Source organism: Ctenocephalides felis, unplaced genomic scaffold, assembly GCF_003426905.1.
Source record: "Ctenocephalides felis isolate EL2017-DRISC unplaced genomic scaffold, ASM342690v1 CF-g0.4_SCAFFOLD_03572, whole genome shotgun sequence".
Lineage (NCBI taxonomy): Eukaryota > Metazoa > Arthropoda > Insecta > Siphonaptera > Pulicidae > Ctenocephalides > Ctenocephalides felis.
This window is the reverse complement of record NW_020539726.1, coordinates 36,013,362-36,157,540: the sequence shown is the minus strand read 5'-3', so window position 1 is coordinate 36,157,540 and position 144,179 is coordinate 36,013,362. Positions and strand designations below refer to the sequence as shown.

Sequence of the window (144,179 nt, the reverse complement as noted above, 5' to 3'; positions counted from 1 at the left end):
ATATGATAAAAGAGTCAGTTGAAAAAATAGCAAACTGAAACTTGAAAAAGGATTTGAATGCTTTTTGAATAATTCAAATCGGTTGATCCGTGCGCCCGAAATCGTTGACGATAAATTGTATCCACACATACAAACACACGAGCACACACACACACATCCTTTTTTTCTGAGGTATGCCGAACTGTTCAGAAATTTTCAATTTCGATTTTTGAATAAGAAAAAGGACTCTACTGACGAACAAACTGAACAAAACAAAGAAGACTATTTCTAATGATTTCATAACATCGAAACTCAAATTAAAATGTCATTAGTACAATCAGACATCAATCTATCCATCAATGTTGAATCAAAATAAAAGAAGAGATGATATCATAGTTACTACAACAATATAATTATGTAACAATTTTATAAAATTATATTTATATAAGTAGAAAGAATTATATTAGACAAGAATTTATACTGTAAAAAAAATGTCTCTGAAAAAATAGGATAGTGTAAGAAAATTATATGAAGACAATTGAGAAAAAGGAAATTCAGCACAACAAACTTTGATTTTTAAAGTAAAACTTCTTTAGGCGCGACTAGGGTGTAAATCCGTACAAATGCAACGGAAGTGCGTTACGGCAGATAAGATAAGATGAGAGTCGAGTGCCAATGATTCGTCATTCGCTCTCGATGATATCATTTCTATACGGGTCGATTGTGATTAGTCGTCGTGTATGTGAATAGAGATCTGTCGTTGTATGTGTACCGATATCAACAAGGAAATCGACATAGATAAATAAACATTTTATAGTTACATCGTAGTACAAATCTCGATTTAATGAAAAATGCCTGAATCAGAAGAGTATTTTACCCTGTTTGTTTGAAATAATAAAACAAATTAAACATTTGTGCCGTGTACTAAACGTAAGTTTATTGATTAGAAATTATTTCTATATTATTCGTAGTTTCTATGAATCTTTGAAGTTATTAAAATGGAAAATATTTTTAAGGCAAAACAGATATTACAGCTGTTCAAAGAATGAGACTGTATCGTCAGCGAAAAAGTAAAAAGTAAAAAGCAAGCAGTCCATGAATGTATGTTAATTTTAGTTACATGAAGTTCTTCGAACAAAAATTTTGAAAACAATATTTGTTTAGGCGTTGTTTAACATAATCCACTGTGTGAACGAATAATATAGAATTTATTAATCAGCAATTACTTTATTTTTCTAATGGACGTTCATTTCTAAATGCTAATTACAATGACAAACCGATCATGTCGTATTGGTTATAGTAATGAGCAAAAAATCGAAAATGAAATTTTTTGCATTTCTCGACGTTTTGAAGGTTTCTGATCATATTACTGGCATACCTCAGAAACTAAATGGATGTGTGTGTGTGTTTTGTATGTCAGCATTTTTTTGTCCACGTTTTCGGACGCACGGATCAACCGATTTGAATGATCTAAAAATCTTTCTGTCTGTATTTACAAAACAATCTTTTTTGAGGATAAAAAATTATTACATCTTTTTCATTTTTCATAAAATATTTTTGTAATTTTGGATTAAAAATTTAAAAAATTACCCAGGCTAAGCACAGTCTAAGCGCCACTCTGGTACAAATGCGTTACCCGAGTGCGTTTAGACTGTTTATGTACTGGAGCACTTTTCTAATTTTGTGAAAATGGTATTGGAAAATGTGAAAATGACACCAAGCTAAGCACAGTATAAGTGAAAATGTCGCACAGAATTATTTGCAAGTGCGTTTAGACTGTGACTATACGAGAGCACTTTTTCAATTTTGTGTAAATTATTAGGCAACAATTTTTTTTTGAAATTGAATTCAAAATGAAATGACTTCTGGAGATAAATTGATTTATGATTTTCATTTGATTTGCTCATCAGATATAACAAGATAGCAAAAGTAATAAAAGTTACAGTATTTGCAATAATATATTTGAAAACGTTTAAAATTCCCCGAATATGTTATTACGGTACGGGAAGTTCCAGCAATTTGCCTTAAGGCACGATGCCATAAATCTTTGAAGATATTAAAATAGAAAATATATTTTAGGCAAAACAGATATTACATCTGTTCAAAGAATGAGACTGTATTGCCAGCGAAAAAGTAAAAAACAAATACAAGCAGTCAATGAATGTATGTTAATTTCAATTGCATGAAGTTCTTCAAACACAATTATTACATGATGAGTGAAGTTGCGAAAACAATATTTGTTTAGGCGTTGTTTAACATAACCCACTCTTATAGAATTTATAAGGTTGTCAAATATCTCCCTTCCGCCTTTTTGTATTATAAACCAAGAGCAAAAAAGCGGAAGGGAGATATTTGACAACCTAATATTAATCAGCAATTACTTCATTTCTCTAATAAAGGTTCAAGTCCTAAATGCTAATTACAATGACAAACCGATCATGTCACATTTGGAATATGACTTGAATAACATTATTGTTTTTAAATATAATACACATTTTTAATGCTATTATAAATATATAATTTATAATTTATCATTATATAAATGTGTATAATGGTTGACACTAATAAATGTGTGCATCACGAGTCTTACCATATGACTAATAAACATTATTCAAACTTGTTGTATGATGTATTTATTTTTACTTGAATGCCATCTTGTACAGTAGCAAATAAGTTTTACTTCAATCGCGTACTGTTTTTTTTATTACCTATCCTTTCATAATTTGATTACCAAATTATTTATTAATTTCCAACTCCGTGAGAAACTATGTACCTCTATTAACAACCCTTTTGTTGCGAGCGAGATAATGAATCACAAAATTGAGTTTCTTCTTGTTTTTTATTTTATTTTATTTTATACCTTTATACATCTTAGTCTTCGTTATTTTTTTGTAATTTTTTTTTATTAAAGACTTGTTCCAATATGAAATTTTCTATATAATCATCGTTCGTGTATCTATAATGGCTTTTCTATTCAGTAATGTTCTTCTTTGGTCCATTGCGTTACTTTGCACCGTCAGGGGAATAGTAAGAGAGCTGGGAGGGTAATTGACTGATATATATATATATATATATATATATTATATATGAATATATATATATATGTATATATATATATAACTAGTGGTGCATGGCATCGTTGCTTTAAGGAAGTTGCTAGAACTTTCCGTATTACAGAAATAAATTTGGTGAGGGTGGAGATCACTGTGATATATTAGATATAAGTGGACTGTAAATTATAAATATTCTAACACCATAAGATATGCGAATAAAAAAAATACTATTTAGTTTATGATATATATTGATCTTTACCCTACGACCTTCTTTTCTCGTTATATTTGCTAGTCTCACTTATTATTATAAATTACAGGTATTTATACTCAAACAATTGTAACCGAAGGGTCTCGGGTTAAATAGAAAAAGCCCTGGTCAAATATTTGAGACAAAAAAAATTATTAATAATAAATCAATATTGATCAATGAATAATAACAATTGTTTTAAATATTTTCAAAAAGATAATTAAAATTACTATATATTTTATTGTTCATATATTATACAGTGACAATGTTTCTGCTTAAAACGCTTAAGAATGTTTACATTAACAAGAGATATCCTGAATGAATCCATCTGAGGATATTTCTTACGACTGCAGTAACGCATATGAAATATATTAAATATTGATCAATAATTAATAATCATTGTTTTAAATATTTTCAAACAGATAATTATAATTGCTATATATTCTAACGTTCATATAATATACAGTGACGATGTTATCGCACAAAACGCTTTAGAATGTTTACATTAACAAGATATGTCCTGAATGAAACCATCTGAGGATATATTTGGTAAGATTAGAATAACGCATATGAAATATATACATTTTTAAACTGAATTGTAAATTAAAAATTCATATTTGGAGTATAAAACTGTGTATTTTTGAAAATTTTGCAAACAAGATTTTGAATTTTGTTTGAACCATATAAGTGAACTTTAAAAATTAAAAATCTTGGTACGAAACCCAAAAAAAATGTAACAAAACTAGTTAGAAATTTCTGATAATTTGATGTCTAATAATATGTCTAATAATCATTTTAGACCCCCAAATATCATTTTTTTAACATTTTTCTCTATATCTGCAAACCCGCTGAACCCGCCTTCCCAAAAATTTTGCCAATTCAAATAAAATGCTTTTTGAATCATTCAAATCGGACACTCCGTTCTCTCACAAACTCGATTTTTATTTTCTGCACTCTTTGCTTTTTATCTCCGTAACGGTTGGACCTGCCTTTGCCAAAAACTAATCAGTACGTCTCCTTATTAGTAGAAATCAAATGTTTTTTTAATCATTCAAATCGGTTGATTCGTGCGCCCGAAATCGTGAAGGATAAATTGTATCCCCATACATACATATTTTTTTTGAGGTATGCCAAAATGTTCAGAAACCTTTAAAACGTAAAGATATGCAAAAATTTTTAATCGAAAATGAATATTTTTATACATCTTTACGTTTCAAAGGTTTCTAAACATTTTATAAAATAAATTCAAACTTTTCAAAAAAAAATTAAATTTTCAAAAAAACTTAAATGTTTAAAATTTTTCATTTTAAAAAAAACCTAATTTTTTAAAAATACGAAAAATATCAAAATTTAAAAAAAGACGATTTCTTACAAAAATTTGAGAATAATTCGAAATTTTCAAAAAAAAAAATCGGATATTTTCAAAAATTTCAAAATTAATTCTCAAAATTCTTAAATAATTTAAAAAAAAAAACGATTTTTTTTTCAAAAATACAAAAAAATTTCGAACTTTTGAAAAATTTAAATTTAAAAATTATTCAAAACAATGACTATTTATATTACTCGATTTTTTTATTACCATACGGGAAGTTCCAGCAATTTGCCTTAAGGCACGTTGCCATGCACTACTACTTCATTTTCGATTTTTTTGTATTTACTATAACTTACCTAACAAAAAACTTTTTTACAAACGATTGTGAGTGAAATTTTGCTTCAAGAACTTTTATTTTATTTTATTCATATTTTGAATATGAAATGTGATTTTGAATATAGCCTAAGTTGGATATAAATGCATGCGTTGAGCCTAGAAAATTTAAAATCGGTTCAGTAGTTTAGGAGTCTATTCAAGACAAACATCCTGAAACAAACTTATATATATATAATAAATCACAAATCAATTTATCCCATTATGCCAAAAACAATGACAAGTGTCATTTCACCAAGTTTTCTTAAAATTCATCTGTCAAAATTAATTGAATTTGCTAATATTTTAATATCGCGAATAAAAAATAAGATTCTTAATAGTGCTTATAACCTAAGTTGGATATAAATGCAAATGTTGAGCCAATAAAATTTAAAATCGGTTCAGTAGTTTAGGTGTACATCGCGGACAAACATCATACTAATTTTGAACAAAAGTCTTAATAAACTCTATTTGAGTGCTTATCGAGTTACATCCGATGGTTTTCAAGTTTTTGAAATCATTTAGTCATTTTTTGAGAAAACGTCGACAAAATGTCAATTGGCTCACATACACACACATTCTTTTTCCCAATTTCATTTCAACTTATTACGAATGACTAAAAAACGTGGAAAAACCATAAAATCACCGTCGGATTTCCTACTAAAACCATAAACTTCTCCTTCAATCTTAGTTACCAGCCCTCACACTATTTCTACAGAAGAACTATCAGTCATGCAAGTCAAGTCCCTTCAAGGGACAGAGGTGTGCGCGAAGGGAAAAAAGGGGCAAATGGAATTCATCATCAAATCAAAATAAAAAATGATTAATTCATTGAAGCTCGCGGTATTGTGTTGTACCGCATTTATTTATACCAATGGTAGGTAAAAAACACTCAATAACATTTCTGCATCGAGCAGAAGAAATTGGAAAAAACATACTGTGAAGTAATTACATAATTGCAATTTGCAAAGATAAATAAATAATGGATTTATTGAATGGATTATCTGAAAACCACTTATTTGTTTTGCACTGGGATGCTTTGTTATTTAGTTTGGTTATGAATTGTAGTTATACAGTTTCTATATAGTTAAAAAAAATCCATAATGTGTTCAGTTATCATGGTTTTGAAATGTTTACTGTTTTTAGAATTATTTTTGTATTAGGTCAGATTTTGGCTCGTTTCACCTATGTATATTAGTTCACAATCAGAGCATTTGGTTTGGTGAACTAAATTTAAACAAAAACTTGGAAAACATTGTATATATATATATATAACTAATAGAAAATAAAAAAATGGAATATAAGATTTTAAAAATTCTTCAACTTTTAACACGTTTCGACTTATGATTTCAAGTGCATTTGATTTGTTAGACTAAATTTCTAAGACAAAGTGTGTTAAATTTCAATCTTTATACATATACATATTTCAACAAAGTATACTGCAATTATTAATGTGTCAATAATTAATATTCTGGATGCCAATACTAAAAGAAATCTACAAATTAATCCTAGATAATCCTACATAAATCTATTAAATCCATTCTTCCATGCAACAAAGCCAACGGTCATTTGTACTGCGGTGAGATGTATACGGAGTAAATAATAACAAAAAGATATAAAGATAAAAAAAACTGAAGAAAATAAGAAAAAGAAGCAAAGCACAGAAGATGCAGAAGAAGATCAAAAAAATTACACACACACATACAAATGCACACAGTAATTCTAAAGCACGAGATGATGTATGCAATCGAGATCTTTAAATCAGGGTCGAGAAAAATAATTTTTATAATAAAAAATCAATGATAATAAATAAGTGTACAGTAAATATAACACGCTGACGTCCATAGCCGTCAAAGCAAAGTTTACTATGCCACATGACTTTTATAGCCGTCAAAATTGTAGATATAGAAGCAAAAATACAAAGTGTCAAGGTCGAAATGAGCCGCCCGAATGCAATATTTTAAACTAATTAACTAATTATTTTTGAAACAATTTTTCAGGAACTAACAGGCTTATTCTCAGATAACATAACTGTGTTATCGAGATAACAGGAAATATAAGTTACTCAGATAACATGACAATTTATTTAGTCTCAGATAACATGAAAATTTATCATTCCCGGTGCACCTATTTTATTTTGACAAACAATGTTTTCTTAAATTGGCTCCCAATGTGCTGGAAGTCATGAAATTGTTCAAAAACTACATCTATAATGCTTATATAAGCAATTATTTACATTTTTTATATTGTCAACTAACTTCCAAATAACACAAATATCAAAACACAGTAACATTAGTACGACTTTACGCCAATTTTATTTAAAAACGCAACAAAAATTTTACAGTACGCCCTTATATGCCCATACTGCTACCATATACGACACTGAACCATGGAACCTAGTATAAGCTATTACACTTATAGTATCAATTTGAATATATATATATATATATATATATATATATATATATATACCTATCTTATGCGATATTGCTATATTTCATAATTAAATACTTAGAGTTAATTAATTAGGAGCAAAAAATTCCTGGTTCAACACATTTCTCAAAGAGCAAGTTTTTTTCTCTATTGATGAGTACTTGAGTTATAACTTTCAGTAAATTATTCTGTGTGTTTTTTTTTCTTTCATATAAAAGGCGAAACTTAGAATAAGATTTTGAGTGAACATTTGTTTTTTTTTAAATATTATTTCATTTAATATAGTATGTATCATTATCTATTAATTTAAGTTATGTATCATTATATCTATAATTGTATAATTGTGTTGTATAAATATAAATAAATAATTAAATATTTAAATAAATAAATAAATAATAATAATAAAAAAAAATAATAATAATAATAACATAGAGCAGTGTCAGCAAATTGAGTATAATAAACGGCGTTCTTAATTTAAGGGAGTGGCTTCCAAATTTTTTAGCATTGCACCCCCCGCCCTCGCTCTAATAAAAAAAATTGTTTTCTTTTATTTTATAAATACTCAACTGATATTATCAGACTACAAACTAATATGCAATATTATTTGAAAATATGCATAAAATATAATAATTTTTTCGTTAATTTTTCATTTATTTTTAAAAATAGTATTTTGGAAAGTGCTGCAAATAAGCCCCCCCCTAAGTGAGCGCCACTGTTGCTTTTATTTCGTAAATACTCAACTGATATTACCAGACTACAAATTAATACGCAATATTATGTAAAAATATACATAAAATATAATTATTTTTTAGTTTATTTTCAAAAAATAGTATTTTGGAAAGTGCCCTAAGCCCTCCCTCTAAAGGGACGCGACCCACAGTTTGGAAACCGCTGATTTAAGGATTCAGAATAAAAATTATAGGCCTATTAGAGAAATTAGAAAAAATTAATTTAATTTAATTTAATTTAATTTAAAAAAAATCAGAGCAAAATATTGAAATTCTAAGGTGTTACCAGGCACGCAGGTAGTTTTCATGGTTTAAATCTTTGCTAATATGATCGCAGCGCCATAACTTCAGCGGTGTCCACAATTTAGGTTAAAAAAAATCTAATATATAATATTTTTTGAGAAAGGAAATCATGGACTGAAAAACAGAATTATAAAGACTTAAAAGTCAAGTTTTAAAAGATTTTGATGAAACTTTGCATGGTGATAGAGTTGATAGTCAAGAGGAATGGTGTTAAATATTATAGGCCTGTAAGAAGTGGTTTAATTATAAAATTGAATACCAGTTTTTATGATAACTTTCCTCTAGTGTATCATTTTCATAAGTTGATACTTTATTTGGTAACAAAATCTATCAGAAGCTTTCTGATGACGTCAGGCGTCAGTGATGTTCTGTATTTGCTCAAAAAATTACAATTGCTAATTTAAATTAAATTTGCAATTGCAAAAAATCAAAGGTATTATGGTTTTACCACTTTGTCAATTTTTTTAGTAATAGGAAAGTAACAAATGGCTCTTTTACTAACAAGAAAACTTTGCATGGTGATAGAGTTGATAGTCAAAAAAAATGGTGTAAAATATTATAGGCCTGTGAGAAGCGGTTTATTTATAAAAATTAATTAAAGTTTAGAATTATAGTCATAGCGGTATTGAAATGTTAAAGTAGACGAAGGTAGTTTTCACGGTTCAGAACTTTGCTACAGCGATCGCAGCGCCAGAACACGAGTTGTGTCCACACATATGAAATTAATATTATAGTCCTGTGAGAAGTTTAATTATTAAAACTAATTTATTTTACGAATGTCAGAGTCGCAAGTATTTCTCATGATTTAGATTTTTGCAACGGTGATGACTACAAGGATTTTGATGAAACTTTGCATGGTGATAAAGTTGATAGTCAGAAGTAATAATTTAAAATATTATAATTTAAGTATTTTAGGTAGTGTCTACAATTTAAAGATTTCAAAATAAATTTTATCCAGCCCTTTGCCTTTGCAAAGGTGAGCAATGAACCAGAGAGAACTCTGACGAGATGAGTGTGCCTTGATTTCTCTCACTCGGAAGAACAAAAGAGTTGGATGGTAGGATGAAGGGCAACAAGAAAAGGGCAGGGGGCGAGTAATCTATCAGATAATGCTAGCAGCTAGAAAACATTATATATATATATATATATATTAACAAAGTCTAGTAATCGGGCAACATCAATAAAAAACATGAATTTCTTTCAAAATTTATTTTAATTCATACGTTTCGGCTATGATCCTAGCCTTCATTCAGTGGAAAAATTAGTTGATCTTAGTGTTAAATTGGAAAATTTTAATAATTCATGGTATCAAGATATGGTAATGCACTACACTATGTATTATAAACATTAAACTTGTTAACCCGTCCACGAACAACACATTATCCAATTGTGATTTTTTAAATTAGTATTTTGAGAAAATATTGTGTAATTACAAGTTTAATATTCATAATACACAGTGCAGTGCATTACCATATCCTGATATCATGGATTATTCAAATCTTCCAATTTAACACTAAGATTAACTAATTATAAGTACTATTTACTCTTTTTATTTTCTCTTTTCACTCCAATTCAATTATTTTAGTTTTAATTTTATTTTTAGTTTCCACTGAATGAAGGCTAGGATTATAGCCGAAACGTATGGATTAAAAATAAATTGTTGAAAGAAATTTATGTTTTTTATTGATGTTATGCCCGAGACAAAGAAGACTGAAGAGTTATATATAAAGATAGCAATATTTTAATAATAATAGATATTATATTAATGAAATAGATATTATAGTCAAATGAAATGTATATATAAAATATGAAAACTGTTTTTTCATAATCTCTCATACCAGGCACCTCTGTCTGACAAATATGAAAATAATGTGTATATATATATAAATAAAAAAATAATGATAATAATAATACAGTATCTGCCAAAAAAGAATAATATCACACTTGATTTTACCACACAACATAATTGCTCAAATAATTTAGTCGATAATTTTCATTTTAGTTACTTTTTGCCAATTATAGTTTCTAACGTACATTTTTCTTATTAATAATTTAATAAACATTATTGCTTATGTTCAAATCTTAGGTGAATTAATTTGTAAAATCTTGCACATATGTGCACTATTCAATATGCGATCAACGAACTAAATATTCCATATCCAATGACAAACAAATGAATTTTTGACACATGAAACAAAATTCTAAATCATTAAAGTAGAAATGATTTTTTGTATTATTAATTTAGTAAAGTAAACCAGAATGCGACATGCATAAGTTTAAAAAAATAATGTATATGCAATTTTGGACTTATTAAGACTCAATTAAAATGATTCATTTAATTGCATCTGCCAAACTTATACTGTATCTTATATTATTTTAATTTTTGGCACATCTCAGCTGCTTTTCGGCAATAATAATGTAGACGTTACATTTTTCTTGTATATTATAATCTAATATTATATAGGCTCATAATTTCAGCTAAATTCAAATTTCAAGTGAATTGACATTTCTTGCATAAACAGTTTTCAATGCCAAACAATGATAAGAGTTTTTGTGTAATTTTTGCCATTTATTTCTGCAATATTACTATAGTTTCATCGTTCATAAAATCTTAAAACAAATTTCCCTTGACAAACTCCAAAAAGATTTATCAAAATCCGAATAACCGTTTAAGAGAAGTATCAAATTATACACCCGTACAGAAGAATTTTATATGTAAGATATATAAGATATTGTTTAATAGAAAGTTTTTTGTTTTCCTCTTCTTGTGCAACTTTTAATGTCTTTAACTGTAGCTTTCTTGGATGGATGGAGACATCCACATCGTACAAAAGTGGGCAAGTGTCTTGAATTTATGTTTTTGTCGCACGAATACATCTGCCTGCATTTCGTGCAAGCAATATTTTGATGCAGGGATTGTGCACCTTAAACTAAAACTAGCTGTAATTGGAATTCTGTCTTAAGGCAATTAAGGCATCGTGCCTTAAGGCAAATTGCTGGAACTTCCCGTACCAAAAATTATTATTTTTTTAAAAACGATTAACATTTTTGAAGAAAATTTACTTCGAAAAAATAAGATTTTTGACAAACAATTAGACAAAAAATAGCTTTTTTTTGAAAAAAATTTTTTTTTTAAATTTTTTTTTTGTATTTTTTTTTATGAAAAAAAATGTTTTCTTTATTTTGACATATTTGAAAGATCTAAACTTTTTTTCAAAGCAATCGTACTGCTTTAACTGCATAAAGACGAAATATAAAACCGCGTAAGCGCCGCGTCGACGTCTAACGCGTAAACATTGGTACGGAACCCATAGGATGTGAACCAAAATTATACTTATTGTTAAAATCTCTATAAAATATCTGATAATTTGATGTGCATATGTCTAATGATCATTTTTGACCGCCAAATGGCATTTTTTTTACTTTTCTCATCAGATCTCCGAAACCGCTAGACCTGCCTTTATGAAATATGATCGGTTCTTCACCTTGTCAATACAAGTAAAATGTTTTTTGAATTATTAAAATCGGACGCTCCGTTCTCTTAAAAACTGAGTTACCGTTTTCGGCACTTTTTGCCCCGTATCTTCGGAACGGCTAGACCTGACTGCGCCAAAAACTAATCAGCACGTCTCCTTATCAATACGAATCGAATGTTTTTGAACTATTCAAATCGGTTGATCGGTGTTCCCGAAATCGTCGACGAAAATTTGTATCCGCACATACATACACACACGCACACGCACAGACACACACACACACACATCCATTTTTTCTAAGGTATGCCAAAATGTTCAGAAACCTTTGAAACGTCGAGAAATGCAAAAATTTTCATTTTCGATTTTTTTGCGATTACTATAACTTGCCCTACGGGAAGTTAATAATAACAATTTAAGAAAGGTCAACATATTCATACATATTCAAGCATATTTTTTCAAAATTTGTCATTTGATTCGAAATGGCTTTGAACGTCGAGAAAATATGAAATCGATTTTTTTTGAAAAACACAACAACCAGTGTTAGCAATTAAATAAATATCACAGCTATTAGTAAAATAGTGTTTTATTATTAAATTTTCCTACTGTTCCACCTGAATCTTTGCAGTTAGATTGAGCGTTTCACACATAAAATGTAACCTCCAAATGCCACACATGTTAGAATATTAACTGTATTTTGAGTTCAAGCATGTGTTATCATAATTGATAACATATGATTACATTTGGAGATTACATGTTTTGTGCTCCATCGAATATTTAAGTTTTTTAACAGTTTGTAACATTAAATATTTTACTAATGGTAAGTTTTTTGTTATAGAATTTTCAAAATTTGTTTTTTTAACTTAAGTGATAGTAATCCCAAAAAATCGAAAATGAAAATTTTATATATCTTCACGTTTCAGAGGTTTCTGAACATTTTGGCATACCTTAGAAAAAATTGATGTATGTAGGTGTGTATGTGTATGCGTGTGTGTGTGTGCGGATACAAATTTTCGTCGACGATTTCGGGAACACGGTTCAACCGATTTGAATAATTAAGAAAACATTCCATTCGCATCGATAAGGAGACGTGCCGAATAGTTTTTGGCAAAGGCAGGTCTAGCCGTTCCAAAGATATGGGGCAAGAAGTGCCAAAAACGGTAACTCAATTTTTAAGAGAACGGAGCGTCCGATTTGAATAATTACAAAAAACATTTTACTTGCATTAACAAGATGAAGAACTGATCAAATTTTCATGAAGCAGGTCTAGCGGTTTTGGAGATCTAGTAAAAAAAAGTTAAAAAAACGGCATTTGGCGGTCAAAAATGATCATTGGTCATATGCACATCAAATTATCAGATATGTTATAGAGATTTTAAAAATAAGTATAAATTTTGTTTACATTCCTATGGGTTCCGTACCAATGTTTATCCGTTATACTGCGACCGGGCGCTTATGCGCTTCTATATTTTGTATCTAAAAATAGCTATGAAGCGCTTTGAAAAAAAAAAATCAAAATTTTCAAAAAAATCTAAATATTAAAAAAAAATATTTTTTTTCAAAGAAGTCAATTTTTTCAATAATTTCAAAAATCACATTTTTTCAAAGTTCAAAAAAAGTTTTAGATCATTTTAAAAAAAAATTAATTTTTAGTACTAAACGTTCTAGCAACTTAAGACATGATGCCATGCACTACTAGTAATTGACTTTATTACCACCTTAGCTTAATGTATATGCAATACATATATGATTATGATTAAATTTCAGTTTCGTAAAATAATGACAAATTTTGACGAAACCGATACTTTAATGTATAGATTTGTCATGATCTCAATTCGAACGACACGAAACTAAGAGCAAACCCAGTTAGCTGGTTAAGAAGAAATAGGTACACTTTTTATCATCGGTTTCTTAACTTACTATAAAACAAGAGATCAAATATATTAGACTAATCATTCCAATTATTTACCAATTTTCTCAAAAAAAGTTTTAGCATCTTTTCAATTGTATTTCGACGACCTTTCCGGCGCCGAATTGCCCTCAGGCCGACGGTTGTTAACCGGGGAAAAAGTTACTATACAAAAATAAGAAGAGGTACTTAAGTATTAGAGACTAGAGACTTCCATCCATCCATCTATCCGTTCGTGATATAGAACAACATGCTGTGAGAAAGTTGTCCGTTCGTAGTAATCATTTTTACTTTTTACTTTTTACTTTTTACTCTTTAATCTTTTTTGATACGGTTCGTGCCTTACTTCGGCATAGAGGATAGTGGGGTAAATGGTAATAGATTCTAACAATAAGTTAAAATAGTTCTACTATTAAATGAGACTAATGGGCAGATTATGCCTCATAATAGACGAATGTTATGGCAAGGCATGTTACGCTCCAACTTGTATACATAAACACACATGACTGCAATGTTACGCGCATGTTATGAAACTGAGTCAGACAGACCCTGTTATCTAACATCGTTTTGTGTGGTTTCTAGGTTAGGTTCTCTAATGACAACCTGAGAAATATCCTTGACTGCACAGCAACCACATGGCTTTTGTCGATATTTAGTATGAAAAGTTCTTTTTAATATGGCCTTGCCATAACATTGGTCTGTTGTGCGCCAGAATCGGTTTATAAATTTTGTAAAAAGATATAAGTATTTGATCTTTTTGGCAAAATTAATGATTTACTGACCTGCATTTATTATTTTATGTGAATTTAAAGTTGAAGTTAATGTTTACAAAATAAGAGCAAAATGTAAAATAATATGTTAGAAATATTTTAATAATTTTTTAATTACTGTTTCGTTCCCGTTGTTTCTGATTATCCGGTTTTCCCCTATAATTTATTACTACCATGATGATACATCATATATACTAGACAAGGTACGATGATGATCTCGATATTTAGAGATTATTTTCGAGATTAGAAATTATAGAGAATTATGTTTAATATGATATAATCTGTCGAGATGAAATATTAAACGTAAATTATTTCGAGTCAGATATTTTTTAAATGTGAAATAAATTAATTATTTAATAAAATATTCCTGTAATTATTTATTTATGAAATTTGTAACATATTTGGGTCCCATGTGTTTTTAGAAGAATTGTTTAAAATAAGGCGACTTTCGGCAGAAAGTCACTTCTCTCTGGATTGGAATTAATAAAACGTGTTAAGAAAAATTGCTAAAAGATAGGTTTTTTTAAAAAATTCCTACGCAAAGCAAAAGAATTTACATCTGACACCATTCGCCATAGATGTCTTCTATTTTTTTTCTTGATAACAATATCGATAATATGATATGTCACGTACATGGCGTTAGTTTGTTTTAAAATTTATTTTCTATTGACCGAACAAAGACTATTGTTTTAAAAGTGACACTGGTCATTGTCAATTGTTTTATAGATACAAATAGATTAAGTTTCAAAGATAAAACATTTTTCTGCTACGAGTAGAAACACGGTTTGAGCAAAATGATATTGTATGAAAATTAATTTATATACAAACAATTAACTAGGGTCGGATTTTATTTATTTTGTCTGTCTTTAAAGACTCAGAGCAAATATAATTACACCTAGGTAACTTCCGTAGAGTAAATTATTCGCCACACAATCATAAATTACAAATTTTATTGCATTACAAATTATTGCATATCTTTACGTTTCAAAGGTTTCTGAACATTTTGGCATACCTTAGAAAAAATTGATGTATATGTGTGTGTGTGTATGTGCGTGTGTGTGCGGATGAACCGACTTGAATGGTTTAAAAAACAATCAAGATATAATTTAATCTTGCAACACAAACTAAAATTGTAACACAAACGAGAGGAATCGAAAAAAAAACCAGTGGTGTATGGCATCGTGCCTTAAGGCAAATTGCTGGAACTTTCCGTACCGTATGAAATGTTCGAGGAATATTGAATGTTTTCAAATATATTATTACAAATGCTGTAACTTTCATTATTTTTGCTATCTTATTGTTATATCCGAGCAAATCAAATGTAAATCATAAATCAATTTATCTTCAGAACGATTTGATAAATCATAATTTCTAGTTTCTAATTCTAGTTCAAAATTTCTAGTTTCTAGAAATAGTATTTACGGTTACGGTTCTAAGGTTTAAATGTCGCCAGCGAAAAAGTAAAAAAAAATACCATCATTCAGTCAATGAATGTATGTTAATTTTAATTCATGAAGTTCTTCAAATACAATTACTTGATGAGTGAAATTGTGAAAACAATATTTTTTTAGTAATCCACTGTGTGAACGAATATTATAGAATTTATTAATCAGCAATTACTTTATTGTCTAATGAAGCTTCAAGTCCTAAATGCTTATTACAATGACAAACCAATCATGTCATATTTGAAGTCTGACTTTAATTAGATTATTGTTTTTAAATTTTATAACTATTTTTAATGCTATTATAAATATATATTTTATATTTTATCATTATATAAATGTGTATAGTTGACACTAATAAATGTGTGCATCACGAGTCTTACCATATTACTAATAAACATCATTCAAAATTGTTATATGATGTATTTGTTTTTACTTAAATGCCATCTTGAACAGTAGCAAATAAGTTTTACTCCAATCGTGTGTGAACGCGCATTGTTTTTTTAAGGAGAGCCTTTCAAATTCGACCAATTTTTTACATTTTAAAAACATGCTTCAACAAAAAGTTTTAATTCTTAAAAATTCAGAACAATTTTTTACTGCGTTTCTAGAAATATTATTTACTGTTACGGTTGTAAGATTGCTGGAACTTTCCGTACCGTAATGAAATGTTCGAGGAATATTGAATGTTTTCAAATATATTATTACAAATGCTGTAACTTTCATTATTTTTGCTATCTTATTGTTATATCCGAGCAAATCAAATGTAAATCATAAATCAACTTATCTTCAGAACATTAACAATCGTCATTTCATTTCGAATTCTCGTATAGTCACAGTGCTCTCGTATAGTCACAGTCTAAACGCGTTTGAAAATAATTCTGTGCGATATTTTCACTTATACTGTGCTTAGCTCGGCGGCATTTTCACATTTTTCAATAGTTTTCACAAATTTGGAAAAGTGTATCATTAAATAAACAGTCTAAACGCACTTGGGAAAACATTTGTACCAGAGTGGCGCTTACACTGTTCTTAGTCTGGGTAATTTTTTGAATTCCTCATGATAGCATTGCTATTTGACATTTAGAGGTTAGGTTTCAAAAGTTGATATAGAGTAAAACATCAAAAGTAACTTTTTGACAGCGACTATCAACTGACACAATTAATCGACAAACAAAGAAAACGGTTACATAACTAACATATTTTGGTCTAACAAACCTAAGTCTGGTATTCGGCTAATAATACAAAAATGATGTAATAAAATTTATGCAAAATTGTAGAAAAAAATCCTGAATATCTTCGAAGTAAGTTTCCGTCGAGAAAACAACATATGATCGGTTGTTTTGTCTAAAATAATTTATAAAATATTTATGAGCATGAGGGACACTCGGTTCGAGTCCTGACATTGAGTGAATTGTTATTTGATTTGTTGGATTGAAATTAAGTAGAATTTGAATTGTTCGAGTTTAAAGGTGACTGCAATAGCTCAGTCAGTAACATGCCTGTCTTGCACGCCAGGGGTACTCGGTTCGAGTCCTGACATTGAGTGAATTGTTATTTGATTTGTTGTATTGAAATTAAGTAGAATTTGAATTGTTCGAGTTTAAAGGTGACTGCAATAGCTCAGTCAGTAACATGCCTGTCTTGCACGCCAGGGGTACTCGGTTCGAGTCCTGACATTGAGTGAATTGTCATTTGATTTGTTGGATTGAAATTAAGTAGAGTTTGAATTGTCCGATTTTAAAAGTGACCGCAATAGCTCAGTCGGTAATATGCCTGTCTCGCACGCCGGGGGTACTCGGTTCGAGTCCTGACATTGAGTGAATTGTTATTTGATTGTTAGATTGAAATTAAGTAGTATCTCGTAATTTTATTACCCGGCCGTCGGTCTATTTCATCCAGGTTGGTCAGGTCGTGAGCATTACGGCCGCAACAACAACAACAACTACTACAACAACAACATGAGGAGTCATTACCGTCCCGAAACCCGTGTAATGCGATTCGAATTTCGTAATAATTACTATTTCGACATCTCCTCCGACAGTACAGTCTCTTCTCTCTTGAAAAGCAACCGAAGAGACCAAGAACAAGAAGGGAGTGCACTGACATTGTACACGACGACGACAAAAACAAAAAAAACATTGTTTGTTGTCTCAGAATTGGTAGATTTCCACCTATTGTAATACTAGATTGAATTGTTTTCATCTTGTTTAGTCAAATATAAGTTTGGAATGAAATATTTTAAGTTTGGGTGTTCCTTAAGGTTCGATTCTGAGCTCACTATAAAATTTATACATAAGGAAGCGTCCGCGATCGATTTTTAAGTATATAAAATTGGTGATTGATAAAATTCAAAATTAAACCCTCCCCATCCAACACAAAATATCGAGTGTATTTTTAGTTACGAGAAAAATTGCACAAATTTTTGATTTTTTTTTTTGAAAATGTTTGATTTTTTTTTTTAGAAAATTCAGACAAAAATAAATACACGCGATATTTTACTATACCCCTCTTTGCTCGGCAAAGTTTCGTTTTTTTTCTAAAAATGTCAGAAATTGCTCGTCAGTAGAGTTCTTATTTCTCCTAAAAATGTCAGAATTTGCTCGTCAGTAGAGCTGCTTTTTTCCCCTAAAAATGACAAAATTTGCTCGTCAGTAGAGCCCTCTTTATTTCAAACAAATGTTAGTTTTTGCTCGTCAGTAGAGTTCTTCTAATTCAAAAAAAATATCGGAGTTTTCTCGTCAGTATAGTTCCTTTTTTTTTCTAAAAATATCATAATTTCCTCATCAGTAGAGTTCCTTTTTCTCTAAAAATGTCAGAATTTGCTCGTCAGTAGAGTTCCTTTTTCCCATAAAAATATTAGTTTTTGCTCGTCAGTAGAGTTCGTTTTTTCTAAAAAGGTCAGAATTTGCTCATAGTGTTCTTTTTATTTAAAAAAAATATTAGAATTTGTTCGTAAGTAAAGTTCCTTTTTTCTAAAAATGAGTCGTCAGTAGAGTTCTTTTTAATTGAAGAAATGATAGTTTATGCTCGTCAGAAAAGTTCTCTTCATTTTAAAAAGATGTTAGTTTTTGCTCGTCAGTAGAGTTCCTTTTTCCCCAAAAATGACAGAATTTTCTCGTCAGTAGAGACCTCTTTATCTAAAAATAAAGTTAGTTTTTGCTCGTCAGTAGAGTTCTTTTAATTTAAAAAGAATGTCAAAATTTACACGTCAGTAGAGTTTCTTTTTTCTAAAAATGTCAAAATTTACAAGTCAGTAGAGTTTCTTTTCTCTAAAAATGTTAAAATTTGCTCGTCAGTAGAGTTCTTATTTTAAAAAATACCAAAATTTGCTCGTCAGTACTGTTTCTTTTTCTCCAAAAATTTCAAAATTTGCTTGTCAGTAGAGTTCCTCTTTCCCTAAAAATGTCAAAATTTGCTCGTCAGTAGAGTTCTTTTTATTTAAAAAATGTCAGAATTTGCTCGTCAGTACTGTTTCTTTTTCCCTAAAAATGAAGAAATTCCTCATCAGTAGAGTTCCTCTTTTCCTAAAAATGTCAAAATTTGCTCGTCAGTAGAGTACTTTTCATTTTAAACAGATGTTAGTTTTTGCTCGTCAGTAAATTTCCTTTTCTCTAAAAATGTAAAAAATTGCTAAGAGTTTTAAAATAAAAATTTAAAATTTAAAATTTAAAAAAATCTTGAAAAATCGATCACGTGATGAATGGACCCTCATGACCAAACAACGTTTGCCTGTCCAGTTAGTATATATATAAATTTTATAGTGAGCCTATAATCGAACCTTAAGGAACACTCAAACTTAAAATATTTTATCCTGCACTCATGTTTGATAAACAAGATGAAAACAGTTCAATCTAGTATTACAAAATGTGGAAATCTACAAATTTTGAGACAACGAACAATGTTGCTCGTAGCAATCGAGAGTGTTCGACGGTCCTCGGCAACGCTCGTTCACCAGGTGACGTCACAATTGCCTTATATATTTCGACACTTTTTAGCGCTATAAACATTCATTTTTTTTAATAATTTTTCCTCGACCTCCGGTCTAGGAAATAAGAGACGAGCCCTTTCGTGATCCCACGATCTTTCCATTGGCGATTTGTGGATACAAAATCGAACTCTACTATCTACTATCAATACACCTATGTTAGCTGGCGTGCCAATCTTGATTCGAAATAATAGTAGATAATGGAGCATTTTGCACAACTCTCGAGAATAGAGAAAACCTAACGCAAATAATAGATTACGATTTGCAACATGAGGCAGAGGTTCTTAAAAGATAATAATAAATGAATAAAAAAAGAGTGCGCGTAAGGTTCACACGCGATTTAAGTAAAACTTATTTGCTACTGTACAAGATGGCATTTAAGTAAAAATAAATACATCATATAACAATTTTGAATGATGTTTGTAGTAATATGGTAACACTCGTGATGCACACATTTATTAGTGTCTGTCGACCATTATACACATTTATATAATGATAAATTATAAATTATATATTTATAATAGCATTATAAATATGTATTATATTTAAAAACAATAATGTAATTAAAGTCATACTTCAAATACGACATGATCGGTTTGTCATTGTACTTAGCATTTAGAAATGAACCTTCATTAGAGAAATGAAGTGATTGCTGATAAATAAATTCTGTAATATTCGCTCACACAGTGGATTGTGTTAAACAAATATTGTTTTCGCAACTTCACTCATCATGTAATAATTGTGTTTGAGGAACTTCATGTAATTAAAATTAACATACATTCATTGACTGCTTGTAATTTTTTCACTTTTTTCAAAGAACAAAACTTACCACAAATTCAGGGTAACAAAAAATAGGATTGATTCTAAAATTCACATGTCTTGTATTGAAATTTAACTCAATGAAGATTACGCAATTAATTTTATCAAAATCATTATATAATAAGCCCAGCCTAAGTTGCTCATCAGAAATTTAATACCGCTGTGAATTCTTCAGATTATTAACGAACGATTTATTTTATCAAATTTTATGCAATCGGATAGTTATGTGAACAAGAATATATATTTCATTTATCAATTTCCCGTAGGATAAGTTATTGTAATCGTTCAAAAATCAAAAATGAAAATTTTTATATATCTTTACGTTTCAAAGGTTTCTGAACGCTTTGGCATACCTTAGAAAAAATGGATATGTATGTGTGTGGATACAAATTTTCGTCGGCGTTTACGTGAACACGTACAATCTACAAATAAGGTAAGATATTTTTATTATACGTTTCGACACTCTATGTGAGTCATCATTAATAATGACACATACAGTTGTATTTATTAATGACGCTTCTGTTCTTTATTAAAAAATTCAATAACTGAAAATAAAATAATATAAATAATGTCAAATATTTGCTCTATGTGTGTCATCACTTTGCAGTTCACACCAAGAGAGAATAAAAGATTTTGGTATCTATTTGAGTAACAGTAAAAAATATAAATTAAAAAAAAAAATTATAAATAATGAAAAGTATTTCTACTTATTTATACATTTCGACGCTCTATGTGTGTCATCATTTTGCAGTTTACACTAAAAGAGAATAAAAGATTTAGGTATCGATTTAAATAATAGTGACAATTTTAAAATTAAAAAACAAATCTATAATTAATGAAAAACATTTTTTCTATACGTTTCAACACCTTATGCGTGTCATCATTTTACACTTCATACAGAGAGTAGAACAAGGAGAGGAAATAAAAGATTTTGGTATCGATTTAAATAACAGTGAAAAACGAGAAATTAAATTAACATAATATAAATTATGTCAAAAAAAATTGTATACGTTTCGACCCCTTATGTGTGTCATCATTTTGCAGTTCACTCTAAGTCTTTCACAAAAAAAAATCAAAAATCAAGTCTTTTACAGAAAAAAAACACAATTTTCAAAAAAAATTCAAAATTTCAAAAATATTCATATTTTCCAAAATTTTCATCATCTTTAAAAAAAAGAACTAAATTTTTTAACTGAAAATTTAAAAAAATATCAAAATTTAATAAAATAGGTTTCTTACAAAAATTCGAGGATATTTCAAAATTTACAAAAAAAATCGAATATTTAAATCGAAATACAAAATTTTAAACTTCAATTTAATTTCAAAATTTAAAATTAATTTGTAAATTATTTAAAAAAAATCAAATCTAAAAGAAAAGAACTAACCTATAAAGTGTTAAGAACTATTATGTATTTATTATAATATTTTATGTTTATCACATTTTCATTAAAATATGTTTGTAATTTAATCTCGTATGTTGGTACCATTTATATGAAACTTATAAATCGACCCTTATCCGACAAATAAGGGTCGAATCAGGTAAAAACAGATTATTATTGAGCGGGGGGTTAGTTATGTTTGAACTGCTAACATATACAGATTAAAAATATCAACACCCAATAATGTAAGTTACAATTTAAAATAAAATCAATAAATCTTAAAAAGTGTTTGTTTTTACATATCAAGAAGAGAAGCCATAATTAATATCTCTTCAATTGCTAAAGTTGAAATGAAAAATTTATTCTTACAAAATCGACTAAGTGATTTGGCTAACAATAAGTGTTTTCTGGTGATCTTCCACCTTCCATCGATTCCCTTTAAATCTCGACGAACGTTTTAAACGTCATTTGTTGAACTTTAAAATGCAAATGTAATGCTAAACGAAATCGAGTGTAATAGCCTGCCCGTTGCTTTGTAATAATATATTAACAACATCGTATTCGTACCATTCGCATACTAATGTAATCTCCCACGCTCTCATCCGACGGTCGAAATCGGATTCGGAATCGAACCGGTAAATACGATTTCATACGAAAGTACGAAGTACGAGTACGAATACGACCGTCTTATAGGGGAGACAAGAGCCAAAAAAAAACTAGCTGTAAGTGGAATTCTGTCTTAAGGCAATTAAGACATCGTGCCTTAAGGCAAATTGCTGGAACTTCCCGTACCAAAAATTTTTTTTTTTAAAAACGATTAACATTTTTGAACAGAAGTACAGAAACAAGCTAATCAATCACCCAAATACATTAGCAAACTCATTGATAACAGAGAACTATCGTAGAAGGTTGAAAAGAAAAGCGCCACTGGATTTAAGCAATCAACTCTCCTGAGAAAAAAATGGAAATAACTTAATCATTATTTATAAGAAATTATTTAATAAGTAAATATTGTAAATTTTATATCGAAAAAAACAACTACTGAGTTGTTTTTTCCAACAAGTCAAGGTAGTATACAATGTACCTTTTCGGCGGACTATTGTAAATCCATTAAATTTACTGAATGTCCTATACTGGACAGTTGTAAATAAAAGAGTTAATAAAAAAAAAAAAAAAAAAAAACATTTTTGAAAAAAATTTACTTCAAAAAAATAAGATTTTTGAGAAACTATAAATTGGACCAAAAATTACTTTTTGTTGAAAAAAAACATTTAAAAAAAAAAATTTTTTTTTCTTTATTTTGACATATTTTGGAAGATCTAAACTTTTTTTCAAAGCAATCGTACTGCTTTAACTGCATAAAGACAAATATCAAAGCGCGTAAGCGCCGCGTCGCCATATAACGCGTAAACATTGGTACGGAACCCATAGGACTGTAATCCAAATTCATACTTATTGTTAAAATCTCTATAAAATATCTGATAATTTGATCAGAATAAGTCTTGTGCATAAGTCTAATGATCATTTTTGACTGCCAAGTGGCATTTTTTTTTACTTTTTTCATTAGATCTCCGAAACCGCTAGACCTGCCTTTATGAAAATTTGATCGGTTCTTCACCTTGTTAATACAAGTAAAATGTTTTTTGAACTATACAAATCGGACGCTCCGTTCTCTTAAAAACTGAGTTACCGTTTTCGCCACTTTTTGCCCCGTATTTTCGGAACGGCTAGACCTAACTTCGCCAAAAACTAATCAGCACGTCTCCTTATCAATACGAATCGAATGTTCTTTGAATTATTCAAATCGGTTGATCCGTGTTCCCGAAATCGTCGACGAAAATTTGTATCCGCACATACATACACACACGCACGCACATACATACATACATACACACACACACACATACATTCATTTTTTCTAAGGTATGCCAAAATGTTCAGAAACCTTTGAAACGTAAAGATATATAAAAATTTTCATTTTCGATTTTTTTGCGATTACTATAACTTGCCCTACGGGAAGTTAAAAATTGACTGGTGGTGCATGGCATCGTGCCTTAATGATGTCATCACCACCGATCATCCGATTGTCGGTGTTCCCGAAATCATCGACGAAAATTTGTATCCATACACACAGTTACATTATTTCTAGTCGTGCCTAAAGAAATTTTACTTCAAAACCTACTCTATTTTAAAATTCGAATAACAAACTTTCGATAAACACATAAATCAATGATAAAAGTATCACTGTGGCGAAAATAACTCAGTCAGTAGCGTGCCCGACTCACACGCTAGGGAGACTCGCGTCGAGTCCTGGTACTGAAATAGAATTGTCATTTAATTTGTTGGATTAGAAATAAGTAGAATTATTACTTCAAAATGTACACATTATAACCAAATAGTCAAGACTGTCGATAAACAAATAACTCAATTATAAAAAATGTTGCATTGTCGTCCAATTTTCTCCAAGTCACATAAAGAAGTTTTACTTCAAAACCAACAATTTAAAACTCAATCTACAAGATTTTCAATAAACACCTTACTCAATTACTAAAGATTTTTGTATTGTCCAGTTACTTGCTTGTCGTGGCTGAAGAAGTTTCACTTCAAAATCCTGTTTTTTGTAGTCGTGCGTAAAGAAGTTTTACTTCAAAACCTACATTTTAAAACTCAATAGACAAGATTTTTGATAAGCACATAACTCGATACAAAAAAATGCCAACACTAACTATTATTAACCTAATGTGGCGGGAATAGCTCAGTTAGTAGTGTGACCGACTCATACACCAGCGACAATCGATTCACGATATATAAAAATTTTCATTTTTAATTTTTTTTTTGCGATTACTTTAACTCACTCTACGGGAAATTAATATCAAAGTATCATCGGTAAAAGAACAATATTACACTTGAATTATATAATTCATCTGCCAAACAAGTATTGTTGACTGTATTTTATATTATTTTAATTCCTGGCACATCTCAGCTACTTTTCGGCAATAATATTATAGACATCACTACATTTTTTTTGTATGGTACATTCTAATATCATCTAGGCTCATAATTTCGCATAAATTCAAATTTCAAGTGAATTGACATTTCTAGCAGATGTTTTCAATGTCAAACAATGATAAGTGGTTTTTTTGTAATTTTTGCCATTTATTTCTGCAATCTAACTATATTACTATAAGGCAAGGGCGAGCAACCTTTTTAACCCACGGGCCAATTTGGTTTTCAAAATTTTATGGCGGGCCGCACGTAATTTATATATATACTAGCTGACCCGGTGAACGTTTAACCACAGGAAATATTTTTAGAAAATCATTAGTATTAAAAATGACTAACTAATTCTGAATGCATAAATATGTGGTATATAAATGAAAGGGGCAGCTAACACATATTACATTGATAATTTACCCACTACAGCGCTAAAATACTAACATACATATTTGAATTTAGTTATGCTATGCTTAGCGAAACGAGTGAGGTTTCAATATTTCTGAAAAAAAAATCAGTTTTATCTCAAAAACAGTTTTATCTTCAAATTATAATATTAAATTTCTATTTTTTGCTAGCATTGCTCATTCTGCAAGACATTCAGAAACTATGTACTTCTAATGCACATCGGAAAATATTTGTACAGTAGGATAAGCCTGCAAATCAGTTAGTTTTATGGGAGGTAACCATTTCGTTACCAATATTTAAGAATTGTTTTTAAAATGTTGCAGCGGATAAAGCGAATAAATTTAAGCTTTTTTATAAGCTCAGAAAAATCTTGATCGAATTTCAATTAAAAACGTTCACAAAAAAGGTGATAATAGTTAACTGGTCGATTACCGAGCTATATAAAAAATTATTGGACTACTAAAATGATTATTATAAAATAATGAAAATTTGAAGTTGTATGTAGTTTTCCATTCCGCATTAAGAAAATTAAAATAAAGAACAAAATTAGAAAAACATGTTACGTTCGTACAACCCATGATAAAAATATTTTGCTTTTTCTTTTTAAATAAAACGTTTTCTCATATACTCAAAGGTCTGAACTAAAATTAAGTCAAAAGATTTGTTGACTGAGCGCGGAAATAATGTAATTGCAACAAAATTACAAAATTGCCACAAGAAAAGAATAAAAATACAAAATTGAAATAGTATATATTTTATATAATTACGAGTGACTATTATAAGTGTTTATAAATAGAAATACAAAATAAAAACAAATAATAGTTAAACCGAAAAACTAATTTACTTGAAAACTTTAATAAGAAATTTGGCACTGCTTTCCTATATAAGCTGCTCAATATCATCCGTTTTATTTAAAATTTGTTCTTTAATTTATTTTTTTAATGCGGAAAGTATAGTACGTGGTACTTTTTTTATAAATTTCATGGTTGAAATTTACAAAGGTCCACAAAAAAAAGTTGTCTGGATTGGGTATGTGACATATTTATATGTATTCCGATGTATTTTCAATGTACTTTTACCACTGAATATAAATCTATAGTCAAAATTGGGACACAAAATATGGAAAAACATTTAAAAACTGGCACAATCTTCAATCTAGCATTTTTTCTCAATGAATGAATTATTATCCAACGAATTTTCTTTTGTGGATCTGTGTAATGGTTCGAACACATACGTACTTACAAAAAATAATTTATCATAATTTGATTTGAGTTTTTTTCAAAAGCGAAAATTTTTCAGGGCTGACATGAGATTTATAAAAAATTGCGATGTTTACTGAAAAAATGAATTTTCTAAATCTGTATTATTTTGCATGGTAAATGGCGAAGAAAACATTTAATGAAAACAGCTGTTTTGTTTGCTTTGACCATTTGGAATCGTGACAAATCTCAATTTTTCTAGCAATATTGTTGAACTAATATTTAAATTAACATTTATTTTACCAGGAAATGGTATTTCTGCGAACAACAGTTTTTACCAGTATTTGACTGACAACAAAATTAATCTTTACATCCGTATTTGAAAAAATATCTAGAAAAATAATCTGTTGTTGAGAAATGCTTGGCGGGCCGCAGAAAAACCTCCGGCGGGCCGCATGCGGCCCGCGGGCCGCGGGTTGCTCATCCTTGCTATAAGGGATCGTTCAAGTATTACATAAGCCGATTTATTACGATTATTTAACCCTCCCTCCCCTTTGTCAGCAAAATTAAGCAAATTTCTTACCCAAAATAACCAAAATAAGCAAATCAATAACCCCCCCCCCCCCCCTATAATGCTTACGTAATACTTGAACGGCCCCTAATCACAAAATCCTAAAAAAATCCCGAATAACCGTTTAAGAAAATATAAAATCATACAACCGTACAGAAGAATTTTACATATAAGATATACAATCTTATATATAAAATTCTTTTGTACGGCTCTACGAATGCAAACACCTGCTAATCGGTTATTCTAATTTTGATAAATCTTTTTGGAGTTTGTTAAGGAAAATGTTTGAGATGTCTCGAATCATAAAACTATAGTAATATTGTGGAAATAAATGGACAAAATTGCAAAAAACAACATATCATTGTTTGACATTGAAAACATTCTGACAGATGAGAACTGTCACCTGTCAAAAATTTCAATTTACTTATGAGCCTAGACAATATTAGAATGTAATATATTCATGATTATGAATAAAAAAATGTAATGTTTACATTATTATTGCCGAAAAGCAGCTCAGATGTGCCAAAAATTAAAATAATATAAGATAAAGTAATGGAATTATATAATTCAGTTAGACAGATGTAGAAATATAAATGTACTTAAAATTTTTGACAATATCTGTGTCAATAACCACAATATCATTCGATCAGTTAGTATATTGGAACTAAATAATACATAGCCGATTGGAAAGGAGTTCATAATTTATTTTATCACTTTAAAAATGTATAGTGTTATATGAATCCCCGGTCTCCTCTATCTTAGAGTCTTCGAATATATAAAACCGGTTGAAGTTATTATAAACAAAAAACTATGCCATCATAATTCATTCGTACATCACATATCATTATATATATGAATATTCGGATTTTGTTGACCGTAGATTTCTTATATGTATTTGAATAGAAGAAAAATCTATCATTCAAACAGAGTTATATAGTATTAGGTATGATGTATATTTATTTATATCATAATATATATTTATTCGCAACTTTCCGTAGGGTAAGTTATTGTAATAACCCAAAATAAAATTTCGGAGATACGAAGCTAAATGTGCAAATAATTGCAGTTTTTGAGTGAACTAAGCGTTCGATTTGAATGATCCAAAAAAATTTCAGCTTGTATTGACAAAACAATTGTTTTTGAGGATAAAAAATTATTACATCTTTTTTTTATTTTCCTAAAAATATTCTTGTAATTTTGGATTAAAAGTTCAAAAAATTACCCAGTCTAAGCGCCACTCTGGTACAAATGTTTAGCCAAGTGCGTTTAGACTGTTTATGATACTGGAGCACTTTTCCTATTTTGTGAAACTATTGAAAAATGTGAAAATGCCGCCAAGCTAAGCACAGTATAAGTGAAAATGTCTCACAGAATTATTTGCAAATTTCGTTTAGACTGTGACTATACGGGAGCACTTTTTCAATTTTGTGCAAATTATTAAGGCAACTATTTTTTTGAAATTGAATAAATTGATTTTTGATTTACATTTGATTTACTCACTCAGATGTAACAAGACAGCAAAAATAATGAAAGTTACAGTATTTGTAATTTCTCGAATATTTCATTATGGTACGGAAAGTTCCAGCAATTTGCCTTAAGGCACGATGCCATACACCACTAGTTATATCATAATTTATATTTATTCGCAATTTTCCGTAGGGTAAGTTATTGTAATGGCCCAAAATAATATTTCGGAGATACGAAGCTAAATGTGCAAACTATATAACAGATTTTGAGAGAATTTGGCATCCAATTTGAAAGATTCAACAAACTTTCTGTTTCAAAATTAAATTTTTTCATTAAAAATAATTAAATTATTTATTTTAACAATTATAAGTATTTCACCGTTCATTCTTTATTTTGCAATTATTTCATTGTATTCTATAAATGTTTCCTCATTCATAGCTTTACATTTGTTTTATTGTTTATTCTAAATTTTATAAATGTGTTATGTTTTATATTATTTTTTTCAAATATTTTATTGCTAATTTTGAATTTGAAAAATACTCCATTATCATTCTTAGTTGTATTCAATTGTTTTTCATCATTATTATTCATCAATCGTCACAATTATTCTTACAATTAGTTCTACAATTGTTTCTCCCTTTAAATGATAATTTTCCTTACTAAATAATTACTTACTTTTAACTTCATTATAAATATTAAATTATAATCTTATTTTGAGAATGTTTTATCAAAATAGTATCTAAAGTTTTATAAATGTTAATTTATTCTTTCGGCAGTCGATGGCCCCTAACCAAAAAAGTATCCGCAACCGTTCGCACAGCAACGGTCATCGAAGGAATGCGCAGCCTTCGTCCTTGAATTAAGGAACTCGGGATAAAACAGTGCAGATAAAAGATAGGCCCTTGGGCCAAAAAATATTTACTAATTGATAAAAGATTAAGATAAAGGTCACATCGTTTGAGAAGTCAAATTTTGGTACATATGACGAACGTATACATCTACATATATAAACCTCGTGTCACGATGTAGGTTCTCGATGAACGCCTAAACTACTGAACCGATTTTAAATTTTATCGGCTCATCGTGAGCATTTATATACATCTTAGGTTATAGGAAATTTTGACAAGTAAATTTAAAATAAAAATATAAAATTTTGACCTAATAAACCATAAATCGAGTTATGTATTGTTAAGATGTAACTAATTTATTTTCTCATTGATCAACTTCAAAATTTAAAGTAATCCTAATTACTAATTCATCCTAAATTACATCCTAATTTTTTCTCTGATCGTTACATTTTTTATTAATTATGTAAGAACATAAATTCGTGCAGATATTGGCAGACAAAGTAATTTATCAACACTGGTTTCAATGAATTCATTTCCAAAATAAAAGTACATACATATTTTCAACTTTCCGTAAGATTATTATTATTGATTATTATTAAGTTATAGTAATCGCAAAAAAATCTAAAAGGAAAATTTTTATATATCTTTACATTTCAAAGGTTTCTGAACATTTTGGCATACCTTAGAAAAAATGTGAATTGATGTATGTGTGTGCCTGTGTGGATACAAATTTTCGTCAACAATTTCGTGAACACGGATCAACCAATTTGAATAATTCCAAAAACATTCAATTCGTATTGATAAGAAGACATGCTGATTAGTTTTTGGCAAAGGCAGGTCCAGCCGTTACGGAGATACAAAGCAAAAAAAAAACAAAAATGGTAATTCAGTTTTTGAGAAACAGGAGCGTCCGATTTGAGTAATTTAAAAAACATTTTATTTGTATTGACTAAACGAAGAACTGTTTAAATTTTTGGACAGGCAGGTCTGGCGGTTCCGGAAATTCAAGTAAAAAATGTAAAAAATAGCCATTTGGCGCACAAAAATCATCATTAGACATATACACATCAAATTATCAGATATTTCATAGAGATTTTAATAATGTGTACACATTTTGTGTCAATTTTTCTGGGTTCAGTACCAAGATTTTTTAATTTTAAAATTTACGTATATGATTTAAACAACGATTTGTATGATTGAAAAATTTGTATGATTGAAAAATTAGATCGCGAGACGTTTTTGCAAAAGGCACGCCTAGTCGTTTCGGAGAGGAATGGAGCGCAAAGGGTGTAAAATTTGTCATGCAGTTTTTGAGAAAACGGATCATCCAATTAGATTGATTCAAAAAATCTTTTGCTTGAGTAAACTATGCGCAAAAATGCGTTTACAGAAAATTGAACAAAAAAATTCAAAATTTTCAATAAAAATCAAATTTTCAAGAAATTTTGAAAAATTTTAAAAAAAGAACGATTTCTTACAAATATTTGAGAATATTTCGAAATTTTCAAAAAAATTGAAAAAACGTTTTTTTTGAATTCCAAAAAATTTAAAAGTAAAAAAAAAATTATTTTGAAAAAAATAACATCATCAAAAAAAAAATCTAATTAAAAAAAATACTCTTATAAACATATACAAAGAAGTTTGTAGAATACACTAGAATACTAGAGTATGTATTTATATTAAATAATAATCTATCTAAAATAGGCTAACTACCACATTTTGAGTCTGTATCATTATTATAATATTCTCTACTGAAACAAACGATGCCAAATATTCATCATAACTTTCAAATAATTTAAAAAAAATCATAATATAAATAAACAATTTTGTAATATTTAAAAAAAAATATTATTGCTCTTTTTGATACTGTTCTCTCCAACTTAACTCAAATTTATATAGGCCACTGATTTTGTTTATAAATTTTGCATGTAAGTTTTCAAAGACTTGTTATTTTTGAATTTAATAGATCACGATAGAGTTATGATTTTTTAATCGAGTATGTCTATTATGTGCTATCGAGTAATATATCCAAAATAGCAAGAACGCTCTTCCAGCAAATAAAAAATTCCAGTACATATAAATTTATTTCTCCAGTACAGAAATCTTTGTTTCGATCAACCAATTTTCATCTCCTGGTATAATTTACCAAATCTTTTAATGAAACTTGACCTTCTACATTATCCATTGACTACTAGTGTATTTACTGTAACGGGTTAAGAGGGTGGAAATTTAGGGTTAAAAGTGATTTTTTAATGTACTTATGCATAAGTCCATCATATATAGCTCGCAAACGTCTGTAGCTTTGTCTAAATTAATACAAAAAAAAGTTTGCTCGTTTTTAAAGTTGACAGACTATATCCTTAAACTACATCAAAAATGCATATTAATCCATGATTCTAAAATTGCCAAAACGATCACAAATCAAATTTTTATTTCGTGGCGTAATTTACCGATTCTTCCAATAAAACTTGACCTTCTCCATTACCCATCTGGCTACTGGTATAATAAAATCGGCACTATATATTCACTATTCCATCGTATCGTCGTAATAAAAAGCAGAAGCGGCTTGTAATCCCGTTTTTGCCCCGAGGGCCCATCACAAAGTCAGGAACTGGTAACATTTTAAATGCCCTAATAAAGCACACTTTTCTTGTTCTAAAACCAGTATCACCAGTAGTTGTTCCGGCATGTAATGGATAGTAATGATGGACTATATGGCTTAGGAATAGTTTGACTTGGTTCCATGAAAATGGAAAGAACTACATGCTTCAGTCGAACATTTTTCTTGAAACCTTCTTGAATCTAAAAGGATATCTTGTTTCTGCCAAAAAAGATTTACCATTTTTATGTTTCTTCCACCTTTAAAGTCAATCTGAATCCTTTGACATCAAAATTGATAGATACAGATATTCAAATTACTTTATACAACTAGTAACTTACTACGTTATACAATTAAATTACTACTTACGATCTAGTAAATAGCACAGTTTAATCGCATAGAAGTTCATTGATTTAAGTAAATATTTAATAGAGAATAATAATCCAAATTAGCTTACCATTAAAAAAGGGTGAAATTAAAAAAAATGTGTTTGTGGATATGTGATTGGTGTAAAAAATAGATAAAAACCTTTTCAGATATAAATTATATATCATACTAAAATTTATATTTATATTTAATAACGTCACGAAGGAGAAGTTCATGTTTTCATCAAGAACTCCGACTTGTTAATTTTATGTCGTGTTAAAAAAATTTTTTCGACGATTTTTATGATTTTTTTTCGACTGTAGATACCATAGTCTTGTAGATCATACTAAAATATTACGGCCCTACGACAAGTCTTAAAAGATTTTTTAAATGCCGAGTGAATAGAGATCTGTCGTTATATGCGTACCGATATCAACAAGGAAATCGGCATAGATAAATAAACATTTTTAAAGTTACATCGTAGTACAAATTTTGATTTAATGAAAAATGCCTGAATCAGAAGAATATTTCACCCTGTTCCTTGAAAATAATAAAACAAATTAAACATTTGTGCCGTGTACTAAACGTAAGTTTATTGATTAGAAATTATTTCTATATTATTCGCAGTTTCTATAAATGTTTGAAGTTATTAAAATGAAAAATATTTTTTAGTCAAGACAGATATTACAGCTGTTTAAAGAATGATACTGTATCGCCAGCGAAAAAGTAAAAAAAAATACTAGCAGTCAATGAATGTATGCTAATTTTAGTTACACGAAGTTCTTCAAAGACAATCACAAGATAAGTGAAATTGTGAAAACAATATTAACAAGAATATTAAAGCAACCAAGTTTTATTCGAACATGCCTAAGACACTTTTGAAAGTTTAGAGGAAGCCCTACATGTTTTTCTTTTATGATGAGTATGAAAACTTAGTACATAAGGCATTCCATCTACTCTTTTTACTAAAGCTCTTCTTGAAAGTAATAAAATTAATAAAGAAGGTTAAAGTCAAAATATTATATTATTTATCAGAGGAAAAGCTATATCTGGGGCAGGTAATAATATTTTAATAATATAATATTAATTAGACTAATCAATTTTCGAAATACACTGATAAATGTGTGCACTAATAAACATTATTCAAAAATTGTTATATGATGTATTTATTTTTACTTAAAAGCCATCTTGTACAGTAGCAAATAAGTTTTATTTCAATCGCGTGTGAACCTTACGCGCACTCTTTTTTTCACATTTGTTTAGGTTTTATATTTTAAACGCCTGTAAAACCACAATTACATTTTGACTGCTTTTAGTACCACTTTATATGAAAACTGCTACGTAACATAGCCTTGCCATAACATTGGTCGACAAAATCTAAAGTTTGCTCCCCAGTTTTCTCCGGAAGAGTTCTTTCTTACAGTACCTTATAAAAAAAAAATTCTTTACTATTACTAATTGCAAGATGGTAGTATGAAGAACTTTCCATACTAAATTGGACAAAAGCCATGTGGTTGCTGTGCAGTCAAGCGTATTTCTCAAGTTGTAAGATAGAAAACTTAACGTAGAAACCGCATAAACGTCAAAAAAACGATGTTAGATAACAGGGTGTTTCTGACTCAGCTTCATAACATACGAGTGACGTTGCAGTTTACGTGTAAAACGCCCGAATGCACAGCAAATGCAGGACATTTAGACAGTATGCAGTATGATTTAGTAGCATAATATATGCAAGTTGGAGCATAACACGGCCTTGCCATAACATTTTTCTGTTATGTGGCAGAGTCAGTCCCTATATTTGAATCATCGACGTTGTAAACAAAATATTGGAGTTTAGTGTAACTTAGTCTGGTAGCGTCTTGCTGAACCAAATTTTTTTTCGATGATTTCTTCGGTAGAGTTCTTTTCTTACATAGTACCCAATAAAAAAATCCTTTACCTTCAATGATTTTAGCCGAAGAAGCGATTACCGAGAAGATGGATGCGGTCGCGTCGAGGACTCTGAGTCACTCAGTCAGGTATCGAATTATTTTATCTGTATGTATGTATGTAGTGTTATGTCTCTCTCTATGTATGTATGTATGTATGTATGTATGTATGTATGTATGTATAGTGATGTACAGGTACAAGACACAGGTACAGGTACAGGTACAAAAATACGGTGCTGGACCAGACAAAAAACTGTTATTTTAGAAAACCAGAATTCGGATTGTGGCTGTACGTCATCGTATCAATAAACTTCAAGAGAATTATAATCGAGGATAAAGAAATTTATTGATGTACTGGGGGCTTATGTTATAATATTTTTGTAATAAATATTTTAAAAATATTTATGTTTTTTTATTATTACATTATTTTTGTTTATTATTTTACTACTTTCTTTATTTTTAGCGCAATTTTTTAAGACTATCAATCCGTTCAAGTCTATATCAATTTATTTTCGTCGACCAGGATTCGACTTGAGTACCCCTGGTACAATAATTCCTAAAGAGTTTCATTATAATTGGGATTGTTAATAAGTACTAATGTAAGATTAGTTTGCGTTTTTTTTCAAGTTATACTTATAGTGTGACTTGCTAAAAGGTTGCGTTATTTTTCTAACATATATCATATAGTAATATCGCAAAAAATTTATTATTTAACATTATTCATTTAAATAAAAAATCCGTTGTAATTTTACTATATATAAATATACACCGAGAATGTTTTGTTTATTGAAGTGAAACTTCTAAAGCGACTTCCTACAACTTACGCTACCCTGAGGGAGTATCAATTGGATAAGCGAGAATTGCCTGAAAACTTTTTTTTATAACTAGCTGTAAGTGGAATTCTGTCTTAAGGCAATTAAGGCATCGTGCCTTAAGGCAAATTGCTGGAACTTCCCGTACCAAAAATTATTTTTTTAAAAACGATTAACATTTTTGAAAAAAAATTACTTTGAAAAAAATAAGATTTTTGAGAAACTATAAATTGGCCAAAAAATTACTTTTTTTTGAAAAAAAAATTTTTTTTAAAAAAAATTTTTTTTTAATTTTTTTTTTGTTTTTTTTTTTGAAAAAAAAATTTTTCTTTATTTTAACATATTGTGGAAGATCTGAACTTTTTTCAAAGCAATCGTACTGTTTTAACTGCATAGGGACAAAATATAAAGCGCGTAAGTGCCGCGTCGCTGTCTAACGCATAAGCATTGGTACGGAACCCATAGGAATGTTAACAAAATGTATACTTATTGTTAAAATCTCTATAAAATATCTGATAATTTGATGTGCATATGTCTAATGATCATTTTTGACCGCCAAATGGCTCATTTTTTTACTTTTTCCTCCATATCTCCGAAACCGCTAGACCTACCTTCATGAAAATTTTATCGATTCTTCATCTTGTCAATACAAGTGAAACGTTTTTTGAATTATTCAAATCGGACGCTCCGTTCTCTTAAAAACTGAGTTACCGTTTTCGGCACTTTTTGCCCCGTATCTTCGGAACGGCTAGACCTGCCTTCGCCAAAAACTAATCAGCACGTCTCCTTATCAATACGAATCGAATGTTTTTTGAATTATTCAAATCGGTTGATCCGTGTTCCCGAAATCGTCGACGAAAATTTGTATCCGCACATACATACACACACATACATACATACACACACACATACACACACACATACACACACACATACACCACACACACACACACACACACACACACACATACATCCATTTTTTCTAAGGTATGCCAAAATGTTCAGAAACCTTTGAAACGTAAAGATATATAAAAAATTTCATTTTCGATTTTTTTGCGATTACTATAACTTACCCTACGGGAAGTTAATAATTGAAAATAAAATTTATAGATTGAAAAGGTTCTAAATAGTCTTAAAATGGTTCTGAAAACATTTTAGATAGTCTTAAAATGTCTGATAATGTTCAAGATGGTCCCTAAAAATGTTCAAGATAGTCCCTAGAAAAAGTTCAAGATAGTCCCTAAAAAAGTTCAAGATAGTCCCCTGACAATGTTCTGGATAGTCATAAACATGTTCTAGATAGCCCTAAATATTGTAGATAGTTCTAAAATGTTTTGGATGGCCCTGAAAATGGGCTAGACAGCCCTAAAAATGTTTTAGATAATCTAGAAATGTTCTAGACAGCCCAAAAAATGTTAAAAAGTCTGAAAATGTTATGAAGTTTGAAAGTATTAAAAAGTCAAAATGTTCTGGATAGTCTTAAAATGTTCTAGGTGGTATGAAAGTGTTCTAAATGGTCTAAAAATTTTCTTAGTAGCCTGAAAACGTTATGGACAATACTAGTTCCTAAAAATGTTCTGGATAGTATGAAAATATTCTAGATAGTCTCAAAAAATGTTCTAGATGGCCCTGAAAATGTTCTAGATAGCACTAATACTGTTATACTAAGACCTAAACGTGTTAGATAGAACAAAAAATGTTGAAAAGTCTGAAAGTGATATAAAGTCAAAATGTTCTAGATAGTGTTAAAATGTTCTAGATGGTATAAAAGTACTCTAGATGGTCTGAAAACATTCTAGATAGTCTAAAAACATTCTAGATAGCCCTAGAAACGTTCTAGATAGCCCCAAAATATTCTACGAAGTCTGAAAACGTTCTAGATAGTCCAAAAAAACGTTAAAAAGTCTGAAAGTCTAGTTAGTCCAGAAAATGTTTTAGATAGTCTGAAAACATTCTACATAGCCCTCAAAATGTTCTAGATAGCCCTAAAATATTCTAGAAAGTCTGAAAACGTTCTAGATAGTCCAAAAAAACGTTAGAAAGTCTAAAAATCTAGATGGTCCCTAAAATGTTCTAGATAGCCCTACCAAGTTCTACATAGCCCTAAAAATGTTCTAGTTAGCCCTAAAAATGTTCTAGTTAGCCCTAAAAATGTTCTAGTTAGCCCTAAAAATGTTCTAGATAGTCTGAAAATGTTCCAAATATCTTGAAAAATTTCCATATACGTAGTTAAAATTTTTAACTTAAACAAGTTGTAGATATTCAGCAAATATTCTGGATATTTTAAAAATGCTCTAGATAGTTCCAGAAACGTTCTAGATAGTCTAAAACTTTTGTAGATAGTTTAGAAACCTGAAAATGTTCTGGATAATCTAAAAATGTTATACATGGTCTAAATAGTCTCAAAATGCTTTAGTCTGGAATGCCTGAAAATGTTCTAATTGATATGAAAATAATGTTTTTAGATATTCTATAAATGTTCTAGATATCCTGAAAATATTCGAGATATTCTGAAAATGCTCTAAGTGATCTTTAAATATTTCAGATAATCAGAAAACAATCTAGATAAGTCCCAGAAATATAACAGATAGTTTGAAAACGTTCTACATATTTTAGGAATGCTCTAGATTTTCAAAAAAATTGTTTATATCACTTAAAATGATAATCTGATAATAATAATGAATATTAAAAAACGTTTTAGGTACTCAGAAAGCGTTCTAGATGGTCTGAAAATGGTCTAAATGGTTTGAAAATATTTTAAATAGCCCGATCATCTGATGGAATTGTTCTAGATAGTCTGAAAACGTTCTATTTATTCTACAAATATTCATCCTACAAAAATATCAAGTATAAGTTTAGTGTCATACTGCTTGTTATCGAGCTGGCCAAAAAATCTTTATTTTAAAAATGGACCTTCAATGAACGAACATTGTAATTTACAAATTATGTAAACTATTAATAATACACTAACAATAAGCAAAAACTATTAAGAATACTATTTATAATAGGTGTAAGTGGCATTTTGCCTTAGAACGAAAGAGACTTATAATAACTAAATCTTTACATATTTAAATTTTTAAATTGCGATTTAGATAATTAGATAAAATTAATTCAACTGTTTATCGAAACATTCAGAAAGATTTTCAAAATCAATCAAAAAAACTTATAATAACTAAATTTTCATATTTCAAATTTTTCAAATTCAAATATTTTAACCGTTCAAAATTTTCCCAACATTCGGCAATACCAATCCATAATATTTCCACCCTGGCAACACCAAAATAAAAACAAAAGGCGAACAAATTTTCCTCCATTTAAGTTCGCGTTGAAAAATTTTCATAAAGAATTATTGATTGCAATATTTCATTAATAATATCTTTATTAAAACACTCGAAAAAAGAATTTAAGTGGAAATAGTTAATACACTGTTTTCGTACACTTGAAGTAAGACATTTTGGTAAAGAAATTTGGATAATTCTTCATCCCAAGATGTCTGAGAGAAAGTAAGTAAATAACAATAATAATATATATTTTTTTAACTTATTTAGTAATATTATTATTTATTAACAGAGCTATTAAGTGGTTGGATTGCGAAAGTTCTTCCTCTGATGAAGAAGAAAGACGTATAATAGATAAGAGGCTTCAGAAAATTTTTGACTATGAACCTTCTGAAGATGGAATAATAGCTGGAACTTCTTCACAAGACCCAGGTAAATTAATTAAAATAAATTAAAACAATATTTTTAATAGTATATAACTACACAAAACCATTATTCACTGCACAAAACCTATTTTTTAATATTTAATTCAATTTTAATAAAATAAATCTACACGGTTCAAAATATCAGCAAACTTCACTTCAGTCTTTGCTTCGTTTTGCTCGTCTATCTCTTTCTGTCGTCATATGTTAGAGCGAGAATGATATATAGGGCTTTTGGTAACTGGCAATACTATGATTTGAAATTTGAAATCAATACATTATAGATAACAAAATACATATTAAGTACAAAACTAGTGGTGTATGACATTGTGCCTTAAGGCAAATTGCTGGAACTTCCCGTACCGTAATGAAATATTCGAGATATTTTAAACGTTTTCAAATAGATTATTATAAATACTGTATCTTTAATTATTTGTGGTATCTTGTTACATCCGAATTAACACTGCGAGCAAATCACATGTAAATCATAAGTCAATTTATCATGTTTAATTCAATTTCAAACTAGTGGTGTATGGCATCGTGCCTTGAAGCAAATTGCTGGAACTTCCCGCACCGTAATGAAATATTCGAGAAATTTTAAACGTTTTCAAATATATTATTACAAATACTGTAACTTTCACTATTTTTATTGCTATCTTATTGTTATATCTGAGCAAATCAAACGTAAATCATAAGTAAATCAATTTATCTCCAGAACATTAACAATCGTCATTTCATTTCGAATTCAATTTAAAAAAAAATAGTTGCCTAATTTGCACAAAATTGAAAAATCTGATCCCCCGTATAGTCACAGTCTACTATGCATTTGCAAATAATTCTGTGCGACATTTTCACTTATACAGTGATTAGCTTGGCGGCATTTTCACATTTTTCAATAGTTTTCAGAAAATTGAAAAAGAGCTCCAGTATAGTGCAATATAAACGCTCTTGCGAAAACATTTGTACCAAGTTGTCACTTAGACCGTGTTTAGCCTGGGTAATTTTTAGAATTTTCAATCTAAAAAAAAATACATTTCTATAATTTATTTATCTAGAATTAAAATTAATATCCGAATCAATTTCAATAATCAAAAAAATTTTTTTTTTTTGGAAAATTTAAAACAAATTAAATTTTGAAATAACTAGTAGTGCATGGCATTTTGCTTTGAGGCAAATTGCTGGAACTTCCCGTACTGTTATTTAAAATTTATTAAAGCTCACAAAAAATTAGATATTTTTTGAGAATTTTGAATTTTTTTGAAGATTTATGAAAATTTTCAAAACATTTAAATATTTGAATATTAAGAAATATGGACTTTTTGGAATACTTAGACTTTTATTCAAAAACTTGAAACTTTATTTTAAAAACGTGCAATTTTGTTTAAAAAAAAACTTGGAATTTTTAATTCGAAAACTTGAAACTATTTTCAAAACTTGAAACTATTTTCAAAACTTGAAACTCTATTTTCAAATCTTTAAACTCTATTTTCAAAACTTTAAACTCTATTTTCAAAACTTTAAACTTTATTTTCAAAACTTTAAACTCTATTTTCAAAACTTTAAACTCTATTTTCAAAACTTGAAACTCTATTTTTAAAACTCGAAACTCTATTTTCAAAACTTGAAACTCTATTTTTAAAACTCGAAACTCTATTCTCAAAACTTGAAACTCTATTCTCGAAACTTGAAACTCTATTTTCAAAACTTGAAACTTTATTTTCAAAAACTTGGAAGTTGAAAAATCGAAATTTCATTTGAAAACTTGCAACATTTTTTTGGAAATACTTGCAATACTTTTTTGGGAAGACTCGCATCATTTTACAATGGCTCGATTTTTTAAAAAAAAACATGGAATATAGAACATGGAACATTGTCTTTCCATCAATAGAAGTCGAATGTTTTTCGAATCATTCAAATCGGTTGATTCGTGAGCCCGAAATTTCCGACGAAAAATTAAATCCACATACACACACACATAAACACACATCATTATGAGTATGCTTGAACGACATCAATTGGAAATCTTATTGATCAATTTTTAGTGAAAACAGAATTTTATTTTTTGCAAGAACGTTTTAGCTGAATCTCGATTCTTATTTTATGCAATTTGCTTTAAGCCAAAATTCCACCAACAACTACTATCCGCACCTACAACAATCATTCTCACAATTCAAATCATTCGAATCGGTCGCTCTGTGCACCCAAAATCATCACCAAAAATTGTATCCACATATATACACACACATCAAAAAACATTAATTGGAAATCTCATTCATCAATTGATCTAGTGAAAGAACGAATTTTATTCTTGAAGTTGAATCTCGATTCTTATTGATCACGTTAATTTTGTATACGTATCAAGAATTTTATGCAACTTGCCTTAAGGCAAACTACCACCAACCACTACTTCTCACAATTTCCTCCCTTTCAGTTGCTTTAGCCGCCAGAAGACTCCAACAACGCGCAACCCTCCTCCAACAACGCGCCCTCCAACACCACTCCCCAAGTTTCAGGCAATTCGGCCTGCTCCACGGAGCGATGGCCCGCGTCTCCCGCCTGCTCCAGAAATTCCATCTGCCAATTATCCCGAAAGAGAAGTGCCATCGGGAGTTGCCCTTGATACTGAACCAACGGCCCTTGGACGCCCAGGGAAAGGAAATTCGAACGAAGGTGCAGGTCGTCAACGTGTTTCGATTGGGATTGCCGCAACCGGGCAAAGTTTATAAGTCTGTACAGGAGATGGTGGATGGTGGGGTATATTTTGAACTGGTTTATAAGAATGATGATGTTGGAGGAACTTAAGGGATATTGGTGAATTGGTAAATTGTGTTTGGTATGTTTGGTATGTTTGGTACGTTTGTGGTTTGATGGATTTGTTGCCAATTGTCATTTGCCAGTGAATGTTTTAGATTTTAGAACAAAGTCTTCTGTGATTTTTTTGAATTATAAAATAATTTGATTTAATATAATGTAATTATAATCAAATATTTCTCAGTTTTTTATTTATTTTTCATTATTGTCTGATTTAACCAGAAAATCCGATTTGCTAATTTTGTTTCCTCACAAGTGAATGAGAAAGGGTCTGATCGAGTTTCCATACAGAATTTGCCCCACCCTGGTATTTGAATGATTTTGATGCCATTTTATAGGTATTTTCGAGAAAATTCGACATACCAAATTTCAAATCCGTAGCATTGAAAACATGTAAAAGTGGCCCCCTTTTTCAAAGTCGTTTTTTGACGATCGACAAACCAATAACACCATTCTATTCACATCGGTGTGGACTGTGGACTATATTATCATTATATTATCACAAATATTGTTAAATAATAATTTGTTAGTCTATGAAAAAGTGAAAACAATTTTTTGGCAAAATGCTACAAACGACTAGTAAATTTTGCTTTAGTACTCGACCAGGATTCGATCCGAGTACCCGTATTTTTGCAAGACAAGCCCTACTTCTTGGTCAGGGCTGATAGTTTTGATAATGTAGATTTTTTTTTGTTATTGCATTTTTAGATGTTTTCCAAATATGAGAACGTTTTGTATTCTATTAAAAAATTATATTTTTTTTAAATTATTCTCAACCTATTTTTTCCTAATTATTGAACATTTACATTTTTTGAAAATTATTGAACAATCTGAAAGAAAGTTATTGAAGAGTTACATTTTTTGTAATTTTTTGAACATTTTGAATATGCTTTTTTACTAATTTTTGAAATTCTTTTTTTAAATTATTGAACATTCTGTAAGTGATTTTTTTTCTAATTGGTGAAAATTTAAATTTTTTGGAAATTTTTGAACCTGCTTAACCTGATTTTTTTTCTATTTATTGAGCATTAACATTTTTTGGAAATTATCTGAACATTCTGAACCTGATTTTTTTTCTAATTATTAAAAATATACTTATTTTGGTAATGATTGAACCATCTGAACCCTTTTTTTGAGAATTATTAAAAATTTACATTATTTGAAAATTATAGCATTCTGAAGCAGTTGTTAGAAATTTCGTTTTGTTTTAATTATTAAACCTCCTGAACCTGATTATTTTCTAATTATCAAATTTTAGATTTTTTGTAGATTGGATTTTTTTTTTGAAAACTTGATTTTTTTTTGAAAATTTGGATTTTTTTTTCTGAAAACTTGAATTTTGTAATTTTGAACTCAATTTTTTTGCTAATTATTGGAATTTTATATTTTTTGTTAAATTATTGATCTTCCTAAAACTGATTTTTTGCTGACGTTGATAATTTAGATGTTTTGAAAATTATTGAACATTCTGAACCTTGTTTTATTTCAAATGATTGAAAATTGTCGTTTTTGGACTTAGAAAGTTTTTGCATTTACATTTTTTTGGAAATTATTGAACTCTCTGAACCTGATTTTTTTTCTAAGTATTGAATTTTAGATTTCTTGTAAATTATTGAACATTCTCGATTTTTTCTACTTTTTGAAACTATTTTTTTAAATTATTGAACAATCTAAACCCGATTTTTTTCTAATTGTTAAAAATTTACATTTTTCGTAAATTATTGAACATTCAAAAACTGATTTTTTGCTTATTATTGAAAATGGAAATTTTTTGTAAATTATTGAACATTCTGAAACTGTTTTTTGTCTAAATTCTTGTCAAATCTGAAACCGATTTTTTTTTTATTATTGAAAATTGTCATTTTTTGACAACTTTTGAAATTATTGAATATTCTGAAGCAGTTATTAAAAATTCACATTTTTTTAAATTATTAAACATTCTAAACTTGTTTATTTTTATAATTATTAAAAATTGTCAATATATTTAGATCCATTGAATTTTCCGATCCTATTTATTTCTAATTATTGAATCTTAGATTTTTTGTAAATTATTGAACATACTCAATTTTTTCTATTTATTGAAACTATCTTTTTTAAATCATTCTGACCCTGATATTTTTCTTTTTGTAAAAAAATTAGATTTTTTTAAAATTATTGAACATTCTGAAACCGATTTTTTTCTAACAAATTGTTGAAAATTTACAGTTTTCGTAAATTATTGAAAATAGTGAATTAGATTATATTCTAATTAAGGAATCTACTTTTTTTTAAAATATCGAACAATCTGAACCTAATAGTGAATAAATATTATAATAAATATTTAGTAAATAAATATTATAATACACATTTTTCTCATTATTGAAAATTTACGTTTGTTGGAAAATATTGAGCATTCTGAGTCTGATTTTTTAATTTGAATTCTAGAAGTTTTGATTTAAGATACTGTATTTTAATTATATAATTTTTAGTAATAATTAGGTAACACTATGTTACGGGTTTATCTTCGTATGAATTGATAGTCACAAACTGTCAAAAAGCTATGAAAGTATTTGCTATCAGGCGTTTTACACACTAAACCTAACTTCACGTATGCCTTATCAGAAAGTTGCACTTATTATAAAATTGTTTGGAGTGCGTTTTGGAGGTTAGGTTTTATGTGTAAAACGTCTGATCGCACAGCAAATATGTAGATTATTCACAGTTTGTCACTACCAACTGATATAAATATAGACCCTTAACATAACATTACCATAGCATTTTTATTTTATCGGAGAATTGGTCCCTGATAATTTTTTTTATTATTAAACGCCAATTAACGCACTGTCGAAAAACCTAAACTAGTGTTATTTTACAACACTTTTTGTTAGAAATAATTATTCAAAGTTTATTTTTTAAATGAATAATCCAGTTCAGGATAATATTAATAAATCCAGGTTCCCTCCTGGATTCTTTTTTCGAAAGTTTGGGAAAATGTGAAAAGTGAATTTCAAATATTCGAAAGTGTGTTATAAATTTGGGAAATGGCGCTCGCATTTTTCCGAATTGGTTTTTGAAAGGACAACATTTTCTTTACTGAGTCATAGTTATGGTTTCATGTTTATCGAAAAATAACATTCAAATGGTAAAAACGAAATGTATGTATGTACTTGACTTACCAGAGCATACCATCAGTCGTAGTCGCAGTATATAAATTCACACTACTTATAGTCTGAGTACATTTTTCCTGTATTGCGTAAAAACACATTGGCGTAGTCATCGATATCTGAAAAATAAAAAAATTATATGTAGAAGGTCAGAAGAATTTAATCCTTAAGGCAAGTTTTGTAAAAATAAATACAGATAACTAACCCCTAAATATTTTTTTTATTATCTCTTTTATTTACAACTGTCCAGTAAAGGACATTCAATAAATTCGATGAATTTACAATAGTCAGCCGAAAAGGAACATTGTATACTACAATGGCATGTTGTAAAAAACAACTCAGTAGTTGTTTTTCCATTCGATATAAAATACACAATAATTTATTGTTAACTATTTACTTATTAAATAATTCCTTATCAGTAATGATTAAGTCATTTCCATTTTTTTATCAGGAGAGTTGTTGGCTTAAATCCAGTGGCGCTTTTCTTTTCAATCTTCTTGGATAGTTAAATAATATATTAAAAGTTATTTCCATTTTTTATTTCAAATGTACCATTCTGATAGAATGGTATCAATTAACCCTTTCCACTCGCTAATTCCGACATCTATATGAATGTTGCCGCCAGAGCGGCGGCATCCGAGTGAGAAGGATTAAAACCTTGCACATTTTAATTTTTTAAAATAACAAAGCATTTTATTTTTTTTTTTATTTCCACGTCTGGATTTTTTAAATTCATTGAACATTTTCATTGGGTTTTAATTATTGCTCATTTTGAATTTGCAATTATTGAATACACGGAATATTTTAAAAATGCTACATTTGGATTTTGACTCTGTAAAGATTAGAGATGTGGATTCTATGATATGGTTTCGAAATTTATGGGCATAAAATAGACCAATGTTATGCATCCATATGTTACGCTGCTTGTTTTCATATAAAATGGTACTAAAAATGACAAAATATATGCTATGCAGTCAGGTGTTTCACACTTAAAACCTAACTTTTCGCTCGTGTTATTATGACACGTCGTAAAGGTGCACTTATGGTAAGATTCTTTTTTTGGCGTTTGTGCATTTTTCAGGCAATATTTTATGTGTGTCGCCTGCATGCACACCAACTACATAGCATTCTGACTGTTTTTACTACCACTTTATATAAAAAATGCTGCGTAACATAGCCTTGCCATAACATTGGCCTAGTCTACGACAGATTTGGCCCATTACTGCTGTAGAAAAAAATTAAAGATAAAATGGATGTACAAACCACACAAATGTCATAAAAACGATGTTAGATAACAGGGTATTTCTGACCCAGCTCCATAACATACGAGTGACGTTGCAGTTTATGTGTAAAACGCCTTAATGTACAGCAAATGCATGATATTTTAACAATATTCAATGTGATTCAGTAGCATAATGTATGCAAGTTTTACAGTTACGTGGCAGAATCAGTCCCTATATCTGGTTTATTGACATTGTAAACAAATATTGGTGGAGTTTTGTTTAACTTAGTTTGGTAGCGTCTTGCTGGACCAAAAATTCTTTCCATAATTTATGTAATGAATTAATCGTGTTAAAACAAAATTTGTATTAATCATATATAGAGTCAAGAGTGGTCGAAAGCCATGCGGTTGTGATGCAGTGAGACGTATTTCTAGGGTTATCAGATAAAAAACATAACGCAAAAACCACACAAATGTCAAAAAAGTGATGTTAGATAACAGGGTGTTTCTGACTCAGCTTCATAACATACGAGTGGCGTTGCAATTTATGTGTGAAATACCTGAATGCACAGCAAATGTATGACATTTTTACAGTATGTAAGTTGAAGCTGTATGTTAATACGAATGTTTTCACCAAATTTTGCTAAAGAATGCTATGCTTTTACTTGCATTGATGAAAAGATAATTTTATAAGCTTTCCAATGATATATATATATATATATATATAAATATAAATATATATATAATTTTAGCAGGTTTTCAAACAATTTTATAAGATATTTTCCGAAGTTTAAGAATTTTTGCTCATTTTTTGGGGTTTCGTTAAAATTTTGCTACAAGTTTCATGTTTGGTTAGCTGTTTTGCAATATTATGTAATAGAATGCTATATTTTTGTATATATAGTTTAAATGATAATAGATATATTTAATAGATAGATAGATAATTTTACAAGTTAATTACCCAAGTTTAAAAAAATGTACCAGTAAAGTTTCGGGGTTAAAATTGTTTCCTACAATGTTTCAAGTTTAAGTAAGTTTTTCGCTATATTTTGTAATAGAGTGCTGTACTTTTGTATACATAGATGAAAAGATAATTTAATAAGCTTTCCAATAATATATATGATTTAGCAGGTTTTCAAATAATTATACAAGATATTTGCCAAAGTTTAAGAAATTGTGCCCATTTTTTGGAGATTCGTTAGATTTTTGTATACCGAATTACCGGTAAACCGCCCGATTTTTCGGCGGTATTTTTACCGGTATTTACCTCAAAAATACCGGTATTTTTGGTATTTTTACATTAGCGCTCTTTGATACATATTACACTAAAGTTTAAATTACTCGGAACACATTTATCTTCAAATTCCATAATCGCATAAACAGCTATATCTTCAAGTGATTCTATAGGATAAACAAATGTCAAATATTATCTCAACTCGTCATTAAAATGAATATTTATTGCTTTGCTAAGGGCTTCATATCGTGTTACAATAAATAGAATTGGACTGATAGATAATGATGTTGATTGTTTCATCTTATGTAAAAATGTAACGGTAATATTTGCGCCAAAATATTTTATATCATACATATTACCTCTGCGTAATCTTTTTTTTTTTAACTTTATATATAATAATTATGATAATTACTAAATATTTTTGCTTCTTATTACAATTATAAAACATTATTTTTTGAAAACGTTTTGAAGTTTGAAAATACTATAGAAGCATCACATTGTTTTAAATAACAATACTCAACAATTATAGTAACTTATTATTTATCTCGAAAAAGAATCTGATCTTAAATTAGTGTAGAATTTTTTTTTTTTAATTTTGGAGATTATGCTAAATTAACACATCGGAACAGACAATACAGTTTATTATAATAATGTAATATGATCTTTTTTGAGTTTTTGGTCTTTCTTACTCATAAGTTTGTTTTTGGTGAAAAGTACTCAATGATAGTGATAATGAATTAATAAAATTGCATATACTTTTGTTAAATTATTATTTAAAAAAATAAACTTATTGTTTTATTTTATTGTTTAGTTGAATATAGTTGTAGTTGTATATACATTTTTTATATTTGTACTAGTAACTTTCAATTTTGTTTACGTTTATTTAAGATAATAAAAATACCGATAATTTACCGGTATTCCGGTTTTAAAATGAAAAATTACCGAAATATCGGTATTGAAATTTTCTATCGGTATTGCATTCCCTAGATTTTTGCTACGAGTTTCTTGTTTGCGTTATGATTTTTACGATGTTTTTCCTCGTACGCCCATGGCTTTCGAGTGTATTACAATGTCGGCCGCGGCGATTGTTTTTATTTTCGAGTTTGGGGTCTTTTCTCCCATGACATTTAGTTCGGGCAGTGAATCCACTGACTGTTTCACTTCTATACAATTCTATTCTATTCTATTTTATTCGCACAAACCGTCGGACCGTGACGACCGACGAACAACCGACGACGAACCGACAGACCGAACAACAAGTGCCCCAGTACACCTGTAGAGGGAAAAGAGACCCCATGGAAATGGATCGATGGTAATTAATTATCGATAATTATATATATATATATATATATATATATATAGTAGCTGACCCGGTGAACTTCGTATAACATTGATAATCAATAACAGCATTTGTATCTGAACAACATAAGGAAAAATCTGTAAAAATTTCATTATTACCATGTGGAATATGTTTAACTTTTTTAATTTTTTCATTGTTAATTGGAATGCTGGAATAACTTCTTTCTATGCATAGAATGCCTATGTAATATAACGCAAGTTCGTGCTGCTGATACTTTCCATTCTTCTGTAAACTGTGACATTTGTCAAACCCTAAAAATATAAATGTCATGGACCATATAACTACAAAACTCATTATAGTTTTGTAATGAAAAATTTGTATTGTAAATAGATTGTACTATATATATTTGAAATGATTACTTCCTTATCTAATTAAACAGTACTTATGCAGATGTCACATAACATAATGTGAGCTTTATAAGCAATTTTCAAACAACTTTGTTTCCGAAGATCTTGTACTTGTATGTACACATTATTAAGATTTTTATGAATATGATTTCTAAAATTACTATCTGTGTTATAATCCAATTTTCTTATTCATATCGCTGTCTATTATAACTTGCAATAAGTGATTAAACAGAAATGTCTATGGTGTCCCCTTCGATGAACTTGAGATTTAAATAAAAACCTCATATGAAATCAAAATAGGCATTCTTATTAACATTTAAAAATATATAAATAATTAAATTTTAAAATTAAAAGAATAATACATAATCGGTTTTAACTTGTAAAACCATTTGACATATGATTAGGCGATACATCTGTCATTTGAATAATATTGTGTGGGAAGCCATTGTGAATCAAGTGCTGTTTACCAAAAATTTTCAAATTAAAAATGTAAAGTTTCTACGCGGATTTGAAATAATTTCTCACCTTTTGGACTTTCTCTGGATTGGCACGAATTTTTCAAGACTGGCCAAATCGGTTTAGTCGTTTTCAAGTTTTACCGAATCATTTGATCGAGAGCTCCATTTTTATATATAAGATATATGTATGTATATATATATATATATATATATATATATACTAGATGACCCAACATACGTTGTCCTGTAGCCACGTCTACTATTAAAAAGTTCCAATTTTTATAACATCCTACACTATACCTTTTAATATCCTATTTAATGTCTTGTCTTTGTGATTCATTTATGGTCTTAGCATAACTTATATAAGAAATTCAGACTAAAATAATACAGTATCTGCGTTAAAAGAACAATATCACACTTGATTTTACCACACAACATAAATTGCTTAAATAATTTAGTCTATAATTTTTATAATCTAGTACGACATATTAGTTGCTTACTAATCTTATATCTTATAAGATATATATATATATATATATATATATATATATATATATATCAAAGAATTGTGTTAGTTAGAACACATAACTCACGAACCGCTCAGAAATAATTATAAATGATCAATGATGGTAATGTATTTTTATTTTTTCCAATAAAAAAAACTCCATATTTATTGTCATTATGACGGAACAAAGTTCGCCGGGTCAGCTAGTAATTTAATAAACATTATTGTTTATGTTCAAATCTTAGGTGAATTAATTTGTAAAATCTAGTTCATATGTGCACTATTCAATCTAAGATCAACTTGCTAAATATTTCATATCCAATGACAAACAAATGAATTTTTGACACATGAAACAAAATTCTAAATCATTTTTTTTAATAAGTAGAAATATTTTTCCGTATTGTTAAATAATTTAGTAAAGTAAACTCTTGATAAAAAAATTATTTGTTTTTTTTAGGTGAAATTCAAGTTATTTCATAATCTCAAAGAATCAGAACCAAAAGTATGTCAAAAACATTCATAAAAAATTATTTAATTACTATGACATGACAATTACGTAATAGGTGATCGTTTCAAGAGGGTGAAAATTAAAGGTTGCATACAAAGTGAAGTTAAATATTAAGGAAATATTGTCAAAATGTATTGAATTAAAAAGAATTGTTAAAAAAAAATTACGATGTATTTCTGTCAGCCTTCTAATTTGTCATTTATGTTTAAATCGTAAAGATAATTTTTATTAGAAGTTTGTTTAAAATTAATTTATAAAATTTTTGAATTATATATTCATAGGTTTATTTTCTTATCAATATTTTAAGAACTTTTGATCTGAGAGTAGAGAAAATTAAATTCAACAGAAAACTAATTCAAATAATTTAGTGAAGTAAACCAAAATGCAACGTGCATAAGTTTAAAAGAATAATGTAAATGCAATTTTGGTCTTGTTGCTTTATTTATTACACTGGGTTATATAATTTCATCTGCCAAAATATACTGCTGACTGTATCTTATATTATTTTAATTTCTAGCACATCTCAGCTGCTTTTCGGCAATAACAATGTAGACGTCACATTTTTTTTTGTATATTATATCCTAATATTATCTAGGCTCATAATTTCAGCTAAATTCAAATTTCAAGTGAATTTACATTTCTAGCAGACGACAGTTCAAATGTTTTCGAAAGGGTTTTCTGCTATTTTTACCATTCTGCAATATTACTAAAATTTTATCATTCATTAAATCTTAAAAATTTTCTTTGGCAAACTCTAGAAAGATTTATCAAAATACGAATAACCGTTTAGGAGAAGTATCGAATCATACACACGTACAGAAAAAATTTATATATAAGAACAATTAATTATTAATTTTAATAAATTATCATTTTTTTTAGAAGTACCAAGCTTGTAACTATATATACTGTATGTATGTATGTATATATATATATATATATATATATATATATATATATATATTATATTTCACGCCGGACAGCACGCAATATTCAAACCGACTTGTCTTCGCAAAACAAAGTACGAATTTAAATTAATTTATGTAATGTACGTACAACGATTAGGAGAGAACTGGGTAATTTGTAACACTTTTTAAAGGATAAATCCAATCCTGAAATACAAAAATTTTATAGAGATTTTTTAAAATTATTTTCACGAACCAAAAAGAAATTTTGATATAAAATGTTTATATCTAATATTGAAAAGATTTATTTTGGTTTTCGTTCAAAAATTAAAAATGTAAGATATGCCAAAATTATTAGAAGGTCTTGAATACCTATTATTAAAAAAATGAATAAAATTAAAAGTTTTTTTTATAATATTTGTAAAGTCTATTATATATCTATGTAATCTGTCTATTTAACTATATCTAAAAATCCGTTTTTTCTTCAAATCACAATTAATAAATTACAAAAAAAATATTTTTTTATAAAAAAATTCAATGTGTTATTTTTAAAGTTTGATAACATAAGGTTAAAAAAATATGTAAAAACGTGCATCTTAAAATTACAATTTTTGCGATGATTTTTTTTTGTATAAATTATAATTTGTGTTAAAAATTTCAACATTTCAAAATAAAATTATATATTAAATTTTAATTTAAACATTCAAGCAAAAAAACATTCAAGCGAGAAATAACCATAAATTATCAGAAATCCTAATTTTTTGCGTATGAAAAATTTCTAAAAATTATATGTGTCAACAACTAATTTTTTTTAAATATGAAATATTTTTGTTAAAAAAAATTTGTGGTTTTTGTAATTTTCACACGTTTAAAATAGTAAATACTTGCGTTCACTCAAAATTATCAATTTACAATTACATACATCCTATTCGAATTAAAACATAAATCAATTAAATATATATTACTATAAATTAATACTTGTGTTCACTTAAAATTTTCAATGAACATTTACATACACCACTAGTTCTAATTTGGATTAAAATAGAAAAAATATTACGATGATTATTTACACACAAAATGTTAAACCTAAGTAATAAATATATTATTTCTTATATAATTATGATTGAAATAATAAGCATCCATATGTTTGTATATAAAAGTGTTACTGTATATAGAAGTGCATTTTACCCGGCACTCCCCTATATACACATTAAATTATGTGATATATTGTTGTAATGGTTTTTAATATGCATATAAAGCGGCTTTAAAAATGTAAATGCACAGTAACTAGTTGTATATTCAATTTTGTATATAAAAGATTAATTAAACTAGTTGTAAGTGGTATTTTGACTTGATGCAAGTTGCTTGAACTTCCTGATACGCGTAAATAATCGACTTAAACGGTAAGAATTGAGATTCATATATTTATTTAACGCCCTTGGCAACATTACAATTTAGGTAAAATTTTCAACTGCTTATTGCAAATATAAAAAAACTGGAAATCGTCTCTTGATATTTAAATTAGCCTAGTAATTTATATGCTTTGTTTTTGGATTTATTGTGCAACTTTCATTCATTCATGCAAAAAAGTAAGTTACACCTAGTTATTTAATTAATTGACATCAAGCATAAATTCATCATAATACGGATATCATTTTAATGAAAATACTATTCTTTATTTTGTACTCTATTTTATTTATATTTATGTTATTGATCACTTATGTTACTAGATGTTAAATTATTTAGCAGTTGTAACAGATATAGTAATAAAAAAAAATCCAAAAATTAATTATCAATAGTTCACAATCGTCATCAGTATTTGTTGGCTACGAATATGAAAATTACTTAATATTTCGTTAAATGTTTTGTTTTAAGATTTACTTGTGCCTCTTACAATTAGAACGTAAACTAGCTGTAAGTGGAATTCTGTCTTAAGGCAATTAGGGCATCGTGCCTTAAGGCAAATTGCTGGAACTTCCCGTACCAAAAATTATTATTTTTTTTTTAAAACGATTAACATTTTTGAAAAAAAATTACTTTGAAAAAATAAGATTTTTGAGAAACTATAAATTGGACAAAAAATTAGTTTTATTTTGAAAAAAAAAATTTTTTTTTAAAAAATTTTTTTTTTTAAAAATTTGTTTTTTTGAAAAAATTTTTTTTTCTTTATTTTGACATATTGTGGAAGATCTGAACTTTTTTTTTCAAAGCAATCGTACTGCTTTAACTACATAGGGACAAAATATAAAGCGCGTAAGCGCCGCGTCGCTGTCTAACGCATAAGCATTGGTACGGAACCGATAGGAATGTTAACAAAATGTACTTATTGTTAAAATCTCTATAAATGTCTGATAATTTGATGTGCATATGTCTAATGATCATTTTTGACCGCCAAATGGCTCATTTTTTTACTTTTTCCTCTATATCTCCGAAACCGCTGGACCTACCTGCATGAAAGTTGTATCGATTCTTCATCTTGTCAATACAAATAAAATGTTTTTTGAATTATTAAAATCGGACGCTCCGTTCTCTTAAAAACTGAGTTACCGTTTTCGGAACTTTTTGCCCCGTATCTTCGGAACGGCTTGACCTGCCTTGCCAAAAACTAATCAGCACGTCTCCTTATCAATACGGATCGAATGTTTTTTGAATTATTCAAATCGGTTGATCCGTGTTCCCGAAATCGTCGACGAAAATTTGTATCCGCACATACATACACACACATACATACATACATACACACACACATACACACACACACACACACACACACACATACATCCATTTTTTCTAAGGTATGCCAAAATGTTCAGAAACCTCTGAAACGTAAAGATATATAAAAATTTTCATTTTCGATTTTTTTGCGATTACTATAACTTGCCCTACGGGAAGTTAATAAGTAAATTCTCAGTTATTTACCTTGTCTTGGTGACAAAACATCGTGAACACATTCACTAACACACATAATTTTCATAATAATTTGGAATTTTACACTTTTTACATTTATTTGATCACTTCACAATCACTTTTTAAACTAATAATAATCTGTAAACTATAAACCGAAGACCGATTTAATCGCCCGATAAAAAGGAATTATTTGCACTGGCCGATTACGAAACGACTGACCCCAAAATGCTGATTCAGCCTTTGCTGAATTTTTGGCCCTTAATGTTGTAAACATTGGATTTGCAAAATCAGGTAACCAACTGCAGAATCCACCCAAAATAGCCAACTGTCAAAATCCACTTAGAAAGGTAACAACATACACATCATACTGTTTACTAGCAACAAATAAAACAATAAACTAGTGGTGTATGGCATCGTGCATTAAGGCAAATTGCTGGAACTTCCCGTACCGTAATGAAATGTTCGAGAAATTTTAAACGTTTTCAAATATATTATTACAAATACTGCAACTTTCATTAATTTTGCTATCTTGTTATATCTGAGTAAATCAAATGTAAATCGTAAATCAATTTATTCAATTTTAAAAAAAATAGTTGCCTAATTTGTACAAAATTGAAAAATTGCTCCCGTATAGTCACAGTCTAATTTGCATTTACAAATAATTCTGTGCGACATTTTCACTTGTACTGTGCTTAGCTCGGCGGCATTTTCACATTTTTCAGTAGTTTTCACAAAATTGGAAAATCGCTCCAGTACATAAACAGTCTAAACGCACTTGCGAAAACATTTGTACCATAGTGGCGCTTAGACTGTGCTTAGCCTGGGTAATTTTTTGAATTTTTAATCCAAAATTACAAAAATAATTTATGGAAAATAAAAAAAAGATGTAATAATTTTTATCCTCAAAGGCAACTGTTTTGTCAATACAAGCAGAAAGTTTTTTTAGATCATTCATCAAATCGGACGATTGGTTCATTCAAAAACTGCCATTTTTTGCACATTTAGCTCTGTATCTTCGAAATGGCGGGACCTGCCTTTACCGAAAACTAATCACCTCTTATCCCCGTCATTACGAATTGGATGTTTTTTAGATCATTCAAATCCGATACTCCGTTCTCTCAAAAACTCGATTTGTATTTTTTGCACTCTTTGGACATACAAAACACATCCATATTTTTAGACATGCCCCTTAAAAATGTTCAGAAACCTTCAAAACGTCGAGAAATGCAAGAGTTTTCATTTTCGATTTTCGCCCATTACTATAACTACCCAACAGGAAGTTAATTATAACATAAAAATATTTGGATAAAATCTTCAACATATTCTTATTCAATTGACAAGAGACTTTACTGACGAACAAACTGTGTTTCGACTTGCGACAAAAATGCTATATTAGGAGCATGGATCTCTAAGGATCAGAGACACGGACTCTAAAAAATATAACTCTAATGACTAACAAACTACGTGTCGACTTGCAGAGGATATTGACTAAAAGTCTCAAAAACGACATGTTAAAATTATTTGACGAGTGGCTCTCTAAAGATCAGAAATATGGACCCTAGCGCAAAAAACTTTATTAGCAAATTATATTTCAACTTATGCAAGAAACTTTTGAAATGCTGATTTAGACATATAAACTCTGTGTTTTGGCATAGAATGCTGAAAGAAAACATTGACTGCTAGAAAACAAACTCTACTGACTGGGAAATTAACTTAGTATTTTTTTTCAATAAATTCGTCCCTTTTTCGTTCTACTCTACACTCTGCTGAGTTGCTTTTGCTTTGCTTTGCTTAGTCTTGCTTTGCTATCCATAAATTTCATCGGAAAATTACAATTTGGTTTCGCGCTTCGCTCGACCAGTCCGATATCAACAGTTAGGTTCTCGGATTTAGAGATGACAAAATCTAAATATTGTTAAATAATTTCGATCCATCGAAATAGAGTTAACTGAAAAAAATCGACACCTGCATGAAAAATAGCTATTCATAGTTACTGGAAGTCCTTGAAAGTTGAATTTCCTAAAATTGAATTTCAAAACTTTAGTAAAAGTTGATGATGGGTTTTGACTTACTTTAGTAAAAGTTGATGTAAATGTATATTCTTATGTCTTCATTTCATACTCCGATTTCTGAGGGGTGATCTAGGAACTAAGTACTAATGTGTCATTCTTTCATGTTACCCAATTGGCGTCATTCTCTTCTCTGATGAATGAAAATCATAAAGACTTCCCTTGCCAATTTTCTGGTAGTGTTCCAAGCAACCTCCGATGTAAACCCCTTTTCCACAATAAAATCACGTATAATTCTCCTAACACAATTGGGCTGTGCACTAAAAAGTGGGCACACGAAAAGAGAAGTCCACATTTTCAATGGTTACGAATTTTTCCATTTCCTCAGACGGTCTAAGTTGATTTAATGGCTTTTTTCGAAAATAAACATCAATAATTATTAAAAAATGCTTATTCTGTGTACGTTTCGACACCAAATATGTGTCGTCATCCAGTAATTTAATTTAAACCAGAAAAACAAAATAATTATACTATTTAATTATTAATGTATAACAAGGACAATGTACAGAAGTGATATAATATATATCTTCTATATATATAAAAATAAGTCGGGTTTTCTTTCTTGACGAAATAACTCCAGAACGCACAAGCCGATTTCGACAATTGAAAGGTCTCGGGCTCCGCAAGCTATAGTTTATAGCTAAGAAAATTAGTTGTGCATGGCATCGTGCCTTAATGCAAGCTGCTGGAACTTCACGCACCGTGATTAAAAATTCGAGTAATGACATTAGTGAGAATTATTAGAATTATGTTTGGTTAAGTCAACGAGCAATTCTTGCCGCAAAGAATAATGATGTACGCGCACTGAATTTCACCATTCAATCAAAAATTGCTGGCGATTTGGTGACATACCAATGATTCCGACTGGTCTTCCGTTTGACTTGAAACGATTGCATTTTTCAGTTCGCCTTGCGTTCGCAATAACAAGTCGCTTAGTATTTGCGGGATAAATTTCAAATAGATTATTTAGAAAATCATTGTTTTTCACATGGGCAGTTTTACGTTGCCTGCTCACGAGTTGGAAAACCATCCGCTTTGTTTGTGTTAACGTCGGACCAAAAAACAAAAAATGTGGTTTACCAAAGAGCACTTCAATAAAACGGATAATTTGCGGATTCACTTTCATTCACTTAGAGAAGTTCAACTAAAAAACACTTCATTTTTGTAATCGAAATAAATTCATTACTGTTGTGTAATAAAATCAAAATTTTCCTTTTCAAATATAAAACAAACAAAAAATTTCTTTATTTTTCTCACGAAACCATCTGGTGGCGAAACGGAGTTCGTCGGGTCGCTAGTATATATATATATATATATATATATATATATATTGCAAATAATTATATAAAACCAATATATGTAGTAATAAAAACGGCGTATCGATATTTAGAATCTTTTGACACCTCTAGTCCGTGTCGAGTTCCTTTACGTTTTTTTTATAACTATTTCTTACAATTTCTTTACAATAGTATAGAGATGATGATGATGATGATGATTGTGGAGTTTGTTGGCCATTTTGGTTCGAAATTGCGACGTCATTGAACTTGATCATGTCGAAGTGGAAAAAAAATCGACAGGGCCGAAACATATATAAGTATATATATATAAATATATATATATATATATATATATATATATATATATATATATATATTTACAGCCCAATCGCCGAAAAAAAAATTAAATAACAAAATTATTTATTCCATTAAACGTTTCGACACTTGATGTGTGTCATCATTCAGTAATCTAAAAAACATATTACATAAATTCAAAGTTGATAATAAATATAAATATATAAATTTCGTTTCTAACTCCTCGCTCCCACTCCATCACTACACTTGCTTTGTAACCTTGATCAGTGTCCACAATGTACCGCTATTAATAACATTAAATATAGGAGGGCAATATGTGCTCCTTCTATTTCTCGTTTGTTAATTAATAGTATATTATTATTTTACACAAATTTAGTGTTCAATCAATTTTGCATAATAATTAATTTTTTCTGTTATATATATATATTTATATTTATCATCGACTTTGTATTTATGTAATATGTTTTTTAGATTACTGAATGATGACACACATCAAGTGTCGAAACGTTTAATGAAATAAATAAGTTTGTTATTCAATCTTTTTTTAATTCGACGGTTGGGCTGCAAAAATATTACAAATATGTATCAACGTCGACAAAACTATCATCATATATATATATATATATATATATATATATATATATATATATATATATATATATATATATTATATATATATATATATATATATAAATAATATAGAGCTCGATTTTGTTTCGATTAAGAATATTTAAAAAGTTTATTGAAATATAATTTATTGGATACATTGACTAGAATATATTTTATAAATGCAAAAATTAGACCTTATTTATGCATATTAATAATTAAATATAATATATTATACATTTATGATTATCTATTCATAATAATATATAAGTAGACCAAAATTACGACTATATGTACAAGGATTAAATTTAAATAGGCATTATTATTCGATAATGATTTAAACTACATAATAATGCAAATTTTATTCCTTTAAAATGTTTTTGTAAGTGTAATAGCAATACTTGGTTACATGTTTTAATGTCGTATATGTCAACTTTTTGGACATAACAATGGGCACTGTAAAATTGTACCTATGACTTGCATTTGTGTAAATAAAATAGACGTGAAGGTAAACTAATGTCATTTTGGCTATTTGGAGGTTAGTTGACCGTACCAAAAATTGAAATAAACGCTTGTGTAATCACCATAGGTGTAGTTTTTTGACAATTTTGAGAGCCAAAATTAAGAAAACGTGTTTTGTTAAAATAAAACAAGTGCTCCGAGAATAGTAAACTTCTACTTACTCTTATTCGTGGCATTTTTTATTTTATTCGAGAACAAGCCCATAAAAAAACATTTGTTATCAAAACATTATTATGTAGTTCAAACCACAAAAATATTTCAACAATACACCGCTACACTTGCAAACATTTATGTCCTTTAAATTCATTCACTACAAATTCTTGCACCCATTTACACCTTTATATAATATTAAAGCTTATTTTTGTTCATTTATATGCAATATTCAATTGACGGTATCAGACTTTCGAAAACATCAATCAAACGATTAAATGATATTAACCCGAAAAACAAAATTTAAAAAATCAGAAAATCAGAAAATCAGAAAATGATTAATGGGCAAATTCTCCGGTAACATAGCAAATAACACAGCGTTGTAAAAATGTCTATCTATTTGTTGTGCGATCAGGCATATTTTACACATAAATTTGTATGTAAAAAATTCGCCAGAAAATGCACTTGTAACGTTCTTTCTAGGTTTGTTTATATGTAAAATGCGCCTGATCGCACGGCAAATAGACATTTTCACAGATTTTAGTACCAAAAAAATCTATGTTAACGCAGAATTGGCTCCTAAAACTAGTTACAGAAATGGATATCATTTTTCTGCACTTAAAATTAAACATATTTATTTCCCAAATTAACAACTAATAAGGAGCATCTCAGATTTACTCGTCGTTTCGATGGTTAAAATATTCCCTTCCTTTAAAATATTATAGGCATAAGAAAAATTTTTTAATTATAAATTAATTAAAACATCGATTATTAACTTTATTAAACCTGAAGTGCTCCTCATGAGATATTTTCCAATGCACATAATTGTTTTGTACTGCTTAAAGACTTACCAGATAATATATTAAAAATATTTATAAATATATTAGATTAATTGTTGAAATATATTATGTACTATTAATATTCATTAAAATTTAACGCTAGCAAATGTATGGTATTATTTTGAGTTAATATTTTGACTTGAATTGAACTTTTTAATTTGTATATGTTGTAAATAAGTACGTTGTAATTATTTCAATCAAATAAAATGCTGAATAACAAACAAAACTATAAAAGAACTGCTAATGTTTTGTATATTTAATTAACTGGGTAATTCTGCCTCACAAAATAGCTGTTGTCCTATCTTATGCTTGTTTATTAGCAGTTAGAATTACGAAAATGTCTATTTGCCGTGCGATCAAGCATATTATACATAAAAACAAGTCCGGGGGCATGTTCGATAACAGAACCTGCGATGATGCATCTTCCTTGCTTGTTTATATGTAAAACACGGGCAAATAAATAGACATTTTTATAATTTTTACTACCAATAAACAAGCATAAGATATCATTGCCATGACAATTGGCAGAATTGCCCCATTCCTTTAGTATTTGTAAGATCAAATATTATTATACCCCTATCTGGACTGTTAGTGGGCCGCAAAGAAAAGTGTCAAAACATGAAAGGAGAGATTGTTATGATATGTTAAAAAGTATCAAACCATGAAAGGAGATTGTGAAATTACCGGGAGAACAAGCGTTGCCGAGAATCGCAGAATACTCTCGATTGCTACGTGCACCGGGCTGAGAGAATTTGTTCCTTAATGAAGATGATTTACAAATGCAAAGCTCCGCAGCTGATATTTTAATGCAGAATTCTCTTTAATTCGAAGACAAAACATTGTTAAATATGCTCTCGGAGGCAATACTAGAATATGCAATACTGTTTTGGAGAAGGTTAAACGAAAACTTAAAGGAAATATACGGCTATGAATTGAAAATTGTAGATTCCGAAAACCCTCTCACAGCATCAGTACTTCTTACTTAATGTGAATGAAACTTATTATTCTGGCCTAAAATTTACTGATGAGCAAAAACATGTTATGATACTTCGACATATGATTTTGATGCATATACACATGTCCGGAGGAAAATGTTCCAGATGATTCATTAGAAGAAATTTTAAATCAATGTGGTCTCCCAATAAATGACAGCAACAATGGTCCTTTTGGAAGTATTAAAAAAGGAATTGCAGAATTTCAAAAGCAAAATTATATAGTTGTGACTGGTCAGAGTGCTGGCAGGAAAATATTTAAAATTAAAAATTTAAAATCATTATTTAAAATATATGAACGAGATAAGCAAGTAGAAGGGGCTGATGGTGGCAGAGATGAACATGAAAAAAAAAGATGAAAATTGATGACAAAAGAGAATATAGATAGTTATTTTGTGACTAAGTTATTTATGAATATAAATAAATAAATGTGAATATCCATATGTATCTTCTTTTATCTCTATCTCCCTCACTCTAATTGTATATATTTAACGCTTTCTCACTCTCTCTCTGTTTATCTACGATCTTTACACGCTTTGCTATAAAAGATTTTATTCGGTTTGCGCCGCATTTCTTTTATGCAAAATCACACAATCTCATTTCGTTATTAATATAAACTCAACAAATTCCGTTTATCGAACTCTAAAAACTTCTTTAGAACACTTGCGATAAAATATTTGTTTATAATCTCCATAAAGATAAAAATCCACTACATAACCTCAAAAAGAAATAAAAGTTTAGAAGGGTTAGAAGAAATGACACTTTAAATTGGAAATACACTTTGGTGTAAAGGATTACTTGGGTGTATTTTTAGAGTACATTTGAAATAAACTTTTGACAAAATAGTGACTAAAAAAACTCTTATTTTCTCTTTTCTCTAACTCCTATTTAAAATCTATCTATCTCGCTCGCTCTACCTATTTTGTCAAGTACTTTCTCTATCTCTATCTCCCTTATTCTGTCTATCTTGCCGCGATCTTCATCTCTCGCTACAGAAAATTTTATTCAGTTTGCGTTGCATTTAGTTTGGTACATAACGATTAAGTAAAGTATGGATGCTTTTGCTTTGATAAAAAAAATTTTTAGAATAAATTTTATGTTGAAATATGAATAGAACGCCCTGAGTGAATTTGTTCCTTCATTTAAATTGAAATATTTGAATTGAGTTGCAATAGAATCTAGTTTTTGTGTATTTTAGTATTGTATATGTCAAGAAAATAGTATAAAGTCTAGTCGAAAGTTATCGTAAAAAAAATTGTTTTTAAATCATAAAGATCAAAGGTATAGAATTGACAGACAAAACTTAAACTTTAAAATGCAACAGTCCTATGAAAAGTAGTAAAATTAATTTTTACAATTAAACCACTGCTCATAGGCCTATAATATTTTCTATCAACTCTAATAAATCTGAAGTAAATTTGTAACTTACAATTATAATTTTATTATGGCTTGCTAATTAAAAATAAGCACTTATCGCTATAATCATAATTTATATATAAAAAATTTATTACATTTATTAAAAATATTCCACCGATTGAATTAAAACATTAGTTGTTAACAATAACAACAATGTTTCAATCATTTCAAAAATCCAGTCTTTGCTGATTTCCAAATATCACATTATACTATTTTTTTTTTAGAAAAACTATTAATGGTAAAAAAAAACGTAAAAACGTAATTAAAAATTCATGGGTCGATTCTGCTGTAAAATAGATTAATGTTATGGCAAGGTTATGTTGCATTCGAGTTTTTATACAGAATGGTACTAAAAACTTTCAAAATGTTATGTATTAGCTGTGCGATCAGACGTTTTACACATAAATTTCAACTTCACTCATATGTTTTATCAAAGATACAGTTATGATAACATTATTTTTTTGACATTTGAGGGTTTTTTAGGTTAAGTTTTCTATCTAAAACGCCTGGCTGCACCGCAACTACATAGGATTTTGACAGTTTTTAGTCTGAGAATGTTCTAAAATGTCGGAGAATGTTCCAAAATGTCTGAGAATGTTCTGAAATGTCGGAGAATGTTCTGAAATATCTAAAAATCTTTGAAATGTTTGGAAATGTTTTAAAATGTCTATAAATGTTTTAAAATGTCTAAGAATGTTCCGCAATGTCTGAGAATGTTTTGAAATGTTTGAGAATGTTTAAAAATGTCTGAGCATGTTTTAAAATGTCTGAGCATGTTTTAAAATGTCTGAGAATGTTCTGAAATGTCTGAGAATGTTCTGAAATGTCTGAGAATGTTTTAAAATGTCTGAGGATATTTTAAAATGTCGGAGAATGTTCTGAAATGTCTCACAAATGTTCTGAAATGTCTGATAAATGTTTTGAAATGTCTGATAAATGTTTTGAAATGTCTGATAAATGTTTTGAAATGTCTCACAAATGTTTTGAAATGTCTCACAAATGTTTTGAAATGTCTCACAAATGTTTTGAAATGTCTCACAAATGTTTTGAAATGTCTGATAAATGGTTTGAAATGTCTCACAAATGTTTTAAAATGTCTGAGAATGTTTTAAAATGTCTGAGAATGTTTTAAAATGTCTGAGAATGTTTTAAAATGTCTGAGAATGTTCCGAAATATCTGAGAATGTTCTAAAATATCGAAGAATGTTTTGAAATGTCGGAGAAGGTTTTAAAATGTCTGAGAATGTTTTGAAGCGTCTGAGAATGTTTCGAAATGTCTGAAAATGTTCACAAATGTATGAGAATGTTTTAAAATATCTGAGGATGTTTTAAAATGTATGAGAATGTTGCGAAATGTCTGAGAATGTTGCGAAATGTCTGAGAATGTTGCGAAATGTCTGAGAATGTTCTGAATTGTCTAAAAATGTTTTAAAATGTCTGAGAATGCTTTGAATTATCTAAATATGTTTTAAAATGTATGAGAATGTTTTAAAATGTCTGAGAATGTTTTAAAATGTCTGAGAATGTTCTGATATGTCTGAAAATGTTCTGAAATGTCTGAAAACGTTCTGAATTGTTTGAAAACAATCACAACTGTCTGAAAACGTTCCAAACTGTCTAAAAATGTTCTGGAGTGTAGGAAAACGTTCCAAACAGCCTGAAAATGTTCACAACTGTCTGAAAATTTTCTGAATTGTAAGAAAACGTTCCAAACAGCCTGAAAATGATCTGAAGTGTCTGAGAATGTTTTAAAATTTCTGGGAATGTTCTGAAATGTCTGATACTTCTACAAAACGTCTGAGAATTTTTTAAAATGTCAGAAAATGTTCACAACTGTCTGAAAAAAATGTTCTGAAATGTAGGAAAGCGTTCCGAACTGCTTGAAAATGTTCTGGAGAAGTGTAAAAAACTGCCTGAAAACGTTATAAACTCCCTGAAAAGGTTCCAAACAGCCTAAAAATGTTCGCAACTGTCTGAAAATGTTCTGAAATGTCTGAAAACCATTACAACTGCCTGAAAATGTTCCAAAATATCTAAACACTTTATGAATGCAGGAAAACGTTCCAAGCAGTCTAAAAACGTTCCAAACTGTCTGAAAACGTTCCAAACTGTCTAAAAACGTTCCAAACGGCCTGAAAATGTTCTGGAATGTATGAAAACATTCTGGAATGGAATTTCGGAGTGTCTGATAATATTTCGGAGTGTTTGAAAATATTTTGGAGTGTCTGGAAATATTTTGGAGTGTCTTAAAACAATTTTGGAGTGTCTGAACATCTTGTTAATTGTAAAAATCTTATGAATGGTAAATTTTAAATTGTATTTTGTGAATCTTAAATATCTTAGAAATTTTAAATATCTTGTATTGTAAATTGTAATGAAATCTTGTAAATTGTATGAAAACTGCCACATTACATAACCCCACCATAACATTAGTCTATTTTACGGCAGAATCAGCCCTTAAATGTGGATAATAAAATTTAATAATATTTTAACATCCGGATCTGCATCTTCAACAAAATATTTGACCGTAGCAAATCTATTTTACATAACCCCACACTTAAAATTCGACATAACAAACATTAACTAAAAATAATAAAACTTAATAAAAACTTAATAAAAATTCCTACTACCTGGCAAAAAACAAAAGATCAATCATTCCCCGAAGTTGTACTTGTTTTTGTACTTTGCAGTCCTTTGTACAAATCCAGCGCCGATTTCCTCAATTTAACAGTAAGGCTCCGGATCTCTTTATCTTCGGCGACGATATTTTTAATAATTTCTCCGGCAAATTTCTGGTGTTTCTGGTCGACCACCCATCTTAAAAATAATTCTCTCCATAGTACTATACTTACTGGTGCCACCGATGGCCAAATTATGTGCGAATTGGGCTCGTAAACCGGGTTCAGATATTTAACTATGATGTCTGGTCTGTTTAAATAAGACCAGAGACTTGTTGTCCTTGTGAATAGCTTGAAGGATTGTCTTTCTTTTTCGCAATCGCCGAGGAAAGTACCTGAAAGGGTAATAGAAATTGGGTAAAGTTGAATACTGATATTGTCTATGTGATTTGTCCACGAAATTAATACTTTTTACGCATTTTTAGTAAACGAGCTTAAAGAAGTTTTACTTCAAAAATTTTAGATTGTAAGTTTTATGGCATGTGGGGTATAGTTTGAAAGGTCTTGACGAGTAGAAAACGATTTTTATGAAAAAAATGATCATATTACGTAATATTTCATTGCGAGAAATATGAGAATGTTAAAGTTTATCGATTTTTTTTTAAGAATGTGCGGTGTTAAATTTTTGTAGTGATTATTGAAATTAACTAGGTCACTTCTCCACAAAATACAGTCTTTCAATAAATTTGTAGTAAACGAGCTTAAAGAAGTTTTACTTCAAAAATTTTAGATTGTATTTTTTTGGCATGCTGGGGATCGTTTGAAAGATCTTTTTGAATAGAAACCAAATACTGAAATTAACTATGTGATTTTTCCACAAAATATACACTTTTAATGAATTTGTAGAAAATGAGCTTACAAAAGTTTTACTTCAAAAAATTTAAATGTCTTTTTTTGGCATGTAGGGTATCGTTTGGAAGGCTTTCTTGAATAGAATCAAAATATTGAAAGTAACAAAGTGGTTTGTTCACAAAATATACACTTTTAATAAAGTTTTAGTAAAGGAGCTTACAGAAGTTTTACTTAAAAAAATTTAAATAATGTTTTTTGGCATGTAGAGTATCGTTTAAAAGATCTCTTTGAATAGAATCCAAATACTAAAATTAGCTATGATGTTTGTCCACAAAATATACACTTTTTACGCATTTTTAGTAAACGAGCTTCAAGAAGTTTTACTTCAAAAATTTCAGATCGTTTCTTTTATCGCTTGCGCGGTATCGTTGAAAAGGTCTCGACGAGTAGAAAACAATTTTCACAGAAAAAAACATTATATTGTGATAAAAACATGATATACATAACCCTATTTTATTGAAAAAAAATGAAAGAAATGAAAAAATTTATTGATTTTTTTTAAATAAGTGAGATATAAGACTTTTATAGCGAATACATAAATTAACTCTGTGATTTGTACACTAAATATTCACTTTTTTACAAATGTATAGAAAACGAGCTTAAAGAAGTTTCACTTCAAAATTTTCAGATTGTAAGTTTTATAGCATGTGGGGTATCGTTTGAAAGGTCTCGACGAGTAGAAAACGATTTTCGCTAAAAAAAACTTATTGTATAAAAAAAGTTATGATATTAAAATTTATTGATTGATGTTAAAATTATATTGTAATAAAAACATATACATAACCATTCTATTTTATTGAAAAATATATTAGATTATTAAAATTTATGGATTTTTTTTAATATGTGAGGTGTAAATAGCAAATACTACAACGAATTGCACACTTTTACGCATTTTTATTAAATGAGCTTAAAGAAGTTTTACTTCAAAAACTTCAGATCGTTTCTTTTATCGCTTGTGGGGTATCGTTTGAAAGGTCTCGACGAGTAGAAAACGATTTTCAAAAAAAAACATTATAATAAAAAGTTAAAATGTTAAAATTTATCGTTATTTTTTAAAATAAGGTGTAAAACTTTTGAGAAAACAACAAAAGAACAATTATCTATATATACACACATACACACATACTTTTTCTAAATTTGGTCTCATCCGATTCAAAATAACTCGATAAAAATATTATTTATTATCACTTACCATACTGGCTAAAATAACTCTGCTCAAACAGCTCAATCAAGTAATCGATTGTAAATTCAAAGCTCAAACTGAACTGTTTGTGTATTTGGTGAACACAATCTAAAAACAGCAAAAACGTGGCATTGTTTTGTTTATTTCTACCCATCTTGACTGTTACTGTAACAAGAAAACCTGTGCCTGGTTGTAAAAGGGTAACCGGCTTGAACCCATTCTCTTTCTATGAGAGCTTGGAGACTAAAAAAGAAAAATAAACAATTTATTAACTTTTTTTTTATTTTATATATATATTTATTTTATTTTTTACTAGATGACCCGACAGACGTTGTTCTGTGCCCAAGTCTACAATTTTTTAATATAATATACTTAAATAATATTTACCGTTTACCTAAAAATAATAAATGTTTCACTCTTCACGCCAAAATGCATATACATTTATAATATGAGCGATTTTAAATGTAGAACTGCTTTAAACAATGACATGTCGTTTTTTGCAATTTTTTCCATTTCCCACATACCAGTACTTTATAATCACATATATCTTAGAAAATTTCCTTAACAAACTTCAGAAAGATTTATCAAAATCCGAATAATCGTTTAGGAGGAGTACTTTATATAATAGCAATAAAGCTCAAATTGATTCTACGTTTTAGTTAAAAAACGTTTGTATGTGAAAGAGAAAAGGGTTGTTTCTAGGGTTTTCCCGGCAATTATTTCTTTTTGGGCGCCGTAAGAGCCATCCTTGGACTTCAACAAACATTTTAAAAAAAGAATTGGCCAAATCGGTCCAGGCGTTGTTGAGTTATGCGCTTATCAACACTTTTCGCGATACATTTTTATATATAAGATTAACTTTTTTTATATTAATCTTTTTTTATTTTCCATTAAATATTTTTTTAATTTTGGATTAAAAATTCAAAAAATGGCCCAGGCTAAGCACAGTCAAAGCGCCACTCTGGTACAAAAGTTTTCGCAAGTGCGTTTAGACTGTTTACGTACTGGAGCGATTTTCCAATTTTGTGAGAAAACTATTGAAAAATGTGAAAATGACGCCAAGCCAAGCACAGTATAAGTGAAAATGTCGCACAGAATTATTTGCAAATTGATTTATACATCATTATACATAAAACTAGTGTTTGTGGTTTGTATGCAAATTGGATATATAAATGTATATATTGATTTATACATCATTATATATGGTCTAGTGTTTGTGGTTTGTATGTAAATCTAATATATAAATGTATAGATTAATTTATACATCATTATATATGGTAAGTCTATGTAGTTTGTATGTAAATCTCATATATAAATGTATATATTGATTTATACACATTTATATATGGCCTAGTCTATGTGGTTTGTATGCAAGAGTCATATATAAATATATATATTGATTTTATACATCATTATATATGGCCTAGTCTACGTGGTTTGTATGTAAATCTCATATATAAATGTATATATTGATTTATACATCATTATATATGGCCTAGTGTTTGGGGTTTGTATGGAAATCTCATATATAAATGTATATATTGATTTATACACATTTATATATGGCCTAGTCTATGTGGTTTGTATGTAAATTTCATATATAAATGTATATATTGATTTATACATCATTATATATGGCCTAGTGTATGTGGTTTGTATGTAAATTTCATATATAAATGTATATATTGATTTATACACATTTATATATGGTAAGTCTACGTGGTTTGTATCTAAATCTCATATATAAATGTTTATATTATATTATATATGGCCTAATGTTTGGGGTTTGTATGTAAATCTTATATATAAATGTATATATCGATTTATACATCATTATATACGGTCTAGTGTTCGTGGTTTGTATGTAAATCTCATATATAAATGTATATATTGATTTATACATCATTATATACAGTCTAGTGTTCGTGGTTTGTATGGAAATGTCATATATAAATGTATATATTGATTTATACACATTTATATATGGCCTAGTCTATGTGGTTTGTATCCAAATCTCATATATAAATGTTTATATTATATTATATATGGCCTAATGTTTGGGGTTTGTATGTAAATCTTATATATAAATGTATATATTGATTTATACATCATTATATATGGCCTAGTCTATGTGGTTTGTATGGAAATGTCATATATAAATGTATATATTGATTTATACACCATTATATATGGCGTAGTGTTTGGGGATTGTATGTAAATCTCATATATAAATGTATATATCGATATATACATCATTATACATAGTCTAGTCTATGTGGTTTGTATGTAAATCTCATATATAAATGTATATATTACATATATATATATATATATTTTAGTGATTGCTTTTGAGGATAAAAATTTATTACACCTTTTTTATTTTCCATAAAATATTTTTGTAATTTTGGATTGAAAATTCAAATTAATTCAAAAAATTACCCAGGCTAAGAGCAGTCTAAGCGCCACTCTGGTGCAAATGTTCACCCAAGTGCGTTTAGACTGTTTATGTTTTTTCCAATTTGGTGAGAAAACTATTGAAAAATGTGAAAATGCCGCCAAGCTAAGCACAGTATAAGTGAAAATGTCGCACGGAATTATTTGCAAATGCGTTTAGACTGTGACTATACGGGAGTACTTTTTGCAATTTTGTGTAAATTAGGCAAATATTTTTTTTTTAAATTGAATTCGAAATGAAATGACGATTGTTAATGTTCTGGAAATAAATTGATGCAAATGATTTACATTTGATTTGCTCAGATATATAGTAACAAGATAGCAAAAATAATGAAGTTACAGTATTTGTGTAATAATATATTTGAAATTTGTAATAATATATTTCATTACGGTGCGGGAAGTTCAAGCAATTTGCCTTAAGGCACGATGCCATACACCACTAGTTTAATTATGATTTTATGACAATCATTGTCTACTTACCCCCTGACGGTTCGACAATCAGGATTCAAAATGATTTGTGTTAAACTAGTGACCAGTAATGTGGAGTCCATCCCTTTGGTGCCGTGTACCAGGACCGGACAACCTTCTAATTCCAAACATTGGGCTACTAAACACGACACAGATAATGTGCTAAGGACATGTCCTAACCAGCCTGAGGATTCTAATCGGGATATCCATTTATCGGAACTGCATCCGGTGTCATTACAAGCTAAAAATATAACAAATATTTTATGTTATTGAACGAGTAACAAACATAGATTTAGAACACGAGGTACGTCTTAAACGTAGAATTATAAAAGGAACTCTACTAACGAGTAAATTATAATTGGATTTGAAAATTGAAAAAGGGGCTCTACTGACAAGCAAATAAGAATTTGGTTTGGGAAAAGGGACTCTACTGACAAGCAAATTAAAATTTGAATTTGGGAAAAGAGACTCTACTGACGAGCAAAATAAAAATTAATTAACTTCCCGTAGGGTAAGTTATAGTAATCGCAAAAAAATCGAAAATGAAAATTTTTATAAATCTTTACGTTTCAGAAGTTTCTGAATATTTTGGCATACCATAGAAAAAATGGATGTATGTGTGTGTGTGCGGATACAAATTTTCGTCGACGATTTCAGGAACACGGATGAAGCAATTTGGATAATTCAAAAAACATTCGATTCATATTGATAAGGAGACGTGCTAATTAGTTTTTGCCGGAGGCAGGTCTAGCAGTTCCGAAGATATGGGGCAAAAAGTGCCAAAAACGGTACCTCGACTTGAATTTGAATTATTCAAATTTGAATAATTCAAAAAACATTTTACTTGTATTGACAAGATAAAGAATTTATAAAATTTTCATAAAGGTAGGTCTAGCGGATTCGGAGATATGGAGGAAAAAGTAAAACAATAAGCCATTTGGCGGTCAAAAATGATCATTAGACATATGCACATCAAATTATCAGATATTTTATAGAGATTTTAACAATAAGTATGAATTTTGTTTATATTCCTATGGGTTCCGTACCAATGTTTATCCGTTAGACAGCGACGCGGCGCTTACGCGCTTTATATTTTGTCTCTATGCAGTTAAAGCAGTACGATTGCTTTGAAAAAAAGTTCAGATCTTCCAAAATATGTGAAAATAAAGAAAACATTTAAAAAAAAAAAATTTTTTTTTTTTAAATATTTTTTTCAAAAAAAGTAATTTTTTGTCCAATTTATAGTTTCTCAAAAATCTTATTTTTTCGAAGTAAAATTTTTTCAAAAATGTTAATCGTTTTTAAAAAAAATTATAATATTTGGTACGGGAAGTTCCAGCAATTTGCCTTAAGACACGATGCCTTAATTGCCTTAAGACAGAATTCCACTTACAGCTAGTTTTATAAAAGGACTCTACTGATGAGCAAACTATAATTGGATTTGGAAAAAAGAACTCTACTGACGAGCATGGATTCGAGAAAAGAAACTCTACTGACTAGCAAGTTAGAACTGCATTTGAAAAAAGGAACTCTATACAAAAATATAGAAAACAAAATTATTTAGGATTTTAGACATAATTTATTTTTAGAAGGCTATGTTAGGACAGTCTATGATATGCCAGGAAGTTCCATGATATTCTAGAACAGTTTATGACTAATATTTAAATAATATTAAAATTTAACTTATGACGATTATTTAAATAATAAATTAACAAAATTATATCCAATTTAATTAATTCATTATCACTATCGAGTATATTGAGTACTTTTCACCAAAAACAAACTTATGAGTAAGAAAGACCAAAAACTCATAAAAGATCATATTGCATTATTATAATAAACTTTCTCAAATATTTAAAAATTAAATATCTCAAATATTTAAAAAAAATAATTTTTCTACACTAATTTGAGATCGGATACTTTGTTGAGATAAATAATAAGTTACTATAATTGTTGAGTATTGTTATTTAAAACTATGTGATGCTTCTATAGTATTTTCAAACTTCTAAACGTTTTCGAAAAATAATATTTTATAATTGTAATAGGAAGCAAAAATATTTAGTAATTATCATAATTATTATGTATAAAGTTAGAAAAAATAACAATTACGCAGGGGTAGTCTGTATGATATAAAATATTTTGGCGCAAATGTCACTTAAAAAACTGTCACATTTTTACATAAGATGAAACAAACATCATTATCTATCAGTCCAATTCTATTTATTGTAACACGATATGAAGCCCGTTGGACAAATTGAAAACTGTCCCGACAACTTACAAAACCTTTAACATTTTTCGCAATACCACATTATACATTAATCTGTAACAATCATCTTACCTTCAACTAACTTAGTAAGAGACTCCAGCAACCCATGAGAAACTTTATCCAAAGGCCTATGTAGTTTCTTCCATTGCGTATAATGCTGATCGGGTTCACTGCCTCCGCCTTTGCTTTTGCAATGGCTCAAAAGATTCGTAGATCTCGTATCGATTATGTATCCTCTTTTATCAAAAAACAGAATCGAATTTAGAATTAATTCGTCTTGTCTACATCTTCTTAGGTTTGAACCCACTAGTGGTTGGGAACTTCTAAGTAACACAGCCTGGGGGAAAAAGATACATACATACATACATACATATATATATATATATATATATATATATATATTATATATATATATATATGATATGAATATTATCTTACCCCATTTTCATGTTTATAACTAAAAACAGGAAACCGTCCACCGTCTCTGAACAAAGCAGACGCAATCAGGACTTCATCACTAACTCGTCTAGGTACAACAACTATCGATCCATAAGTTGGACAAATTGAAAAATCTTTATTTACAAAACTCAGTCGCCAATCGTCACTCGACAGCACTTTTGCATATTCAGTTTCAGGCCTAAAAAAAAATAAAAACAAATAATTAAAACTCATACAATTAAATTTACCTTACTATAGATGTTTACCTAAAAAGTGTGTACCCGTCTTCTAATATATTATACATAGGGCGATAAAAAAATGGATAAGACTGCGGGATGTCATCTAAAAAATGTATTTTGTCTATAGTAGTATATATAGCGTTGAATTCAGGCGTTGTGGCTATTTCGAGTTGTATTATTCTAAAGTCTTTGCACTTGATAATTATGGTTCCGCCTCTGTGTACGTTGTTCACCATGTTCAGTTTCTTGTCCACATGGTCGATGCATTTATGAAGAATCTGGAAGGAAGGATATGGATTATATAAAATTTTGTAGTGTTTAATAAAGTTGCCTTAAAAGTTAGATGATAACATGGAGGTTTGCTTGAAAATTTTGTATGTTGTCTAAAAATGTTGTGTGTCTTTATATAAGAAATTTTGTTGTCTGAAAATCTTGTCCAAAATCTAGTTGTCTGAATAATCTTGTCCGAAAATCTAGTTGTCTGAATAATCTAGTCTGAAAATCTTTTGTTGTCTGAAAGTCTTGTCTGTAAATCTTGCCTAAAAATCTTGTCCGAAAATCTAGTCTAAAAATCTAGTCTGAAATTCCTGTCTGAAAATCTTGTCTGAAAATCTTGCCTGAAAATCTAGTATAAAAATGTTGCCTGAAAATGTTGCCTGAAAATTTTGTCCGCACGTTGACTAGGTATTTCGTCCGCTCGTTGTCTAAAAATCTTGTTCGTTCGTTGTCCAAAAAAAATTTTGCCTGTTTGTTTCCTAAAAACATCTTGCCCGTTCGTTGTCCAAAAAAAATCTTGTTCGTTTATCGTCCGAAAATCTTGTCTGTTTGTTGTGTGAAAATCTTGTACGTTTGTTATCCAAAAAATCTTGTTTGTTGTATAAAAATCTATTTCATTTGTTTAAAATTTTTATTTGTTTGCTGTCTAAAAAAAAAACCTTGTCCGTTCGTTGTCCAAAAATCTTGTTTGCTTCTTGTCCGAAAATCTTGTTCATTTGTTGTCCAAAAAATCCTGTTCGTTCCTTGTCCAAAAATCTTGTTTATTTGTTATCCAAAAATCTTGCCCGTTTGCTGTCTGAAAATCTCGTCCGCTCGTTGTCTAAAAATCTATTTGTTTGTTATCCAAAAACCTTTTTCGTTTCTTGTCTGATAACGTTCTGAAATGTCTGAAAAAACTCCGAAATGTCTGAAAACGTTCTGAAATGTCCGAAAACATCCTGGAATGTCCGAAAACATCCTGGAATGTCCGAAAACATCCTGGAATGTCCGAAAACATCCTGGAATGTCCGAAAACATCCTGGAATGTCCGAAAACATCCTGGAATGTCCGAAAACATCCTGGAATGTCCGAAAACATCCTGGAATGTCCGAAAACATCCTGGAATGTCCGAAAACATCCTGGAATGTCCGAAAACATCCTGGAATGTCCGAAAACATCCTGGAATGTCCGAAAACATCCTGGAATGTCCGAAAACATCCTGGAATGTCCGAAAACATCCTGGATGTCGAAAACATCCTGGAATGTCCGAAAACATCCTCGGATGTCCGAAAACATCCTGGGAATGTCCGAAAACATCCTGGAATGTCCGAAAACTATGGAATGTCCGAAAACATCCTGGAATGTCCGAAAACATCCTGGAATGTCCGAAAACATCCTGGAATGTCCGAAAACATCCTGGAATGTCCGAAAACATCCTGGAATGTCCGAAAACATCCTGGAATGTTTGAAAAAAATATTTTGAATCGTCTGAAAAAGTTCTGTAATGCCTAAAAAAGTTCCGAGAAGTCTAAAAACGTTCCGAGAAGTCTAAAAACGTTCCGAGAAGTCTAAAAACGTTCCGAAAAGTCTAAAAACGTTCCGAAAAGTCTAAAAAGGTTCCGAAAAGTCTAAAAACGTTCCGAAGAGTCTAAAAACGTTCCGAAGAGTCTAAAAACGTTCCGAGAAGTCTAAAAACGTTCCGAAAAGTCTAAAAACGTTCCGAAAAGTCAAAAAGGTTCCGAAAAGTCTAAAAAACGTTCCGAAGAGTCTAAAAACGTTCCGAAAAGTCTAAAAACGTTCCGAAAGTCTAAAAACGTTCGAAAAGTCTAAAAACGTTCCGAGAAGTCTAAAAACGTTCCGAAAAGTCTAAAAACGTTCCGAAAAGTCTAAAAAACGTTCCGAAAAGTCTAAAAAAACGTTCCGAAAAGTCTAAAAAACGTTCCGAAAAGTCTAAAAAGGTTCCGAAAAGTCTAAAAAACGTTCCGAAGAGTCTAAAAACGTTCCGAAAAGTCTAAAAACGTTCCGAAAAGTCTAAAAACGTTCCGAAAAGTCTAAAAACGTTCCGAAAAGTCTAAAAACGTTCCGAAAAGTCTAAAAACGTTCCGAAAAGTCTAAAAACGTTCCGAAAAGTCTAAAAACGTTCCGAAAAGTCTAAAAACGTTCCGAAAAGTCTAAAAACGTTCCGAAAAGTCTAAAAACGTTCCGAAAAGTCTAAAAACGTTCCGAAAAGTCTAAAAACATTCCGAAAAGTCTAAAAACTTTCCGAAAAGGCTCAAAACGTTCCGAAAAGACTCAAAACGTTCCGAAAAGACTCAAAACGTTCCGAAAAGACTCAAAACGTTCCGAAAAGACTCAAAACGTTCCGAAAAGACTCAAAACGTTCCGAAAAGACTCAAAACGTTCCGAAAAGACTCAAAACGTTCCGAAAAGACTCAAAACGTTCCGAAAAGACTCAAAACGTTCCGAAAAGACTCAAAACGATCTGAAAAGTCAAAAAACGTTTCGAAAAGTCTGAAAACGTTCCGAAAAGTCTGAAAAAATATTTTGGATTGTATGAAAATGCTCTGGAACGTCTAAAAACGTTCTGGATTTTCTGAAAACGTACTGTAAAGTCTGGAAAAATATTTTGGAGTGTATGAAAACGTTCTGGAATGTCTAAAAATGTTCAGAAAAGTCTGAAAAAAAATATTTTGGAATATCTGAAAACCTTCTGCAATGTCTGAAAACGTTCTGCAATATCTGAAAAAGTTCTGAAAAGTCTGAAAAAAATATTTTGGAGTGTATGAAAACGTTCTGAATGTTCTTCAACGTCTGAAAATATTTTGGAGTGTATGAAAATATTTTGAAATGTCTGAAAATGTTTTAAATTGTCTGAAAATGTTCTGAAATGCCTGAAAATTTTATAAATAGCTTAGAAATTTTATAAGTAGCCCAAAAATCTTATAGATAGTCCAAAAATGTTGCAAGCAGTCTAAAAATATTGTCGATTGTCCAAAAACATTGTCAAATGTCTAAATATTTGGTCAATTGTCCAAAAATATTGTCGAATGTCTAAAAATGTTGTCGATCGACCAAAAATATTGTCGAATGCCTAAAAATGTTGTCGATTGTCCAAAAATATTGTCGATTGTATGAAGATGTCATCTGAACATATTGTAAATTGTCTGTACATGTTATCGATTGTCTAAAAATGTTGTAAGTAGTCTATATATTGTCAACAGTCTAAAAACATTGTAAGCAGCCAAATAATTTTGTTGACGAAATGTATGAAAATGTTGTAAATTCTCTGAACATTTTGTAAGCTACCCGAGCATCATGTAAATTACCTGAGTCGATAGTCTGTACATTTTGTCAATTATCGGTACATGATATCGATTATCTAAAAAATGTTATGGATTGTGCAACTACATATGCCTCATTAATTATTCCTATATTCTTATATTCTAAATGATTCCTTTACCCCTATTTCATTTATTACCCATAATTCCTCAGCTCCTTCTTGTCTCGAGCTCAAAATAATATGATGACCCGTAATACAGAGCGTTCCATTAAATTTCGTACAGAAAGGACTATGCAAAATCACACCATCTAATTTCGGTATTGATATAAACTCAGCAAATTCCATTTCTCGAACTCTAAAAACTTCTTTAGAACACTTGCGATAAAATATTTGTTTATAATCTCCATAAAGTGGGCGGTTTCACAAATTAATGATAAAAATCCGACTACATAACCTCAAAAGAGATAAAAGATTAGAAGGGTAAAAGTGGGAAAGATTTGAAATTGGAGGGTAAAGGATACTGGGTGTGTTTTGGGAGTATATTGGTGGTTGAATTAAAATTAAAATTAGTTAATTTGTCAACGTCAAAATTTAGGAAAAGAATTGACATCACATATGTCATACTAAAGCAACTACCTGTGGATTATGAGTTGTCAAAATGGCGTGAAAGATGGCAGAACTGTTTAATTTAAAAACATTTATATATAAATTATTTAAAAATACAGAAAAAATTTAAAAATTGCATAAAAATTAACAATTTATCTTTACTGATAATCAATGCTTAAAAATGCTCATTGAAATTAACTAAAATTAAAAGAATTTATATAACATATGTCAAAGAAGCAACTAGCTGTCATAAGTTTTCAAAATGGCGACAAAGATGGCGTCAATGTTTAACTTAAAAATAATTATATAAAAATTATTTAAATAAAATGCATAAAAATCGCAATTTATCATTACTAATAATTAATGCTAAAAATGCTTATTGCAATTAATTAAATTTAAAGGAATTTATATAACATATGTCAAAGAAGCAACTAGCCATAGATAAATAAGCAACTAGCTGTCATACGTTTTTAAAATGGCGCCAAAGATGTCGTCACCGGTTAATTTAAAGACATTTATTTCAAAATATTTAAAAAAAAATGAATAAAAAATCGTGATTTGTCTTTACTCATAATCAATGGTCAAAAATGCTTGTTGCTATTAATTAAAATTAAAAGAATTCACATTACGTATGTCAAACAAGTAACTAGCTGTCATAAGTTTTCACAATGGCGCCAAAGATGTCGTCACCGGTTAATGTTTTTTAAATTTATTTCAAAATATTTAAAAAAAATGGATAAAAAATCGTGATTTATCTTTACTAATAATCAATGCTGAAAAATGCTAAGTGCTATTAATTAAAATTAAAAGAATTTACATTACATATGTCAAACAAGCAACTAGATGTCATAAGCTTTCAAAATGGCGCCAAAAACTTAAAAACATTTATTTAAAAATTATTTTAAAAAAATTGAATGAAAAAATGGCAATGAATGTTTACTATTAACCTTTACTAATAATCAATGCAAACAATGCTACTTGCAATTAATTAAATTTAAAAGAATTTACATCACATATGCAAGCAACTATATGTGTTACTGTTTAATTTAAAAATATTTATTTAAAAATTAATTAAAAAATTGCATAAAAAATCGTAATTTATCTTTAAAATCAATGCTTATTGCAATTAATTAAATTTAAAATGTAATTTAAATTTAAATTCATCATGTATGAGGATAATATGTACTCAAAATGGTGTTAAAGATGACGTAAATATTTAACTTAAAAACATTTATTTAAAAATTATTTTTAAAAAATTGAATGAAAAAATCGCAATAAATCTGTACTAATAATCTTTTCTAATAATCAATGCAAAAAATGCTAATTGCAATTAATTAAATTTAAAAGAATTCATATCACATATATGTCATGCAAGCAACTATCTGTGTCCCTGTTTATTTTCAAAATATTTATTTAAAAACTAATTAAAAAAATTGCATCAAAAACTGATAATTTATCTTCAAATAATCAATGCTAATTGCAATTAATTAAATTTAAAATATAATTTAAATTTAAATTCGTCATGTATGAGGATTATGAGTATTCAAAATAGCGCCAAAGATGGCGTCTCTGTTTAATTTAAAACCATTTTAATTTTATTTATAAATTTGCATCGTAATTTATCTTTTATTAATCACTTCAAAAAAATGTTAATTGCAAGTAATTAAATCTAATATCAGTATTAGTCATTAATTTTCTACATATGTTTATTTAACCTCAAAACGTCAGTTCACTTTGCACATTGTGCAAGCATATCGTGCTTTCAAAGGTAAGGCACACAATTTTTTTTTTTTAACAAAAAAATAATTAAGTATTTTACTACTAATTATTGTTTTAATTTAATATTATTTTGTGTCTATTTTTTCCGGTTTTGATACATAACCTATATGTTAATTGAGCCGCCCAAATGTTAAATTTTATTCGTAGGAGTATTTTACATAAATTTTTTATATGTTTTGCATAATTTTTGCATAAAATGTCTGCCAGTCTAAAATGCCGGCTGTGTGTGTGTTATTATGTGTTATTGTATGATGTAATAATAAGATAAAAATATAAAGGCTCTCTCACATGTGTTTTTTTTAAGACATGGGTGTAGCCGGGTTTTGTCACTGCTGAAATCTTTTTTAAAACTAAAGTGGTGTAAAAAATTTTCTTTTTTTGAGCTTCTGAAAATTTTACACTTTTAAATTACGTTTTTTGAAAGTTATGAAATTAATTAAAAAATTTGAACATTCAAAACAACAAATTTTGAACATTTTTGAACTCAGAAAAAAAATGAATTTGTTTGAAAATTTGAAAATATTTGAAAACTTTGTATATTGAGGATAAAAGAAAATAAATGCGTTTCTGGTAAATTATGCAAATTATTGAAAATTTTGAATATTTTTGAAGCCAGAAAAAAAAATTTTTTTTTGAAAATTTTGAATGTTTTGAAAACATTCGAACTATTTGTATATTGAAGAAAATATAAAAAATGCATTTTTTGTAAGTTATGAAATTTATTGAAAATTTTAACATTTTTGAACTCAGAAAAAAAAGATGTTTAGATAATAAAATAGACATTAAAAAATAGATAGTTTGAAAATTTTAAATATTTTGAAAACATTTGAAAAATTTGTATCTTCAAAAAAAAAAAAGAAAAAGATGCATTTTTGGAACAAATAATGAAAATTTTAAACATCTGATATTTTCTGAAACAATCCTGATATTTTTTGTCGAAAAATGATATTTATTAAACTTCTATTTCAAAAATATTGTTAATTTGATAAAAATGAAATTTCTTGAAATTTTTGTTGACCATTCATATCGATTGATCCAAACTGTCGAAAATATTTGATTTTCAAACGCTAAATGGCATTTTTCAAAAAAAAATCTGGATCTCCGAAACAGCTGCACCTGCCTTCCCAAAAACTTAATAAATTTTTCATTACGTCAATACAAATAAAATGTTTTTTGAATCATTCAAATCGAATATCCATTCTCTCAAAACTCGATTTCTATTTTCTGCACTTTTTGCTTCGTATCTTCGTAACGGCTGGACCTGCCTTTGCCAAAAACTAAACGGCACGTCTCCTTATAAATAGGAATCGAATGTTTTTTGAACCAATCAAATCGTCGACCCACACACACACACACACACCTTCATTTTTCTGAGGTATGCCAGAATGTTCAGAAATCTTTGAAACGTGAAGATATGCAAAAATTTTCGATTTTTTGACGATTGCTATAATTTACCCTATGGGAGGTTAACAAAATAGATATAGCTATTTTATTATTATTCGACTGAAAGTGATTTTTCGAATAGTATCAATGCCAAAAATATAGATTCCTAAAACTATTACTAGCAAAGTATCGATTCTAGCCGTAAGCACTCACCATCGATTGTAAAGTATTTTAAATAATATTATTTGAAAACTTAATTAAGGAAAAGGATACAAATAGATTAAAACAACTAAACATTCAAAGCATGAAGTATGGATTTTAAAAGTACAGTAAATAAAGTTTTGTAACGACACTTTTAGAGTGACTTCTTAGACTCAAAGTGACCGATACTTCAAAAGTTGAGATATCTTTAAAAGTTTATCTAGCCTGGAATATCGATTACTAAATATTTAAATTAAATTAAGTAACGATTTTACTAGGTATTCGACAGTTTTTTTTCCAAAACTCAATATCAATATAATCGATACTTTTTTTGGCCAGATCGATACCAGAAGTATCGATTCCTAATGTAGAGGTGCTAGTAAAAGTATCGAGTTCAAGTATCGATTCCAGAAGTACTCATTGATAGCAAACTTACTTAATACTCGATACTATCCGTCTAACTTTTGCCATATGAATATAAAATCAGTTGATCCTCCTACATGTTTTGAATAATAACAATTTGGAAAGCCTGATATAATTTATTTATGAATTAAAATATTAGTTTTTGTGTTGAGATATAAAAATATCGTCCAGTGTAAAATACGCATTTACAATTTGAATATAAATTCGTATCGAATTAACACCGGACACACACACACATATACATATATATAAACATATATATATACATATATACATATACATATACATATATACAATGTATCATATTCATACAACTCGAGTTATATCAAGAGCGCGTTCATTGTTATTTTATTACTCAATGATTCCACACATATGATAATTTAAATCAAACATAAGTGTAATATAAATAATATAAATAATATAAAGTGTTTAAGTGTGTTGGATTGCATAAAAGTGGTACGGACAACATTAATTAAATAAATATCAATTATAAATTATGATCAAATTTAAAATCGGTTCAGTAGTTTGGGAGTCCATTTGGGACAAACAAACTTTAAATATTTTTAACTTTCCTTAGGGTAGTTATAGTAATGGGCCGAAAATCTAAAATGAAAATTTTTGCATATCTCGACGTTTTGAAGGTTTCTGAACATTTTTAAACGGCATACCTCAGAAACTAAATGAATGTGTGTGCGTGTTTTGTATGTCCGCATTTTTTCGTCCACGTTTTCGGGCGCACGGATCAACCGATTTGAATGGTTTAAAAAACATTCGATTTCTATTGATAGGGAGATGTGCTGATTAGTTTTTAGCAAAGGCATATCCAGCCGTTACGGAAATTCGGAGCAAGGAGAGCAAAAAATACAAATCGAGTTTTTGAGAGAACGGAGTATCGCATTTGAATGATAAAACTAAAAAACATTCAATTAGTAATGATTGGGAGAAGAGGTGATTAGTTTTTGGCGAAGGCAGGGCCTGCCATAGTGAAATAAGCGTCCGATTTGAATAATCTAAGAAACTTTCTGCTTGTTTCAACAAAATAATTGCTTTTGGGAAAAAATTGTTTCTAATTTTTTTTCAAAAAATATTTTTGTAATTTTGGACTGAAAATTCAAAAAATTTTCCAGGCTAAGCACAGTCTAAGCGCCACTCTGGTACAAATGTTTACCCAAGTGCGTTTAGACTGCTCCTGTCCAGGAGCACTTTTGCAATTTTGTGAAAACTATTGAAAAATGTAAAAATGCCGCCCTTGCAAAGCACAGTCTAAGTGAAAGTGTCGCACAGAATTATTTGCAAATGCGTTTAGACTATGACTAAACGGGAGCACTTTTTCAATTTTGTGTAAATTTGGCAACTATTTTTTTTGAAATTGAATTCGAAATGAAATGAAATGAAATGAAATGACGATTGTTAATGTTCTAGAGATAAATTGATTTATGATTTACATTTGATTTGCTCAGATAAATCAAGATAGCAAAAATAATGAAATTACAGTATTTGTATAATAGTATATTTGAAAACGTTTAAAATTTCTCGAATATTTCATTACGGTATGGGATGTTCCAGAAATTTACCTTAAGGCATGATGCCATACACCACTAGTTTTATTATTCACATAAACTTTAATTACTTTAACTACTAACTCGAAACTACAGTTCACAATACGCTTTAAAATAAAACCAACTTTCCTTTCTCAAACAATTCTTTCACCTAATAATTCTTTTCCAAAATTTTTTTAGACCATGTACGCCAACAATAGTTCAGGCGATGCCAAAGAAAATATTACCATCGTAGATCTCCGGTCAGACACGATATCAGTGCCGACTGATGCCATGAGACAAGCCATGTTAACGGCCGAAGTCGGCGACGATGTATACGGAGAGGATCCGACAGTGAAAATTTTGGAAAAAAAGTCTGCCGAATTGCTGGGAATGGAAGCTGCACTGTTCACGCCTAGTGGGACTATGGCTAATTTAATAGCAAGTATAAAAATAAAAGAAATATAAAAGACATATTAAATATTATAAACGTACTAGCAAACCCGACGAACTACGTTTCGCCACCAGATGGTTTCGTGAGAAAGATGAAGAAATTTTTTGTTTGTTTTATATTTGAAAAGGAAAAATGTGATTTTATTATACAACAGTAATGAATTTATTTCGATTACAAAAATGAAGTATTTTTTAGTTGAACTTCTCTAAGTGAATGAAAGTGAATCCGCAAATTATCCGTTTCATTGAAGTGCTCTTTGGTAAACCACATTTTTTGTTTTTTGGTCTAACGTCGTTAACACAAACAAAGCGGATGGTTTACCAACTCGTGAACAGGCAACGTATAACTGCCCATGTGAAAAACAATGGATTTTCTAAATAATCTATTTGAAATTTATCCCGCAAACACTAAGCGATTGGCCTTGCGACTTGTTATTGCGAACGCAAGGCAAACTGGAAATTGCAAACGTTCGAAGTCAAACGGAAGACCAGTCGGAATCATTGGTATGTCACCAAATTGCCAGCAATTTTTGATTGAATGGTGAAATTCAGTGCGTGTACATCATTATTCTTTGCGGCAAGAATTGCTCGTTGACTTAACCAAGCATAATTCTGATAATTCTCACTAATGTCATTACTCGAATTTTCAATTACGGTGCAAGAAGTTCCAGCAATTTGCATTGAAGCACGTTGCCATGCACCACTAATTTTCTTAGCTATAAACCTTGCGGAGTCCGAGACCTTTCCAACGAATGCAAAATTGTCGAAATCGGCTCGTGCGTTCTGGAGTTATTTCGTAAGGAAGGAAAACCCGACTTATTTTTATATATATGTATATATATATATATATATATATATATATATATATATATATATATTATGATATTGAAATCTTGTTTTCAGTTCTGGTGCACTGTAAAAGACGTGGCTCCGAATTGATTTGTGGAGACTTGGCACATACGTTTTTGTACGAACAAGGTAATAACTAGTTGTAAGTATCCCATCATGGGACATTCTTGCAACTTTTCGGACAATCTATAACTTTTTCCGGACGATCTACAACTTTCGCGGACAATCTACAATTTTTCCGGTCCACCTACAACTTTTCCACATTTACAAATTTTGCTGACGACCTAAAACTCTTCTGAGCAATCTCTACAACTCGGACAATCAATACTAAAAATTGTCGTTTTTCGTACAATCTACAATTTGACTGGTCCACCTATAACTTTTCCAGATCTTCTACAACTTTTCCGGACAATCTACAATTTTTCCTACAAAAACCTTTTTAGTACTATTATTTTGTGCCTTAAAGCATTCTATTCTTACTTTTATCTTTATTCTTGTTATTCCTTATCCTTATCCTCTTTCTATCTTGCCATCAGAGAATAAAATAAATATAAAACTAGCAAACTAAAGTTCTAGTAACTTATGAAAAATTGCAGCAATACACTATAAATCAAACCAAACATAATAGTGAAAAAAATTTTGAAATCCCCCAATAATTAACCGAGTTATAGCTGTTTTTAATTTTAAGCAACAGCGCGCGTCGTGATTGGTGGCATCAGGCGACAGTGATAACAGCGATTTGCCTTTAAACGCATAATTAAACGCTATAGAATTGAAATTATCACAATGTTCGATATTGGTTAGAAATTAAACAAATGTTTTAGGTTAAAATAATAATATACAACTTTTCCGGATGATATACATTTTTTAGTCATATTGCAACATTTTCGAAACCTTGCTGGAGGTTGCTATAGAAGTTTCACTTCAAAAGGCCATTTTTTAGATTTGGAGCAACCATAGTTAAATAAATGTGTATGATGTCCATTGACACTGATTATTAGGTAATTAAAAAAGTAAAGTAAATTTCATGATAACTGATCACATTTTTCGTAACGCTCTTGTGATTTTTCTCATTAAGGTGGTCCTTAATATGGATGTTGTCAAATTTCCTTGCTCCCAGGTGCTTAAATACTTCGAAATTGATAAAAAAAAATCTCTAAAAGTTTTAGCTCTTAATATTAACTTTAGCATAGTTCGCACCCCAACCAAAGTTTCTTGGTTTTTCTTCCTAAGTAAATACTTATTTTATAAAATATCAAACATTTGTTGTAATTATTATATTTATGATCAAAATAAGCAAATGTTATTCTCAAAACAATGTTATTCTCAAAATTTTAATCCACGTGCCGCTAAGTTATGAAACAAATGCAATTTTACCCATGTTCTGTCAATAAGAAACTTTGGTTGGAGTGCGGACTGTCTTAAATTTAAAATTAAGAGCTAAAACCTTCAGAGATTGTTTTTCTATCAATTTGGAAGCATTTGAGACACTGGGAACAAAGAAATTTCAAAAGCATCCATATTAAGGACCGCCCTAATATATATGCACAAAAATGCATTCATTCATTCATTAATTTATTAATTACTTCTGCATAGTTAATTATTATATTATAATAATATAATTTAATTCATTTTTAATATAAGTTAATTCATTCTTAAATTTATTTTTAAGAACATATTTTGAATTTTTAAAATCGGTTCAAAATTGTAGGCTCAAAATTACACTTTTTTGCTAATTTAAAAACACGGCTTGGCTGATCATGGTGCAAATTTGATAAACTCAAGTCCTCATCGAGTTACTTAAAATGGCTTTTAAACTTTTGAAATCGGTCCAGCCGTTTTTGAGAAAATGTCGACGAAATGCCATAAACCTACTCATACTCACACATGAATACTTTTTCCAAATTTGGTCTCATTCGATTCAAAATGGTTCAAAACGTCGAGGAAACGTAAAATGGAGCAAATTGGATTTTCTGGCAAAAACAAATTTGCTTCTAAAAGTTAATTAAAATTGTTAACTTTGTTCGTCCCTAAAAACACTCTTAATCTCTAATTACTCGTTTATTGCCTCTAATGACACTCTCTACAATATTTTTTTCTATATGTCACTATTCGTCTCTTACAATATATGATCTACTCAGCCACATTCTGTTGTTATTCTATCCATATGTCATGCTATTTACGTAAACTTGAAAAACAATTAAATAATATATTCTTAAACAAGTACATTCAGGTATTGTAAACTAAAAACAGTGCACAAAACCAAACAAAAAACATCAAAAAGTAACACTTTTTTAAAATATTGACAATGTGGCTGGTTACTATAGACCTTACACTACATAGACTGCTAATCCTCATATCTTGGTCATTTTATAAAGTGTCAAAAGACAGAAGAACACTGTGACGCCACTGAGTGAACGAGCGTTGCCGACAATCGTAGAACACTTCCGATCGATAAAATGTCACTGGCCACATGTTTTATTTTAATATAACAATCACAAATAATATGAATTCGGAAACAAAAGTCGATATACTGGATATCTTCTCTATGCGACACTCTTACACATAGGTCGTCAAGTAAAAGAAATTAACCGATGTCAAAAATACATAATATAAAAGGACTCTACTAACGAGCAAACCGAGTCTTTTCCAAATTCTTTGATATTTTTGTCAGTATCTCGACTGTCTTTCTAAACAGATCTCTTAATCTCTACACAATTTTTATCAAAATTTCGACCAGTTTTTATTTCAAAAGGACTCTACTAACGAACAAACTGAATTTTATAACACAGCAGTCATAGACATTACACTACATGAACTGCTAGACGAGCACAAAGAGGACTATGACGTCACTGAGCGAACGAGTGTTGCCGACTATCGTGGACCACTCCCGATTCATCAAATGCCATATGCCGGTTACACATCTTTCAGCCCTCTACTTTAAAATAGTTTTGAAGGTGTACCTTTTTACTGACTAATTATTCTATTACAGGTGGTGCAGCTTATCTAGCCGGTGTCCAAATCTGCACAATTCCCAACAAACCTGATGGCACATTCTGTCTGAAGCAAATGCGACGGAAAGTGAGATCCACGGACTACCATGAACCTATAACTAGTTTGGTCATTGTTGAAAACACACATAACATGTGTGGTGGAAAGGTAATAAATTACAGGCCAACTTTTGTCTGCATTAGATTCGACTTCATTCGTCTTATACGACTTAACCGTATCTCCAACTTTAATCATCAAAATTAATTGGCTTAACCGAATCAATCGATTTCATTCGGCTTAAGTTTATATTACTATTTCTATTTTCCAGGTATTACCTTTACCCTGGCTCGATGAATTAGTACAAATAACCAAAGAATTGGATATAAAACTGCACGCAGACGGCGCCAGATTATTTAATGCATCCGAATATTTGGGCATTCCGCCTTCGCGCCTGGTACAAGGATTTTCTTCGGCTTGTTTCTGTCTATCTAAAGGTCTTAGTGCTCCTGCAGGATCTGTACTTGTGGGAGATGCCGAATTTATAAAAGAGTAAGTTGATAAAGAAAAGAGTGCGCGTAAGGATCACACGCGATTGAAGTAAAACTTATTTGCAATTATATTGTAGCAAATTTAAGTTGAGTAAAAATAAATACATCATATAAAAATTTTGAATAAGGTTTATTAGTAATATGATAACACTCGTAAAGCACACATTTAATAGTGTCGACGACCATTATACACATTTATATAACGATAAATTATAAACTATATATTTATGATTGAATTAAAAATATGTATAATATTTACAAACAATAATGTAATCAAAGTCGTACTTGAAATACGACATGATCGTTTTAAAGTAATTGCTGATTAATAAATTCTATAATATTCATTCACACAGTGGATTGTGTTAAACAACGCCTAAACAAATATTGTTTTTGCAAATTAACTCATCCTGTAACAATTGTGTTTGAAAAACTTCATGTAATTAAAATTAACATACATTCGTTGAATGCTTGTATTTTTTTACTTTTTCGCTGGCGATATAATCTCATTCTTTGAACAGCTGTAATATGCGTCTTGCCTAACAAATTGAAGCCATACTTTTATATTTGTTTTGTTTATCAAGCCCTGCACATAGCTTGATCTATGAATCATTTGCTTTTTTATGTGAACGTTAATGCAATGATCATCATCAATATTACGAGGTAATAAATTAACCATATTATTAATGTCAACAGGCACATTTATAATTTGGCCAAACATTGCAAATTGTCCATTTGCATGTCGCAATCGTCTAATTTGCATGAAACACAACCTAGGTGAAATTAACCTTTCAGATAAAGTATCTAGTTTAGGTAGATAATTTGGTATAGGTGGAAATGCAAACCCGTTAAACTTACACAAAGTGGGAATTTTACCCGAATTTAATATCTTTCGACAAGTTTGACATCCAACCTGATTATTTGAATCAATATTCAAAAAACATTATTAAGAATTTGTTTTTGAGCATCATTTGATATTTCTAAGTCACTTTGAAGCCAAAGTCGATCACACACAAAACATACATAGCCAAAGCTATGTACATTTCTTACGCGGCGCAGATTTTTTTCCTTAGTTTCATTATTTATTTGCGGTCATTTCATTTCATTATTTATAAGGGACGGGATAAGATATTCTTTCGATCCTGACATTTTTATTAACTCACGAATTATACTGCTAACCCATGTCGCGCCTAAAGAAGTTTTACTTCAAAAAATGTTTAGAGACTACGAGCTAAATACAAAACTCAAGTAAAAGTCGACACATTTTGTTTTGGTTTTGACATATGATTTGACATTTGATGTATTTTTTTTGTTTTGCTCGCAGACTAGATCGAATAATTGCGATAGCTGCGCTTACTAGCGTCGTAGTCTTCAACTTCACGTTGGCGTTTTCGTTGCATTTGTACGGATTTACACCCGTGTCGCGCCTAAAGAAGTTTTTACACCCATGTCGCGCCTAAAGAAGTTTTACTTCAAAAAAAATATCTCGGGGGGTTGATTTCTTGAAATACCTTCTTCATCCAGTTGCAATTTGATATATCCTATGTATGTGAGAGACAGACAGACAATGGAGTAATATTGTCAATATGCTATTTGTTATTGTGTTTCAAACGATTTTTTAGCTATTATGTAGAAGCAGTGAATGTAAATTAAATTGAAATATGAATAATTGATTTATTCTAGAGCTAGGCGTATGAGAAAGGCCCTAGGAGGAGGTATGCGCCAAATAGGCATTTTAGCAGCAGCAGGATTGGTGGCTTTGGATCAGGTCGTGCCTACTTTGAAGATTGATCATGCAAATGCCAGATTAGTAGCTGAAGGTAATAATACATACTGTTTTAAAAATTCAGAATGAAAATTTTTGCATGAATTTATGTTCTAAAGGTTTCTGAAGATTTAGAAAAACCTGTAGAATTTATGTTAAAAGATTATGTGAATAATAATACAACCGTTTATGCAGAAGGACAAAAAGAGACTGACTAATTATATATTCTTTAACTAATCACTTGCATTACAAATATTATTAACAATCAGATATTGACACAAAACAAAAGAGAAACATATATACATAAACATAGAGTAGGCATAGAGCGTTTAGTATCAAACTTCAACAGTGTGTGTTTAAATTTGTATGTATGTGCGGATACAATCTTCCATTGACGATTTCTAAAGCACGGATGAAGCGATTTAAATGAATCAAAAACTATTTGATTCCAATTGATAAGAAGACGTGCTGATTAGTTTTTAGCGAAGGTAGGTCCAGTCGTTTTGGAGACAAGGAGCAAAAAGTGCCAGAAATCGTAATTCAGTTTTTGAGAGAACAAAGCGTCTGATTTGAATATTTCAAAACACATTTTATTTGTATTGATAAAATGAAGAAGTATATAAAGTTTTGGGAAGGTAAGCCTGGAGGTTTCGGAGCAGTAGAGAAAAAAATTGGAAAAGTTGCCATTTGGTGATCAAATTAATATATTCGTATATTGGACTAGAAATTATTATTGATGATTGTTTCAAATATAGATAGAATTTCTGGTTGACAGGTAAACAAGTAGACAAGTAGACATGTAAGAATATGCAAAAACTCTTAAAATTTTTACATTTGCTCGCCAATAGAATCCCTGTTCTTTTTAACATTTTTATTTTTTTGTCAGAAGAGTACTTTTAAAAAAAAATAATTTGCTCGTCAGTATAGTCCCTTTTTACCACTTTTATTTGCTCGTCAGTAGAGTCCCTTTTTACCACTTTCATTTGCTCGTCAGTAGAGTCCCTTTTCTTTTAAACATTTTTATTTGCTTGTCAGTATAGTCGTTTCTTAAACATTTTTCCTTTGTCTTCAGTATATATTTGTCTTTTTTATGACTTAAATATTTTTTTTAATTTTATTTGTTCATCGGTAAAGTCCCTTTTAATAATGCACGTCAGTAAAGTTTCTTTTTATATTTTAACGATTTTGGTTATGTAATTTGCTCGCCAGTACTGTTTTTTCTGCAACATTTTTGTGAGTAGAGTCCCTTCAAACACATTTTCATTCGCTTGTCAGTAGATTCCTTTTTTTAACTTTTCTATATGCTTGTCAGTAAAGTCGCTTATCTAATTTTCAAATATTTTTGTCAAATTCAATTTGCTCATCAGTATAGTTCTTCCTTAAACATTTTAATTTGGTTGTCAGTAGAGTCCCTTTTCTTTTAAACATTTCTATTTGCTCGTTTCTTTTTTATTATTCAATTTTATATAAAATAAATTTTATTAATACTTCCTTTTTTTAGTCAGTAGAGTCCCTTTTTCTAACTTTTTCAATATCTCTGTCAAGTTTAATTTGCTCTGTAGTAGATTTCTTTTTTAAACATTTTTATTTGGTCGTCAGTAGAGTCCCTTTTTTATATTTTAAATATTTTGGTTAAGGATAATTTGCTCTTCAGTTGGAGTCTGAACATTTGCATTTGCTCGTCAGTAGAGTCTGTTTTTTTTACTTTTCAAATATTTATTCCCAGCCTAATTTGCTTCTCAGTATATATAATATAATCTCTTTCGAAATATTTTTATTTGCTTATCAGTAGAGTCCCTTTTTGAACATTTTCATTTTTTCGTCAGCAAAAAAATCGAAAATGAAAATTTGTATATATTTTTACGTTTTAAAGGTTTCTGAACATTTTACTGGCATAACTCAGAAACTAAATGGATGTGTGTGTGTGTGTATGCGGATGCAAATTTTCGTCAACGATTTCGAGAACACGGATCAACCGATTTGAATAATTCAAAAAAACATTCGATTCATATTGATGAGAAGACGTGCTGATTAGTTTTTTAGTTTTGAGAAATCTAAAACAAATTCAAAAATGTCGAAAAGTATACGGATTCTATTAAAATTTTTAAAATAATATAAAGTTATTAATCATTAGACAATTTTTAATAGGTTATTGATTATTTTCATTTCTTGAATATTTCAATACGGTACGGGAAGTTCCAGCAATTTGCTTTAAAGCACAATGCCATGCACCACTAGTTTGTATTATCCAAATTCAAATAAGCTTGTAAATAATATTTTTTAATGTTAATAGGGCAACTGTGAAAATGTTTATCTATTTGCTGTGCGATCAGGCGTATTTTACAAAAAAAACAAGTCCGGGGGGCATGTTCGATAACAGAATCGTCGATGATGCATCGTGTTTGCTTTGTTTATATGTGAAATACGCCCAAATGTGATCGCACAGCAAATAGATAGACGTATTGCCACATAAATTATATAAATTATTATTATTATTATCATTTATTATTTATTACAGCCATTTACAATCACAATTCCAACAATTTCGTTCGAGTAGACGTCGATAATTTGCACACAAACATTCTCCTGTTAGAAATTTGCGATAAAAACGGCGAAGAGCACGACAAATTCACGGCTTCCGATTTGGCACAACGTTTGGCTTTCGTCACAGAAGATGAAATCACGAATAAAATCACTGATGGTCAAGGTAAAGGGATAAAGGTGAGGGTCAGTGCCAGGGACTGGAAATTCGCCAGACTTGTCTTCTATCATCAAATCAGGGAAAGAGATGTGCAGCTCGCGATTAAGAAGATTCTTTACGTTCTGTCGGAATTTAACGAAAAATATGGTTAAAGGATATATGGATAAGTATTAGTGATGTAATGTGCCAATTGTAATAAAAATGAAACCTAAATATTATATGTTTTCACCAAAAAATCGCACCGATTTTCTATCATCAATTTTAAACGTGCAGTAGACCTTGTTTAACCCGAAAATCTACCATCTAATGCACTTAGATTTTTTCTTGCCCTTTTTCTTATCCTTGGCTTTATTTTCTTTCTTGAAATGTGAAAAGTCTATCTATTTGCTGTACGATCAGGCGTATTTTACAAAAAAACAAGTAAAGGGGAATGTTCGATAACAGAATCATCGATAATGCATAGTGTTTGCTTTGTTTATATGTGAAATACGCCCAAATGTGATCGCACAACAAATAAATAGACGTATTGCCACATAAATTATATAAATTATTATTATTATTATTATTATTTATTATTTATTACAGCGATTTACAATCACAATTCCAACAATTTCGTACGCGTCGACGTCGACAATTTGCACACAAACAAAGTATTTGTGTAATAATGTGCCAATTGTAATAAAAATATAAGTTTGATTTAAATATTATATATTTTCACCGACTTGTTAATTTTATTAATTTCAAGGGGCACAACTAGTGTGAAATTTTCAAAATCGAATTTTTAATTTTTCTATATTTCAATAGGTTATACCTTTAAAAATAACACACCAAAATTTTAAATCGATATCTTAAATAGTTTTTAAGTTATAGCCATTCAAAGAGAATATATATAGTATATAGTATAACGATCATTTAACCTTTAAACGCGTTTTCCTCGAAACAGCATTTTCCCAATTTGCTGCAGCGATTACTCAAAAACAAATGATCCGATCACTAACAATTTTTTTTTACATGTTCTATATATAGTTCTCCGTAAAATGTATTATCGATTTTTTGATTGGATCAAAAATCGAATTTTGGCAGTCCAAAAACGACCAAAATTTTGGGTAAAATTCGACTATTTTTTAAAAAACGCCGTCATTTTGTCAATTTTTGATTTTTTTTCTTTATCGTAGTTCATTTTACAGACAATATTATCTAGTTTAACGAGATTTTTTTTTTTAAATCTCATCCACGTAGAAGGACGGAATCACTGCAGCAGTGAAAGGCATTTTTTTGTCGCGCCGTTGGAGATCGACGATAACTTAAAAAATATTTAATTTTTTTCTTCAAAAATTTTACTATGTATTCTTAAAACATGTATAAATATACTCCTAAAATTTTGAAATGATTGATAAAGTAGTTTTTTTAATATAAATTCCCAAAAATCACCCTTTTTAGGCGATTTCACTAGTTGTGCCTCTTAAGCGTGCAGTGGACCTTGTTTAACCCGAAAATCTTACATCTAAAGCACTTACATTTTTTCTTGCCCTTTTTCTTATCCTTGGCTTTATTTTCTTTCTGGGCGCCTTTTTTTGCTTCTTGCAAACGCTTTTTTTCTTGAGCCTCCTCCAAAGCTTTTTGTTTCTGCTCGTTTATTAAAGTTTGTAAATATGCTTGTCTTTGCATGTAAACTAACTGTTCTTCCATATCGCATCTTTGCTCCATTTCTGTAAAATCATAAAAATAGAAATATAAATACATAGAGTAAAATAAAATAAAAAACGCTATATTATACTTGTTTCTTGGTACTAAAAACTGTGAACATGCCTCTCTATTTGCTGTGCGTTCAGGCGTATTTTACATATAAACAAAGCAAGGGAGAATGTTTTAATAAATGCATTTTGTGTAACACATTTATAAAATATGGTTTTATATATAAAATGCGCCTGATCGTACAGCAAATAGATAAACATTTTCACAATTTTTAGTACCAAGAAAGAAATATTGCCATAACAACGCTATGTTATAGTGAATTTTACCGCAGATTTGGCCCAATTTTTTTAAATTGTTTGCATAATAACCATTATGCTATTTTATTATTAATTTAAAGGTCACGTGATTATTAAACATTTTTGTTTCTATGTCAGTCACATGTGTCTGACGCTGATAAACTCTACATGAGTCTTGACTAACACAAATAATAAAATTTAAATATTTAGCGTAATTATTTAACACAATTATCACTATGTCAGTCATATGTATCTGACGCTTAAAAGTTCTACATACCACAAATCTACGATAAAATTTAAATATCACGTGACTATTTAATACGTTGCTTCCTATGTCAGTCATACGTGTCAGATATATTTAACAAAATTTAAATGTCATGTGACTATTTAACACGTCAGTTATATGTGTCTGATGCTAATAAATTTTACATAACCCTTGTCAGATATATATGATAAAATTTAACTATCACGTGACAATTTAATATGTTTGTCACCATGTCAGTCACATTCATCTGACACTAATAATTTCTAAATTAATCTCGCCAAACATATATGACAAATCTCAAATGCAACGTGACTATTTAGACGTTAATTGCTATGTCAGTCACATAGGTCTGACGCTAATAAATTCTACATATGCCTTGTCAGAATTTAAATGTCACGTGACTACTTCACACATTAATTTCTATGTCAGTCACAATGTGCAGAGGCTAATAAATGTCACGTGACTATTTAACACGTTTATTACCATGTCAGTCATATGTGTGTGACGCTAATAAGTTTTGCATGAGCTTTATCGAACTGTATGACAAAATTTAAATATCACGTGACTATTTAATACTAACACTTTAGAGGCTAACAAGTTCTATGTGAGCATTGTCAGACATAAAAGACAAATCTTAAAAGTCACGTGACTTTTTACCACTTTGATTGCTATGTCAGTCACATGTCTCTGACACTAATAAATTGTACATGAATTTTATAAGACACATATGACAAAGTTTAAATGTCACGTGACTATTTAACATGTTTGTTGCTATGTCAGTCACATATATCTGACGATAATAATTTTTAAATGAGTCTTGTCAAACACATATGACAAAATTTAAATGTCACGTGACTATTTAACACGTTTATCATTATGTCAGTCGTGTTTGAGGCTAATAAATTCCACATTGGCCTTGTCAGACATATAAGGAAATATATATGTCATGTGATTATTTAACACTAACACTTATGGCAGAATTTATATGTCACATGACTATTTAACACGTTAATTGATATGACAGTTATATGTGTGACTATTTAACATTTCAATTGCCATGTCAGTCATATGTGTCTGACGCTAAAAAGTTTTACACAAGCTATGTCAAACATATATGACCAAGTTTAAACGTCACGAGACTATTTAACACGTTGATTGCCATGTCAGTCATATATGTCTGACACACGCAAATTGAAGTATTTTCAATAATTTTGGTAAAACAATTTAATTTCTTTGTTACATCAAGTGTACTTATTAAATTTATAACTAAATTATCCAATAAAGTTGTCAAGGACCGTATGGAAATTTTTCTGATACTCTCGTGGCAATCAACGTGTTAATTAGGAAATTAAGTTTTATTATGATATTGACTGACCTTTTAACTCTTGCCGAAGTATACCACATCTTCTATTGCGATCGTTGTAAATTTTGTTGAAATTAATTTCGTACATAATATTATCCAAACGAAAATCGGCTTCTGCGATTTTTCTGGTGTAAGCCATGACTTCGCCTTCCAATTTAGTTATCAGTCTTGGGTCAGTGCTTCAGAAAAAAAAAAAATAATTTAAATCATTAGTTATATGTAGATAGTTTTTTCGACGTCGAAAAATATTTAAACAAATTAGCATTAAAAGTGAAAAATTCTTTATTAAATATACGTTTCGACACCTGATGTGTGTCATCATTCAGAAAATCTAGAATATAATCTACAATGGTATAAATATTAAAACATTAAAATTAGTTAAAAAAATATACGTTTTAAACTTTAATAAGAAAAATCAGCACGTAATTATTATTTTTTAAATTATTCTTAATAAAATTATTAATAAACTAATAACTATCATGTGAACGTTGAGCAGAATTGAGGAAAACCTCTGCAAATCGTCTAAGGTCATTTTTTTCTCTAAAAAGAACAATAGGTCGCAAAGTGTTAAATGTATGGTTTAAATTAAACATATGTTCTGAAAGCATGGTTTTAAATTGATTCGGATATCTAGATAAAAATAAAGAATAAAGTAGTTTAAAACGTCGAAAAATATTTGAAATATTTAACAGTCCAAGAGTTAAAAGTGAAAATTATCAAGTATACGTTTCGACACTTGATGTCTGTCATCATTCAGAAAATATAAAATATAATAAACAAAGAGTATAAATATTTGAAAAATTAATTAAATATTATATGGGAACAAAATTTTAAGACACTAATAATAGTTTCAGAAAAATGTTTTGAACTTAAAATTGAGTAGAAAAAATTAACACATAACTGAAAATTTTAAATTATTCTTAATAAAACTAATAATTAACTAATAACTATTGAAGAATTAAGAAACTATTAAGAATTAAGAAAAGAATCGTCTAATGTCATTTTTTTTGTCAATAGGTTGTAAAGTGTTGAAGATGTAGTTTAAATTAAATATATGTTCTGAGAGCATTGTTTTGAATTGTTTTGGATATCTAGATAAAAATAAAAAATAAAGTAGTTTAAAACGGCAAAAAATATTTGAAATAATTAGCAGCCCAAGAGATAAAAGTAAAAAATTCTTTAATAATTAAACGTTTCGACACTTGATGTGTGTCATCATTCTAAGAAAATCTAGAATATTATCTACAATGGGTATAAATATTAAGACACTAAAATTAGTTTAAAAAAATATACTTTACAAACTTTAATAAGAAAAATCAGCACGTAAATACTTTTTTAAATTATTCTTAATAAAATTAATAATCAACTGGTAACCATCATGTAAACATTGAGCAGAATTGAGGAAAACCTCTGGAAATCGTCTAAATCTAAATTGTCTTCACAATTTTTTGCTCCAAACAGAACAATAGGTCACAAAGTGTTAAAAGTATGGTTTAAATTAATCATATGTTCTCACAGCATTGTTTTGAATTGATTTAGATATCTAGATAAGAATAAAGAATAAAGTAGTTGTAAAGTGTTAAATTAAAATTGAATGTGTGTTCTGACAGCATCGTTTTGAATTGATTTGGATTTCTAGAATCATAAATATGTTAATTTACTCTGCTTCGAGATACGAGTGATTCGAGATACGAGCGTGGGTGCGTAATAAAATCGTAAAATAAATTTTGAAGTACAAATATATAAAATATTATTTTTATACTTTAGTGACATATTTCTTCAGGCGGCGTTCATAAGTAACGTGATCGATTTTTTGAGGGTTTTTTAAAAAGAAACTTTTTTGATTCTCTAAAAATTGTTCATAAATACTTTACTTTTTTGCCTTTTTTGTCTTTTGCTGGGTCATATATTATTATTATTATTATTATTATTATTATTATTATTGTATGTTATTCATACCTTCTTTCTGGCACTTGAAGCTCAGGAACAATATTCAAGATTTGTTGTGTGAATGGGTTGACAATAGTTCTTTTGTCCGAATCCAACTAAAAATCAAAAAAAAACTTTGAAATCAATATTTTAATTTTGTTGCAATACATTTTTTAAAATTATCTTAATATGTTACTTTTCATTTGTTATCTTATTATTTGCTTACAATGTTAATTGTTACAAAATGCTAATTTTATTATGTCGCGTTTGTAGATTTTTTCTTAAAACTCACTTTTATATTTAAGAGACCGTTATATTCTTGGATAAGCTTATCTTATTATTATAGTACTTAGTAAGAGTAAGAAATAATAATAATAAATAATAATTTTAAACTTACATTACTAAATGCATCATAGGCAGAACTGGTGTAAGGTGGAGATACTGAAAATATAAACAAAAGTAATATTAAAAAAATAAACAAAAATGACAACAAAAATATAAAAATATTTCTAAATAATTTTTTTAGTACTTACGATTTGCATCTTCACCAAAAACCATAAAGTCTGCATAAGAAATTTCGCCAGGTAAGCAGTAAGGCATGTTCCATCTGTTGCATTCGTAAAAATGTCGCCTTTAACAAAAAAAATTAGAAAAAAATTAATGATAATACAATCATAACTCTGTTGGTTAAAATATTAAGTTATCTAAAACCCCTAAATAATTTGTACTTATTACAGGAACAAAAAATATCGTTTCTCAACTCTTTTATATGAAAAATAAACTAAGGCGTTCCTCAGGGAAGCATCTTTGGTCCCACTTGTTCTAAAAATTAAACTTTGTATGGTTAAAATTTTAAGTTATCCAAAACTCCATAATGATTTGTATTTATCACTGAACATACAGGCACCAAAAATATCGTTTCTGAACTCTTTTATATGAAAAATAAACTAAGGCGTTCCCTCGGGGAAGCATCTTTAGTGCTACTTGTTCTAAAGGCATTTTATTTAACTGGAAAAAATAATGTGTGCGTATGTGAGAAAGAGTGTGTATATATGTGCAAATTTCACGATTTATGGAGCATGGATCAAACGTTTAGAATGATTAATAAAACATTCGATTCCTATTGATAAGGAGACGTGCTGATTAGTTTTTGAGAAATGCAAGTCCGGACGTTTGGCAAGAAGTGTATAAAATATAAATTCATTTTTTGAGGTGTTTGTATTTGAATTTGCACTTATTACTGAACAGACATGCACAAAAAATATTGTATTACGACTCTTTTATATGAAAAATAAACTAAGGCGTTCCTCAGGGCAGCATCTTTAGTCCTACTTATTCTAAAAGCATTTTAGTCAAGCACAAATGTCCAAGCACAACTGGAATAAATAATATAAATGTGTAAAAGAGAGTGTGTATATATGTGCGAATTTTACGATTTCTGGAGCATGGATCAAACGATTAGAATGATTCATAAAACATTCGATTCCTATTAATGAGAACACGTGCTGATTAGACGCTTGACAAAAAATGTATAAAGTGGAAAATTATTTTTTGAGACATGTGTATTTGAATTTGTATTTATTACTGAACACACATGTACAAAAAATATCGTATCTCAACACTTTTCTATGAAAAATAAACTAAGGCGTTCCTCAGGGAAGCATCTTTAGTCCTACATGCTTTAAAGGCATTTTATTTAAGCACAAATGTCCAAAATTAATTTGTAAACAATCAATTATAAACAACTTGTCAGCATTCTCTGCTAAAATGTAATTATTTTTATAGATTGCAGAATAAAAATAAAAAATGTCCAAAACTGTAAGAGAGAGTGTATATATGTGCGGTTACAATCTTTCGTTCACGATTTTGGGAGCATGTATCAAACAATTGGAATGATTCATAAAACATTCGATTTCTATTGTTAAGGAGACATGCTGATTAGTTTTTAGAATAACAAGTGCAGACGATTGGCAAAAAGTGTATAAGATAAAAAATCATTTTTTGTGATATTTGTATTTTAATGTGTACTTATTACAGGCACAAAATATATCGTATCTCAACTCTTATATGTAAATAAACTAAGGCGTTCCTCAGGAAAACATCTTTAGTCCTACTTGTTCTAAAAGCATTTTATTTAAGCACAAATGTCCAAAACTTGAAAAAATAATGTGTGTGTGTAAGAAAAAGTGTGTATATATGTGCGGTCACAATCTTTCGTTCGTCATTCCGGGAGCATGAATCAAACGATTAGAATGATTTAAAAAACATTCGATGCCTTTTGATAAAGAGACGTGCTGATTAGTTTTTGAGAAATGCAAGTCCGGACGTTTGGCAAAAAGTGTATGAGATAAAAAATAATTTTTTGTGATATTTATATTTGAATTTCTACTTATTACATGCACAAAATATATCGTATCACGACTCTTTTCTATGAAAAATGAACTAAGGCGTTCCTCAAGGAAACATCTCAAGTCCCACTAGTTCTAAAAGCATTTTATTTAAACACAAATGCCCAAATGTAAGAGAGAGTTTGTATATATGTGCAAATTTCACGATTTATGGAGCATGGATCGAACAATTAGAATGATTCATAAAACATTCGATTCCTATTGATAAGGAGACGTCCTGATTAGTTTTTGAGAAATGCAAGTCCGGACGTTTGGCCAAAAAGTGTATAAAATAGAAATTCATTTTTTGAGATTATTTTATTTTATTACTGAACAGACAGAGACAAAAAATATTGTTTCTCAGCTCTTATATGAAAAATAAACTAAGGCGTTCCTCAGGGAAGCATCTTTAGTCCTACTTGTTCTTATTATTGTGGTTTGCATTTTATTTAGGAGGACATTAATCACGTGATCAACTTTTTAACTACTTCTAGACTTCCTCCTTGCCCTTTGGTAATATTTGGCGATATTTAAAACTGCCCTCCCCTCCTCGTCAAAAGTAATTTTTTTTAATTTTATTTGAAAATGATTAATAGTCATGCCCTCAAGCACAAATATCTAAACATTTCTAGACCTAAAAATTTCGTGAATAATAGCCTTGATTATTAAAAATAAATTATAACAAAAAAAAAACAAATATCTAAAGCTGGCAAAAACAAGTTACAGCTTGAAAAAAAACTTCAAAACTAACTGATGAGTTAGACTTCCATTATTTTTATTAAATTTGAACTAGATTCTCATAAGATTTTCAAAGAGTTTTCATTAGATTCTAATTAGGTTTTTGTTAGACTTGTTAGATTCTCTCTGAATTCTTACTAGATTCTGAGGGCAATTGTGCCTCATAAAATAGCATTGTCATCTTATGGTATTTCTCTAAGGTTCAAGTCCTAAATGCTAATTACAACGACAAACCGATCATGTCATATTTGAAGTATTATTTTAATTACATTATTATTTTCTAGCTGTAAACATCTCGAATAAATTTCCAATTCATCCACCAATACACTTGGTGACTTGCTGAATAAACCAAGTGAATTACAGTATCTACTGACCATTACCCAATAAAAAATATATATTTTTTATATATTCACCTAAGTTCTTCTCCCCTTTGCAACCTGCCAGGTTCCTTCTCTTCCCAACCACGTTTCATATCCAAAATTCGTTCAATTTCCGTACGATCTTCTTCAACAACAATAGACGTACTGGTTTCTTCGGAAAACACACGGAGTTCCCACCAAGGCGAACTGTTGGCCGAATTTGATTCTTCGGGTTCTTGTTTGGAATTTTCTGACTAGAAAAAAAAAATAAAAAAGAAACATTAGCCATTAATTTTATCTGATTTTATCTAAACTCACTTGCCAGAGAACTGTAATTACTGGCAATGGTCAGACGATTAATATTAATGCAAGTTTGAGCATAACATGGCTGGACAAAATTGTTTGTCACATTTTTTCTTATGTAAGGTAAACGTACCATATTACGGGATGTTAAGGAACGTTTGACTTTAAAGGCGAATTTTACAAAAAATAGAAAAATGGACGAACTAAATCTGTTATATTTTATTAATTAGACTTTTAAGATTATTATAAAACAAGATTTTTCGTCGTAGGACGTCATTTATAGAAATAATCGGCATTTTGGTAAACCACGCGTTTGTCCCTAATTCCGTGATGAAAATCGGCTCGTGAATATATTGCCGGGAGTAATTTTGTATGTTATTCCGTGATAGCGCTCGAAGCATACATTTTTGATCGTATTGCCTTGATAAATATAGGTGAAGGGTTATAAAAAGTATGGTTAATTATGAAATGATACTTTGATATAATTTTAAACATTTATTTAGTTTTATAAAAGTCATAAAATTATAAGAAGGTGAAAAACTTCTAAAATAAAAATAAAATAAAAGCTGGTATTATTATAGTAATAGCAGTATAATAATCATTATCAATACTGTTTCGGTAAATCAAATAAATGAAACAATAAAGGAATAATTTTTAACGGCTATTAAACAAAAATATAACCTTAAGATAAACAAGCAGAAAGTTCTTTAAGTCATTTAAATCGGATACTTAGTTCTCTCAAAAACTGCCATTTTTTTAACATTTAGCTTTGTATTTCCGGAACCGCTGGGCCTACCTTTGCCAAAAACTAACCAGCACATCTCCCAATCAATAGGAATCGAATGTTTTTTAAACCATTCAAATCGGTTGATCCATTCCCTCAAAAACTCGCTTTCTATTTTCTGCACTCTTTGCTCCATATCTCCGTAACGGCTGGACCTGCCTTTGCCAAAAACTAATCAGCACATCTCCCTATCAATAGGAATCGAATGTTTTTTAAACCATTCAAATCGGATGATCCGTGCGCCCGAAAACGTGGACGAAAAAAAGCGGACATACAAAACACACACACACGCACACACATCCATTTTTTCTGAAGTATGCCAAAATGTTCAGAAACCTTCAAAACGTCGAGAAATGTAAAAATTTTTGATTTCGATTTTTAGACGATTACTATAACTTACCCTACGGGAAGTTAAAAATATAAAATTTAAACTCAAAATAAAAAAAATAAACTTGAAATAAAAGTTATAATTCTGTCAACAAACGTAAATCTTTAAAGACTTTAAAATAATCTTTAAAGACTTCCAAGTTAACAATAACTACTACCTTAAATTAGGTTTGATTGGGAATTTTGTATGTTTTAGAAGCTTTAAAATACATTTAATATAATATGGCAAATTTCTTTTAAAGCCTTTTTCAGGGTTTTGGGTGAATATTTAATTGGAGCCATCGTTCTTTGAAAAACTGAAAGACCGATTTAAAATCATACCCAAATAAATTTACTGATATTGAATATAACTTTAATAATATTTAATAAATTGTATTAGACTATTAGAAAGTTACTGCATTGAAGAGCAGCCTCGACAACTTATTTTCGAGTAATTGCAATTCATATTAATTTAATAACTTACGATGTATGTTCGTTTTAATAATATGCAGGTTATATAATGGTTTCTTCCAAAAGCTTAATCGGATTAAAACTATCGTGTTTACAAGAATGACCTTTTCAAAAGCTTTTTACGGCTTTAAAAACTAATATTTAAATTCGAAAATCGTACTATTTTATTAGGACTCAAATTATAATTGATGTGCTATTGAATAAAATTATTATTTATTGGCCGTTTTCTTATTCTGCGATCAAAATGGAAAACTCCCGTAATAATGTACTATCCCGGAATAGTGCACGTTTACCTTAATGTGAAATGTAATGTTATATATATTTGTAATTCAAATGTCCCGCCTTTACTATTAGTGACGTCGGCAATACTCTTTCCCTACTCAAACCATGAATCCGTCATCTTATATTTATGTTCATATCAAAACTATGTAAAATACCCCTCTCTTGCTGAATCGCAAACTAAGTAACATTTAAAATAAACTGAGTAATTTAAAGAAAGCATTTTTATTATACCATGGCCTTGCCATAACATTTTTCTGTTACGCGGCAGAATCAATTCCTATATCTAGATTATCGACATTGTAAACAAATATTGGTGGAGTTTTGTTTAACTTAGTTTGGTAGCGTCTTGCTGGACCAAAAATTCTTTCCATAATTTATGTTATGAATTAATCAAGTCAAAGCAAAATTTGTATTAATAATATATAGGGTCAAGGGTGGTCGAGAGCCATGCGGTTGTGGTGCAGTCATGTGTATTTCTCTTAAAAATGAAGATTAAATCATTACCTCCATGGAAAAATAATCGTCGTCCACGTTTGACTTCAAATAATTTTTTCTCCTGGTGGATTCTGCAATGGCCCATTCTTCAATTGTTAATGGCCAAGTGTCTTCTAAAATGTTAGCTTCGACGTAACATATTTTTTGCTGGATTGTTAGGTCTTCTGTGCTCTCAAATTGGGTTTCTTCACCTAAAAAAATTACAAGAATATTACGATAACTACACGATCTAGAATTCTGTTATTATAAGATTCTTCCTTGTTTGTTTATATGTAAAATACGCCTGATCGCACAGCAAATAGATAGACTACATCACAGTAACTATTTTATGAGGCAGAATTGCCCGGTAACGCTAACATTTTCACGTTTGTGTCTTTTGGAGGTTAGGTTTTATGTGTGAAACGCTTGATGAACGCCCATAAGTAGAACACTTCTAAAGGCAGTGTTATTTATTTTCAAAACTTATTTACATGCTGTAATTATTTTTATTTTATATACACGCACTTCCCCGTGGACAAGTGGTTAGGGCTATGGGATTCAAAACAGTTTCCGAATCAATACTTATCTCGGACAGCCTGATGTCAAGCAGTAATAATTATTTTTAAAATTTATTTACATGCTGTAATTATTTTTATTTTATATACACGCACTTCCCCGTGGACAAGTGGTTAGAGCTATGGGATTCAAAACACTTTCCGAATCAATACTTGTATCGGACAGCCTGATAACAAGCAGTATTATTTATTTTTAAAATTTATTCACATGCTGTAATTATAATTTTATATGAATGGGTTTGTCCGCGGAAAAGTGGTTAGAGCTATGGGATTCAAAACAGTTTCCGAATCAATACTTGTATCGGACAGCCTGATGTCAAGCAGTAATAATTATTTTTAACATTTATTTACATGCTGTAATTATTTTTATTTCATATGAATGGGTTTGTCCGCGAAAAAGTGGTTAGAGCTACGGGAATTAGAGCAATTTCAAAATGAACACTCGTGTATCAATCAATCAATGTTTCCAGCAAGAAACTAATTTTGAAAATAAAAATCTAATTTTTGATAAGAATGAAAATCTAATTTTTGCTAATGAAGATCTTATAATAACCTAGTACGATTCAAATCAGATTGGTATAAGATTCGTATTAGATTTTTATTAGATTATTACTAGATTTATTAAGAATCTTATAAGAATCTATATCAAATTGAATAGAAATTCAGTCAGAATGTAACGTATTTCCAGCAAAAATCTAATTTTAATGAAAATCTAAGTAATTTTTGATACCGGTAAGAATCAAATTAGATTATGATAAGAATGTAAAAAGAATCTTATAAGAACCTAGTAAGATTCAAAACGGCTTGGTATAAGATTGGTTTTAGATTTTTATTAGATTATTACTAGATTTATTAAGAATCTTATAAAAATCTATATCTAAATTGAATGGAAATTCAGTCAGAATGTAACAAGTTTCCATCTAATTTTAATAAAAATCTAATTTTTGGTAAGAATCAAGTTAGATTGTGGTAAGAATATAATGGAAATCCTATAAAAGCCTAGTGAGTTTCAAAACAGATTATTTTAAGATTCGTGCTAGATTTTTATAAAATTATTACTAGATTTGTATCAGATTGTAATGGGTTTGATATATTTTATCTTATTGTTATTATCTATATTAGATTCTTGTTCGATTTATAAATTTTCTAGATTCATACTATTTTCCCTATAAAATTCTTAGATTTATATTAGGTACTGAATTAATTTTTTTAAGATTCTTATTAGAATATTCTAATTCTTCTAAAAATTTCGCAAGACTTTCAAATTATAAACATTTAGACTATAAAAACCACAACAAAGCGTGTCCGGGTCTGCAAAAATAAAATTGCGACATTTCCACAAATACTTGATTTTTGACACTTTCATTCTACTGGTTTTTATTTACTACAAATTAATAAATGTCGAAAATGAAATAAAATTGACAACTGTCTTTCTACAGCGTTTTGTTCTGTTATTGTTAAAATTAATTGTTATTTCTGTTATCATAAGTTTCTTTCTTGCTTGTTTATATGTAAAATACGCCTGATCGCATTTGGATTATCGACATTGTAAACAAAAAGTGGAGTTTTGTTTAACTTAGATAGACAGAACTGCCTGGTAAATCCTTTGATTGTTCATAATATAGCAAACAAGTATATAGTAAAGATGTAGGTACAAGTATTAAAAAAAAAAAATATTTATATTTTACCATTGCTGGTGCCAAAACCTTCATCATCCTCTTCTTCATTGGAAGGATTTATTGATAGATCAGATTCGCGTTCGTAAGTAAGTTTTGCCAAAGGAATTATAACACTTCCCCTAAAAAAATAAATTTCGTTTTTAATTTTCTAAAATTTATCAAAGTTAATTTTATAAATATATTAAGCAACAAATTTAACCCTTTCCACTCGGTAATTGCGAGATTTATATGTATTTTTCCTCACTCTGGCATCCGAGTGGAAAGGGTTGAAACAAACTCTTTCCACTCGCGAATTGCGAGATTTATATGTATTTTTCCTCACTCCGGCATCCGAGTGAAAAGGGTTGAAACAAGAGAAACAAAAACATCTAGCGTTGGTGAAAAATAGATGTATTGAGGACATTGTTTTTTTTTATTTATTCTTACGTTTGTTTACTACAAATTCTTATTGAATAATTAACTTATAAATTAATTTTAGTATTATTAATAAAATGAAATATATATTTATAAATTTTTAAATGATTACTAGCTACTAGTGTTTGTACATTGATTGGGAAAATAACATTTTCTTTGAGTAAATTTATTAATAATGTTTTTCTTTCGTTTTGGAATTGTTATTCTACAAAATTGCAATATGTGATTGTATTATTTTTATTATCTTTACCTTCCAATCATGGTAGCCAAACAAGTTTCGTTATCGGAATAAAGTGCCAAATTTATTTTAGCATGTTCGTACGAAGTGGCAAAACATATAGAAATATCAATATCACCAATTATTTTGATGAGGCATCTTGCTATCACGTTGTTTGCGTTGGGGACGTATATATTGCGAATCTAAAAAAAATATTTGAGATGTGAAATTTCTAAAAATTACGTAAGAAATCTTATTATAATAAGCTAAAAAATTCTAAGATGCACCTATGAGAAGTTATTGCTGAAGCAAAGTAAAAGAGGTTTATGTTATCAAATGTGGAGTGCCGCAAGGAACCGTTCTAAGGCCATTATTTTATATTTATTATATGTTGATAGTTTTGTCGACGTTGATACATATTTGTAATATTTTTGCAGCCCAAACGTCGAATTAAAACAAAGATTAAATAACAAAATTATTTATTCCATTAAACGTTTCGACACTTGATGTGCGTCATCATTCAGTAATCTAAAAAACATATTACATAATTACAAAGTTGATGATAAACCTACACAACAAAAAAAACTACACTTGCTTTGTAACCTTGATCAGTGTCCACAATGCACCGCTATCAATAACATTAAATATAGGAGGGCAATATGTGCTCCTTCAATTTCTCGTTTGTCAATATAATAGTATATTATTATTTTACACAAATTTTGTGTTCAATCAATTTTACATCACAATTAAATTTTTCTGTTGTTTTTCCTGGTTTGGTATGTATAATTTCCTCCTTTTGATATATTTATATTTATCATCAACTTTGTATTTATGTAATATGTTTTTTAGATTACTGAATGATGACACACATCAAGTGTCGAAACGTTTAATGGAATAAATAATTTTGTTATTTAATCTTTTTTTAATTCGACGATTGGGCTGCAAAAATATTACAAATATTTATTATATGTAAAAAAAAATTGAAATATACTAATTTAATAGATAGAAAGTAATCAACGCGACATTATCAAATTCCATCGAAAAGATTTTAAATTATTAAAAATCGGCTTAGCCGTTTCTTTCATTTGTGGTATCAAACGATTCAGAATGACTTAAAACCTCAATGATAATTTACAGTTTTTGGAAAAAATTGTATCAGCACATACCTACACACACATACATTTTTTCTAAGGTCAACCAAAATGTTTTGCAAATGTTTAAATGCAAAAATTTTCATTTTCGATTTCAAGGAAGTAAAATAAAAATAATTATTATTTACCTTGACGGCTGATAATTTACATGCCCCCAAAATCGAACAAACTGGTTTATTGTTATTACACATATGCAAAGATTTAGTGAATGGTGATCTGTATGCAACTAATTTCCAAGGTAAATCATTTATTGTCTCCGAAGATGAACTCCATCCAAAACCGATTACAGTATATCTAAAAAAAAAACATTTACCATAAAACAAACATTAAACTAGTGGGGTATGGTATCGTGCCTCAAGGCAAATTGCTGGAACTTTCCGTACCGTAACAAAATGTTCGAAAAAATTCAAACGTTTTCAAATATATTATCACAAATACTCTGTAACTTTCATTATTTTTGCTAACTTGTTTAATTTACACCAGAATTGAAAATGTGCTCCCGTATAGACACAGTCTAAACGCATTTGCAAATAATTCTGGGCGACATTTTCACTTATACTGTGCTTAGAGTTGGCGGCATTTTCACATTTTTCAATAGTATTTACACAATTAATATTAATATAGAATTAAAATGACTCTGACTATAATTAAATTTACTATCATAAAACATCCAAAATATTTTTATGTAAGAAAATCATTGTTACAACTGATGGAACTTTTTATATTTTCATTTTGTCTTTAACAATTTTCAAAAAAACACTTTCTCACTTAAAGCTCGCATCTCAAATTTTGCTCGTATGTCGAGTTACCTTTATAATAAATAAAGTAGTATTATAACTTCTCGTAGGGTAAGTTATAGTAATCGCAAAAATATCGAGAATGAAATTTTTTATATATCTTTACGTTTCAGAGGTTTCTGAACATTTAGAAACAATTGATGTGTGTGTGTGTGCGGACACAATTTTTCGTCGACGATTTCGGAAACACGGATCAACCAAATTGAATAATTCAAAAAACATTTGATAAGGAGACGTGCTAAATAGTTTTTGGCAAAAGGCACGTCCAGCCGTTACGGAGAATTGGAGCGCAAATGGTGTAAAAATTGTCATGCTATTTTTGAGAGAACAGATTATCCGATTAGATTAATTCAAAAAACCTTTTGCTTGTGTAGACGGTGTGCACAAAATGCTCTTACAAAAATTTCCGTAATTTTGAGAATTAAAAAAAATTCAAAATGTTAAAAAAAAAATCAAAGTTTAAAAAAATTTAAATTATCAAAATTTTTCATCATGTTCAAAGAAAAAATTAATTTTGAAAAATTTCGAAAAACAACAAGATTAAAAAAAAACGATTTCATACAAAAATTTGAGAATATTTCAAACATTTCAAAAAAAAAAAATCGAATATTTTTAGAAATTTTCGAATTTTCAGAAAATTTTCAAAAATCTATTTTTTTTATAAATCCAAAAGATCTGAAACTTTTAAAAAAACAACAAAATTTTGAAAAAAATTTAAAGTTATCAAAAAATCAAAGTAGAAGAAAAATGAACAAGTTTCTTATAAACATACACATACGCTCATAGCCCAATTTAATAAGCATTTAACAATTCACAGTATGTACTTATAATAAATAATCTATTTGAAATAATTCAAAACCATTATTGATGATTTTCATTCCTCGAATGTTTAATTACGGTACGGGAAGATCCAGCAATTTCTCGGTTTTCGAAAATTGATAGGTAAATTTAAAAAAAATAAACGCTAATTATGAAGGAAATTGAATAGAGACTCAAAAGCGAAAGAAACATAAAGTTATAACATAGGTAAAAGTATACTACTTATAAGTTCTTACTAAAAGTCCGTAATTCCGGTTAAAAAAAATTGATTAAAAACATTATTGTAAAATAAATATTATCATATTATATTAATTTTGGACCAAGAAGAAAATATTTTGACATTTATGAATTTAGTGCATATTGGATATATGAAATTGACATTCACTATTTTTCAATTAAATGCAAATGTAAAAAATCAAATATTTATATAAAAAATTGTATATTTAGATAAATTTACTGCGTTGATTTATACTAAAATCTAATTTATTCATTGTTAAAAAAAAATTTCACTATTTGACATAAACAAAATTAAAATAAACAAAACACTATGATGCGTTGGAATTATTTATCGGAGTGTAAAGAAATTTGTGTAATTAAAATATAATATTATTATTATATTGTCATCGCTAATGCAGGAAATTGTAAGCTCTTAAATGGAATAGTACAATCTGAGGGTATCATTAGAATCTGACAAAAACAAACTAGACAAACTAATTATTATATCATATTATATTTAATTTTGACCGAAAAGAAAATATTTTGACAATTATAATTAATTTGAAATAAAATGCAAATGTCAAAAATCAAATCTTAATGTAAAAAAATATTTATTTCCACAATATTCCTGTGTTGATTTAGCCAAACTTATGAATTTAACAATTATATAATTATTCATTGATGACTTAGAATAATTATTAACGTATCAACAAATAAATAATATTTGAAAGAAAATTTTAATGACATATATGACATGACAAAAGTATAATAAACAAAAAACTATGATGCGAGTGAATTAATTTTTGAAGTATGAAATGTCAAATAATTTTAAAAATTATAACAAGTTTTTAACTATTTGTCAAAGAATCAGAGTCCAAATCTATTAAATATTTGATTTTTGGCACTTTTATTAATTTTTTATCAATTTAGGCATATTTTTTATGGCAAAACAACGTTTGCCGGGTTAGCTAGTATATATATATATATATTTATTTATTTATATATATATATATATATATATATATATATATGTACATTATTTTCATATCTCAGACAGACAGAAGTGCCTGGTATGAAAGATTATAAAAACAGTTTTCATATTTTATATATACATATCATTTGACTATAATATCAATTTCATTTGACTTAAAAAAATGTGGTCATCTTACTACTTACCCTTTTGTGTTTTGTGATAACATACAACAGCTTTGAATTTCTTCTCCGGAATCATTATCAAATATTGTGAGCTTTTGTATACTCAACGGACAATACAGTTTTAATTTATATCTTGTCGGTTCTTCAGAATGACAAAATAAAACAGCCTTCATCAGTGCTGTCCAACCATTGGGGCCTATTTCCTTTGTAACACCGGTAAAGGCATCGAATCTAAAAAAAGAGAAATAAACTAGTGGTGTATGGCATCGTGCTTTAAGGCAAATTGCTAGAACTTCCCGTACCGTAATAAAATATTCGAGCAATTTTAAACGATTTCAAATACATTATTACAAATACTGTAACTTTCATTATTTTTGCTATCTTGTTTGTTATATATGAGCAAATCAAATGTAAATCATAAATCATAAATCAATTTATCTCCAGAACATTAACAATCGTCATTTCATTTCGAATTCAATTTCAAAAAAAAAAATAGTTGCCTAATTTGCACAAAATTGAAAAATTGATCCCGTATAGTCACAGTCTAAACGCATTTGCAAATAATTCTGTGCGACATTTTCACTTATAATGTGCTTAGCTTGGCGGCATTTTTACATTTTTCAATAGTTTTCTCACAAAATTCGAAAAGTGCGCCAGTTCATAAACCGTCTAAACGCACTTGGATAAACATATTTGTACCAGAGTGGCGCTCAGACTGTGCTTAGCCTGGGTCATTTTTTGAATTTTTTGAATTTTTAATCCAAAATTACAAAAATATTTTATAAAAGATAAAAACAATTTTTAAAGAAGAGAAGAGACTCTATCGACGAGCAACTTAAATTTTGGTTAAGTAAAATATTTAATTTTAAAGGCAAAAAAGGGACTCTACTGACGAGCAACATAAATCTGGGATAGAAATTAGCAAAGTAATTAATTTTAATGGCGCTATATAATTTTGAAAAGAAGGAACTCTACTGACGAGTAACTTTAAAAAATTGTATAATAATCTGTATTAACGTAGTTTTATGAGAAAAATGATAAAAGAGACTCTACTGACGAGCAACTTTAAAAATTTGCATAATAAATAATGTTGAGGTGTGGCTTTGAGAAAAAGGACCCTACTGACGAGCAACTCAAATGATTAATCGGTAAAACAACAAATATCGAGAAAAGGGACTGTAATTAATTTTGACAAAATGGGACTCTACTGAAGAGCGAGTTAAATATTGGATTAATAAAATAACAAATTTCGAGAAAAGGGACTCTACTTACAAACAATTTAGATAATATGTTAGCAATGTTCAATGTAATTAACTTTTGGTGAAAAAGGGATTCTACTGGTGAGGAAATTGAATAATGAACCAGTAAAATAATTAATTTCGAGAAAAAGAACTCTACTGACTAGCAATTTTTTTCTAAGAAATTATTCGCCGAAAGCAATTGTTTTGCCAACACAAGCATAGAGGTTTTTTAGATCATTCAAATCGGACGCTTAGTTCGCTAAAAAACTGCAATTTTTTGCACATTTTGCTCGGTATTTCCGAAACGGCTGGACCTGCCTTTGCCAAAAACTAATCACCTCTTCTCCCAATCATTACAAATTGAATCTTCTTAGATCATTCAAATCCGATACTACGTTTTCTCAAAAACTCGCTTTGTATTTCATATCTTTAAGGAGCTCATCAGGACAAACCGTTTGCACAAAAAGTGTGTAATTTGAGTATGTTATACACTAATGTACGCACTATGACTACAAATATTCAAATCGATGAGTTTTCTCACAAAATTTTGAGATATTTAAATAATCCGTAAACTTAAAAAATAATCTCTTAAAATCTAATCGTTGAAATAATCCTATAATTTGTCTTGTAATTAAGGTAAAATTTTAAGGAGCTCGTCAGGACAAACTATTTGCACAAGAAGTGTGTAATTTGAGTATGCGGTACATTGTATCTCCGTAACGGCTGGACCTGCCTTTGCCAAAAACTAATCAGCACATCTCCCTATCAATAGGGATCGAATGGTAAATGAATCATTCGAATCGGTTGATCCGTGCGCCCGAAATCGCGGACGAAAAAATGCGGACATACAAAACACACACACACACATACACACACACACTTCCAATTTTTCTGAAGTATGCCAGTAAAATGTTCAGAAACCTTCAAAACGCCGAGAAATGCAAAAATTTTCACCTTTCGATTTTCGGCCCATTACTATAACTACCCTACGGGAAATGAATAACATTTGCCAGGCCAGCTAGTATATATATATATATATATATATATATACACACACATATATATATATATATATATATATACGAGATATATATATATATATAAAGACAGTTTTAAACTAAAAAAAAGTGAAATGTCATTTGTCAATATCTATGGAAAGTATTAGTTGAATATTTTAAATTTATGATTTATATTTATTTGGTTTGCTTACCATATTAGTTCGGATACTAAAACGTCTTCAATTAACTTTAATAATCATAAACAAAATTTGACAGATCAAAAGAATTAATATTTTTAACGAATTCAAATAGGAACAAATACATCAATTATTCCAAGTCATATCGTAGGCAATATTACAAATCACATTTTAGATACAGAATAATAGAATTTATCAAATTTACATAAATTTGGGCGGTTAGAAATTTAAAACAAATGCCGTAAACGACGTTATATAAAAATTTATGAATAAATTGATGTGAATTTAACAAAAGGTTTGAAATGTTGGTTGTCAAACGGATTCAATCAAGTGGATTTTAATAAGGGCCGTCGCAACGCGAGGCTGGGTATGCTAGTATATATATATATATATATATATATATATATATATATATAAAACTCGTGTCACAATGTTGGTTCGCGATGGACGCCCAAACTACTGAACCGATTTTAAATTTTATTGGTTCATCATGTGCATATATATCCAACTTAGGTTGTAGGAAATTTTGAAAAGTAAATTTGAAATATAAATATATAATTTTTATAAATTTCTAAAAATTTTGACAGAAAATGACCAAAAAAAAAGAAACAAAACACTAGAATGACAAATGTCAAAATTTAAGGAAAATTTCGATATATATTTTTGAAAAAAAATTTGACATTTCAAAATAAAATTCAACAACATGTACATATATGGAAATATCCACAACATTTAAATCCAAATTTGATGAAATGCTTTATTCAAAATCACTGTTTATAGTTTTAAATCTAATTAAAAATCAATGCTTAAAAATTTGAATAAATTTCAACATGTAAAAAAATTAAATGCCATTTGTCAGTATTTATGAAAATAATTATATAAATAGATTTACGATTTAGATTTAATTGATTAGCTTACCAAAATATTTCGGAAACCAAAACTTCATCAAAACCTTTTAGATCAGAGATCACAATAAAAAAGCGGCATATCGAATTTAAAATTAATCATAAACAAAATTTTGACATTTCACGAAAAAAATGTTTAACGACTTACTTCAATAAGAAGCAAATAAATTAATTATTCCAAGTTATGTTATAGGCAATGTTGCCAAGGCAAATTATAGATACAAAACATTATTGTAAAATAAATATTATCATATTATATTAATTTTGGACCAAGAAGGAAATATTTTGACATTTATAAATTTAGTGCATATTGGATATATGAAATTAAATATTATATTATTAAATTAAATATTGTATTTAATGCAAATGTAAAAAATCAAATATTTATATAAAAATTAGTATATTTAGATAAAGATACTGCGTTGATTTAGACTAAAATTTAATTTATTCATTAATTAAAAAAAATTGACATAAACAAAATTAAAATAAACAAAACACTATGATGCGTTGGAATTATTTATCGGAGTGTAAAGAAATTTGTGTAATTAAAATATAATATTATTATTATATTGTCATCGCTAATGCTAATCTTACAGGAAATTGTAACCTCTAAAATAGAATAGTACAATCTGAGGGTATCATTGATATCTGACAAAAACAAACTAGACAAACTAAATATTATATCATATTATATTAAATTTTGACCGAAAAGAAAATATTTTGACAGTTATAATTAATTTGAAATAAAATGCAAATGTCAAAAATCAGATCTTTATGTAAAAAAAGATTTATTTTCACAATATTCCTGTGTTGATTTAGCCAAACTTGTGAATTTAACAATTATATAATTATTCATTGATGACTTAAAGTAATTATTAATTTATTAACAAATAAATAATATTTGAAAGAAAATTTTATTGACATATATGATATGACAAAGGTATAATAAACAAAAAACTATGATGCGAGTGCATTAATTTTTGAAGTATGAAATGTCAAATAATTTCGAAAATTATAACAAGTTTTTAACTATTTATCATAGAATCAGAGTCCAAATCTTTTGAATATTTGATTTTTGGCACTTTTATCAATTTTTTATAAATTTAGGCATATTTTTTATGGCAAAACAACGTTTGCCGGGTCAGCTAGTATATATATATATATATATATAATATATATATATATTATTACTTACCTTAATTCGTACTGCAAGTCATCATAAGCCCGAAATAAATTCCTGAATATCTCAGATTTTCCAAAAAGACTTTTAAACACTTTGGGCACACAAATTTCTCTCCTGGCATCGGCAAAAACGGCATCAAAAACTTTTTTTAAGTCACCAAAAACTTCCAAAAATTTTGGATGCTTTGTCGAATGATAAGACTTCAAACTTTTGACGTACAGCATTTTAAAAAAATTCTGGATAACAATTGCAGCATTTTTCTCAACACTTGGGATCGTAGAAACAGAACTAGAATAGTCATCATCGAAAGATGATGATGATAAATCCAAACTTTGATCTTCAATATTGCAATTACTAGTTGCAATTTTTATATACGGGTTAAGGAATAAAATTCTTAAACTCTTCACGCAATTATCGACACCATCAATTGACCCCTTCAACTCTTCTATCACCTCTCCAAAAATCATTTTCCAAATTTCGTCCCCAAAACAATTTTCCTCTTGAATCGTTCTATAAAAAGCTTTCAATGCACCAGGGTAATTTTTAGTGCCCAAGCTGGTCATAAGATCGTAATATTTATCGCTCATTAAAAATGCTAAGTTGGTCAAACGAGTGCACTCAAAAGCCATCAGCTCCGACACTTTTTCTTGGCTCCCGACAAATATTTTATCGTTTGTTATAAAATGCAAATTGTAAGTCGAACCGGATTTTACCCAGATTATGAAGACGTGTCGGCCTGGACTGAATTCGATTTCTTGGGATGTGTTACCTGGCAAAACGTAAAAGTCATATAAGAATTTTTTGAAGTAAAACTTCTTTAGGCGCGACATGGGTGTAAAGTAATCGCTTACGACGCTAGTAAGCGCAGCTATCGCAATTATTCAATCTAGTCTGCGAGCTAAACACAAAATACATCAAATGTCAAATCATATGTCAAAAACACAAAAAAAATGTGTCGACTTTCACTTGAGTTTTGTATTTAGCTCGTAGTCTCTAAACATTTTTTGAAGTAAAACTTCTTTAGGCGCAACATGGGTTAGCAGTATAATTCGTGAGTTAATAAAAATGTCAGGATCGGAAGAATATTTTATCCCGTCCCCCATAAATAATTGTAGTGCAAATGATCGCAAATAAATAAAAAAAAAGAGTGCGCGTAAGGATCACACGCGATTGAAGTAAAACTTATTTGCTACTGTATAAAGTAGCAAATTTAAGTTGATAAAAATAAATACATCATATAAATTTTTTCGAATAATGTTTATTAGTAATATGGTAACACTCGTGATGCACACATTTATTAGTGTCGTCAATCATTATACACATTTATATAACGATAAATTATAAAAATATATATTTATGATTACATTAAAAATATGTATAATATTTACAAACAATAATGTAATCAAAGTCGTACTTGAAATATGACATTTTTTTTTTTTAATTTCAATAAATATTACAACTGCTAATTTATTAACATCAAGTAATATTGATAAATAATAATATAAATTTAAATAAATAAAAGAGCAAAGGATAAAATTTACATGAAAATAATATCCGTAATATGATTTAATGTAAAATATAAGCAAATAATAATAAAAATAAGATTAATAAATAATATAAATAAAATTCAGAATAATAAAATAATACTAGAAAAATAATAAAAATATAACAAAATAACAATAATAGAAATAGTAAGATAATAATAATAATAATAATAATAATAATAATAATAATAATAATAATAATAATAATAATAATAAAATAATAATAATAGTAATAAATATGACATGATCGTTTTAAAGTAATTGCTGATTAATAAATTCTATAATATTCATTCACACAGTGGATTATGTTAAACAACGCCAAAACAAATATTGTTTTTGCAAATTAATTCATCCTGTAACAATAGTGTTTGAAGAACTTCATGTAATTAAATTTAACATGTATTCATTGACAGCTTGTATTTTTTTACTTTTTTGCTGACGATATAATCTCATTCCTTGAACAGCTGTAATATCCGTCTCGCCTAACAAATTGAAGCCATACTTTTATATTTGTTTTATTTATCAAGCCCTGCACATAGCTTGATCTCTAATTTAATAATAATAATTTGCTTGTCAGTAGAGTCCCATTACAAGCATTTTATTAAAATTGAGTTTGCTCGTCAGTAGAGTTCTTTTTTAGAGACATTTCTTATTCATATTTTGCTCGTCAGTAGGGTCTGTTCTTTCTTTTCCTCTAGATTGAAATTAATTAATAATTTGCTTGTCAGTAGAGTCCCATTAGAAACATTTTATTAAAATTGAGTTTGCTTGTCAGTAGAGTTCTTTTTTAGAGATATTTCTTATTCATATTTTGCTCGTCAGTAGAGTCCTTTTCTTTTCAACTAGATTGAAATTAAAATTTGCTCGTCAGTAGAGTCCCTTTTACAAAACATTTTTCGTTAATACTTTTGATTATCAGTACTGTCCCTTTTAGTATCTAAATTAAATTTGATTACCAGTAGAGTCCTTAATACTAAATATCACCAAGGGGGAATTGGAGGTCAAAAAATTCCTTAAAAAATCGATCACATGTAGATAATAAATTTTGGCAAAGCACTTACCGAGTGTCTCCACCACAACTTCAGGTTCCGAGTATGCAAAACCGTCCCAGCAATATTTCTCCAAGACAACCCTGCCCATAGCCGGTTTACTCGTCATAGTCTCATCCTCCTGCCAACTAATCCTTTTCTTAGAATTCAGCCTCCTAATTTCTTCGTCGAGTGGCACAACAGATTCCAAAGAGTACAAATCGAGATGGGAAAAACTTATTATCAAATTCACCACATTTGGGTTATCAATAAACAAAAACGCATGAGAGTTTCTAGTCAGAGATAAACAATTCGGCCAAACTATGTTCTGGTAGACTTTATCCTCTGGTGGTGGTTCTTTGGGTTTGATTTTACTTGTTTTGGCTGTTTTATCTTTGGTGGTTGTTTTATCTTTGGTGGCGGTTTTTGCAGAGCTTTTGGCAGTGTTTGCTAAAGGTTGTTTCGGTGTGTAGTCTGTCAGTTTTATATTGCAAGAGTAACAAGATGGTTTGACGAATATTATGATTTTGGAGAGATGCTCCTTGATTTCTTGCATGTTGAACCAGATACTCGGATCTGGTGGTAGAGGCGGTTCTTTTATTTTGGTGCCTTTGGTACCCTTGGCTGGTTTCTTTTGATCTTTGGGCGCTGGTAATAAAAAAAGGTATCTTATGCGTGTGCCCTTTGGTAGTAAAAATTGTAAAAAGTCTATCTATTTGCTGTGCGATCAGGCGTATTTTATATAAAAACAAGCAAGGAAAAATCTTATAACTGAAGAATTTATGTTAAAAGTTTATGTAAATAATAATATAACCGTTCATGTAAAAACAGACTGACTAATTATATATTCTTTAACTAATCACATGCATTACAAATATTATTAACAATCACATATTGACACAAAACAAAAGAAAAACATATACGAGTATACATGAACATAGAGTTATAAGCGTTTAGTATCAAACTTCAACAATAACTAGTACAAATTGCTGGAACTTCCCGTACCGTAATGAAATATTCGAAAAATTTTAAACGTTTTCAAATATATTATTTCAAATTATGTTATTATATTGTTACAAATACTGTAACTATCATTATTTTTGCTATCTTGTTTGTTATATCTGAGCAAATCAAATGTAAATCATAAATCATAAATCAATTTATCTCCAGGAACATTAACAATCGTCATTTAATTTCGAATTCAATTCCAAAAAAAAATATAGTCGCCTAATTTGCACAAAATTGAAAAAGTGCTACCGTACAGTCACAGTCTAAACGCATTTGCAAATAATTCTGTGCGTCGTTTTCACTTATACTGTGCTTAGCTAGGCGGCATTTTCACATTTTACAATAGTTTTCACGAAATTGAAAAAGTGCTCCGATACATAAACAGTTTGAACGCACTCGGGTAAACATTTGTACCAGAGTGTCGCTTAGACTATGCTTAGCCAGGGCAATTTTTTAACTTCCCGTAGGGTAGTTATAGTAATGGGCCGAAAATCGAAAATGAAAATTTTTGCATTTCTCGACGTTTTAAAGGTTTCTGAACATTTTACTGCCATACTTCAGAAACTAAGGATATGTGTGTGTTTTGTATGTCCGCATTTTTTCGTCCAAGTTTTCGGGCGCACGGATTAACCGTTTTGAATGATTCATTCACCATTCGATTCCTATTGATAGAGAGATGTGCTGATTAGTTTTTGGCAAGGGCAGGTCCAGCCGTTACGGAAATAAAGAGCAAAGAGTGCAGAAAATAGAAATCGAGTTTTTGAGAGAACAGAGTATCGGATTTGAATGATCTAGAAAACATTCAGTTTGTAATGATTGAGAGAAGAGGTGATTAGTTTTTGGCAAAGACAGGTCCCGCCATTTCGAAGATACAGAGCTAAATGTGCAAAAAATGGCAGTTTTTAAGTGAACTAAGCGTCCGATTTGAATGATCTAAAAAACTTTCTGCTTGTATTAACAAAACAATTGCTTTTGAGGATAAAAAAATATTACATCTTTTATTAAATATTTTATTTTACATAAAATATTTTTAACTTTCCGTAGGGAAGAGAAGAATTTACTCTGAAAAAATTAGATTTTTGAGAAACTATACATTTTTCTTCAATTAATTCACAAAATATACACTTTTTTACGAATTTGAAGTAAAGAAGCTTAAAGAAGTTTTACTTCAAATTTTTTAGATTGTATCTTTTATATCATGTGGGGTATCGTTTAAAAGGTCTCGACGAGTTGAAAACGATTTTTACAAAAAAATGATTATATTGTAATAAAAACTTAATATAATATTGCAAAAAATATTAGAATGTTAAACTTTATTCATTTTTTTTTCAATTATGTAAGGTGTAAAACTTTTGTAGTGAGTACTAAAATTAAATATGCGATTTGTCCACAAAAATACACATTTATCGCATTTTTATTGAACGAGCTTGAAGAAGTTTTACTTCAAAAATTGCACTTTTTATTTTCCATAAAATATTTTTAACTTTCCGTAGGGAAGAGAAGAATCTACTCTGAAAAAATTAGATTATTTTCAAAAAAAAGTAAATTTTTGTCAAAAATTTATAGTTTCTCAAAAATATAATTTTTTCAGAGTAATTTTTTTTTCAAAATGTTAATCTTTTTGAAAAAAAAAATTGGTACTGGAAGTTCCAGCAATTTGCCTTAAGGCACGATGCCATGCGACCCATTAGTTGCAATTTTGGATTATAAATTCAAAAAATTACCCAGGCTAAGAACAGTCTAAGCGCCACTCTGGTACAAATGTTTATCCAAGGGCGTTCAGACTGTTTATGTACTGGAACGCTTTAACAATTTTGTGAAAACTATTGAAAAATGTGAAAATGCCGCCAAGCTAAGCACAATATAAGTAAAAATGTTGCACAGAATTATTTGCAAATGCGTTTAGACTGTGACTATGCGGGAGCACTTTTTTAATTTTGTGTAAATTTGGCAACTATTTTTTTTTTGAAATTGAATTCGAAATGAAATGACGATTGTTAATGTTCTGGAGATAAATTTTGAAGATTTATGATTTACATTTGATTTGCTCAGATATAACAAGACAGCAAAAATAATGAAAGTTACAGTATTTGTGATATAACGTTTAAAATTTCTCGAATATTTCATTACGGTACGGGAAGTTCCAGCAATTTGCCTTAAGGCAAGATGCCATACACCACTAGTTTATATGTAAAACTACTAAATAGACATTTTCACACTTATCACTGCCAATAAACAATTTAATTTATCATTTTCAATGTACCTTTACCAGCTTTCCCTTTACCCTCGATAGGTGCAGCAACCACAGGCTGCAAGAATAATTATTTTTGAAAAATTTGTAGTAAACTGATGTCTGAATACAAACTTTAATAACACTTGAAAAATAATTATTAATTAAATATAAAAAATAATTTCACAAAGTGATAGATTGGATAAAAATTGTACATTTATTAAGATGTAAAATGTACGTGTAAAAACTCTGAAACTTAAAACAAAATAGATGGATTCTTGGCTAATTAGAGATAAAACACTCCGGTGTTTGAATTATCTGATGTGAATTATCTATAATTAATTGAATTATCTGATGTGATCTGAATTATCGGTTTTTTGCAGAGCTTACCTTAGGTTCAGGTTTGTCCAAATTTAGTATGTATTCGTGACAGTTTTTCATAAAAGATGTGATCGTTAAAACTCTAAGAGGTGATGCTGGCATTGGGCTGATTATGCCGTGACGAATCGCCCAAGAAACCCAACGAAAGTATTTCCATCGTTCGAATTCTAGATAAAATAGAAAATAGAAAGCACGATGAATTACTACATACAAAATTTAGATTATTGAAATATCATAACTTATGGTAGTAAATCCTCTTTTTTCTAGATTTTTTTAAATATACTTTTCTTAGGCGCGACTAGGGAGTAAATCTGTACAAAAAAGCGTTACGATCGAGTCTAGTGCCAATGATTTGTCATTCGCTCACGATGAAATCATTTCAATACGAGTCGAATGTGATTAGTCGTCGTGTATGTGAATAGAGATCTGTCGTTGTATGCGTACCGGCATAAACGTTGTATGCGCACTGATATCAACAAGGAAATCGGCACAGATAAATAAACATTTTAAAGTTACATCGTAGTACAAATCTTGATTTAATGAAAAATGCCTGAATCAAAAGTATATTTTACCCAGTTCTTGAAACTTCTTGAAAATAATAAAACAAACTAAACATTTGTGCCGTGTACGAAACGTAAGATTATTGAAATAATTTCTGTATTATTAGTGGTTACTGTTTATGTTTGAAGTTATTAAAATGAAAATTATTTTTATGGGTAAGACAAATACTACAGCTGTTCAAAGAATGAGACTGTATCGCCAGCGAAAAAGTAAAAAAAATCAAGCAGTCAATGAATGTATGTTAATTTTAATTACATGAAGTTGTTTAGGCGTTGTTTATCATAATAATTCTCTGCATTTTTATAGATATTAAATAATGTTAACCCTTCTTTGCATGGTGATGGAAATTTCAATCATAATATTTAGTCAACAAAAAAAAGTTCTAAAAAGTTGTACTGTAAATTTGTTGTTGCTGGCAACATTTTAAGCGACTATTGCGTACAATAAAATTGCGATTTTTAAAAAAATAGCAAACGTCACTGTTAATTACCAGGACTAGAACTTAACATTTCGGTGTTTGTTGTGACTGGAAAAAAGGAGCAAGTTCTTAGTTTATTATAAGGAAGCAAACGAAGATATAAAATACAGTAAAAGTGAAAATGAGTGAGAAATGTTTTTGTTGTTTTATGTACAATTAATATCAAAATACTGTAAATAAAGTTCTCAAAACTATATAGTGATGGAAACATATGTGATGGAAATTTACATCACTACGCAGTAGTTCCACTTGTAATGTATGGCAAAGATTTTTGTTGTGTTGTTTTTTGAAGAAACAGATTATGACTTGTATAAGTTCTTTGGTTTATTATTCTACATGTCAGTAATCAAAATTCCTAGCACAAGATCATACTGGTCGCCAAAGTTTGAACAATAAACATATGGGAGAAGTAAATCTCACAGATAGCTTTTTGGGCAGAAATCATATAACAAAGAGGTTTAAAAAGTGGTATTTTCATATTTTTTTATCTATTTGATCGAGCTAAACTCTTGGAATGTTTATAAAAAAATGCTCAAGAAAGAGGTGAACGTAAAAAGAGTCTGTGTACAATAGGCCAATTGAGTAAATGTGGTATCTATTTGTGCTTAAATAAAAATAATGATTGTTTTTTAAATTATTATAAAGAGTAAAAAAGATTGAGTGAACAATATATTTTATATAGTTCTGAGCTAAATATGTGGCAGTGCATGACGATGTAAATTTCCATCATATTGTTCTTTACATAATACATACTTCTATTTACATTAGATTAATTTTTATTTAATTTAGATCATTAATTACACCAGTAGAAAAAATCATGCAAAGAAGGGTTAAGTTCTCTCCAGAAAGGCTAGAACTAATGCTATTGCCAAAAATGTAGCACACACACACAAACACACACAAAAACACAAACATCTATTTTTCTCCAAAATAATCAATTTAAAAACATTTTTGGTAAACTCTCAAATATAAAGTTACTTTTTAATAAAAATGTAATATGGTAAACTTTGGTAAACTCTCAAATATAAAGTTACTTTTTAATAAAAATGTAATATGTGTTAATATACTATCTTACTTGTTTCCCATTCAAGAGTCCAATCAATAACCTTAATCTTCTTCATCAACACATAATGACTGAAACAAGGAGCAATTTCTGATAAAACTCCCGTCTCCGCTTCACGCAAATCTTTCAAAACACCACAAACATACTTTGGCAACTCCAAGGGCTTCTACATACAAACAAACAAAATAATAAATAAACAAATTTAGCACTCAAGAAAAATATTTTGTTTGAACTCACCGCAGCCGCCTTTTTGGCACTTTTTTTGCTTTTGGGTTGAGAAACAGAACCGTCGGCTGCAGATTTTGAATCTTCGTCTTTGATTTCTTCACAATATTTTTGAAGGTAGCCCCAAAACCTTTCGTCGGTTATATCTGGAAATAAAATAGTTGTAAAAACTTGTGAGATTTGCATACAAACCACAAACACTAGGCTATGAATAATGATGTATAAATTAATATATACATTTATATATGAGATTTGCATACAAACCATAAACATTAGGCCTTATATAATGATGTATAAATCAATATATACGTTTATATATGAGATTTACATACAAACCCCAAACACTAGGCTATGAATAATGATGTATAAATCAATATATACATTTATATATGAGATTTCCATACAAACCACATAGACTAGCAATATATAATGATGTATAAATCAATAAATACATTTATATATGACATTTCCATACAAACCCCAAACACTAGGCTATGAATAATGATGTATAAATTAATATATACATTTATATATGAGATTTGCATACAAACCCCAAACACTAGGTTATGAATAATGATGTATAAATTAATATATACATTTATATATGAGATTTCCATACAAACCCCAAACACTAGGCTATAAATAATGATGTACAAATTAATATATACATTTATATATGAGATTTGCATACAAACCCCAAACACTAGGCTATGAATAATGATGTATAAATCAATATATACATTTATACATGAGATTTCCATACAAACCCCGAACACTAGGCTATGAATAATGATGTATAAATTAATATATACATTCAGTGGCGTCGGAACCAAATTTTTGATAGGTGGGCTCGTTTTTTTTTTTTTTTTTTTTTTAGATAGGCAGCCGGTGGTCTCGTTTTTTTTAGAGATATTAGCCCATATAATTTTTTGAAATTGATGGGTGGGCTGAGCCCCCCCATCAAAATTCATGGGTGGGCTCAAGCCCACACAGCCCACACGGTTCCGACGCCACTGTATACATTCATATATGAGATTTCCATACAAACCCCAAACACTAGGCTATGAATAATGATGTATAAATTAATATATACATTTATATATGAGATTTCCATACAAACCCCAAACACTAGGCTATGAATAATGATGTATACTCGTAAATTAATATATATATTTATATATGAGATTTCCATACAAACCCCAAACACTAGGCTATGAATAATAATGTATAAATTAATATATACATTTATATATGAGATTTCCATACAAACCCCAAACACTAGGCTATAAATAATGATGTACAAATTAATATATACATTTATATATGAGATTTGCATACAAACCCCAAACACTAGGCTATGAATAATGATGTATAAATCAATATATACATTTATACATGAGATTTCCATACAAACCCCGAACACTAGGCTATGAATAATGATGTATAAATTAATATATACATTCATATATGAGATTTCCATACAAACCCCAAACACTAGGCTATGAATAATGATGTACAAATTAATATATACATTTATATATGAGATTTCCATACAAACCACATACACTAGGCTGTATATAATGATGTATAAATCAATTTGCAAATAATTCTGTGCAACATTTTTATTTATACTATGCTCAGTTTGGCGGCATTTTCACATTTTTATTAGTAAAACTAAATAATTATAAATTTTACCTTCCATGTCGATTTCATACTTCTGCCAACCGGTTAAGCACACAAAAACACTAAAATCATTAGTTTCCGATTCGTAAATCCAACTGAGCGATGCAATTTTGAGTAATGCCTTGCACAATAATAAGGGCCACAATTCAATTTTATTACTTGGGCCTGGCAAAAAGGTCCTGGGCAAAATCGGCGTCTCACTTATATCCAATGGAAGACTGTCGTCGACAAAAACACGACGCCAACAACCCAGAAAGTACAATCTGACCACATATTTACCTAAATCAGAAACAAACCGAATTAAAAATAATTCAAACTAGTGGTGTATAGCATCGTGCCTTAAGGCAAATTGCTCGAACTTCCCGTACCGTAATGAAATATTCGAGAAATTTTAAACGTTATATTACAAATACTGTAACTTTCATTATTTTTGCCATCTTGTTATATCTGAGCAAATCAAATGTAAATCATAAATCATAAATAAATTTATCTCCAGAACATTAACAATCGTCATTTCATTTCGAATTTAATTTAAAAAAAAATAGTTGCCTAATTTACACAAAATTGAAAAAGTGCTCCCGTATAGTCACAGTCTAAACGCATTTGCAAATAATTCTGTGAGACATTTTCGCTTATACTGTGCTTAGCTTAGCGGCATTTTTACATTTTTCAATAGTTTTCTCACAAAATTGCTTAGACTGTGCTTAGCCTGGGTGATTTTTTGATGTTTTTAATCCAAAATTACAAAAATATTTTATGGAAAAAAAGATGTAATAATTTTTCATCCTTAAAAGCAATCACTAAAAAGATGGCATTTATCATGTGGTTCAGCGGTAAATGAATATATATAATATATATACATTTATATATGAGATTTACATACAAACCCCAAACATTAGGGCATATATAATATAATATATACATTTATATATCCAATTTACATACAAACCACAAACACTAGGCTGTATATAACGATGTATAAATCAATATATACATTTATATATGAGATTTCCATACAAACCACGAACACTGGGCTGTATATAATGATGTAAAAATCAATATATACATTTATATATCCAATTTTCATACAAGGGCCATATATAAATGTGTATAAATCAATATATACACTTATATATAAGATTTACATACAAACCACATAGACTAGTCCATATATAATGATGTATAAATCAATATATACATTTATATATAAGATTTACATACAAACCCCAAACATTAGGCCATATATAATGATGAATAAATCAATATATATATATATATATATATATATATATATATTTATATATGAGATTTACATACAAACCATAAACACTAGACCCTATATAATGATGTATAAATCAATATATACATTTATAAATGACATTTACATACAAACCACAACCACTAGGCCATATATATTGATGTATAAATCAATATATATATTTATATATGAGATTTACATACAAACCACACACACTAGGCTATAAATAATGATGTATAAATCAATATATACATTTATATATCCGATTTACATACAAACCACAAACACTAGGCTATGTATAATGATGTATAAATCAATATATACATTTATATATCCGATTTACATACAAACCACAAACACTAGGCTATGTATAATGATGTATAAATCAATATATACATTTATATATGAGATTTACATACAAACTACATAGGCTAGGCCATATATAATGATGTATAAATTGATATATACATTTTTATACGAGATTTACATACAAACCACACACACTAGGCTATAAATAATGATGTATAAATCAATATATACATTTATATATAAGATTTACATACAAACCCCAGATATTAGGCCATATATAATATAATATATACATGCATATATGAGATTTACATACAAACCAAAGAGACTAGTCCATATATAATGATGTATAAATCAATATATACATTTATATATAAGATTTACATACAAACCCCAAATATTAGGCCATATATAATGATGTATAAATCAATATATTATATATATATATATATATATATATTTATATATGAGACTACAAACATAAACACTAGACCCTATATAATGATGTATAAATCAATATATACATTTATAAATGACATTTACATACAAACCACAACCACTAGGCCATATATATTGATGTATAAATCAATATATATATATATTTATATATATATATATATATATATATTTATATATGAGATTTACATACAAACCACACACACTAGGCTATATATAATGATGTATAAATCAATATATACATTTATATATCCGATTTACATACAAACCACAAACACTAGGCTATGTATAATGATGTATAAATCAATATATACATTTATATATGAGATTTACATACAAACTACATAGGCTAGGCCATATATAATGATGTATAAATTGATATATACATTTTTATACGAGATTTACATACAAACCACAAACACTAGGCTATGAATAATGATGTATAAATCGATATTTACATTTATATATGAGATTTCCATACAAACCACAAACACTAGGCCATATATAATATAATATATGCATTTATATATGAGATTTACATACAAACCACAAACACTAGGCCATATATAAATGTGTATAAATCAATATATACATTTACATATGAGATTTCCATACAAACCACGTAGACTAGGCCATATATAATGATGTATAAATCAATATATACATTTATATATGAAATTCGGATACAAACCACATAGATTAGGCTGTATATAATGATGTATAAATTAATATATACATTTATATATGATATTTCCATACAAACCACGAACACTAGGTTGTATATAATGAGGTATAAATAAATTTGCAAAAAATTCTGTGCGACATTTTCGCTTATACTGTGCTTAGCTTGGCGACATTTTCACATTTTTCAATAGTTTTCACAAAATTGGAAAAGTGCACCAGTACGTAAACAGTCTAAACGCACTCGGGTGAATATTTGTACCAGAGAGGCGCTCAGAATGTGCTTAGACTGGGTAATTTTTTGAATTATTTGAATTTTTAATCCAAAATCACAAAAATATTTTACGGAAAATAAAAAAGATTTAATAATTTTTTATCCTCAAAAGCAATTATTTTGTCAACTTAATCAGAAAGTATTTTAGACGCTTAGATCACTCAAAAACTGCAATTTTTTGCACATTTAGCTCCGTATCTCCGAAACGCCTAGACCTGTCTTTGCAAAAAATTAATCACATTTTCTCCCAATCATTACAAATAGAATGTTTTTTAAATCTTACCGTTAGGGTTAACCAAGGGTTGATGATTTTGTCCTTTGCCAGCTTTGCACAGGGCATAAACGTGGTGCCAAGGCTTCCAGGCCAAACCCTGGGTACTAGGTTCGAATACAGGAGTTGTAGATTCAATTTGGAACAAATCCTGGGCTCCTAAATATTGAAGAAGACATATCGCGCTAATAAACTCTCTCATGAACTCCGATTGTACTATATGTTTGTTGGCGGTTGTTAAATTTGAATAAGGTGATGCAGTTGGATCATAAACCACCAATTGATCCTAGGGTAAAAGACAGAGGAGTTAGATAAAAGATAGAATTTTTGGTTGGTTTGATTTGAATTTTTTTACCAAAGTGTATATCTCTGTTGCTCTTTTCCACTCCACGACATTCTCACAAATAGATTGAGGCAAAAATACGTTATCGGGATCTTCAAAATGCGGCACACTGCTGTTTGTGGCATCTGCACCTAAATCTGCAACCTGGGATATAACATTATATATATATATATATATATATATATATATATATATATATATATATATGGACAAACCTCACAATATATACACAAAAAATGAGACAACATGAACTAAGTGTGGTCTACCATAAACAGAAAAATTTCAAAAGTATCCTAGTACAGAAATATGATAAAATGATCAAAATGAAAATGATAAAAATAAATGAGTGGATTATATAACAGGATATTAAAAATGATGAAAATTTTCTGAAAGTTTTGGAAAGTTTTAAGAAAAAGTTAATGACAAAATTGAATTAATTACCTGTATGGTTGAATATACGTTAGCACTTTTTCACTAAAAAAGATTTTATCAAAAATTGAATTTATGAGTTGCTTTTCAGCCGAATAAGTAAATTTTGTAAATCAAAATTTCTTTCTTGAAAATGCCCACTCGTTTAACTTCACTCCAAAGATCTTATATCATGAAAATTGTATCTTTAGGAGATTATTTGTGAAAAGTTGTCTTATTCTTATGAACGTTTCTAATAGTGTTAACATTAGATCAGATCACAACCTGTTTTACATGATTCTCATTTAAATTTTTTACACTTTTTGATAAACAATATCAACTTCCGTTTAAGATTAATAATTTAAGTATTTACATCTTCACATAAAAAAACAACACGCAAACACATCCTTATAGTCTTCAAGTAGCGCACGTGTCTTCAAGTAGCCGATCTCATAACATCGAGAGAATAATATTGTTTGTTTCAAATAACGAACTTAAAAAAGACATAACTTATAGAAATTTTGATTTACAAAATTTACCTATTCGGCTGAAAAGCAACTCACAAATTCAATTTTTGATAAAATCTTTTTTAGTGAAAAAGTCCTAACGTATATTCAATCATACAGGTAATTAATTTAATTTTTTCATTAACTTTTTCTTAAAACTTTCCAAAACTTTCAAATTTTTTATCATTTTTAATGTCCTGTCATATAATCTACACATTAATTTTGAAAACTAATTGAAAAATGTGAAAATGCCGCCAAGCTAAGCACAGTATAAGTGAAAATGTCGCACAGAATTATTTGCAAATGCGTTTAGACTGTGACTATACGGTAGCACTTTTTTAATTTTGTGCAAATTAAGGCAACTTTTTTTTGAAATTGAATTCGAAGTGAAATGACGATTGTTAATGTTCTGGAGATAAATTGATTTATGATTTACATTTGATTTGTTCAGATATAACAGTAGATGGCAAAAATAATGAAAGTTACAGTATTTGTAATAATATATTTGAAAACGTTTAAAATTCCTCGAATATTATTTTACGGTACGGGAAGTTCCAGCAATTTGCCTTAGGCACGATGCTATACACCACTAGTTTCACTTTATTTAGAAATACAAAATAATTTGTATAAATTCTATCTTTCTAGTCTAGTCCTATCAATTTTGTACAAAGTGATAAAGGAATTGAATAGTACGATGCTGAGTGGGATGTTTCACTCGATGATAGTATTTTATAATCATTAATGAATTATTTATAAGAATTATTATCCTACCCTTGCAAGATCCTCTTGATCCAGTTCCCAAATTTTATCAGTAATTTCCTCATCGGCCCATTCGGGCCAAGGACATGTAAAACATATTGCTCCTGATCTTTGTGAGACTTCAGGTTCTTCACTAAACTTGGGACTTGTTATAATTGGTGAAGGTCTTGGCAATTTTGGAACTGCAAAACTAAAAACACAAATGATATATATAGTGACTGTCCTTGCATCATCATTAGATGTTATATTAACCCTTCTGTATCAATAACTTTAGATTTTTCATATAATTGTTGACTTTGATCAACTTAATGTCAACCTATATATATTAGGGTGATCCTAAATATGGATTCTGACGGAGTTTCCTTGCTCCCAGGGTCTCGAATGCTTTCAAATTGATAAAAGAAAATTCTCTGAAAGTTTTAAGTCTTAATATTAATTTTTAGATAGTCCGCAACTCAATCAAAGTTTCTTATGAACAAAACATGAGTAAAACTTTAAACTTCTATTGGATTGCGGACTATCTAAAAGTTAATATTAAGAGCTAAAACTTTCAGAGAATTTTCTTTTATCAATTAGGAAGCATTTGAGCCCCTGGGAGCAAAGAAATTCGAAAATGTCCATATTAAGGACCACCCTAAAATATATATATATACATATATTTGTAACACTTTAGCATATTGTATCTTGAAAAGAATAAATTGTATAAAAATGACAGTAACCCACAAAAGAAATTCTAAAAAATTATTTCCATACAAAAATTGGTTCAATTATATTTTTTTTCAAAATTTTGAAAACTATCGGCACTTTTAGGGCACACACAGTGTATGGAAACGTATTACAACTTTCTTGTGATTTACTGAATGGATATAAAAATAGTAGCAACAAAATTCAGTGGCTAATTCTCCCATAACACAATAATGTTACGTCAACACTATGTTACGGTTTTATCTTCATATAAATTGGTAGTAAAAACTGTCAAAATGCTATGTATTTGCTGTACAGTCAAACTTTTTACTCATAAAACCTAATTTCACGTATAGTATGCGTTAAGGGCAAATCACAAAGATGCACTTTTGAGAACAATAATCTTATGATAAGTGAGATTCTGTTATAATAACATTCTTCCTTGCTTGCTTATATATAAAACACGCCTGATCGCACGGTAATTAGATATACATTTTCATAAATTTTACCACCAAGGACAATTGCCCCAAAAAATTTTAAAATAAATTTTCCTTACCCTGCTTCCTTTTTACCCTTGGCTTCTTTTTTATCCTTCTTCGGCGGCATAGTTTTTGAAAACTTCACACAATAATTTAAAATTAAAACTATTCAAATATAAAAACAATTTTTTGAATTTAAATACAAACCCTGAAAATAAATACCCCATTAAAAAATATCCCAACATGTTTTTGTTTAGTTAATTACAAAATAATATGTTAAATATAAAATTTAACAAATTTGAATTTGAATTTTCAAGTTTGAAGTGAAGTTGTAAACGAATCAAAAGTGTAGATTCAGGAATGCACTAGATGGCAATAGTGGGCGGTGTTTGACAGGTGACAGATGTCATATAAATTTATGCAAATTACAAAGAAACGGCTCAGCCGATCGTCGCACAAAACTAAAAAACGATAGTCCTCATCGAGATATATTAAATGGCTTTTAAATTTCTGAAATCGGTTTAGGCGTTTTTGAGCAAACGTCGATGAAAGTTGTAATTTTGACAAATGCCAAAAAAATGGTACTAATTTTTGGAAACTTTGACGAATTTTTAAAGCTAAACGAGTTGTCGTAGGGCCGTAATATTTTAGTATGATCTATAAGACTATGGTATCAACCGCCAAAAAAATAATAATAAAAATCGTCGAAAAAATTGTTTTTAACACTTTATTATAAGAAAACGGTCGGGCTGATATTTACCAAAAACTAATCAGCATGATTCTCAACCATCATCTTTCAAACGGTTTTTGAATTTTCAAAATCGATTCAGAATTGCGGGCTAAAACGTGGATGATTTTTTTTCACTTTTCTGCTATTTGCAAAGAAACGGCTTGGCTGATCGTGGCGAAAAATTGATAAACGATAGTCCTCATCGCGATACATCGAATGGTTTTAAAAATTTTGAAATCGGTCTAGTCGTTTTTGAGAAAACGTCGATTTTGGGTTAAAAATCTGTTCACACACACACACACACACACGCATACTTTTTCCAAATTTGGTCTCATTCGATTCAGAATGGCTTGAAACGTCGAGAAAACGTAAAATTACCGAAACGGATTTTTATTGAAAAGTTAAAAAATTTAAAATTGCCAAAATAATTCAAAATAAAAAAACAATTTTTCATTTTTTTTCAAATATTTACAATTTCTCAAAGATCTAATTTTTGCAAAGTCAAAAGAATACGGAAAGTTCCAGCAATTTGCGTTAAGACACGATGCCATACACCACTAGTTGTTTAATTAAATTTAAAGTTAAATTAATTTTGTTTATTTAATAAAATATTAATTTGAATTTGAATTTCGAAGCCGAAGTGAAGTTGTAAACGAATCAAAAGAGTAGATTCAAGATGGCGATATAAGTTTGACAGGTGACAGCTGTCAACTGTCAAACGTCAAATATTTACTTAAACTCGCAATAAAATAATTAAAAGTGATGCAACAATTATTTTCAAAATACAAAAGTGTTAAAAAATGGGCGTTAAAAATATATATTTATACTGCATTCTGATATGCCTGCTACATTATGCATCTTATACCAAAACTGAATCTATTACCAACAATTCTTTGGAAGAATTGTACACAAACACTTCTGCCAAAACAGATTCCATTACTCTTTTATCAAAAACCAGTCTACCGCCTGATCAAAATGCCACGATTGAAAATCCTGATCCAGTGCTTCCTGAAAAGGGCTCCGCTGAACAAGAACAACACAGCTCGATGTCTATATTCTTCGTGCTTTGTGTGCTGGCTTTAGGGATTCTTTTAATTCATTTCATGTTACAAACAGGGTTTCAGTATTTACCTGAAAGTATTGTTGTAGTTTTCTTAGGTGCTTTAATCGGCTTGATAATTAATTTAATGTCGTCTAAAAATATTGCAAATTGGAAGAATGAAGAAGCCTTTTCACCCACAGCGTTTTTCTTAGTGCTTCTACCGCCTATAATATTTGAATCCGGGTATAATTTGCATAAAGGTAATTTTTTTCAAAATATTGGTTCCATCCTGGTGTTTGCTATATTTGGAACAGCCATATCAGCCTTTGTTGTCGGTGCTGGTGTGTATTTACTAGGAATGGCAGATGTTGCTTATAACTTAAGCTTTGTTGAATCCTTTGCTTTCGGTTCATTAATTTCTGCAGTAGACCCTGTAGCTACCGTAGCTATTTTCCATGCTTTAGACGTGGACCCAGTTTTAAACATGTTGGTGTTCGGAGAAAGTATTTTAAATGATGCTATTTCAATTGTTTTAACAACTGCAGTTTTGGAATCCAACAATCCTTTAATGACGACTGCTGAAGCTGTAGTCTCCGGTTTAAATAGGTTTTGTTTAATGTTCTTTGCTTCGGCTGGTATCGGTGTAGTCTTTGCCTTAATTAGTGCTCTTTTGTTGAAACATGTTGATCTTAGAAAGTATCCGTCCTTAGAGTTAGGTATGATGTTGGTGTTTACTTATGCACCTTATGTTTTGGCAGAAGGAATTCATTTATCAGGTAAAAGAATAATATTAGAACTCTAACTTTAGACTAATACTAAATACTAATATATCAAAAATAAATTGTATTATTATGATTTTAGGTATAATGGCGATATTATTCTGTGGCATTGTGATGTCCCATTACACACATTTCAATTTATCAACGGTTACACAAATAACTATGCAGCAGACGATGAGAACTTTGGCTTTTATTGCAGAAACTTGTGTGTTTGCTTATTTAGGAATGGCTATATTTAGGTAAACACTGCTGCAATAATAAACAGTAATATAATATATACAGTTTTAATTATAATTTTACTGTTTTTACAGTTTTCGTCACAGAGTGGAACCTGCCTTAGTTATTTGGAGCATTGTACTTTGCTTAATTGGAAGAGCTGCAAATATATTTCCTTTATCCTGGCTTGTGAATCAATTTAGGGAGCACAAAATCACTAAAAAGATGGCATTTATCATGTGGTTCAGTGGTAAATAATGATGTACACATTTATATATGAGATTTTCATACAAACCACATAGGCTGGGCCATATATAATATAATATATGCATTTATATATGAGATTTGCATACAAACCCCAAACACTAGTCCATATATAATGATGTCTAAATCAATATATACATTTATATATCCAATTTACATACAAACTACAAAGACTAGGCTGTATATAATGATGTATAAATCAACATATACATTTATATATGAGATTTACATACAAACCCCAAACACTAGGTTGTGTATAATGATGTATAAATCAATATATACATTTATATATGAGATTTACATACAAACCACAAACACTAAGACATATATAATGATGTATGAATCAATATATACATTTATATATGAGATTTCCATACAAACCCCAAATACTAGGCCATATATAATGATGTATAAATCAATATATACATTTATATATTCATTTGCATATAAACCACATACACTAGGCTGTATATAATGATATATAAATCAATATATACATTTATATATGAGATTTACATACAAACCCCAAACACTAGGTTGTATATAAATGTGTATAAATCAATATATACATTTATATATGAGATTTACATACAAACCACATAGACTAGGCCATATATAATGATGTATAAATCAATATATACATTTATATATGAGATTTACATACAAACCCCAAACACTACACCATATATAATATAATATATACATTTATATATGAGATTTACATACAAACCACAAACACTAGGCCATATATAATGATGTATAAATCAATATATACATTTATTTATATATGACATTTGCATACAAACCACAAAAGCTAGGCTATGAATAATAATGTACTTATTAAATTAAACAACGGCATTCTTTTTTGCACTATTAATCATTTTAAATTCTACGTACGTTTCGGGACTCGGTTTGTTCCATCATCAGTGCAATAATTTTATATTTAATCACTAAAATATGGACTAGAATGTCGAAAAAACTATGATTCGCAAACAAAAGAGTGTCATAAAGCCAAATATTAAATTTATTTGAACATTATCGTCAAAAACATTTGACATTTGACATTTGACGTATGAGCCGCCGGCCAATGTTTTATTTTAAAAAACGCTTCAACAAAAAAAAAGAAGAAAGAAGAAAATAAATCAATAAAAAAATAAAATTAAAAGAAATTTATATATAAAAAGAAAAAAAATAAAAAAATAAAAAAAAAAAAAAGAAAATAAAAAGAAAAAAATAAAATAAAAAATTAAAAAAAAAATTAAAAAAATAAGAAAAAATAAAAAAAAGAAAAAAAAAGAAAAAAAAAAAACAAAAAGAAATCAAAAAAAAAAAAAAAATAAAAAAAGAATAAAAAATAAAAAAAGGATAAAAAATAAAGAAAAAAAAACAAAAAAATTAAATTAAAAATGCAAACTTTCTACGCGGTTTTGGAATAAATTCTCACCTTTCCCACAACCTTTGGATTAACACCAATAATTCAAGACTGAAAGTGGCCAAATCGGTTCAGCCGTTTTCGAGTTTTAGCATACGAGCTCGATTTTCATATATATATATATATATATATATATATATATATATATATATATATCAAGTATATATATATCAAGAACTATCAAGTATATATATATATATATATATATATATATATATAAATTTTTATTACTTTACAGGTTTGCGAGGTGCCATATCATATGCACTTTCCTTACATTTAGAATTTTCTGATGAAACACGTCATGTAATAATTACAACGACACTTATAATTGTACTTTGCACAACACTTATATTCGGGGGTGCTACGATGCCTTTGCTGAAATTTTTGCAGGTGATAAAAATCAATTTTGATAAGAATATTTGTGAATTTTTTTGCTCCCAAGGGCTTAAAAGCTTCCAAAGTAATAAAAGAAAATTCTCTGAAAGTTTTAGCTCTTAATATCAACATTTAGATAGTCCGCAGTTCAATTGAAAGTTTTGTATATTTATTATTAAGTAAATTCTTACGCCACCTGTGATAGCATTTGTGAACTCACTTAAAAATATTTATAAATCACTTAACCTCTAATTAAATCCATGTGGGCTATTTAACGAAATATTTATTCATCGTGGCATCAAAATTAATTTTGCAGCAAAATATTTATTTAACTGGTGATTTTGACACTCAAACTACCAGTAATAAATTGCCATCAAAATTACACAGATGGCGCAAGAATTTACTTAATGATATATGTTAATAACGAATATTCAAAACATTTAATTGAATTGCGCACTATCTAAACGTTAATATTAAGAGCTAAAACTTTCAGAGAATTTTCTTTTAACAATTTGGAAACGTTTGAGCCCTTGGGAGCAAAGAAATTCCCTAGAACCACCCTAAATATATATAAATCTATTACCAAAGGCGAACAAGAAGACCCGTTCAGCCACAAGACGTACAAGACGTCAGCAAAAAGCAATAACATTAAGCAAAACCCGAGAATGGGGATCAGCAATCGATTCAGAACTACTAAGTGAATTAACAACCGAAGAAGAACGTGACGTCACATTCACCCAAGTAAGACGAGGCCTAGAATTCATACGACTGGACCACAAATACTTGAGACCGTTTTTCACTCGAAGATTCACCCACCAGGTAATAATAAATAATATATATGTATATATATATATATATATATATATATATATATAAGTCGCGTTTTCCTTCCCGACGATATACCGCACAAACCGATTTCGACAATTTTGCATTCGTTGGAAAGGTCTCGGGCTCCGCAAGGTTTACAGCTAAGAAAATTAGTGGTGCATGGCATCGTGCCCTAATGCAAATTGCTGGAACTTCACGCACCGTAATTAAACATTCGAGTAATGACATTAGTGAGAATTATCAGAATTATGCTTGGTTAAGTCAACGTGCAATTCTTGCCGCAGAGAATAATGATGTACACGCACTGAATTTCACCATTCAATCAAAAATTGCTGGCGATTTGGTGACATACCAATGATTCCGACTGGTCTTCCGTTTGACTTCAAACGATTGCAATTTCCTTGCGTTCGCAATAACAAGTCGCAAAGCCAATCGCTTAGTGTTTGCGGGATAAATTTCAAATAGATTTTATAGAAAATCATTGTTTTTTACATGGGCAGTTATACGTTGCCTGTTCGCGAGTTGGAAAACCATCCGCTTTGTTTGTGTTAACGTCAGACCAGAAAACAAAAAATGTGGTTCACCAAAGAGCACTTCAATGAAACGGATAATTTGCGGATTCACTTTCATTTACTTAGAGAAGTTCTACTAAAAAACACTTCATTTTTGTAATGGAAATAAAATCATTACTGTTTTGTGTAATAAAATCAAATTTTTCCTTTTCAAATATAAAACAAACAAAAAATTTCTTCATCTTTCTCACGAAACCATCTGGTGGCGAAACGGAGTTCGTCGGGTTTGCTAGTAATTAAATATAAAACATTTTATAATAATAATAACTATAAATTTATTTATTATTTTAGGAATTGAAGGATTGCAAAAGCCAAATGACGGATCTTACGAATAAATGGTATCAGACTATACGAGTTAGTCCTCAGATGAGCGATGATGATGACGTTAGTACGTGCAGTACTTAATTTAAATTTAATGCTAATTGACCAAAAGTGTTATGTGATATATAACAGAGTTACCTGTATTTTAATTTATGTTTTAAGTTTTAAGATAAGTGCAGATTTGTCAGTATTTTTTCTACAAATGTAGAATACTGTTGTATAGCTGATGTGTAAATAAAAAGTAATAAATTTGATTTATTGCATTCTAATGGAATGTTTGGTTTTCTCTAAATAATACTTAAGAGAATGCAATACCGAAATACCGTCTAAATTTACCAAATTTTTAAGGGTTTTTAGCGAATATCTTGCGAACGGTTAAAGTTATCATAAACTTTTTTGCACCAGCTAAGTGCTACCGGAATGTAACACCGGTATACCGAAAAACCAGTATACCGTCTAATTTTTTGGCGGTATTAATTCTGTTATTTCGGTATTAAAACGTAAACCTCAGTTGATACAAGTTACTTTCAAGCTTGAGTTTCTTGGAATCATTCAAATTTTAAAAACCGAATTACTAGTATCAATTTTTTTTATCGGTATTGCATTCCCCCTTTACTTATCACCATAATTTTTTTAATTGCTATTTATGCAAAATGCTATATAAATATATTATTGTCTTTAAAATTTAACAGTTGTTCTATATATTAATATTATTTATCTCTATAATATAAAAATATAGCATTGCTTTTCGTATGAATAACAGACTTTTAGCTGATATCCATATGGGTTAGTTTGAATACAAAAATATTTATTTAAATTCATATATATATATATATATATATATATATATATATATATAATTTTATAATCTTAAAAAAATAATGTCTTAACACTATGAATATAATAACAAATTTGGAATGTCACTAACGTTTCGATTTCCTTAACTTCTTATGACTAACAATAATAAAATATGCATAAAATTAACATGGCTATAAAAACATTGTTTTAAAATTCTATAGTAACATTTTATATCAATTTTAGTCTAATTTATAGAAAAATACTTTCATTTGAGGTAACAATCTAATAAATTATTTACTAACGATTAAGCTATGAGTTAGTAAATAAGCATACTGTATAAATCTAATAATAAAATATGTTAAATGTTAACCCTTTCACTTGACAACCTGTGTGTACGAGTGTCGCCTTATAAGTATAAATAGATCGCAAACACGACGGTTTTGCCATGACTCCAATTTGAATTGTTTGCGCTCTCCATAGAGTGCGCCAGTAAATAAGATTTATATAAATATATACGGAAAGGGTTCATTTACGATAAAAACTTTAAAAATCCTTTAAAAAATACTTAAAATATAAATAAAGCTTTTAAACTAAACTATTATTCATATTAAGTTCTCATAACAAATCATGAAATTTTCGATTAAAATTTTCTTATAAATCTACTAAATAAATACTGAAAAATGTAAGTTATAACATTTGAACATATATACATCAGGGTGGTCCTTAATATGAATATTTTCGAATTTTCTTGCGCCCAGGGGCTCAAATGCTACCAAATTAATAAAAGAAAATCCTATAAAAGTTTTAGCTCTTAATATTAACATTTAGATAGTCCGCAATGCAATCAAAAAGTTTCTTGGTTCTTCTTCCTAAGTAAGTACTTATATAAATTTTTTGTTGTATTTTTTTATTTATGATCTAAATAAGCAAATACAATGCTATTCTCAAAATTTTGATTCACTTGTCAAGTTATAAAACAAATGGAGTTGTACTCAAGATACTTCGATTCAATTGCGAACTATCTTAAGGTTAATATTAAGAGCTAAAACTTTCAGAGAATTTTGTTTTATCAATTTGGAAGCATTTAAGCCCCTGGGAGCAAAGAAATTCGAAAAAATCCATATTAAAAACCACCCTAATATACATATGTATATATAAAACTCTTGGAATGTTTACTTGCAGCCAAATATTCGAAAAAAAGCAATATAATCAACTATTATAATAATGTACGTTTCGACGCTGTGTGCATGTCATTATTCAGCATGTTTAACAAATTTAAAAAAATATTTTACAAAGTTTTAAAAAAACATTACAAGACTACTAGAAGACCAGAAAAAATATCAACCAAACTAGGAAAAAAAACAACAGACGATTTTTAAAAATAAACATTGAATGCAATAATACAATAAAGTTAAATAATAAAATGAAATTAACGAAAATAAAACAAAGTATTAAAAATATTAAAAAAAAACAGAACTTGGAAGTTTTTTTTAAATAATTGATAACATCATAAATAAAAAAGAGCTGAATTACGTGATACAAAATGCTAAAAACAGATACAGCAAATTTCTAAGATCACATTGACTTTCTTTATGCTAAATGTTAGTATTAAAAGAATGATTTAATAATAATATGTTCCGAAAACATAGTTTTGTGTTGATTTGGATTTTTTGAACTACAGATATATTGATTTATTCTCTTGCAAATATTTTGTGAACTTTCACCAATATAACATCAATTGCAATCGTTACAATTTACTTTGGAAACACCTTCAATAATACGCTTATATTACATCATTTTTATATATCTTTACGTTTCAAAAGTTTCTGAACATTTTGGAATACCTTAGAAAAATAAATAAGTGTGTGTTTGGTGTGTGCGCATTTCTTCGTCCACGTTTTCGGGCGCACGGATCAACCGATTCAAATGGTTCGAAAAACATTTGATCCCTATTGATAGGGAGATGTGCTGATTAGTTTTTGGCAAAGACAGGTCCAGCCGTTACGGAGATATGGAGCAAAGAGTGCAGAAAATGCAAATCGAGTTTTTGAGAGAACGGAGCATCCGATTTGAATGATTTAAAAAACATTCAATTCGTAATAATGGGGAGAATTGGTGATTAGTTTTTGGCAAAGGCAGGTCCAGCGGTTTCGGAGATACTGAGCAAAGAGTGCAGAAAATACAAATCGAGTTTTTGAAGAAAAAGGGATTTCCGATTTGAATGATTCAAAAAACATTCAATTAGTAATGACGGGGAAAAGTGGTGGTTAGTTTCTGGCAAAGGTAGGTCCAGCAGTTACGGAGATACAAAGCAGAGAGTGCAGAAAATGCAAATCGAGTTTTTGAGAGGACGGAGCATCCGATTTGAGTGATTTAAAAAACATTCAGTTTGTAATTATTGGGAGAATGGGTGATTAGTTTTTGGCAAATGCAAGTCCAGCCATTTCGGAGATACCGAGTTAAATGTGTAAAAAATAGAAATTGCGGAGAGGAAAAAGCTTCCAATTCGAATGATTTATAAAACATTTTGCATGCGATTAGTTGAGAAAAGCGATTTTTTTCCCGAAATAAAATTTTTTTTTTTTATTTCCATTGTTCTAAATATGAAAAATGATCCGAATTTTAATCACATTTTTGGCTAAAATTCTAAAGCTCACTTAAATACTTTAAATAAACAACTTTAACTTTGCAATTCAGTTTATATAATTCTTAAAAATATGAGATAAGGTCTTTCAATTCTAACACGACTTGATCAAGTTTTGTTTATTTACTTTCATATGTTTATATAAACGCCGTCGTCCAATTCATAAGCTCTTATATTTTGTCTATAAAATAATAATAAGAATAATAAAAGTCGCAATATTTATAATAATCTGAATCTAATTTGAAAGCATTTGAGATTCCTCAAATATTTCATTACGGTACGGGAAGTTCTAGCAATTTGCCTTAAGGCACGATGCCATACACCACTAGTTAGTATATTTATTTGTATGTTTTGTCCTGTTTTAGATTTTTACTTGTTATATTTTCTATTACACTCGTAAAAAATGTTTTTGTAACTTTGTGGAATTTGTTAAACATGCTGAATGATGACACACATACAGCAGTGTCGAAACGTATAAATAAATAGATTATATATATATATATATATATATATATTAAATTTGAGTTAAAAAGTCGGGCGTCACATCAATAAAAATAGTATGAGTGTTTTTAGAAATATATTTAAAATCCATACGTTTCGGCTAGCATCTTAGCCTTCATTCAGTGGCAATCAATTTAACTATAAAAATTAGAACTAAATGAAATGTAAGAAATTTCATAGAAAAACAATAATAATAATAATAATAATAATGATAAAAGACAATTTTGTATCCTAATATAACATATGAAAACATTAGTAATCCGACGTCCGACGTCCGACTTTTTAACTCAAACTAAATATATTATATTAAATATATATCATATATATATATATATATATATATATATATATATAACACAGAATTATATACTTTATTCTCAAGTTCCCAAAGTAATAATTGTTGACCATAGAAAATTTACCCGCATTATCCATATGGCAACTTTTTAAATACTTATCACAAAGACTACTGTCCTTTATTACCATCAATGTCAGCAATATCTCGAAAAAAAAATTAAAATTTATTTTTCAATTTGTAGTACCTTTATGCATCTCCAAATGCTCCAAATAATTATCATTAACAGTAAAAAACTTCCCGCAAACCTCACAAATAAACCGACTTTTATGCATTTTCATATGCTTTTTCAACAAACTCGCAAGTCCAAAAAATTCACGACATTGCGGACACTGATGTATAGTATGATTATTAAATTTATGACTCTTCAAACGCTCATTAGAAATAAAACGCTCTGGGCAAACATCACAAGGGAACGGTAATTCCCCCGTGTGCCCCATTTTGTGCCGTTTAAGATCTTGAGATTTCAGGAATTTTTTATCACAAAGGTCGCAACAATGTTTTTTTTCCCCGGTATGTGATCTGATGTGCTGTTTTAGCCGGGAGCTACTAGGGAAAGCTTTGGGGCAAAAGTGGCACCGGTAGGGTCGTTCGCCGGTGTGGGAGCGTTGGTGCAAATCTAGGCCTGCTTTGGCACGAAAACCCTTTCCACAAGGTTGTCCCTGGATTTGAAAGTCGCATACAAAGGGTTTTTCGTTGTTGTGTATCCTCAAGTGCACCCTGAGTTGACCAACGGCTATAAAACCGGCACCGCAGACATCGCATTTGTGATCCTTTTGACCCGAATGCGTTTTCATATGGATAATAACACCGTTGTACGTTGCAATTTTTTTACCACAAATAGTACAGACATACTTATCGTTAGTGTGTGAACGCATGTGCTCTTTTAGTAAAAAAGATTGTTTGTAACTTTTATCGCATAAGTCGCAGGCGTAAGGGCGCTCGTTCGTGTGGGTTCTGAGATGTCTTCGCATTTCATCAGGGCGTTTGAATTCTTTGCCGCAAAAGTTGCATAAAAGTATGCGTTTTTCTTTGTGGGCTTTTAAATGACGTGCCAGGGAACAGGAATGGGAAAAAGTTAAGTTGCATACTGGACAAGATTGTATGGCTAATTTTTTGTGCTCGCCCGAGTGCACGCGTAAGGCTTTTTTAGTGTCGAAGCTTTCGAAACATTTGTTGCACGGATATGCGCCCGGTTTTTGCACAAACTTATTTAAATCTGGAGGAATGGTATCGTTACATTTAATACTATCAGGTACACTAACTGGGTCTTTCTTACATTTATCGCGTACACTAACTTGGTCTATTTTCTTATGAATTTTCAAGTGTCTCGTCAACAAACTAGAATAACCAAACGTTTTACCGCAAATTTTACAACTCAAAGACGCATTATGATTCTTATCATTAT

The 144,179-nt window shown here is 29.1% G+C and overlaps 5 protein-coding genes and 1 long non-coding RNA gene across 6 annotated transcripts in view; 2 read left to right on the top strand and 4 right to left on the bottom strand.

Annotated features, from left to right (window-relative positions):
* LOC113388436 (mediator of RNA polymerase II transcription subunit 12-like) overlaps positions 1–45,123 on the bottom strand; it is a 284,310-nt gene extending 239,187 nt beyond the window's left edge. The window contains exon 1 of the mRNA XM_026625813.1: positions 45,066–45,123. Coding sequence (XP_026481598.1) covers positions 45,066–45,078 — 13 coding nt within the window. The 5' untranslated portion in view covers positions 45,079–45,123. The remainder of the gene's footprint in view (positions 1–45,065) is intronic.
* A 20,207-nt stretch (positions 45,124–65,330) lies between these two features.
* On the bottom strand, positions 65,331–77,255 carry LOC113388435 (myotubularin-related protein 9-like). Its single transcript, XM_026625812.1, is given in 8 exon segments — positions 65,331–65,695; positions 67,405–67,546; positions 67,548–67,638; positions 70,330–70,558; positions 72,656–72,920; positions 73,022–73,220; positions 73,288–73,538; positions 76,994–77,255. Coding segments are annotated over 8 exon segments (1,689 nt in total). The 5' UTR covers positions 77,141–77,255.
* A 1,808-nt stretch (positions 77,256–79,063) lies between these two features.
* On the top strand, positions 79,064–92,181 carry LOC113388434 (probable low-specificity L-threonine aldolase 2). Its single transcript, XM_026625811.1, has 7 exons — positions 79,064–79,169; positions 82,927–83,170; positions 84,082–84,156; positions 87,020–87,186; positions 87,347–87,567; positions 89,247–89,383; positions 91,847–92,181. The coding sequence occupies exons 2-7, from the start codon at positions 82,930–82,932 to the stop codon at positions 92,179–92,181; spliced, it is 1,176 nt and encodes a 391-aa protein (XP_026481596.1). The 5' UTR covers positions 79,064–79,169; positions 82,927–82,929.
* A 144-nt stretch (positions 92,182–92,325) lies between these two features.
* LOC113388433 lies at positions 92,326–125,508 on the bottom strand. Its single transcript, XM_026625810.1, has 19 exons — positions 125,502–125,508; positions 123,819–123,952; positions 123,594–123,747; positions 121,489–121,646; positions 121,132–121,177; positions 117,894–118,508; positions 115,301–116,057; positions 110,786–110,995; positions 107,906–108,071; positions 106,660–106,829; positions 106,005–106,114; positions 103,772–103,953; positions 101,116–101,315; positions 98,111–98,208; positions 97,975–98,018; positions 97,608–97,693; positions 95,661–95,827; positions 93,547–93,738; positions 92,326–92,405 (listed from the first exon to the last, which is right to left on the bottom strand). Exons 1-19 carry the CDS (start codon positions 125,506–125,508, stop codon positions 92,326–92,328), a joined length of 3,576 nt encoding a protein of 1,191 aa, XP_026481595.1.
* Positions 125,509–128,933: 3,425 nt separating this feature from the next.
* LOC113387593 lies at positions 128,934–130,898 on the bottom strand. Its single transcript, XR_003368147.1, has 3 exons — positions 130,767–130,898; positions 129,094–129,225; positions 128,934–129,024 (listed from the first exon to the last, which is right to left on the bottom strand). It is a non-coding gene; the product is annotated as an uncharacterized LOC113387593 (long non-coding RNA).
* Positions 130,899–133,355: 2,457 nt separating this feature from the next.
* On the top strand, positions 133,356–138,656 carry LOC113387592 (sodium/hydrogen exchanger 8-like). Its single transcript, XM_026624934.1, has 6 exons — positions 133,356–134,465; positions 134,551–134,707; positions 134,780–134,934; positions 136,619–136,770; positions 137,344–137,574; positions 138,447–138,656. The coding sequence occupies exons 1-6, from the start codon at positions 133,448–133,450 to the stop codon at positions 138,558–138,560; spliced, it is 1,827 nt and encodes a 608-aa protein (XP_026480719.1). The 5' UTR covers positions 133,356–133,447; the 3' UTR covers positions 138,561–138,656.
* Positions 138,657–144,179: the final 5,523 nt, after the last annotated feature.

Excerpts from the sequence above, each read along its gene's own strand:
- LOC113388434 (XM_026625811.1), top strand. The coding sequence starts at position 82,930 with ATGTACGCCAACAATAGTTCAGGCGATGCCAAAGAAAATATTACCATC. Across the intron at positions 84,157-87,019 it reads TACGTTTTTGTACGAACAAG|GTGGTGCAGCTTATCTAGCC; the intron begins GTAATAACTAGT and ends ATTCTATTACAG. Across the intron at positions 87,187-87,346 it reads ATAACATGTGTGGTGGAAAG|GTATTACCTTTACCCTGGCT; the intron begins GTAATAAATTAC and ends TCTATTTTCCAG.
- LOC113388433 (XM_026625810.1), bottom strand. Across the intron at positions 123,748-123,818 it reads GTGCCAAAAAGGCGGCTGCG|AAGCCCTTGGAGTTGCCAAA; the intron begins GTGAGTTCAAAC and ends GTTTGTATGTAG. Across the intron at positions 118,509-121,131 it reads TAAAGGGAAAGCTGGTAAAG|CGCCCAAAGATCAAAAGAAA; the intron begins GTACATTGAAAA and ends TTTTATTACCAG.
- LOC113387592 (XM_026624934.1), top strand. The coding sequence starts at position 133,448 with ATGGGCGTTAAAAATATATATTTATACTGCATTCTGATATGCCTGCTA. Across the intron at positions 134,466-134,550 it reads AGAAGGAATTCATTTATCAG|GTATAATGGCGATATTATTC; the intron begins GTAAAAGAATAA and ends TTATGATTTTAG. Across the intron at positions 134,935-136,618 it reads ATTTATCATGTGGTTCAGTG|GTTTGCGAGGTGCCATATCA; the intron begins GTAAATAATGAT and ends ATTACTTTACAG.